Source organism: Ammodytes marinus, assembly GCF_949987685.1.
Source record: "Ammodytes marinus genome assembly, chromosome: 2".
Lineage (NCBI taxonomy): Eukaryota > Metazoa > Chordata > Actinopteri > Uranoscopiformes > Ammodytidae > Ammodytes > Ammodytes marinus.
Genome location: NC_137231.1, coordinates 10,190,639 through 10,334,817, shown reverse-complemented (window position 1 = coordinate 10,334,817; position 144,179 = coordinate 10,190,639). Strand labels below are relative to the sequence as shown.

The 144,179-nt window shown below is 42.6% G+C and overlaps 7 protein-coding genes across 12 annotated transcripts in view; 3 read left to right on the top strand and 4 right to left on the bottom strand.

The window, feature by feature from the left end:
* Positions 1-312, top strand: part of klhl22 (kelch-like family member 22) — a 6,893-nt gene extending 6,581 nt beyond the window's left edge. For both annotated transcript variants that reach the window (XM_080041712.1, XM_080041711.1), the window contains exon 7: positions 1-312. This exon is cut by the window's left edge and continues 1,102 nt beyond it. The gene's annotated coding sequence lies outside the window, so the exon portion shown is untranslated.
* A 5,691-nt stretch (positions 313-6,003) lies between these two features.
* On the bottom strand, positions 6,004-9,414 carry tbx16 (T-box transcription factor 16; the record flags this gene model as incomplete). Its single annotated transcript, XM_080041297.1, has 8 exons — positions 9,254-9,414; positions 9,037-9,139; positions 8,238-8,402; positions 7,592-7,738; positions 7,421-7,491; positions 7,221-7,309; positions 6,881-7,097; positions 6,004-6,481 (listed from the first exon to the last, which is right to left on the bottom strand). The coding sequence occupies exons 1-8, from the start codon at positions 9,406-9,408 to the stop codon at positions 6,004-6,006; spliced, it is 1,425 nt and encodes a 474-aa protein (XP_079897423.1). The 5' UTR covers positions 9,409-9,414.
* Positions 9,415-16,085: 6,671 nt separating this feature from the next.
* Positions 16,086-57,554, bottom strand: cabin1 (calcineurin binding protein 1). Of its 4 annotated transcripts, XM_080040387.1 has the most exons (40): positions 57,432-57,554; positions 56,845-56,903; positions 56,593-56,685; positions 56,355-56,468; positions 55,556-55,690; positions 55,273-55,453; positions 55,022-55,151; positions 54,715-54,864; positions 51,387-51,694; positions 50,797-50,974; positions 50,572-50,705; positions 50,260-50,477; positions 49,718-49,790; positions 49,277-49,464; positions 49,039-49,176; positions 48,574-48,762; positions 48,237-48,479; positions 47,975-48,128; positions 47,771-47,886; positions 47,499-47,660; positions 46,217-46,423; positions 45,952-46,097; positions 44,588-44,849; positions 43,890-44,060; positions 42,911-43,000; positions 42,620-42,780; positions 42,297-42,514; positions 40,210-40,275; positions 39,314-39,496; positions 38,430-38,830; positions 36,951-37,064; positions 29,223-29,386; positions 28,973-29,069; positions 28,153-28,851; positions 25,426-25,500; positions 23,722-23,793; positions 21,421-21,664; positions 18,010-18,168; positions 17,346-17,554; positions 16,086-17,230 (listed from the first exon to the last, which is right to left on the bottom strand). In XM_080040387.1, exons 2-40 carry the CDS (start codon positions 56,845-56,847, stop codon positions 17,060-17,062), a joined length of 6,816 nt encoding a protein of 2,271 aa, XP_079896513.1. In that variant the 5' UTR covers positions 56,848-56,903; positions 57,432-57,554; the 3' UTR covers positions 16,086-17,059. The 4 variants fall into 4 exon arrangements, with proteins under 4 accessions (XP_079896513.1, XP_079896515.1, XP_079896514.1 ...); XM_080040389.1 differs by lacking the exon at positions 23,722-23,793; XM_080040388.1 differs by lacking the exon at positions 40,210-40,275.
* A 1,351-nt stretch (positions 57,555-58,905) lies between these two features.
* neflb (neurofilament light chain b) lies at positions 58,906-64,781 on the top strand (the record flags this gene model as incomplete). Its single annotated transcript, XM_080050514.1, is given in 7 exon segments — positions 58,906-58,968; positions 58,970-60,049; positions 60,219-60,343; positions 60,459-60,881; positions 61,451-61,541; positions 63,999-64,103; positions 64,725-64,781. Coding segments are annotated over 7 exon segments (1,944 nt in total).
* Positions 64,782-68,340: 3,559 nt separating this feature from the next.
* Positions 68,341-101,587, top strand: dock5 (dedicator of cytokinesis 5). 2 transcript variants are annotated; one of them, XM_080043169.1, is made up of 51 exons: positions 68,341-68,503; positions 75,719-75,802; positions 76,048-76,088; positions 76,186-76,241; positions 76,523-76,619; positions 76,751-76,899; positions 77,006-77,141; positions 77,260-77,411; positions 77,843-77,924; positions 78,841-78,970; positions 79,684-79,756; positions 82,043-82,185; positions 82,354-82,479; positions 82,635-82,759; positions 83,365-83,463; positions 83,685-83,757; positions 83,851-83,954; positions 84,593-84,773; positions 85,139-85,236; positions 85,707-85,796; positions 86,278-86,378; positions 86,516-86,650; positions 86,833-86,944; positions 87,341-87,411; positions 87,652-87,758; positions 87,993-88,129; positions 88,712-88,807; positions 89,039-89,137; positions 89,774-89,944; positions 90,091-90,191; positions 90,280-90,338; positions 90,601-90,755; positions 90,901-90,986; positions 91,369-91,525; positions 91,726-91,766; positions 91,855-91,945; positions 92,085-92,204; positions 93,366-93,455; positions 93,989-94,093; positions 94,348-94,489; positions 94,950-95,031; positions 95,144-95,228; positions 95,431-95,517; positions 95,633-95,809; positions 96,821-96,904; positions 96,998-97,135; positions 97,405-97,580; positions 97,829-97,952; positions 98,144-98,303; positions 98,529-98,647; positions 98,791-101,587. In XM_080043169.1, the coding sequence occupies exons 1-51, from the start codon at positions 68,461-68,463 to the stop codon at positions 98,890-98,892; spliced, it is 5,592 nt and encodes a 1,863-aa protein (XP_079899295.1). In that variant the 5' UTR covers positions 68,341-68,460; the 3' UTR covers positions 98,893-101,587. The 2 variants fall into 2 exon arrangements, with proteins under 2 accessions (XP_079899295.1, XP_079899294.1); XM_080043168.1 differs by having other exon boundaries at positions 97,808-97,952.
* Positions 101,588-111,367: 9,780 nt separating this feature from the next.
* On the bottom strand, positions 111,368-115,844 carry vsig8b (V-set and immunoglobulin domain containing 8b). The gene is made up of 8 exons (XM_080039824.1): positions 115,720-115,844; positions 115,345-115,424; positions 113,688-113,857; positions 113,308-113,509; positions 112,919-113,071; positions 112,708-112,830; positions 112,380-112,518; positions 111,368-112,057 (listed from the first exon to the last, which is right to left on the bottom strand). The coding sequence occupies exons 2-8, from the start codon at positions 115,415-115,417 to the stop codon at positions 111,820-111,822; spliced, it is 1,098 nt and encodes a 365-aa protein (XP_079895950.1). The 5' UTR covers positions 115,418-115,424; positions 115,720-115,844; the 3' UTR covers positions 111,368-111,819.
* A 21,563-nt stretch (positions 115,845-137,407) lies between these two features.
* On the bottom strand, positions 137,408-139,024 carry LOC307267656 (leucine-rich repeat transmembrane neuronal protein 4-like; the record flags this gene model as incomplete). The annotated part of the gene is made up of 1 exon (XM_080050042.1): positions 137,408-139,024. One exon carries the CDS (start codon positions 139,022-139,024, stop codon positions 137,408-137,410), a length of 1,617 nt encoding a protein of 538 aa, XP_079906168.1.
* Between the last annotated feature and the right edge of the window lie 5,155 nt (positions 139,025-144,179).

Genomic DNA, 144,179 nt, shown 5'->3' with positions numbered 1-144,179 from the left:
AACAATGTCTGTGAATGATTTATGAACGTCGATGTTCTCATATTTTTCTCTCCTTTCATATCGTAGAAAGTTAATCCATGACTCAATCCTAAAAGCAAAATGAGAAGTATGGCACCGGTTTGCTTTTTACTGTTGGAATGTTGGACATTTAAGGACATTTAATTTCCTTTATTTCTCTGTCATTGATAATACTCCAGAACCATGTCAGAACTGTACTTTTCTTTAATATATATATAAGAGTTATGTCTTAAGTAAACACGCACTTGTACTAGAACGCACTGTAACAAGATATGCAAATTTAAAATCATATTCACAAGATACATTTTGAAACTCAATAAAAAGAGTAATATATTGCTTTTGTCCTCTGTGCACATTAGTCCAGCTTGGACCAGCTCCTTTGTATTTATTTTAGGTTTTAGAAGCCCAAGGGAAGGTATACTGTTATATTTAAACCTGCAGTGTGTAGAATTCTGGGTTTTATTTCCTAGCAGACTTTGTAGAAAATAATTATAATATCCATAAGTACGTTTAATTTAGTGCATAATAGCTTTCCCTTAGAAAGTGTCTCATATGTGTCCATATTTCTCCATACCTTGGACCAAGGCATTGGTGCCGCCATGTTGGAAGCGTCATGGTTGGAATGTCATCAGGTGCATTGTTTAGAATTTAGAATTGTTCTTGTCCTTGACGGCCACTGTAGCTTCTGTTATTATCCAAAAGGGGTGGGGTTACCCAGGGAGCGTTGCATTCTAGAATTTTCTAGAACTTTCTTGATGATGTCATATTACACACTGCACCTTTAAAGCCAGTTCAAGTAACAATAAAAGGATCCCTATTTCTCCTTAAGAAATAGTAACAAAGCTCTGTGGGTTTAGTTGGATGTTGTTATGCTTGAAAGCAGTTGTTGAATTCAAAGGAGTTTCGTTGAAAGAACTGCTCAATGCAAATACAATTTGCAGGAAACGCAAATTAAAGGTGGAATCAGCAAATCTAATTTTTTTGTCAAAATAACTTTGTGTCAGAATCTCTGAATATCTCCTCATGATCTGCTAGCTGTCTGTACTGTGTGTGCCCTTTTCAGTAACAAGCGTGTTCTCCAGAATCTCTCTATTCCACCTTTAACAGCTTTGTAATTCAGCACAAGTTTCATTAATGAAACAGGAAATCCCCACCGGTTAACGTCTTCCTTGTTTGAACTACTGCCGGTGGTGGGCTGCAGCTTAATTGGCCCAGTCTCTACTAGTTCCTCTCCATTTGGCCCTATACTCCATCAAGCTTTATGAAGGCAGACTGCTGCTTTCCTCTCCCAAAGCTGTTTCATCCACATCTGTTACCCCCTGCCAGCCCTAAGTGAGTGCCCCCCCCCTTCCTTTTTCTTCACACTATTGTGCCACCCCCCCACCAAGTAGTCTGGGGGGGGGGGGATCTGCTGACACCAGCACTGGACATCCAAGATCAACAAATCTGTCCCGTGTTTATGCGTCAGTCTTTTCATTCTGAAGCCATACAGTACCACCCGGGGTACACTTAAAGACATATGTCATGCACTTAACCCCGTCAGCCAGCAGCCCTTTTTACAGGCATCTGAGTGCAGGTCGATGTGCTGCTCTTTGCCGGACCATTATCAGAGCAATTAAAAGGCTCCAAATTACCCCATTGATGTAGAGCTATGCAGATTAAAACCCCTGCTGGAGATATATGGATGTGTTTGTTCAGGGACTTTCACTAAGTGCTGGCTTTCCTTCTTGTTGTGTGGTATGGGAGGAGGTCCTCATCCAGCTTCTTGGACAGTAAGTCAATGGAGAACAAAGAAAGTCACCTGTGGATGGAGATCTGGAATCAAAAAGGGGCTTCGGTTCACTGTGTGGCAACTGTATCCCCCCTGGATGTTTATGGAGCAGGCTGGGGACTGCGCCCAGTGGGATCCCTTGACATACAGCAGTGTGTTCTGTAAACTAGGACACCTTATAGATTTATATTTTACCAAACGCTAAATGACATGGCATGTACAGTGAGTGCAACATGCATGGTAGCAGTATGAATCTACTCTGTAGTTCACATAATACATGGTATTATACATTGTATTGTGATGCAGATGATCCAATAGCATCAACCTTATAGTATCAAGAGTAAGTATTTCAACAAACATATTTTTCTTTCTCCTGCCCACTGATGATCACAATTCTACCTTAAGACTTTTCTACAACTTCAACCACCAGCCCTTTTTAAAAACATTTCACTTTGTATTCAAAATGCAACTTCAGGAGATCAGATGAGGACACTCATAAAAGAGAAGAACACTAATATATACATTTAAATTTACACACTAATACATTTAAATGAATACAAAGGTGCTAAATAATTGCCTAAGCGTATTTGAAAAACTCATATTGAAAATCACATCGAAATATGTCTTTAAACACTTTTTACTGATAAAAAGGGGTTTACTGATACAAGTTTGAAAATTAAGAATAATGAATTCTAGAAATATATATATTTACTCCAATTTTACAAATAAGGAAAATAACATACATCAGACAAAAACTTTCCAGTCTTGATACAGAAACACCATCTCTGTCCTACCTATTGTAATTGAGCAGTGATCTGGCTTTATTTTGTTCCCTATTTTGCTGGAATATTTGAAGGGAAAGATTCAAACTTTGAACAGGGTAAGTTTACTGCCATCTCACTGGGGCATTATATCACCTAAAATGACATAAGGCTTTTATCTACTAATTATTCTTGTGGCGTATCTGGGTTTCTCTTGTCCACTAACAGATTTGGGTTTGTGTTGTGTACTAAATGCATGGGTATATGTATAAAGGATATTTACTATTACGTATGATGATCCCATACCACATGCTGTGCTAGGAGCTCTTTGATGTCTTCACCAATTTTTTTTCTTCCAATATGATTTTTATCTTTATACTTAATTAAAAATAAGAAAGGGAAAAAACATGGCTTCTGGGAGATATAAGCTCCTAATATCTCTGAATTTGAATTTCATCACTCTGACCTTCTCACCCAGCAGAAAAGTAGGCTAAATATCTCTCTATTCTTCTTCTCATTAAATTGAGTAAATGAACCGTGTGCAACATACACTTGGGGAAGTCTTAATGTGGACACACTGGCTCAAAAAGCCTCCAAGATAATGAATAGCAATGAATTAAAATCCACTTCAGGACAGAATTGTTCCTGTAGGAGGACCCCCCCCCCTCCACACACACACACACACACACACACACACACACACACACACACACACACACACACACACACACACATACACACACACACACACAAACACACACACAACTCCTCCCCACTCCTCCCCCCTGGACTTTACAACAGTCATTAGCAGCTCATATCCACCCAGGGTGGAGGCGTTGGGCCCAGCCTGTGTTTTTCAAGGGTGAAAAGGAGCCAACAGCCCCCCATTTTCATGCTTCTAAAGGCTCATTGAGATGGAGAACGGGAGTCGTGCACAGCTTTATGATGCCTGTGGGTAAACCTCAGCAGGTGAGCTGCTGTCACGGTAATACAATGTCTTTAATGCATGCTGGGCCTGTCAGGACTACAGAGTGGGCCCCATTAGATCAACAAAGAGGAAATACAAACAAACAGCAGCTAAAGGATGCACTCCTTATCACAGCCGCCCAGGTACCAGGCATGCACACGTTCACACAGAAACAAAGGCCCTTTATACACTCGTGTTTGATAAACTTGCTGTATGCAGAATAGGATGAAAACCAAATTACATACAGGCAATATGAATCTTGATGGCTAGAGCAAGCAGAATGTCCAGGGTCAGTAGAAGATAAAAAGGTCTGGGTAGAAGGGATAACTGTGTGCGGATATAGCATTTCATTTTTCTGTAGGCCAAATGAGCAATAGGGAAAAGTATTTTCCCAACTCATATTTACACCACCCATCTGTTTGAATCAATGTGTTATTACAATAATATAAGCCTTAAAGGTAGGGTAAGCAATTCTGGAGAATGTCAACTTAGTGAAAAGATTCACGGTCATGTTTACATGCTAAGGTGACCCCCCTTTGTTTACATTCCCATTGTTACATACCAGTTTACAGAGCCTAGGCTGTGTATTAACACAAGTTTTATTTTCAGCGCACTCACAGTACGGACAGGAAGCAGATTTTGAGGAGATATTCACTGATATGACAAAAAGTGATATTGTCAGAAACATTCTCCAGAATCGCTTACCTCTCCTTTAAGTTGTATGTCTTCTTAAAGGTGCAGTGTTTAATATGACATCATCAAGAAAGTTCTAGAAAGTTCTAAAAAGTTCTAGATTGCAAGGCTCCCTGGGTAACCCCACCCCTTTCAAATAATAACAGAAGCTACAGTGGCCTTCAAGGACAAGAGCAATTCTAAATTCTAAACAATGCACCTGATGACATTCCAACCATGACGCTTCCAACATGGCAGCGCCCATGCCTTGGTCCATGGTATGGAGAAATATGAGATTTCATACACTAAATTAAACTTACTTATGGATATTATAATTATTTTCTACCAAGTCTGCTATGAAAAAAATCCTAAAATTCTACACACTGCAGGTTTAAGGGATGTCATACCTTGATTTAAAGGTGCACTATTAGGCCTTTCACACCGCCGCAAAATCGGCGCTAGTTCTGGGCTAGTTCGGAGTTAGAGCCAGTGTTTTGGTTTCACACCGCCAGAAAGCCTGCTCCGGGCCGTAAAAACCGGTTCAACTCATACCCCAGGATTGAGCAGGGTTTGAAGTGAACTGCTTGCGCCAGCGGCCGGGGGAGGGATTATCCTGACCAACCAGACCAACTAAAACCTCATGCCCGCCATGTTTAAAAACACCGCTACTACGAGACGTAAACATAACATAATTACCGAACGTAGCGATCAAATTGACCGGCGAGAATACGCTGTATGGGTCCTGTTTGGTTAAGAAAGCAAAGCGAGAGCTAACACGTGTAAAAATAAGACGTATTCGCCGCTGTTGTTGTGCTTAAAGCTAGCGGTAGCTTTAGCGTTAGCCACAAGAGCAGCGGCGTCGGGCGACGTACACACACGTTTACAGTGACGTCATGACGTTGCTCTCTTGCCGGCTCCATGGCTGTCTCCGGTCGATGTGAAACCAACCGGTTCATAACTGGGATAAGGCTGTAACCAGTTTTGAACTGACCCCAACACCAGCCTGGAACTGACTCTTGGTTCATTTTGGTGTGAAAGGCCTATAAGTAACTTTGGGTGTGTCAGTCTCCTAAATGAAAAAACAAACTTTCCTCACAGGAAAATTGGATCCCTGAAACACTGGGAAGGTAGCTAAAAAAAGACTTACTTTGGTGACAGGTGCCTCAAAATTATTTTGCTTTGACTTACGATGATAGAATTATTCAAAAAGAATATCATGTTGAGAAAATACGTTTAGTAAGATTACTGCCGGCTCTGCAAATGTTCAAAAATCCCCATCCCATGAAACTGCATAGTGCACCTTTAAATAATAAATGGAAAAGATTATAGAAACAAGACTTGAAATCGTGTTACTTAATGCTTTTATTCTCAGATCACATCACAATTTGCAGACAGACATAAATTGCACACTTATGATTAATTATTTCCTTATTTTTTCTTTATAAAAATAATATTTACACTTGGGAGATGAGATGAAAATACAAAATAAATAGACAATTTTAACAATTAAACAATCAATCAGCATGGAGCAGCACACTCTCATTTTCCTTCAGCCACACTGGAGTCTGTATCCTGCCTGTAATGAACTGCAGACATTGTACAGACAGCTCTTCTCCTTCTTTGCATCTTTAGTTCATCCATTGTTTCCCGCAGGCTTCTGGCCTTAGCCTTGTCTGGACATGCACTGTCTCTCTCTCTCTCTCTCTCTCTCTCTCTCTCTCTCTCTCTCTCTCTCTCTTTAGCAGCTTTGGATCCACTGCAGCCTCTGTAAAGTCACTCTGTCAGTCAGTTGAAGTTCACACTAAAAGATCCCTTCACCAGCAGGAATACGAGAACAGCGGGTACTGGCTCCACTCGGGCACGTTGCCATGGTGATAGCCGTGGTGTACCGCCTGTGTGTGTGTGGGGTAGTCAGCGGTCAGGTGGTGGGGAGGAGGAGGGGGAGGAGGAGGAGGAGGAAGGGGGTACTGGGCAGGTCCGGGCCCACTCCACTGGCCCAGAGGCTGCTCCGCTCCGTAGGGACTGTAGATGTGGTGGCCGATCACTCCGGGCTTACCGGCCTGGGCCATGGTCATGTTGAGGGCCCCGGTGAAGTCCTGGGGGGCCGGGAGGTGCTGGGGGGGCCCAACTGGAGAAGGGCCTATCTCATGTGTACCACGGGGCTTTGAAGAGTCCTGATTGGGCACGGTGGCGACGTCGGGCACTCTGGACTCGAAGCTGCTGCGTGCCGATACACTGTTGCTGCTGCCCACGCTGGAGGAGGGAGAGGGGGACTTGCCGTACTCGTTGAACCTGATTAAAAAAAGGAAGATGGTCAGTGTTGTGTTTTTAAGTTAAGTTGCTTTTTTTTCTCAATGAACACAAGGCTACATTGAAATGTGTATTTTTGCATATCCCCTATCAAGACACCACACTCCAGAGGGGGGTCCTCGCGCAGGGTCAGCCATAGTGCAGTGCCCCTGGAGCAGTGCTGGGGTTAAGTGCCTTGCTCAAGGACACAATCTTAGAGATAGTGGGCATAGTATATATAATACCAGCCACCACTTGTTTTACTCCTGTCTGGTGCCGGGCATCAAACCAGCGACCTTATGGTTACTGGTCGGACCCTCTTTCCTTTACAGTCTCTAGGCCATCCTACCACCCAGGATGGCATTATGCTCTGATTTGTTGCATTTCTTTATCTGTATTCACCTGTATGGTTGGTAGGCAGCTGGAGCAGGAACCAGCTGCTCTGCGTTGTACATGTCCCTGGGATCAGCCCCAGCGGGGGAGTCTGTCCTCATGGCGTGCCCCCTCTCTGCAGCCCACGGGGAGTAACCCTCCGCCTTGACCGCATCACCCTCTTTTTTCATTTTTGGAACGTCTCCTTCCTCTCTGTCATAACCCTCATACGATGACCGGTTGAACTCTGAGAAAATACAAATGATCAGATCATTTATTTTCCAGGACATTAAAGAACAAACAGAAATGGGAGGAATATGCAATTCAATTCAGATCAATTCAGGAATAGAGACTGAAATACTGTATGTACCTGGTGGACTGTTTTCTTCAGATTCCATCTTCAAACTGTTGGAGACCTTGGCTCTTTTTTCAAGGCAGGCCAGGTTCTTGTTTGCACGCCTGCAGACAAACACCAATTTCATTAAACGAGTACCACACACATTTCAATATAAATAAATAAATGTTTCAAAATAAAGAAAGCAAATGAAGCATCTTTGTGTAGACACCCACCTCTTTTTTGCCGAGCCTTCCTCACGGAAACCTTTTGCGAAGGGGTTGTGATCGATCTTCAGCTTTGTAATCTGTAGTAGGGGGGGGACATTATATATTTTAAAATCTCAATAATGTGCGACACCCTGTACCATAGCAGTTTGCATTGGTTTGCAGTGAAATGTACTGTACCTTGATGTTCTGGTAGGCTGTGACAGATGTGAAGGAAGTCTCGGGGAAGGTGAAGGTTTGGAAAACGCTCCAACGGACGCTGAACATGTCGTCGGCCTGGACGATGTGGAAGCGCGGATGGTATCTGTGCATGGAGTGCAAAATGATCTGCAGATAGGAATATGAGGATTAATGCACAGCAGTTTTCTGTTTTTAAAGCTGTAGGCTACTATGTAAGATTTTCTATTCTTTTTCACTGTAATTTTGTCCACAATTACCATTCCACTTAAATTTGACTGGGACTAGACAAGACTTCTTGTCTAAATACTTTTTTGAGTCTCTATTGTCGGCCCTCTATATTTGCGCTAGAATAACGTGGGCACTAAGGAAGTGACATGAAATCGGAAATGTATTGCTAGCAACAAAAATAAAAACACACTTTGGAAAACGTTTTGGCTAGTTATTCAGACATGGCAGAGCAGTCAATAAAGAGACCACACATTCCTAGTTACGTTGTACAGCTTTAAGCACTTTAAACCTCTAGCTCTGTCAGTGTAAGCTGTTTTCTCCATTCAGAACTACAATTACTCGACGCCTCTAAAAAAAAGTAGTGCCCACATACAGTATATTGGAAATACAGGGTTCTGGTAATGCAATTATAACTCACATGTCCGTGCTGGTCCAGTGTATTGTTTGTGAGCTTGAGCTTGAGGAAGGAGACAGACTGCTTCATCCAGTGGCTTCCCGGGGCTGGGGAGTCCGGGTGGAGGTAAGTCCTGCATGGAGGTTGGGGCTCCGCTTTTCCTGCCACCTCCCATTTCTCTTTATTCCACTGTAGGAGGGAGAGAGAGATAGTGAGTCTGCCATATACGGTATATAGAGAAAATGTGATTTAGAGAGGGATCTCCCTTCCCTTTCTCACAGTGTGAGAGGAGAGTGACTGCTGGTCAGCACCACCCACAGAGATAGAGGGTAGTACAGTGGGGCTCCCAGCAGGGAATAGAAAAACAGGACGAGATAGCACCCTTTGATCTATCAGAGGGGGGTGATAAACAGGGGATGTCTTGTCTGGAGATACTACTAGTAACAACTGAGAGCTAGGGCCAAAGCCATGGCTAGCATAAGTCAAGGCTAGAAGTAAAAACAATGACAAAAACAAAGGCTTAATGAATTAATCTCAGTAAATGCTTTCGAGTCCAAAATGAAAGAAATGGAGGCAGACTCTTTAAGATGTCAATGTTCTAAAGAATTCTACTTGGTTACAAAAATGTCTCTTTTAAATCGATATTGTGTAAAGTGCTTTGCTTTGCTGTATTTTAGTTCTATTAACTCTGTCTGCTTGTGTATGTAACTATGTGTTTTTGTTATGCTGCTGCCAGGTCACCCTTGAAAAAAGATTTTTAATATTCAATGGGGCTCTCCTGGTTAAATAAATGATATAATAATAATAATAGGTGCCATCTTACCTTGTACCTAAAGCCATCAACGGGGACCATGTCTACCAGTAAGATGTACTTTGCGCATGGGATAAGGCCGGCAAGATTGACTTTACAGTGTGGGAACATCCTCCTGGAAAGACACAGACAGGAAACATGTGCGTTTACAAAAAAAGAAAACCCCCACAGCAACAGAGAAGAATATCATCAAAGGTTTTTCATAAGAAGTTTAATTCCGTGGTCTTACCTGCCAGGTTTAGTGATAATCATCTCTGTGCCTATTTCATGGAAGGACTTCCAGAGTTGGGGGTCTTCCAGAGTCAGCCTGATGCTGCTCTGGAGGTAAGGATCAGGGCCAGCAGCCATGGAGGAGGGAGGAGGGCCGCTGAAGGTAGGCTTCATGTCTACAAGTGAGAAAGATTCATTCACAGCCATGCTTCACTGGAGAAGTCGTGATGGAGGTTAAGGTACGCTCGGTTAAACACAAAGCCTGTTGGGTCAGTGTGGCGTAAAAAAACCCCAATGAAAGTCAGTCATCACTCACCTCTGACGGACTGCATCGCTTCAGGTTCAGTAGTAGTGGCACAGGGAAAGGTCATGCACTGAGGGCTGATAAGCAATCCAAGCATGGGTGATATCCAAATGTCTTTCTTCTGCTCCGCTCCAAACTCCTTGGTCATGTGTGGAAAAAAGAAAAAGGAAATAAAGAAATCCAACAGCTCAGGGCAGTCAAATGGTTGGTCTAAGTGTTGTTGCAGCAGATATCCAGAGCTTTTAGGTCTTGCAGGAAGGGGTGACCATGACTTTTAAGGGGAGCCGTGGAGTGGGTGGGGTCAAGAGAGCTGTTCCCAGGCTTTGAAGTGGCACAATGATGAGTCAGTGCCCCGCTGTGATTGGAGGGTGCTGGAAATCAAAGGGACTTAACAGAGCCTTGATACCGTCCCCACAGGAAGGGGGACGGAGGAAATGCATCTTTATTAACTGCTAAGAGACTTTAAAACAAATATGGACGGACTTCAACCACTGCTTGCAGAGCAGCGCTCGCAGCAGCGGAACCAGATTCTGTGTCAATGTTTTTCACACGGACATAACCACACACACACACACACACACAAAAATGGCATTTAGTGTCTTTGTGCTATGTGGTTAACACCCAGTACAAGTCATTTAACACAACTGATAGGGATCCAATGGAGGTGGCATTTAAATGAGATGTGTTTCTTGTGTGTACACTGGAAGAGTCTTTATTTGCTTGAATATGGCAGAACTTTCAAGGGTTTCCTACCTTTTTCACACTAATAATTATTCCACGTGTCTTTCTATTGATCTTAAAGGTGGAATCAGGGATTCTGGAGAATGGTTGTTGTCAAAAATCAATGTCTCTCAAAATCAGTGAATATCTCCTCACGGTCCACTGCCTGTACTGTACTGTGTGTGCTGAAGGAAAATCAAAAGTGATTTTGATTCCACCTTTAAGATCAATAGAAAGACACGCGCAATAATTATGTCACACAATGTATAATCACTATGTCACACTTTCCTACACTCCTCACTTTCTCCATCAGATAAATAACGCAGTGGGTGGGAAACTCTGTGTAAACCCATAATGGTCTAACGACAACGGCACTCTCTCCCATGCAGGTAACTTTCACCTGGGGGCATCCACTGAGGACTGCGTGTGTGTGTGTGTGTGTGTGTGTGTGAGAGGGGAGGTGTTGTGTATTGGGGTGTCTAGACAGACCCAGTGCTCTGATAGATAATCTCATTAGGCTACTTTCCCTTGAAGGGGCTAGTTTCTGCATGTAGAGAAATCCCTGTGTATAGGCAGACAATTAACAGCCAGTTAGCACCACAAGCTCAAGTCTGCCCTTGAATGGGACAGGAGGGGTCGGAGAATAAAGACCCTGCCACAACAACCCGGGCCACCATACACATCCAGGGGGAAAAATCCAGGGGTGTCATATTCGTAGGCCCTGTCTCTTCCTGGATCGTACCACTTTACCAAAACAAATGCTAAACACTGCAGACGTTAGCATAGAGGAACACAAAAAATTCAACAACAGTCCCCTCTCTTGTTGATCAAAATTTGAATTGAGGCGACTTTCACATCTCATTCAATCCTCTTTTCTAGCATAGACACACCACTTCCACTTACATTTTCTCATTGTATTCTCATGTCTGCATGCTGCATACAATGCCTCCTGTCAGCTCGGGCCCTCTGACACCTGTGCACAAAGGCATTTTGTTGTCGTTGTTTAGTGCAACTGTATGGATGACAGGTTAGACACCAAAACCAAATGTAATGGAAAATATATGCAACATATGATGTGGAATTTCACAAGCACTGGTGCAGCAAGGGAATGGCCCCACAGTTTTACCAGGTAGCACCCTGCAGGATCAGCAGTTAAGCGAGCATAAAGAGATGTTCAGTGCTACAGAAGTCTTCCCTGTGAAAATATTGACTTGCCTCTTTAAGGCTCCTGTGTGGGGGTCGATGTGGAGTAAAAAGGACAATAACACTCTGCTTGTAATGATGCACTTAAGGATGCAGAGTTCTCTGAACGATCATTTACTAGTGTCACTCTCCCAGCACTCCCCCTCCCCTCCCTGTGGAACCTGGTGGCACAACATTGGCCTTGAGGGAAGTGCGATGTGTTTTTATACACCTTATGCCAAACCAATTGTCACTGAGGAGTTATTAATCACAGGTTTAGTGTTGCTCAATTGGCACTTGTTCAGCTCCCCTGTGGTACTACAAGGGGATCCCCTTAAAGGTGGAGTCAGCCATTCTGGAGAACCATCGTAGTCAAATAAATCACTTTTTAGTCAAAATCTGTGAATATCTCCTCACAATCTGCAACCTGTCCAAACTGTGTGAGCGCTGATGTGAGAAATAAAAAGATTTTCATTTTAAATTCTCTGCAGGTTGCTTGCAGCTCTGGGCAGCAGAGTGTGACAGTGTCCGGGGCTGAGGTGTACATTTCAGCAGCAGCAGTGTCAATCCCATTACGCACTGGGACCGGAGGTGACAGCTGTGACTGGTTAAAAAGCCTCAGTCATTGCACGGCCTGGGGACTAAAGTCAGCCATGGCAGGCAGCTCTTATGTAACAGCCAGCCCGGGGGCCATTTGGACAGGGGGACACATCAGCTTGCTAACGGCACCTAAATACAGTAAATACAGCAAGAAAATGAGAGTGAATTCTTTGGAATGTTCTACATTTGTGCATAATTCATGGGCTATGATAATTAACTTGGTCATAGTAGACAAATAACCTCATAACACCTATTATTATTATTATTATTATTATTATTATTATTATTATTATTATTATTATTATTATTATTATTATTATTATTATTATTATTATTAAATTATATCAATATCAAAAATCCAAATAGGAAATAGAATGTTAACTCCTTCACAAATGTCCTCCAAAAAGCTACCACAAGTCAGATATTCAAATCATTTGAATCGTTTGAATTTGAAATGGTAGTTAGAGGTTAGTCAGGCCTTTCACTTGACCAACCACCAAAATGTTGGTTATTGAAACTCCACTCTTCATAAGCTGAAAGAAATCCTTAGGTTGAACAAGAGTTGAACAATTTATTTCTCACCCATAGAAATATAGTATGAAAATAGTACACACACTCAAATGTATAAAAAATAATCTCCGACATCTGATGCTTAGTCGAATTTGGAGATGTGAGATTTGGAGACTTTCATCTAACTGTTTCAGGCAGATGTAGCTTTGACATTATTGTCACTTTGAAGAATAACAGACCAACATGACCAATTTATGAAAACATGAAAGAAATCCCCAGGGGTTCACTTATCCTTTCTTGGCACTATATACTGTAGGAATGTAGCTACTTAATATTTTCAATAGAATCAATAATGAGGATTGACTGGGCTGAATCTGGTCATAGTTCATTTAAGTTACACAGCAGATACCCTTCTATGACTCATATCCCACTGCTGCTCTCTTCTCTACATCTATACTCCCCGATCACCTTTGGTCGGCGATGTCCCACCTCCCAGGTGTCAGTCTTTGGCCATTTGCTTTAACTGCACAGAGTCCCTTGTGCTCCACAGTTAACAGCTGCCAATATACAGCCAGGGCCCGGGGATCAGACGGCTCTCTAGCAGCCCAATAAAGAGCCCTCGCAGTGCACTGACGAGAAATCTCACACCTTTCGCTCACATTAGCCATGCAGCATGCCCTTTTGATGCTTAATTGGCCACTTTGAGGGGTTTGCAGAGATAGCAGCCCCGTGGCTGCAAACAACGTGATGATGTCACATGAGGCCCAACAATCTCACAGGGCTGGAGAAAAATGCCTTCACCGGATTTTCTATTATAATTTCTGCTGCTTTGAGATGCTGTGCTGAAATTTACTCCAAGATCATGGTGACATGCACAGAGCACTTTTCTTACATCCATGTACTTTTTTCCTTTGTGCAGACATGTTTTGTTCTCCACAAGATTATATTAACGTAAAGGCCATCCAATATCATATAAAAAAATAAACATGCCTATTTACTCTATTCTATCTGCTATTGTGTTTTATTTATGTCTCAGGTGGCTCTCTGTACTTGAGTTTTTTTCTTGTTCTATATTGTATTGTTGAGAGGAAGAATTTCATTGCAAATGACCTTCTTTAATGTTGTGCATATGACAAATAAACCTCTTGAATCTATTCCTGTCCTTACTGGGCAGTGACAATGATCTCACATGCACCAAACTAGGGGCCGGGTGAGCTCACATTTGGCCCAGCACATAAGAAAACAAAGCTCACATCTAGCTTGCCTGGCAAAGGGGGCAAATGACAACTTCACAGCACTTCATAAGAAACTCCTGGAAGTTGCTAATGAAGACTAATGACTTCCCTCGTGTCGCAGACTTCACACCCGAGTGTACAAGCCCTTTGACCACAAAGTCAATGTGGTCAGCGGGGTGGTCCGCCGGCCACAGGAGTTAAAGAGAGCACACAGCTCCACACAGTCAGCGCAAAGAAGATACTTTTTCATGGTATTTTGTACAGTTTAGATTTCAAAATGATTCATATGCAAGATCCAATATATGCCTTTACCATTTGCTTTCTGTTTTTTTTGCAGTATTTTTGGGAATCGAGGGCTAAATAAAGACAGGGCTGATTGTGATGTAAATTTGCAATTGTGGGCTTTTTAATCAAATGTAATTGACTGTCTGGATTCTCCGGAAGGAAAATATTCTTACAGTCTGTTTCAGTTGTTGTTGTAATTGTATAAATATAATAGGAGTCTATTCATGAGATAAATATTTTTTTTAAAGCAGCCAACCGAAAATAAGGAATGTTGGAATTTTAAATGACTTTGAAAACTCTCCTAGGCCACACAAACAGTGCCAAGAAGGTTGACCGCCTTATAATCAGCCATCAGTGTCACCATATGAATGTAGTGTGCTGACAAGAATTCCTGCCGTGCATCACCTTACTCCTCGCAGAATACTGCATGAACATCTCCTGACTGGTGTCTGTCCTTGTAGCACATGGATGTCCCAGCTAGTCCAAAGATTCACCTAATCATCACCTGTAAATGCATTCAAAACAATAAAGAAAATGAATGAAAAACATAAAGGAAGATGTAATTGAATTGTATTAGAATGCATGTCATTTCTTGATACAGGAGTGAAAGGATGAGTGAAAATTGTCCATTTATTTTTTCCTGGTTCATATTTAAGTGGAGTCATGGATTCTAGAGAACGCTTGTTGTCAAAATGACTTTGTCAAAATCAGTGAATATCTCTTCATGATCCGCTACTGTCCATACTGTTTGTGCGCTCGAAAGAAATACAGTGTTATTACACAGCCTAGGTTCTGTAAATGGGCTTGTTGCTAGCTACGGCGTGCCCACTTTGTTTAAATACCAGTTTACAAAGCCTAGGCTGTGTATTAACACATTTCTTTTTAGGCGCACACACAGTATGGACGGGTAGCCGATAATGAGCAGATATTTAATGATTTCGACAAAAAAGTGATTTTGAATTCTAGCATTTATTAATTTAATCATAATTATTTATTTTCTTATAAGAAGTCTGATAAACTAAGTCACACGGGTAGTTACGCTTAGTTTTAACCACATATGAAGTACATCGTTAGGTGACCCTTTATATTCCTAATATATTCATAAGTCACATGTCAGCAATATTTAGTGTCTGTTTATGTATTATATCCACTTTCATCAGATATCAAAGTGTGTCGGTGTGCTATAAATGTTTGACAATTGTATGACTTTTTGGTCCGACATGAATTGTGAAGACTGTAAACCTGAATTTTAAATAAGGCGCTCTATGCTCCAAAAATGCAATTTAGTCTTATAAACACTCACAGTATATGAAAAAATAACTTGATTGAATTTTGTGGTTTCTTAAGTTTTATAATAAACCATAGTTAGAGCAGTGACAGAGCCAGGACCAAGAGGTCTGAGTGAAGCTAAACCAATGTCCTCTCTGACACCAGGGCCCTGGTGGATGATATTTAAAGTAAGCACACAAAACAAAGATGAGTTTCTCAAATATATTTTTGGTTTGACATCTATAATGCATTCAGTCCAGACAGAGAACAGTTCCCCCTCCAGCAGCTAAAGCCTTCAACACAGTCACCCCTTTAGCCGTGGTACATTCCAAGAAGCTCAGCAGAGAACAATACAAAAGTATCTTACAACAACAAAAAAATAACAAAACGAAGAAAAAATATAATACAAAACATTTTTCTTTTCAAACCAAGGGTGATAGTTTACAGTTATTTATTTCTTCCATTTAAAAATGACCTCTAGGCGGCTTTCAAAAAACACAATCGCTAAATATCTTTCTTTTCATAGAAAACAATCTGTAAAAAACATTCTGGTGTCTTCCTCTGAGAGTTAAGCTATAGAAGTGTTGACCAAAATGGTTTGAATGGAAAGGCATCAGTATTGGAAAGTCTTTCTCAGCATGCACTACACACCTCCACTGGAGCGTCAGGTACTGATGGGTCGTTTCCTGCGTTGATTGAAATCGAAGCGACCCCCTCCCTCCCCCCTCCCCCCTAATGATTGCATTTTCACACATGCGCACAATTTCTCCAACTTAATATTCAACCAATTAACGCCAAACGAATTGGAAAGATACTTGGATTTCAGACGTGTACAAAAGCTAATTTCATAATAACTGAAACCCCCCCCCCCCCCCTCTCCACATCATTCAATTCAGTGCTGGTGACAGGACGTCTTCCTGGTTAAGAACTGTTCCTCTTCGCTACAAATGCACACCGAAGAAAACAATTATGTATATAGGACTTAATGTTACAAGAAATACAGTGAGTACAAAAAGATAATAGCACAATGTTAAGTGCCAACTGAAGAAAACATCCCAAATTGTAAGTGTAAACATTTTTTCAATCTGCTACAGGTTGTGAAGCTGTGTGTGGCCTCGAATGCAGCCGACTGACCTTATATATCGCCTCCGTGATCACTGAAATATATAATGTACCGATGCAAAGCGTTCTTGCGGAATTCAATTTGCATGCCGGAATAAGTGTTCAAAGTGGAGGACAGCTGTGCATGCTGCTGAGCGAGGGTCCACACTGAGGCACCTCAGATAGGCCCATAGCTGCAGCTTGGAGAAAAAGTTAGCAAACAACATTTAGAAGAAAAAAAAATAAATGCATAAACACGGGATTAAGTTGGCTTTAAAGGCTAAAAGTCTTCTCTGCCACATCCAGTGTGGAGTGAGGTGCAGGATAAGCCGATGTGTGATATGTATTAATGGCACATTACGGACATGCTGTTAGATTGAAGCATCATGGTCATATGGCGATGGGAATACTGCATTAGTTTTGGGTGTGGGAGTGTTGTGTTGAGTAATGCACATAAAAGGAGCAATAACATCAACATAGACAGCTGCAGTGACATGTACCATTCCTTTTTTTTCTTCTTTTAAGACAGGGGCACAGGGTTTGTCAGAGTGGAGCCAAGTTGTGTCAAAAAGAAAAGCTTGGCCTAGTTCAGTGTTCAGCGCACAAGGCCTTCAGAGGCTCAGATGTCCATGTAATCATCCTCCTCCTCCTCTTCCTCCTCCTCTTCCTCGTCCTCTGACTCACTCTCCAGAGAGGACTCCTGGCTGGATGTCTCCTGTACCTCCAGTGCGGGCTGGCTCAGTGTGTCCTTCTTGACTGTGGCTGCGGACTGGGATGACAGGATGACGTTCTGTACAAAGGGGGGTGGGGGGTAGACAGCAGGGGTCACTGTTGAGCAATAGACCGCACTACAGTTTTACACTCAAGACTCATAGAAGCACATATTTGGAGGCAAGCAAACGTACCTTCAGTCGTTGTTTGGTTTCCTCTGAGATGCTGCCTTTGGGTGAGAGCAGTGTGGGTGTTGGAGGCGTTACCGTGATTTCCGGCGGGAACTTGGTGACGGTGGAAGGGATGAAAAGCTTTGGCATGTTGGCTGGGACTCGCGAGCGGATCCTGTTGGGGTCTGGAAGCTTGGACGGGTCGTTGCTGACGTACTGCTGCTGCTGCTGGTCTAAAAGAGAAAAACAAGGGGGACATTTTAGGATGTTAATATGTTTTCAACACATAAGAAGTTATGTACAGAGGCTTCTGTAAGCCAAGGTTAAAAGGTGGAGTCAGTGATTCTGGAGAATTGGTCTTTTTTGGGGCGCTGACAATAATCGAGTTAATGTACAGCCTAGGCTCTGTAAACGGTTATGTCGCTAGCTATGGTGGGCCCCTTTGTTTACATGCCAGTTTACAGAGACAAAGTGCCGTATTAACACCAGATTTTTTCAGCGCACACACAGTACAGACAGGTAGCATATCGTGAGGAGATATTCACTGATTTTGACAAAAAGTCATTTTGACAAGGAGCGTTCTCCAGAATGACTGACTGCACCTTTAATATTTGAATGTTAGTCATTCGATCCATGCATCCTGTTTTTTTTCTGTCACACCTCAGATTCAAAAGGTTGTGGTTCTGACCTGGGTTAGGTTGTGCGGTGCTACATGTGGCAGGTTCTTCCTGGAACCAGCCGCCTGCTATCTCCTGCCCTGGGGATACAGTGGCCAGTTTCATCTGTTGACAAAGGTGTGACTCCTGCTGTCGGTATGAAAGTCCCTCTAAGGGCTCCTCCCGCTCCTCTGTGGGGCAAAAACAAGCACCAACAACAATACATGTTAGAACTATACTAGCACTGGACCCTGCACCTATTTGGCAGCTTTACAACATTTGTATTTCTTATCATTGATTAAGTCATCAGATCCTTTGGCAGCAAAGATAAAGGCAGCCGGCAACTTTATGTTATTTCCCTTTCAAGGGGAATAAATCAACATTTATAATTGAGTTCAATGTTCTTTTGTTGTTATGAGACACAGAAAAACAGAATAATAAAAGAAACCTAAGCATTAATATTTCTGTGAATTTTGTTTGCAAGTTTATGGACGATTTCCCTGTTTTATGGAGACTTTAAAGTTCCCTTCAATAAACAGCTTTCTGAAATGAGCACTTATCAACTAACTCTGAATGCCCCCCCCACCCCCCCCCCCTTCAGCTCAGACAGACACAAACCAAAACAGAAAATTATCCAATACTCTTTCAAGCTTCTTCTCCACTATTGTTGCCTAGGAAACCATTACATAATACACATGGCTGCAGTGTCGCTTAATGCTAACCTGTGTGTGTGTGTGTGTGTGTGTGTGTGTGTGTCTGTATGCAAATAACATGTGAATGCAGATACTTTTGCATGTTTCTGTCACACTATCAGAAGCCATCTATGACCCCGTTTCCACTTGGCATTAACATCTGACTTTTGTAATCGGATCACATGAATGAAGCTCTAACTACAGGTGAAAACACTCTCAAGACGCATTGAGATCGGATCACAAAAACCACATTCGGAGGTGGTTTACGTCCGTTGTGACCGTTGTGTCCGCATTCATTTGGTAGTGGGAACACCAATGTGGTTTTTATCCACATTAGGGACCTCCTACTCAACTGCCGCCCCCTGCCTGAGCGGAAATACGTTGAAAATGCAGCTTTTATAGAAGCCTCATGAACGTTAGTTGCATCCGCCAGTATTGCAAATGACAAGCTTTCTGTCCTCTTTTTTCATTTCACTGCGTAAATCTGAAAACACGGAAATCGCTGCTATTGACTGGAGAGCTGCAAGGCAACAACTTCCTGTTCTTATCTGCTTAAGAATAAAAGTCAACTCGCGTTTGGCTAGTAACAGGCGTTTAATGTGAAGGCGCACAGGAAATATTCTGTTTGCATATGCAGTATCTTAACTGCATACAGAAAGCCGTGTAGGCTACTGGTGGTGGTGACAAGAGTGTAGCAGACGTTAGAAAAGCCGCCCGGCAAACATACATCTTTCACCAGCCAAAGAGGCGTAATACCTTACTCGACTAAGAGTTTTTACTTTGATATACTTATACTATCTATGATATTTCCCGCATTTGGCGAGTGTTAATGTAGAGCCCTCTAAGCATGTAAATTGTGCATCGCTCCTCCTTGTCTAAATGAGACAGTAGCCTATCTCGTCAACCTAGACTTGTAATTATCTTCACACGTAATACATTTTAATAGCAAATGCGATTAAAACTGTGGCACTGTACAGCCCTGTATGTTTACTTGTTTGAACCCCACCGGTTAAAAACAGCAATGCAAACGGAAATGATGAACGTGTTGATTTAAATACAGCGCGGGTAAATGGAATCGGATCACAAGTAGACAGAGAAGTCACATTTGAAAATACAAGTGGGAACACACGGACTGAGAGCTGTCCACTTGTAACCAGATTAAAAAAGTCAGATGTTAATCCCAGGTGGAAACAGGGTCTAACTCTTATACCTTGAGGGAATGTTAAAATATTTGCAACTGGTTGAGATGAAAAATAAATGTCCAGTAGTAACACTTATACAGATGTTGTCTTTCTGGTGCCATAAGGCAGACATGTTTCTAGCATGTCACATGACCTTCAGTGAGTGCACCTGAATGTACTACTGTTGAAATGTAGTAGGTGATAAGATGGACTCCGTAAAGGTTGCCTCAAAGCAGCGTTGTTGGTTTCCAATTAATGACACAAACAAGATGAATACTTCTGTATTGCACAGAGCTCTGCTTGACAGTTCATTTGTTAAAAAGGTACGTACTTTGAGCATGGGGGAATTTTTCACTCACAAAACTATCTAAAAATAGAATTTGCGAGTAGAATGAATCTTAATAAACAATGTATTTTTTTGCGAATAGATTTCAAATGAATATAGTTACATGACTCATTACACTGACTGATTTGGTCAAGACCCACAACTCATTAATGATGTAAATGTAAAGGAAATGTTAGCTCTACATGAAAAATCAAGACATAAGTTGCTGGGGGAGAGTGCTGCCACAAACAACAACCAACATATGAATTTGTATTGCAAATGTTTACTGCCCTTAAATGGCTCTGCTGGCCTCAAACATCAATCGATGTATTTTTACTTCTTGAATTATTCTCACATCTAACCAGAACAAAAGGGTTTACAACTCAAAGATTGAGTTTAGAATATGAGAGGGACTGTGAGGCTGAAGACACTGGGAGTGGGAATTGCATCTTTAGATAATAAACATGTAGTACACAGCAGAGCAGAATACTCATGAGGATCAGCTGTGATTATGCCAAACCCCTCCGGTAGGGAGAACACCAGTCACAATCTGCAGGACACAGATTTCTAAAACTGTTGTTGGGGGACGGACAAAACCCAAAAGGCAAAACATCAACAAGCCAGAGTCTGCTGTTATGTAACAGAGATGTGGAAGTCCACAGGCGCCCCCTTCTGGTCCCTTTACTGCCAAGCTTCGCGTCATTCGTGGTACTTGACTACAACACCATTGTTTCAAACAAAAACAAAAACAACATATGATCTCTAAAATCTCAGAAAGAACATTTTGAAGATGTGTGTCCATTACATTATGGCAAAAGCACTTAGAGCCCCTTTTAACCCGAATCCATAAAATCCTTCTTTGGGGAGATAGTTGCATGATAGCGAGCATCTTAAATGCGTTAGGCACTTTTATCAATCCAAGTTAAAGATATTGTCATTTGAGTTTGATACACTTTACAGAAATTCAGTTTAGATGAGGCAGGCTATGTCCTATGTTCTTATTGCCCAATAAGTATTTTGAACCAATCACGGCAGTTCCCTGCCAGAAGGTTCTTTAAAAACAATGACTGTTGCCATGGATACCGCTTGATACTTGACACCCACACTGTCCTGTCAAACTGTCTAGACCGATTTTGTAAAAAACAAAATGGTATAATATTTATGAACATTTATTTTCAATCAGAATTTTCCCAGAGGCTTTAAAACATAGAGTGGTGAGATGCGTTGGAGTGGAGGCCACTGTACCTGTATGTGGTAGGAAGGCCATGGCTGCAGCTGGGTGGGTAACCGCTCTCCTGTGCTGCTCGTTGAAGCCCGGGGCTTGAGGTCTGGACAGCTTGCTCAGGGGCTCGTACAGCACCTTGGCTTGGCCCTCCGGGGTGGACAGCGGGTGGCAGACCGTGTGGCTGAGCAGGACAGGGGTCGGCATGGACGCGGGGAAGAAGAGGTCCTTGGTGTACTTGGGTGTAGTCGGGGTATCGCCGGCAGTCTGTTGGAGAAAGGAGAAGAAGAAGAAAAAGAAAAAGAGCAGCGTCAGTGAGTAGGTGTGACCGACCTTTGAGATCCATCTGGAGTGCTAACCTTTCCTCTGCTCAGGTACGATTCTGACGACTGTAAATCCTCTCCCATCGAGTCTGAATCCAGACACAGAATCTCAGTGTCGGAGAAAGCAGAGTGAGTGAGCCGCAGTACTTTTCTGACTACGCACATGGAGAAATATTAGTCTTGGCTAGTAAGTAATGAAATCCATTACGGAGTAGCGAAGTTGTCCCCCGGGGGCTCAGAGGCGTACTACTCGTGTGCTGGACAGTGTTGGGTGCTGGCAACAGGAGCACAGCTGTACACCACACTGCATCCCTGAGCCACGCTTTTCCTTTTTGAGGACCACTTATAAACAAGAGCTGCACAAACAACCGGTGACAAGCCGCCCTGCTCACACAGCCGCTGTCATGGCAACGCAGAGGAAGGAGCACAGTTAAAAGAAATGAACCTTCTCTAGTTTTCAATTTCAAAATGGATGAAAAAGTTGGATGAGAGGCCAGCCTTTTATACGCCTGTTAAGTCCAGCCCTTCATTCCTAATGTATCAACTGTAGCACAATTGAACAAGATGAGGAAATAATTAAGTTGATATCCAGTGGAATACACAATATAGTACTAAATTATTTATGAAAGCATATTAAAAAAGTAAATATGACTTCAGATTTGTCATAGAGAGTGCTCCTTTGTAAATTTGGTTATTAAAAAGGTATTACAGTTTTCCAAAGCCTAGAGGCAACATTCAGGGCCACGTTACACTTCCGTTTATGACGAGCAGGCTCTGGCAGATACAGTATGTTAGCACAGGGTCATTTGGCAATAACTACGCTCTGGGACCATTTTTCTCGGGCTCTCTGCTGGGAGTAGAAATCAAATCGTGCTCTGAATCGGAGCAGTGTGTATGAGGATGCTCCCCACGGGATTCACACAAGCAGAGCACACGCAAAACAAACAGTAGAGTAGCCATCCAGAAGCTTAGGCAGCATCAGACCCTTCAAGCTCAGCAGCACAGCAGCTTCAAGCATGCACCGGCTCTGGTGATTCATAGCTCATGAATTAAACATTAGCCAAACAAAGACACCATAAGTCAGCTGGACCGTGTGCAGTGGAATAACACGACCTGAGAAAATTGCAGCACATAGAATAGCACGCAGCCAGTGTGTAGGCTCCTCGAGTGTCTGCTGTGTGGTAAGAGTGGGCTGCTGGCAACCCCAACCCAAGTCCCACTATCTGGATTGAAAGATGGTTCTTTTTGCAATTACTGAGATTGGGCTTTAAATCAGATTAGTGCCAGCTGTAGACGATGTGGTCGACAGGTTTGGTCATCTTTCCAACACAATTGAAAAGAGCGGCCAACCGAACATTTTAATCAAATTGCCTGCCCAAATGGGACTGACACCAGAGCTCCTTTGAAGCACATGGCCGTATTTTTTGATGACTTTAAACCCCTCAACATTCTTTCCAAGTCTCCTTATATACAGACGGTGAGACTGGAGTGTCTTAGTAAAGTGCCTATATCCAAGTCTCTCAAAACACGACTGCATCTCCCCAAGCAGAGAAGAGAAAAAAAACTAAAAGATTATTAAAATATATCACAATAACAAGGACCATAGGTCATGGGGCCCGAAGACGCTCTCCTCCCGATATGTCATGAATCAGATAACAGCTCATTTCCCCACTCAGCACTGTATAAGGGCAGATCGTGTTCTGCACTTGTGGGGGCTTGAAGGAAATGTGTGAATCTGGAAGAGGCAGGCAAGAATGTGCTCCAGAAAAGGTGCGTACTCACATTTACCACTACATACAAATGCAACCAAGTGCAAATCACGACACAAGCTGGTGGTAGCACAATGATTACACATAAACAGCAGGTAGATTACACTGCAGAAGGAGCCAGTGTGCAGCAGCATCCAGGCTTATTAGCATCACAGGAGAGAGCCAACACAAGCCCCCACATCCAGGCTAATTATCGGAACATGTAACAGGTCAACAATGGTGCCGTGTTTACCTGGTGATCAAAACAGCAGTCATGGTTATGTGTCGCCAGGCCACTGCAATGTGTCTGGTTAAGACTCCATATCTGAGATTTTGGATCAAAAATGACACCAAAAAATTGTCACAATGAAATGAAATCAAGTGATTTTAGTTTTGGATGTCGATGAGTTTGAAGTTGATATGTTGCAATCTTAACTGATATTATTTTATTTTTGTGCATCAAACTATAATGGACAAAGCAGGTTTTATTAGACACTTCTGTCACTCTAGCGATCATATGGAACATCCTCTGTACGTTGTGTGTTTTTGCAGTCGTTTGTCTAATGTTCAATACAAACAAAGACAACAACAAAAAAAAGGTTCATGCAGAAAAATAAGATAATAGAATCAGTGCACTTGTCGAAAAGCGAGATGTGTTTTGCTCAGAGTTCCTCGTGGTGAGGTTGGGGGAACATCACCGTGACAACAGGACCCTGGCTGACTGTGTAGGCTGGAGGAGGGATGTGAGGAAGAGGGAGTCACCCACACAGGATGAGGCACAGCCACTTATGACTGCATGAGGAATGTGAGCGCTGGGGGACGATGCTGAGTTAATAGTTGGTTGAGCGGAACCCATTAGATCTACTGCAATTGAGACAAAGTCATTTAATGCCTTTAGCTACTTGTGTCATTTCGCCCTTGTGAATCATAAGCGCACGGCCTTGGCAAATGAGCAACGTGCATTCCACTGCTCAGTTGAAACTGATGACAAGTTTGGCAACAACTGAGAGGAAAATGGAGCTTTCACACCACGCTTTAGGACATATTTAGTCTTGGCAGGCTGGAGCAGAAGAGACTTAAATAAGTCAGGGAATTACCCAGTTACTTATCAGTGGAGCACAGGTTACATATTATGTTCATTTTCAGGTTCGACATTGTCACTTGGGGTTTTCTTCTATAAACTGTTTCCATAGTGTCTAAACAACCCTTTATATTTCTCACAGTGCCATTGCTGAATCTCCTCTTTTCGGCCTCTGTATGAAACGCTCCGTCTCAGAGCCTGCCTATTTAAGCCCCAACTAGGGTTTTTGAACACAGGTTTGCAGAAAGGTGGAGGAGAAAAAATAGAGAGTGTTATTTTAGCTCATTCTTTGGGAGTCTATAGTCACACCAGGGACCCATATTCCATACCCATATGTTGGAAAAAAATTATAATTAAAAAGCGCACTTTACATAATAGGCCACCTTTGAATCTGCTGTGTTAAACCTTTACTTGCTGGAGCCAAAAACATTCCGATAATTTCATGAATTAATATTTTTCTTTTAACATTAGTTTAAAGGCTTTGTAAAAAAAAGGGTTCCCCTAAACACTTAAACATGGCTGCTGTTTGATTTTGAGTATAGCCTTAAATCATTGGAGCTTACAAGAAAGCTTACTATACAAGCCTGATCCCATTACACAAGTGTGAAAAAAAGGAGTATTCTGCCATCAACCTGGATAACATAAGGGATTAAACAGAACTCTGCTCTGTCGCTGCAGTACGAGCTGTGAATCACCGGGGGAGAGAAATTGCAGAGGTGGCAGAAAGATGGCAGATGAGCAGGGAGAGGGTTTTTGTTTGTTTGTTATTTTGTTGGGTGGCTTTTACTGGAGTTAGTTTTGGAGGCAGAGAGGAAACACAAGGAGAGAGAGAGATAAGAGGCAAGACATGCCACAGAAGGTCACACAGTGTTTTACCTGTCTTTGGGCAGAAGTGGCCAACTGTATCTGGCAGAACTTGACCGCTTGGTCCAGCGCTACATCCTCGTCAACCTGATACGGGAGAAGAAGAAGGGGCAAGAAAAGGTCATTGTGGGAAGAGCATTATATCATCATAGTTATATTACTACTAAAGTGTCAAAACATTTCACATATCTCTTTCTATTTAAGAAAATCTCCCTTATGCAACACTGGAGCAGTGTGTACGATGCTAATACGGGCCAATTCATCATATATTTCTGAGGTGACCTGTCCGTTGGTGTTGCGTGCATAACATGTTAATGACTGACTTTTTTTTGTCTCACAACTAATGCCAAACCAAACAACAGAATCTCCTGAATCTGTATCAGAGCCAGCGGGATTTCTTCTGATCTCCTGCCTCTGATCATAGCAGCAGTGAAGAAAGGCTCAGACATTAAGGCCCAGTGTAGCCGGATGGATAAATGTGTGGGAGTAGCTTAGCTCCAGCCCAACACCGCACACTTAGCAGTAATCTTGTTCACACAGCTGTTCTGTGGCCTCCAGCAGCCTGTTGTATGCAGCGGTTCAGGCAGCCCCAAAGGGAGGGATTTTCACAGCAGCCTCATTCTACTTTTTCAAATGATGCCAATTGTTAAATGGGCTGAGTCAAGCATCAGTGCATCACAAAAGGACAGCCTCCCCCCACCCCCCGCTTTTCCTGTCAAAGCACATACAGCTGCCAGTAATGATTTAACGATATCCCATAATTATTATAGATATTATAACAATGAACCGATTTCAACAAGACATCATCTCGATCATATCTACAAAACCATTGACTTGATGTAACAGGACATGCACTGTATTCTGATGCTCTCTGTGTACAACACAGCATTAGGAGACACTTCTCAAATGTACCTACTTCAAGGTGGAGTCAGCAATTCTGGAGAATGTTTGTAGACAAAATAGCTTATTGTCAAATTTTTTTTTTTGTCAAAATCAGAGAATATATCCTCAAGATCTGCTACCTTTAAGTACTGTGTGTGAACGCTGAAAAGAAATCCAGTGTTTATAAACAGCCTATGCTCTGTAGACTGGCATGTTGCTAGCTACAGTTGCCCCCTTGTGTATACATACCAGTTTACCGACCCTAGGGGCTGTGTATTATTAAAAATTGATTTTTTTTTCAGCTCACACAGTACGTACAGGAGATATTCACTGATTTTGACAAAAAAAAAAAATTCGACAAAAAGCATTCTCCAGAATCACTGACTCCCCCCCTTACGGGTGACCTGAAAGAAAGAACTATGCAGAGGTAAGGCAACCACACACATTACCAAGAGGGAAAACGATGCAAGGAACATGTCGTGTCTGTTGCTACATACAGCTGTGCAATGCAGCTGACTATAAAACCACAAAGCGTCTGCAGTTTGTGCAAGTAGCTGCACAATCAGAAGAAGCTTTTGGCGCATTGTCCTGGCATAATAATTGCATAACTCTTTCTGTGACAGGAAACGTGTCGTGGCTGGTTCAGGCTTTTCTCTCTCTTATGGGCGTGTCTCTTTGCAGTCTTAAAATCCATGCACCTTGAAAAGCAAAGAACTAAAAGCTACTGAAAATGGCCCATCTCCTCCCATTACTACCCTTCAGCTGTCACTCGCCCACTGACCCCTGACTCCAGCTACAGCACACAGCCAATGACATGGCAACTTGTGTAGGGCCAGCATTGATCTTCAGCTCAATATGGCTATACAAGCTGATGTGGACTGCTGCTACATCATTAATGCCACAGAAAGCACTGAAGTTGTTGGACTAACCTTTAACAACTGAGGAACATTTGCTCTAGAACAAATTGACTTCAGGATTATTTGACAATTCCAATGCAGGAGAAGGTTAACGTCATGATTCACAGATCCCACATAAAAGGCATTGTTTTATACAGACAAGAGCCCTTTTCCCTGCTTCTACTTGGAACTATGGGTAGTCATACATTACTCAAAATGTAAATAATTATTAATAAGTAATCTGTAGTGTAAAAATCAATTTACAGACTTTTTCCTCTGCGATGGCACTTCACATTTCTATGTTTTTGGCAGCAGTAATACAGCCATTAGAAAAGTCTTCCACCATTCAACAGTGTTTGGATGTAAGCAGGGTCTGGCTAACATTGATCCCAAAAAAATGATTCAGCACTTGCATTCAAAACCTCAGGGCCAATCCCTACAATCTAAAAATGGTGGTATAGTAGTAACGAGATGCATCTATTTGACAGAAAAAAAATTCAACAATGACTGATCAACAACAGTCTTCTTGTAACATAATGTAAAAAAAAAAAAGAAAAAAAAGAAATCCCAATTCATCTTCTAAATACCCCGCAGAGGTACTTTAAGATTCAACAACCAGTTTCAGTAGTAACATCAGAAAGACCAAAGTCACAGAGGTTGAATTTGGGTTAGTGAGAGTAAAAACACAACCACACTTTATGAGCTGAATTGTCGCAGTGTTCGAAAACTGAAAGAGGGAAAGTCCCTATTCTACAGAGGGGGTTGTGCTACTAATTCAGTGATGAGAGGGGTTTCCGGAGCCACGTTTATTTTAAGAGGGCTTGTAGAAAGTATGCATGAGTTTGCAAAAAAAATTATGAATATATATTATTTTTTTAGCAGTGCATAATCAGCAACAATGATGTTATCCGTGTTTGCACCGCAGAGGTAGCTGGTGTGGTGCATTCCTGAAGAGCTTTACCTGCTTCATGAGCATATAAGTCTCTGACATGATCTTCTCAATGCGTCCTAGGTCGTAGGTCATGACCTTCTGGCCTTGCTGCCACACCCTGTAGGCATCCAGCAGTAACGTTTTCCCAGACTCCACATCCTCGATAAGTTTCCTTTTCCTGCTTGGCCTGCGCAGTAGTGACGACCCCTGATCTGCCCCACTGCCTGCCACGGTGACCTTGGGTGCCATGGCTTGTAGCTGCTGCTGCCTGTTACTGATACTGAGCTCCTCTAGAGACAGATCAGGTGTCCGGCCGCTGTCAGTCACTTTCTGCTGGGGTTCCACAACACTAAGGGAGGTCTCAGCTTCCGTTAGGTTGCCCTGATAATCTGTGGCGGTGGTGGAGGGCCTTCTCCAGTTGCTAGTGTCCAGGTCCATGGGCTCCTCTGGCCCTGCTTTGGGACCCTCACTCCCAGCAGTCTCCACCTGGCCAGGGTAGATCTCCTGTACATTACTCCCTTTATCTATGGATGGCGGTGGTGGGTTGACTTGTGCCTGTGAGGCTTCCCGGGGCCCTGCATCAGTGGAACAGGCTCCCTCTGTGAGCACAGGCTTGTTGTTAGGCAGTGCATGTTTGCCGTCCTCTGAACTGGGCCGGTTGGATGCGGCGTCCGTCGTGGTCATCTCCCCCATGGAGGGTGCAGGCGCTTTGGGAAGCTGCTCCGACACCTGAAAGAGAACAGAACCCTGTCAAAAGACCAAAGTGGGTTGCAGCATGCCAGATGTCTAAAAACACTGAGCGGGCTCTCTAAGCTCTTGAGTGTTTGCGTAGGGATTTGTGCTTCCTCACCCCTGAGAGACTGTTCAGATTGTCCTCCAGGACTTTCACAGTTAGGAAAAATGCTCTCTTGGCCAAAACCTGGCGATCAACATCCCGTAAATACTTCCTGGATGAAGCAGAAAGAAGTGAGAAAAGAGAGGTGTCATGGAACAAATGGAGTACACAGTACAGAGACATTCATTCATTCAACCTTTATGTATACTTTAGAGATCAATGACGTGGAGTAAACAACAGTGTCATGCAATAAGTAGGTCCTTACTTTCCCTGGTCAGGGGTTCTCTGCAACATGAAAGAGACCTTCAGCAGAGTATCGTGATCCTTAAGCTGAGACAGCACCTCCAGCAAGAGGACAATGGATCGGTTCATATGAGATGCAAAACTTCCCGGGCGATCAATCTCATCTACTGGGATACGCCAGATGCCCTGGAGGGGGAAAAGAACGAGGTAAGTTCACTGTGAAAAAACAATGAACAATGAAAATACTATGTTTTCAATAAACCACCAGAGGAACATGGCACAGAAAGACCTGTTGCTATGGCCTTGACTTTCACTTAAGCAGGAAATGGATTTCAAAACATGGCTCACTCACAAAACATTACAAAATATTGGGCAAGGATGCCAAACGGTGTAATGGAGGAGCTGCCGTCATGTAAGTGGGGTCACATTTGACCAGGCAACATTTGTATTGATTTGTAAAATTCTGAAAGCTTATGTTTTTTACGAGCGCTCTCGGCTGCTACTCCAGATTTTCTAAAGGCACACTGAAACAATTAACGGCGAGACATGGAAAAAGTGAAAAGCACAGCAAGAGGAGGAAAAGCAAGAGGATTTAATGGTGGTTAGAAACATGGCATTCAAAGAACAGAAGGCCTAATGAGGGGATGGAAAGGCTGGAGGAGAGATCTTGGCCATGTAGGTGGAGAGGGATTTCTCTCTGGACACACATGATAGGCAGCCTCATTAGTGCTCAGCTCTATCTAGGCAATGCAACAGACCAGCGGACTGACTGCCAACAAACACAGTCCTCCTTTACAGAAAGCCTGATTTTTGACGGAAGAGTCCACCATTTCGGTGAGCACATGTCCTCTCAGCAGGTGAAGCTAGGCAAAGTTCTGCACTCCCAAGCTTCTGATGGGAGTGCAGATGGTAGGCCTAGGCTGTGTAGTGTGTGTGTACAGTCATGAAGCACATGGCACAGAGTGTGGCTTCTGGCCCTCAGACAATGTGTGTGAGACGGAACAAAGAAAGATGACCATATCAGGATGGAGGGAAAACAAATGAGACGGCTCTATCGGCTTGCTGAAGGCAGCAGGGGAGCGTGGCTCCTCCTCACACAAAGCTCCAGATTGTCTGATGACATTTTCAAAGCCACTGGAGAGAGGAACAAAGCAGGTAAAGAGAGGCAAATGAAAACCTATCAAAACAAATCACATTCCTGAGGACCAAATAATAGCTCACTGCTCACCGAGAAACAGTCCAATATGGCCATTTAAAATATAATACAGAAACTCATCCCATCCCACTCTGCGTTTAATTCCAAGCCTTTCTTTAAAACAATCGTAAAAGCAGGGACATTTTTTGCATTAATAGTTTTGCAGGGGTTTCTACATTTTTGTTTAGAGGCATCTGTTAAAATAAATGTAATGAAAATCCAGTTTACACTGTTTATTAATTATTTCAATAAGAATGATCGTTATTCAAATCTGGTTGAAAAACCAAAGACTTCAAACATATGGCTCCAGTGCCTGTGTTAAAGTGAGAAGATGTATTATTATTATTATTATTATTATTATTATTATTATTATTATTATTATTATTATTATTATTATTATTATTATTATTATTATTATTACATGACATCATAGGGCTTGCAAAGGTTTTAACCTTTCAATACACAGATAACCAAACGCCTCCAACAGGAGTTAGACAAGTATGATGAGGGGGTGGGCTCCTCTCCTTCAGAAAAACATCTCTAATGGAGGAGAGTTGTCCTTCATCAGAGAGCCATCCAACCCCAGCAAATCTGTTTAGGGAGAGCAGAGCCATGGCTTTACACAGATTATGCTGTAGCACAACAGCTAAAGCAGATTTGTAAGACTTTAACTCCAGTGATTTTTTTTAAGCACCTCTTTTTTTTTTGAGAGGGAAAATATGACCCCTGCTTGATATCTGGAGCGACAGCTTTAGCACAGATGTGGCCAATACATCACGCAAAAGAAAAATCTGATTAAGATTAACAATAAACAAGGGATGAACAAGGGATTAATATATGACGGCAGAATGCTTTGGTACACATGGAATCGGATCACAATCTGAACATCTCTTCAGACCGTTCAAGTGAATAAGTAAGTCACTGATAAAAAAAAAGGCAAAAAAAGAGGATGAAGAGCAAGGACTAAGAGAACGGATTGTCCCTCCACTTCCTTGTGTAATAATACATGAGCCAAAACAAAGGCTGGCTGTCTGCAGAGAAACCTTTGGAGGGAAACCCTCAACCTGCTGTCTTATCTACTTCTGTGACTCATGTCTTAATAACATGCCATCAGTGATAGGGAGAGGCACCGGCCCAGAATATGACTAATGCTTCTAATAACTTAAAAACAGCAGGGAGGTTGCACAAACCGAGTGTCCATGTAACTTGTGATAGACAGAAGTCACTTGTGCAGCTTTCTGGTAACAATTCCAGTTTTACAAGCCCAACTACAACTTAACATTGTACATTTTTTAAGACCCCTAGGGGGACAAAATGAGTCTTCCTTTGCAGTCCTGTATCATCCTACGGTTTCAAAACAGCACACTTAAGTGTGACACAAACTCTGACAAACAAAAGACTCAGGAACTCTGCTCTCACACATTTAACAAACGCAACTTGTGCTCGAGGATGTAAAAAGTCAGCGGGAACAAGAGAAAGCAAGCGACTCACCATCACCAAAGAAAGCTACTCCACGGCGCCTTTGTTAGTATTCTTTTGGACAGTTTCCTGCTAGCGGTAAAGCAGCAGCAGCCCTGGCAGAGCCTCCACCCTGAAAGAGGCTGACGCTCACAGAGCAAGGGGTGGGCTGCATTTGGGTGCTAGGGCAGCCAGAGCCGCAGGAGAGGAGAGGAGGGAAGCACGGCCAAACGCGGCACAAGAACAGGAACACAAGAGGAGGAGGACGGCAGCTACCCTGGCGCGAGGAGAAACAGCACTGATGTCAGGGCCTATGAGCTCAGTATGCCACTGACAGACAAGCTGACTCGCTCCTCCGCCGCGTTCAAAACCTGCCATCTCAAAACAAAAACACCCACGCACTCTTTCTCCTCCGCTCTCCCCTGACCCCAGCCTGCTGGAGTTCTCCCCCCCCCTCCCTCCCTCCCTCCTTCCTTTCCTCTCCCTCGCACTATACACAGCACACAGCCAATCCTCGTAGGCAGTTGCCAGCCAATCGGAGGCAAACGGAGAAACTCCCGCCCATCGGTGCACACCCACACAATACGCACACAAACAGAGGAGTGAGAGAGAGAGAGAGAGTGTGAGTAATGAGGAAACAGAGAGAGAGAGAGAGGAGAGGAGTAGAGCCAGGGGGAGGGGTAGAGCGTGATCACCCTGAAGACGGAGCAACAGGAAAAGAACATGAGAACATAAACTGGATGAAAAATGAACTCAGTGCCACAACATCAGTGTAGCGGTAGGCATCAAAAGGAAAGCACACCTATAGTGGAGAAGAACCGCAAAACTTGAGTGGAAACAAAGGGCAGGTCTGTTCAAGTCAGGCCCCAGGTCACCGCAGAAAACACAGATATGACTGTACTGCCCTCAATCACACACACACACACACACACACACACACACACACACACACACACACACACACACACACACACACACACACACACACACACACACACACACACACACACACACACACACACACACACACACACACACACACACACACACACACACACACACACACACACACACACACACACACACACACACACAAACATGCACACAGTATTTCCTCTGTCACCAGCAGTAGCCCCTGGGCTTCTTCCTTTCCTCTCTTTCACACCTTGTTTTTTCCTGCTTCCTTTTATGTGATTGAGGTTAAAAAAAGGAAGAAAGAAAAAACAGCTGAAAAATGTAAAGCTTAACTAAAGACAGGCACTGGAAAACATACTGCCACTCCAGTCGTGCTTAACCCTCCAATGTGCAAATCAAAATATCAACTTCAACAAAATGTATTCATTGAGCCAATACTCCTCCCCAAAGAAGAAGAAGAAGAAAAAACATTCTCCTGCGTGGAGCTCCACCTACACCACATTGCACAGCTGAACACACACACACACACACACACACACACACACACACACACACACACACACACACACACACACACACACACACACACACACACACACACACACACACACACACACACACACACACACACACACACACACACACACACACACACACACACACACACACACACACACACACACACACACACACACACACACACACACACACACACACACACACACGCGTTGAGTCATACATCAAAGCGAGGAAAATAACACAAGTTCAACCAGAAGGCTATCCTAACCTAATACAAGAAGACACTGAGGCCTACCTATAAGCAAAGTTACATTTGAGCGGTCCAATCAAACATGAATGCTCGTTCGGAACTGACAGTATCGGTCGGGAATGTGTTCTCTGAGAAGTTACAGGGCCACAGTGGATTTGCGTTTTTCTGAAATGTGGCAACAAGGACATCCATTTTCCCTGGAGCCTCGTAGAGAGTGAACGTACGAGTGGGTGGAAGAATATGTAAGCAAGAGAGTGTGTGTGCCTGTGTGTGTGTGTGTGTGTGTGGGGGGGGGGGGGGTAACGGGAATGCGTGCCTGAGTGAACACATAGGGACTCCTCACTCTACACAGTCATCTCAAGCAACGAGAGGGCTTGTTATTACAGCAGCATTACAACCAACATCATTATATTCAGCCTCTGTCTTCTGTTTCAGGGGCTTAGAATCATTGAATTACACCATTCCATCACAATAATATGCCTTCAATCAGAGCAATGAATTATTGAAAGCTTTAGCAGCTGAAATGAATTGGTAGGGAGAGACTAGTGGGAGTAAGCCTCTTTAACATTCACACACTTGATCATAACTATACATGCCAAATGTGAGTCCAGAAGTCAGCAGTCAAAAGAGGGAACACTTCTGCCATCACAACACCAACCAATATAACAATACAAATGTCAGTGTCTCAATAATGCCACAATGCCTGTGTCTGTCCATGTCTTTGAAATATTATTAACCAATAACAACCAAATAATAACCTTTACATTTTGTATTGAGTAAGCACAACACAACAGCTATTGGTTCATTATTGGTGGCCTGGCCCTCCTAGAAAGCACTCATACTGACAACCACACCAATAAATTATGCAACAAAAACTCATCTGGATCATTTCTAGATAGCAGTATATAGGTTACTTCATGCAGGCCCCAGTTAATGTAACACAGCTAAAGCGTGATGAAGTAGGGCATCATGACCTAGATTAGGGAACTCATCTTTCAACAACAGTCTCATTGAGAAATATAAACATCTGAGAGTCGGGTCTCCTTGACATCAAGGTTCCTTGTGTTGTGCTGCTATATTTGGTGTGAATGACACACTGTCAATTTGTGTCAGATCTCATGCTCCTCCTTCTGTAACTGGCCAGATGACTGCAATTCATACACTATATTTACTAGTGAGTGAAGAGTTGGGCTAGCCTGGCTCCGCCCTCCTACCTACTTCCGCCCAAATTTCATTTTCCCTTCAGTAGTCAGTCTGGGGCTGGGGTGTATTAGTGGGATCCTGCTCGAACAGATTTCTGAGTGTCCAATCAGCGAACAGAGCGAGTGGCTGAGAACTATGACGTCGAAGTCGCGCTCCAGTTTCAGTTGAATGCTGCGTTCCTTTATACTCGGAACTCGGAAATGTTCGACTTGGTAGTTCCGACCTGTCTGTGTTCCAGTGCATCTGCTTGGGAAAGTATGGACGCCTACAACCTTTCTCATCCAAATAACTAAACGTTAGGCTCTAGCAAGTTACCGTTGCCAGGTACCGGTAGATCCATAGACTACAATATGTAGTGAAGTCGGAAATGTCCGAATTCCCAGTACAGAAGCACCGTCAGAAACCGGCTCATGACATACGTCACGACCAAACGTTATGCGATTGGTTGGCTGATCCAGAGTGGCACTGGGCAGATCCAATAGTTTTAAAGTTTCACAGACACCCGCCTCCAAGTGAGTGAACGTTTGCCAAATAGAGCAGTTCCAGACCTTCTGTACAGGCTAGAGTTGGGCTGAAACACAGCCATAAACTGAGGTTGACTTCTCTGAAGTACTGTACACAGTACATGTCAGAAATATATAAATGTGTATACTATCTATGCAGAAAAGCTGCCTTAAAAGGAGGAGTCAGCGATTCTGGCGGAAACTTGTTACAAAAATCTCTTTTTGTCAATATCAGTGATTATGTCTTCCTGATCCGCTAACTGTCTGTACTGTGTATGCTAAAAAGAAAATCTGGTGTTAATACAACGCCTAGGCTGTATAGTAAAGCTGGATTTTGTAGTAACGCTGGATTTTTTTAAGAGCACACATATTTACTGATTTTGTCAAAAAGTGATTTTGACAGAATCGCTGAAATCCATTTCTACTAGATAAAAAGGAAGAGTGCTGAACATTATCTTCCTATCAATCAATTACAGGACAATACAGGCTGTATAATGTTTTTCAGCTACACATGGTTTATTGGTTGAGAGAGATGGCTTGGTTTGAGGTGGAACAGCAAAGCTCCCAACAGTTGGTGTGCCAGGGTGGCAGGTTTCCCTCCAGAAGGGGCTCTGTGTGAGAACCCAGTGGGAGCCAGAGAGATGCAGAGACCTCAGACCTGGCCCACATCGCCTATACAGTCTGTTAACACAAGCTTCAGGAGTCAGCATTTGACTCTACAGTTTAAACAATCAACTATGTCCCAAAATAATGTGCCCCGCCAATATCCGCCAATATATGCTCTGACAACTGACTGATGTATGATGACTGACATGCTATTACATTGGGCTCGTGTTATCTAACTAAAGTGAGAGAATTAAGATTTTGACAAATAGCACAACAGACAAATTATAAGGTCAGACAGTTTTTTTGCACATGGTCAATAATATGGCTTCAAGTGACAAGAGGGGAATGAACTGACATGCAGAACAGATGACATGATCAAACGGAAATCTCCTCCACTGGAACCCATCGGAGGCCTTGTCATTTTGAGAGGCAGATAATTCAACAATTTCCCACCGTGTGAGTCCATTAATAGCGGCGCCTATATGTAGTCATTCATATTTAAGGCTGATTTTGTACAACCAATTAGGTGAATAATATGTGTGGAAAGGGTACACCTAACCGTAGTACGCCAATCATTCACTCACAGCAAACACACATACAGCTCATTAGTCACAACCGTGAGGACACACTTCAGTGCTTCACAGGCTCTTCCTCTGGGAGTCTCCATTAGCTGCCACTGTGCAGTTATGCATTCATGTAAAGCTTAACTTCAGCAGGTAGGAGACAAGACAAGAATGAGCATTTCATGGCCAGGCACATTATTGTATGAACAAATAAATAAATTCCAAACACTCCACTACATGTGAAACTATTCAACATTAGTGCACTGGTAAGCAGCTGAAGGGAGATAAGAACAAAACTGGTAGAACAAAGAAGAAAATGACTTTAAATGAACCCAGAAAGCTTAGCTCAGCCCAGGTGATCATTTTTCCTTTGGAGTAATTTGCTAACAGATGTACTGTTAGCAAAAATACTATAATGAAATGCCAACAAATCCGGGGATGACAGGTGTCTCCAACATGTATGAAGCATTGTGTGGTGGTGACATAACGACATGGAGAGGAGGAAAACATGCAGCAGGCATGATGAACTTCGACTTACATTGAACAGGTTTGTCTTGTTTCTTTCGCAGAAAAGTCCTTGTGCTGGCATGTGCTTCAGCTGTTGCCATGGGACACTGCTTCCTAGCAACACATCTCGGGCCCACTGTAGGTTCTGTGGTGGGAGATAGATACATAAATAAATCATTGAACACATACATGTGTATGTACACTTTGTAGTACACACAACACCTCAGAATTCCTAATGTGAAAGCCAGGAGGATACCGCGTCTTCATCAGAGTAGATTGACAGAGGTGATAAACATGTATCTGAGCATGCTGTATTTAATATCTGCCATAAAAAAGGTTTGCAATCAGGAAAATGCAGACCTCTGGCCACAGTGTGATGACTCACAAATCAGAGTCTACACCACAGCCCTGTTTGAAAAGATAGCAGGCTAACGTCACTTCATGTTATCTTTCACAAACAAAGTAGCCAATAGCATGAAAATACAGGCCCCCCTCTCCCTCCATCTTTGGAGTGAGGATAAAGCTGGTCAGTCAATGTGAGCAGAGCAATATTCCTGAGAACTAAAGGGGCACAGAGGCTTTAAACACTGGACGTGTTGGGTTGTGAGTGAGGGCAGCTAAGCAACCAGTGTCTACAGCATCAATTGACTGTGTCATCAAGTCAATGCCAGGATGCATTTGCTTTCATCCAGGCTGCTGAGGGAAGCCTCATCACCTGTGTTGGCCTCAATCAAAAGTTAGCATCATTTAAAAAGGTGAAGTCAGCAATTGAGGAGAATGATTGTTATCAAAATCAGTTAATATGTCCTCACTATCTGCTCCCTGTCTGTACTGTGTGTGTTTTTAAATAAAATCCAGTGTTAAGAATAACTTAAAAGAATATTAATTAAAGATTGATAAAGAAGACTTCTGGCAAATTTAAAAAGACGCTACTGATGCCAGCGATTGCTCCCATGATGCTGTATATACCCTCTCAAATGAGCATATTACAAAATATAAAATGTTAAAGAGCTGGAATCTTTGCAAGCCTTTATTGAGGGGGGACAAAGGCTGTGTTAAAACCGTTCAACAAGCAGAGTGCTGACAGAAGGATGCCACCACAGTAAAGCTAAACGCAAACCTCCCTGTGCCAAGCTGGCTGAGAGAGCACTGTGCTACCACCCACGCACACCTCTGCCCACAGAGCATTGTAGCTAACACACAGGCTGTTACAGCAACCAGTGTATCACCGCCGAGCTCACAGACCCACAAGAAAACACAAGAAAACTATACAAAATAGTCATCGCAGCTCTGATATAATTGTCCACAAAATAAGAAATACAAAAAGGTCACTGTGGCTTTTGATGGGAGTTGTAGATAAATCCTTAGCCAGCTCTCCTTCTGTGAATGTCACCACGTCAGGGGGAATACTGATTATAGGTGTGTGGCTCAAGTTTAATGGATGACTTGGCCTTTGAAAATGCAATGGAGAATGGACTAGTGCCATCAGTTAAAAGGGGGTGGGACTGACCTGGTGTGTCTTGCTGTTGGAGTAGAAAGAGGCCAGGCGGTAGAGACTCTTGTAGTGCTGAGGGAAGCGGCCGAGGCAGAGGAAGAGAGCGTGCATGCACATCTCCAGCAGCATCCGTCTCTGGTCGGCCCGTTCCGCAGGCAGCGCGTCGGGCACCTCGATGACCTCGGCGGGGGGCTCGGGCCTCCTCTTGCCCTCACTGGCCGGGGTTTGAGGAGCGGACTGCGGCTGAGAGGGGGCTGGCTTTGGAGGGGTGACCGGGACAGGGAGAGGTGGGGCACAGGGGTCCACCACGGAGACCTTTGGGGCCGAAGCCTCGGGCAGCGTCACCACCACCGATTCTACTACTTCCTGGATGACTTTTTCTTCTGTCTGGATGCCGGAAAGTTCTCCATGCGATGCTAAGAGTGGGATTCAGATCAAAGACTTCAGGGGTTTAATTCAGTGTTTTGCATCAGTTTTTAAAGTTTTCTTATGTGGAGCATGTTAACAAGGCTCCATATCTGACTGTAGCTGTTGGTGCATTGAAATACTTGTGTGTATTGTCATTTGCTTTGATTCCGTTCATTAAAAAGGTCAGCAATTCTGCAGAAAACCTGTCAAAATACTTATTGTCAAAATGAGTGGTTATCATTTCATAATCTGCTACCTGCTTGTACTGTGTGTGCGCTGAATAAAAAAAATCCAGTGTTAATACACAGCCTAGCCTCTTTAAATTAGCATGTTGCTAGTAGCAACAGTGGGTCCCCTTTGTTTACATACCCTTTGCTTACACACCATTTTACAGAGACTAGGCTCCACAATGACGGCAGATTTGTTTTGCAGCAGTCTAGCTATAATGGTACAGGTAAACGCAGCCTGGAAAGATCAGACGTCCACTGTACCTGTCTCCTCAGAAGCAGGCGGCCCGTCCTTCACGGGCGTTGTGTTTTCTGATGATGATGAACTGGCCTTCCCGGACACAGGTTTGTGGGTGCTGTCCTGTGAGCTGGCCAGGTCTGTGAAGGCATCCTGGGTGTTGGAGTTGGAGTCAGAGAGCATCACCACCTCGCTGTCCTGACTTCGCTCTGCCAAAACAAAAAACATTGTAGGTCATGCTGCCAGGTGCACGGGCCGAGAACAAAATAAATGGATGAATAAACGCATAACAAATAATTCAGTTTAAAAAGTGGGGTTTATGATCTTCTTTTCAAAAAAATGATTCAATTGGTCAACAAATCGAGATTACTGTGTTGTATGAATTTCAACCAATTGTACACAATAATTAATCGCACACTTTAACAGTATGCTGTGTCGGCCTTTTTCAAGCTGCTGGTTGGTGACTTTTCAAATGCCAAACATTCCCTGTTGTAATGTGATGGGGGGCAGGAAATACATACTTTTAAAAGAAAATAGTTCATGGGCCACCAATCCTTAATAGTGCATCCCTAATGGCACATTGTTATACAAGGAGAGATGGTTTGTTATTGTAATTGGTCCAAAACCAAAATGCCAGCATTCCTCTTAATTGCCATGTTGTGCAGCCTCAGCAAAAAAAGGTTCCTGGCAGGGAACTGTGAATAACAGAATCAGAAGGGCAACAAGCTTGTGCTATTTCAGTGAATACACACAAGGGACTCTTCAAAAGAGTCATGAGTTAACAGCAAAGTTACTTTGTAACTGTATTAAGGTTTGTGTAAACTGTCAACTGTGAAATTCAGTGCTTCCTACAAGAATGCACTTCATTTAGGACTAAAAACAAAGCCTCTTAAGATAGTTTGGTGGGTTTGAAGAGTAGTACCATTCAGGGAAGCCAGCCACATTGCAGACCTGGGCAGGCAGTAAGCATGGTCAAACTCTGGTGAGGCTGTTGAAGATATGGGGGAGCTGGTTTTAACATATTATCAAGAAAAGGTGCATCTTCATCTATATTTAAAAAAAAATCATTTAGCGAGTACAGATATTTAATGCCACTCCCATCGAAAATGCAGAACCTGATTCAGACACAAATATCGTCGAGACCACACAAAATGTGCAATGCAAGTGTTTTGATATCATTTTGATGGTCTTCCAAAATTTAGAATTTGTGAATTTCAATATTTCCCTCCAGTACTTTAAAACAAAATGGAAAGAGCAGTGATGTGATCAATGGATAAAACCTACAATGGCCTTTAGCAGGGCAGTTAAGACACTTATCCCATCTTCTATTTGTCAACAGAGCAGTAACATGAGGAATACGAAGCATTTCCCTAGATAATGATTTGATAAAGGCATGTCGGAATCAGGCCCTACAGTCTTGTCACCTTGAAGTGCTTTAAACAGGACTCAAGACAGAAGACTGAGACACCCACAAGCCAGAATGTGCATGGTGCGTTATTTCCTGACTTCAGTGCCAATATTAGGCCAGCCACATTCTAACCTGACTTAACATTTTCACACTAATTGGCCATAAGTGGAAATTATAACCAATTAGTGGGAACTGGCAAACACATGATTTTGAAATAACTCCGGGGAATTTGACTCGCTGTTAAATTAAACCCACACCAAGGCCCAATAAAAAGTGACCACGTGATACAGCAGACAGTTTAGTGATTTGTGATAAAGGACCGACTTTGTCCAGTCGTGAAGACATTCACCCCATCAAATCTACATGCATATCAATGGCAAAGCAGGTGGTAAAAGCAAGCAGGCAAAGAGGTAGCAGGCAGGTAGGTAGGTAGGTAGGAAGGAATCTGGAAAGGGTGACAAAACTGGCAACATGGGCAATATGGCTGCGATATTTGCACAGTCAAGCTAAACATGACACATGGGCTGGGTGAACGGATGTCACGGATTCTGTCAAATTAAAAGGAAGGCCAGGACTGTTTTTCTCCCAACAGCGTTTCAGCTTCTGTTTTACAATACCTAGTAGACAGTTACTGTTAATCAAAATGTGGACTTCATTTCCTGGAATTGAAATCCAGGCCTCTTTAACATTGCCATATACATAATGTGCAGGAATGTGGCTGTTTTCTGCTCATTATGACATCTCGGTGACACAATTCAGAAATTCTGAAAAAATTCTCTGAAATTCAAACAAGGACAGTTAGGATTGCAACACAAGAGTTTGAAAAAAAAAAAGTTGGTTAATGTGCATGAATCCAAAACGTCAATTGTATAATGTTCATTGCACACACAAACCACACACACACACAAACACACACACACACACACACACACACACACACACACACACACACAACCACACACACACACACACACACACACTTAATGAACCTTAATGAAAGCCATAATGTACATATGACACATTATTGCACTAAATCTCAAATTATCAGATTTAGTAAACACACTAAACACACAGTGAAGCAACAGTCAGAATCACTGACAAAAAAGTGAAGCTTTTGTGGTGTTGTAGCAATAAACATAAACTGATTAAGTCTAAAAGAAAAACCACATAAACCTGCAAAACTGCAAAGATGTCTACATTATGCTGCAGGCTTAGGGATATTACAACAATGCAACAATTGTAAAATATGAGGAGAGGCGAGATGATTAGTAAGGAAAGAAAAAAAAAGACCAGCTATAAAGCTATGAATGGAAATGGAAGGTATTTCAGAACACACACACATAAACACACAATCTCCAAAACAATTTCTTTCAACACTGCTGCTCTGTCGAGCAAAGCAAATTAGTCAAATAATCAGTAGCCATATTGCCCATTTCACCACATCCCAATCACCCAGTGCATAGGGACCATTGTAACTGTAAACCAAAGCCATTAAGCATGGTAATAAGCACTCTGAGCACTCCCCAGTGGGCTTCCTGTCCCAGGGCAGAAAGGGGCAAAGAGCCCAACCCCAGAGACAGTGTCTAGGACTGGGACTGTACCATCAGCCTGCCGCTCCTCATGCCGCTGTTGCTGCCACTGCTGCCGTCGTTGTGTTTTGCGTTTGGCGTAATCGTGGTCAAAGGGCGTGGCCACGTAGAGAGGGGATGTCAGACCTGGGGTGGCCGCTGATGGGAGGGAGGAGCTGTGGCGGGTGGGGTTCCCAATGCAAACTGAAGAGCAATTAAAGTCTTCATCCGTCATGGAGGAGGGCTTTTCCCTGCAAATAAATCCGAAAGGTCAGTGAGAATGAATGCTCAAAGCCAAAAGAATTTAATGCTTTTCCATAATTCCTGCTAGGTTATTATGATTTCTGAAGCCTTACTTTTCATTGGACCTAGGCATGCTTGGCATACTCTTCTCTTCCCCCCTGGCAAACGGCCCGGTAGCAGCCTCAACCAGCAAACTGAACAAGATCTCGTGTTCCAGATCAGGCTTATCAGCCTCTAGTAGTTTTAGGATGGTGGCACCGAGACGGAAATGCAACTAGAACAAAAGAAGTTGGTATGAGACATTTAACGTTACACAAGTGTGTTGAACATTTCTTTAAATGCGAAAGCTTTCAAAATGTGACAAAGCACAAAACTATTTGAGTTCCCATCCACAGGTTGTTTACCTCAAGGGCCTCCATGGCCAGGTCAGGAGGGTTGTGGTAATGGATTTTCCGGGGGTACCTGGCCGCTTCTTCATGAAGATAGTTTGCTGCCTATAAATATAAAAAGAAGGGAGTGAGCAAACCAACATAATCATCTCATCTAGCAGGTAAAATGGAGGGAAGAAATGCAATAAGGAGAAGAAGACAGCAATGTGTGCCGTCATCATGGTTTACTGCGTTCACATTGCCCCCACCCAATCCTCTGTTGACCTTAATGACACTGTGTTTCAGACAGTTCATCTGCCTCCACTGATCTAATCACAACAGAGCTATGACTAACTCCATACATTGTTCTCTCCAGGAAAAAAAACATCTTGCGAGGGCGGAAGGGCAGCAACGGTTGTTCCTGTAGGCGGTTTATGAAACAACTCCAGGGAGAGCAAGAGAAAGGTCCGCAACCAAAGAATTATTCCAATTACGTTCAACTAAGGTTTTTATCTCTCATGATGATCTTTACCATGAAAACAACTATATTTAAAATCATTCTTACTCCACTGACTTTATACTTTTGTGTCTGAAATGCTATTATATTTGTTTATTTATTTATTTATTTATTTATTAGGGAAGAAAAATTCAATTTAGAAAAAGAAAATACTTTGTTAAAAAAAATTATTAAATGTGAAAGTAACAAACACTGTATGCAGGCCACGTTGCAGTGGATTTCGAAAAGGGTATTAAATCCCCCTTTAAGCTTGAACCCTCTATTTGCACTGTGAGAGGGATGGTGCTCTTCAACAAAAACAAACCAAAATCAATCAACCGGATGGCGAACAGAATAAATAGAAGTCGAAATAATTCCTGTTTTTCGCCCATTATCTGATGCCAGAGTTAATTAAAGACCTCAACAATAACAAAGTTCATTAGAAACATTAAACGATGAGAAATATTTCTCGGCTGATTAGCAGGTAGAAACTTGAACTTGTGACCCGAAGTTGTTTACCTTTTTGTAAAACTGCAGATATTCCAGTGGAGTCTGTTTGCGTTTCTCTGCTATCTTGCCCAGCATGTAGTGAATGAGCCACTCTTCTTCATCACTGTCACACTCACAACGGGACGCGCCCTGGAAACACTGGAACGCCGTCTCCAACATGGAGTCCCTCCTCTCCACCATCTGAAACAACAAACACAGGCTCATAGTGGAGCATTCATCATGAGGAATTCAACTCAAGGCAACACATCCATTTACTGCAAAGTATTCACATGTGAAATAAGCAGCAGGGACCGAGAGAGAGAGAGATATTTTTAGCTCGCACACGGAAAATCTGACATAAAAGTAGAAATAACATAAACCAGGGTACACCCAGGAATCTCCAAGTTAAATATAAGACTTTTAAATACCCTTTTAATGCCACTTCAAATGTAATGCCAACGTCACAGCCATACTGGCAAAAGTAGGAAGGATGATGGAAAATCCATACACAGTACTTTTTATAAGAAAACAATAGCTTTGTAAAGTGTGTGTATACCCTAAATAGCTAAATCAAAAAAGTGCTTATTTGATATTTGATCACCTTTTTTTGAGAATATTAAATACAATGCTTGTTTTGTGCTCTTAAGACCCTGCGAGTACCCTGATAATCGGACAGGGAATACAGACGAGCATCAGGATAACTCTTATTGTATCAACATGTGCCTCACCTGTTTAACCACCTCTGGGGGGAGCTCGTTGCGCCATTGTTTAAGCTGCCGCGAAGCGAAGGAATGCAGTGCATATGATATGGTCCCGTACTCGATCCACAAAGACAGGTTGGAGCGGTCTATCTCCAGGGCCCTCTTAAAGCAGTTCAGCACAGCCTGGGAGTGTTTCCAGATAGGAACGTCACTTTTCAGCTCATTGGAGTTGAGCTTCTCCTGGATACGGCTGGCCCTGGCTAAAGCCATACCTGCCCAGGAGTCAAACCTGAAGAAAGACAAGTAAATTCACTTACTTTGATGTATTGTTGTAGAGTACAAGAAAACAAAACCTACACATCCATTAGCTAATATTCAAAGATAGCTAAAGACACATTTTAAAGCCACTACGAGTAACATGGCACGTTGGCGTCCCCTTTGGACAAAAGCGGTAGTATTTTTACGACGCCCGCTGTCGCAAAGCTGTTTTCTAGCTCGTGCCAGGCGTGCGAGTGTGAACTGAGAAGGGCGCAATATAGTGCATGTCCGTGTGTTGAAAGTGTGAGGACTCTTTTCGGCTCCGTGAGAGTGGTTTTGACACTGCATCAACTAGTGCCAGTCAGTGCTACACACACCTGATTGCAATGAGTTGATGCAGCAGCGTCACCTAACTACTCTCTCTCACGGAGCTGAAAGATTACGTGTCCTCACAGAAAGCTAATGAACGAGAGACGGCAGTTAGTATGGATCACGATGAGGTAATGTGTTTGTGTTGTTGATGTAAATAATGACTATTTCAGATAATGGTTATCTGATGATGGTGAAGCAAAGCAAACTTTGTGTTAGTACCAACCGCTCATTCATTTAGGAGTAAACACTGCAGTCTAGTTTCTCTCTCGTGAAATTGTATACACGTTGCTTGGCAACGCCCTGGTCCCGCCCGTAGCCTATATCACTCTCCCTTTTAGCTTTTCTTCATTGCATTCTCTTTTTTTCTTTGATGGTTCAGCCCCGTTATCAGTCATTATGACGACAAATAACTGTCTCAAACAAGGCTCCCGCTCCCCTTCCCTCACCTGGAGGGATAGGCTTCTCAAATCGCGTTGCAGCGCCACACTGAAATCTGCGACCAATACGGATATGTGACCATAGAGCCTGCACGAGCGAACCGAAAATCGGACTGGGTGTGCGACCAGACCAAAAGCAGTAATAAAAACTATATAAAAACGTCTTTCTTTGCACTGATGGTCTCGTTTGCTGTTAAAGGTAATTTATGACTATCAGAGGAAACATGAGGCTGTTTAAAAGATATTTAAATGTTACTCGTAGCCGCTTTAACTAGAAATGGAATTGTGCAATAGAATCGACACTAGTGTAGAGAAATGAAATACCTGTCGGGATACACGCATATGTCATGCATGTAAAACTTGATGGCTTTGGACTGCTCCTTGTTCTTGAAATGGTAATCGGCCAGTAGATAGTAGATCTCATCAACGATTGGAGGTGCAGGAGCACTGCCCTCTGGAAGGCATGGGGTCTGAAAGAGACCAAATTTCTTTTATACCCATGATTCTCAGTGACAGAGAGGCAGACTAAGTGTTGTGCATGTCTGACTCACTGCTGTTGTTCACATTCAGTGATTGGCCCCCGACTGACCTTTTCTGTCATGCCCTCGATGTAGGCTGCCACTTCATCCATGGTGAGGACGGGGGTGTCACTTGTGGGGGCAATGCCAGCAAACCTCCGCAGCAGATTGGCCAATTCTGCAGACACCGTGCTTGTCTTGTAGCTGTCAAACTCGGGCAGTGACTTTGGTTTGAAATACTGGAACATGAAGAGGGTATCACACCACAGCAGCTCAACCTGAGAAACACAGATTCATTCCAGAGGAAACATTAGTGTCATAGTCCACTGTATTAGAGCGGAACAGCGTCAGAGCAAATGAGTGGAATGGAAGTCTCCTGGGGACACGTCTCTTGCACTGTATTCGTGGATAATTACAGTCAGAGTGCCAGTCATCTAAATGCCACGCCACAGAGCTGTGGGAATGATACCCACCTGCTGGCTGGACACATGCATTACAAAAATACAAGAGACAAGGGTCTGTTTCCACCAAGCTTCATGGTGCCATGAGTCACTCTAGTGGTCATATTCTCACAATAATATTACGGTTTTGATGTTATCTCTGGGTTTCATTTTTACTGATTTAGACCAAAAGTAGCTATTCACGAAAAAACCTTGCTGTCAATACAAAGAAAAAGCAAGATAAGCTTCACATCTTTGTATATTAGGAGATTTGCCAGGGGTAATGTACTACCGGTAGATGGAAAGAGAAGAGAGCATAAAATGCTAAAAAACAATGGGTGAAGTGCAGCGGATAATACATGAGCGTAGTTTGCTGTAGTGTTCAGATTTCTCACTCAGTAAATTAATGCTATTATGCAATTAATGCTATTTCACATCCTCTATTTATTTAAATGACACCGGACATGTACCTTGTAACAAGCCGACAAAAAGACATTAATGGCTTAAGCAGACCTCCGCTGTGTTGCGAGGGTCAATGAGGGCACGTGTTTGCGTCATCTGCAGTCTGTTCCTGTTCAAACACTTATATAGGTTTGCCAATACAGGTGAGAAATCATAACGATTAGACAAAGCCTTGAGGCATTTTCAACGCCCCTTCACTATTTCACCGCCTCTTCAACATGATTTAGCTATTATCTAAAATACCAGCTCATCCACATTGGAGTTTTTTGTTGTTCTACATATCAAATGACATGATACATTGGTTTTATAAGGTCGAGCAAGCTTAGTTGAGAGGGACTTTGGTACTAGTTATTTGATTGATAACTTATAGTTCATGCAACAAATGATAGTGTACTAAATCAAGCATGGTGGCATGATGAGAGAGACTTTTAGAAGCATCTGAGTGTGTGACCTGTGGAGATGAGTGGTCCTCAAGGTAGCGGGCCTTGCTCTTCTTACTGGGGTGGCCATACAGGCAGAAAAAGCACTGTTCCAGGGCCATCTCCAACTCCTCTTTGTAGGGGTGGGATGCACTTTTTGAAACGGCTGCAAACTCTTTTTCCAAAACTTGAACCTACATCAAACAAAACAATGAAGCTGTTACAAACTGTTCATAGATCAAAGCTGTACATTTACACTCAGAATACAGTATTTGCAGAGAGAGAAGTCTACAAATGAACTTACATAGAACTTAAGAATTGCACCGTCTCGGTAGCAGCACAAGGAGCGACGGCCTAGATACTCATGGGCTGTGTTGAGAAGCATCAGGGAAGAGGGCAGCATGGGAGTGTCTGAGTCATCTAAAGGGAGACATGACCCGGTCAGTCAGTTTTACAACAACGACATAATAATAATAATAAAGGGAAAACTGAAGGCAAGTCAACAAACCTTCATCATCCCCTACAGACATGTGCTGTCGAAGCATACAGTCGAAAGCAGCCTCCTCGTGTTTGATAACGCGATACAGGATAATCCAAGGCAGAACCGAGAAGAAATAAGGCTCCTTGGGATCGTCGGAATTGCTCATGCTTAGATCAATCAGCTGAAAACAACAACAACAACAACAACAACAACACAGTTAAAGGAACATTCCACAACATGTCTTAGTATGGTATAATTTTAAATGTGTCATCTTAAGCTCCCTTCTTACCTGAATTAGGTTGTTTGCCAGTCGAGCCATACTAGAGAAGTGGGGGACATTGCTTAGAATGGCCAAGTCTTTGGTGAAGCAGGCCTCGATGCCGTCCAGCAACTTTCCAATAGTTCTGACCCACTCCTCTTTACTGGGGGGACAGCCGTCTGGAGCAGAGTTGAGCTGCTGCAGGGCTTCATTCAGGGCCAGCTCGCTGCACTCCAAACACTGCTGGTAATCCTCCAGCTTCAACAGTGAGTTCTAGGCCGGAGTTAAAATACAGAGAATAGGGTTGTCAACTTTCACACACATAAAAAAATGTGTATTCTTTCTATATTGTTGTAGCACATCTAACCTGCATTAGCATCAGCTGAGCAGGCCGCTCTGGCGCTGAGCTCACAAACTCCAGAGATTTACTCCTGCCACCATAATTAAGAGTGGGCTGTAGCAGACGCACAACAGACTCAAAGTCTGCCGACTCAAAGAGACGCTGGATCTCCTCCAAAGACTGACAGCGCTCCAGGGATTTCAGCCTTTTGTCAATCTGTCCATGGAGAAAGATAGAACCAAAAATGACATAAGAAATGCAGTCAAAACAGCTAGAAGCTTGGGACTTGCAAATAGTTGCTTTTTTGGATAAGTAAGTAAGTCAAGAAAATAACTGTTGTTTTTCATGCTATTCTTCTACATAGTCTATCAGACATTTTCTACTAGTATCTCAGAGAATGGACTGGCAACATTTTATTTTCCGAACTGTTCCGGTATTTTGGAAATAGTGTTATATTGAAAATAAATACGTTTCATCAGCCAGCACACTGACCTCCTCCACAGATATTGCTGCATCAACTCTCAAGTTAGGCAGGTTGATGGTGTAATGTTTTCCTTCGGCTGTCTTTGGTTTGCTCTGCAATAAGCCTACACAGACATCATAGCTCTCCTGGGCCAACTCCATGTCTCCCTGATAAAAAGCAAACAAGAGAGACAGACGTATAGGTCACATCTGGCTGAGCCGAGCGGACAGGACTCATGACAATCAAAAGCAAAAATATAGACTTTACCTGGACGGCCAAGAATCGTGCTTTGAGCCAGTAGACACGCACCATGACATCCAGCCAGTCATCCTCAAACACGTCTCTTTGGGACGAACCCAAGGCAAGGAGTAATACATCTCCCTCGAAATGCTGCCCAGGAAATTCTGACTCAGCTGCATCTTTGCTGGGACCAATGCTGCTTCTCCTCGGAGACACTAGACAATAAAAGAACATGTTAAAAAGTGCCGTACCACCCTATAAGGAATTCCATCTCATTAGTATATTAAAAAAAGCAGCAATAACATTTTTCACCTATAGGTTAGGTCAAAATGATGTCAGAACGATTGAAATGGCATAGGACATATGTACTAGCAAACATAGTAGCACCCCTCTGGGCTACATAATGTAGCTTCAAAGTATTACAGCACAGTAATGTTATGCATTAATCAATCTTTTTTTTGTCCTTACCAGTCTTCCCTTTGTTGTGTAACCTTTGCTCCAACTGCAACTCCATACACGCTAGGCTCATTGCCATCATTTCCTGTACATATAGCAGAAATAGATGCTTATTAGAGGTCATTGTAGGTGCTAAATATGACAATCAATTTTAAAGTTTTGTGACTGGTTCCAGGTTACAAATATCTAAACTTCTATTAGACCCTAGAGTCTGCAGACCTTTCCATAATTGGACCCAGAGTGAGTCGTAAAGTAGAAAAGTGTCTGGGAAAACTTCCAATGTTTTAATTTAAACACAAACAAAACATTTTATCTTTAAGATACAAGTACAAAAAATATTAGCCATTTCATATCACACCAAAGTGAACCTATTGGATTAATAGTAATAAGGAATACTTTAGGAATCTTCAGAAATAACACATTGCAATGAGTGACATATTCGGTCCAGGGAGTCTTTGGCTTAGAGTAAGTCCATCTCAAAACATCAACAACACCTGCAATTCAATTCAAGTTCAAGTTAATAAGCCATGTTAACCAGTTTACTTGTCATTTACCCGTATGTGTTGGTTGCTGCAGTCGCGCAGCAGAGGGTTAGGCAGACCACCGCTGTGCTTCCTCCAGTTCTGATAGACGTCCAGTACCACAGCGGCCATCCCCCGAGGCCACTCCTCCAGGAACTTCTGACCCACTGCTTTCAGATAGCGCATCATCAGCTCCAGTATACCACTGTTCTTCATGTTATTCAGCAGGAAGTTGTGGACATCCTGTTGTTCTACACAAGGGAATGCAGCTCGTTAGTATGACAGAAAAGCTAACATGACGCAACATTGTACAGCAAAATATAGTATAAATGCTTCACCACGTACCAGATTCCATGTATACAACCGAGTCAACAGGCAAGCAACCCCCATGCATAGGCTGTATGTCCTTCTTCCCATCGCACTGCGCCTCAAGATTACTCAGGCTTTCGTCGTCATTGTCAGGATCAAAATTCTTTAGCCTAAAACAAAGCGGCAAAATAGTTTTTTTGATCACAAAACTGTAAGGACCAATGTATTTATGTAATGCGTATTGGATCTAGTCTAAGTTACCTGGATGGGAGGTATTTATAAAGCAGTTCCTGAAAATCAATCTTCTCTTCCTTCTTGCACTTTGTGTTTCGAACACGTGCCGAGCGTCGCTTGGCTGTCTCCCCGCTATCTTCCACCGTGCGTTTCCTTTTGGGAGCTTTCTTCACTTTGTCCGTCATCGAAACATCCATTGCTGTAGCTGTCAACAAAAACACAGGATCAAGATAATGAGTGATATTTGTGGACAGTGCAGTTTCTGGGCTTGTTTTCCTTTTAAATATATGCTATATTTTGCATCTTTTGAAATACATTTACTCAACTTTCAAAGATTACCATTTTTTTAAATTCAATTATTTTCATTATTTTTTCTTTGTGTCAATCCAGTAATCCTGTAAAATTGTACTATATGCTAAATGATTATGACTGTATTTATGTTGTTAAAATAGAAATAAATATATTATTGGAGAAAAGAAAACACAAACATTCAATCTCATAGATTGTTAGTTATACAGTTGCATGTCAATTGCTAAAAGATAAAATAGTTATTTAGTATGCCTTCTTATATTATCACATGTAGGTAGGCAAAGGAGAAATGTCTCTGAAAAACTAACCGACAGGGTGAACAGATGTGGTGATCTCCACGGTGGACTGGCTGGTGGCAATCTGAGGTTGAGTGTTGAGTTGAGGCAGCATGGCTGGCTCCAGGAGGGCCAGTGGGGGCAGGGAGGAGCTAGGGCTGCTGCTGAGCACTGTGGTCTGGACCATACTGACAGGGCTGCTGGGCTGGGGGGGGTTCTGGAGGAAGTTTGGCTCACGGTACTCTGACAAGTCAATTCTGCGACCGAGACTCGGGCGTGGGGGCTCACACGTGGTCTGATGTCTGTACATTGCGGCAAGGCTTTCGCCCACATGCCTCCATCTGAAAACCAAAAAAACGTACTGGTCACCCTCCTATATTTACGGCAAAGGTTAACTAAACAGGGTTCGACATAACGTATAGCCCGATGGCCCGGGGCCAGTAAAATCATATGCAGGGCAAGTTGATTGGCCAGTCACTGTCCCGCCCGGGCCAGTGACTGGCCAATCACGGTTCAGTATCTTTTTGTAGACTACATCATGGTTCATTGAAATGCGGTTGAGAGTCGGAATGAAAGCAGTGTTTATCTAAGACTCAATATAATAAACCTAATATAAAATATATTTTTTAATGAAAGGCCAGTGGACAACCGATGCGTGGGCGTTTTGACAGGCGGAGCAACAAGCGGGTGCACTCTCGCTCCGTTGGCAGAGCTGCCTACCGTCCGCCTGCGAGTCGACAAATTAATCAACTTGCTTTGCCCCCTTTCTTTCTTCCCACAGCAGAGGTTGAGGTGCAGAACATGATAACTGCGCTTTTCCTTTATCTGCCGCCGTAATGTTACAGTATTTGCATCCAAGCCCCAATGGTAATACAAATGAGAGGCGTTATTTAAATGCTGTGAATGCGTCTCCGGTGATTGTGTCGGTTGTAGACAGAAACGAACGGAGGGACTCCGCTCACTGTACAGTTCCTATAGTCGCGCAGTTTGGCACTGTGTTTTCAGGCTCGAGACATTCAATCAGATCGCGGAAGTCTTTCCCATTGAAATCGCTAACGGGGAGAATATCCCCGGTTATTATTTTAGCCACAAACCCCAGTTCATCTGCGCGGCGGCTCACTCGCTGGCGAGATCACAAGGTGAACCGCTGCTGTGATCGCACGAAGGGATTGTGTGTTTCTAAGGTGATTTAACGTCATAGTCTTAGACGAGCGTTTAACTTATGCTGCACATTTTGCACTGCATTGTTTTTTATCAATAGTTTGAAAAAATGGTCCCACACCGGACTCTTATGTGAAGCTGACACTTCATGGAGAAGTGACACTCCTGCAGCGCGCTCACGACCAGACGTGAACTCACATAGCCTACACGGTGAAATCTCCCATTAAAAAAACGGCATAACCCACTGATTTTCGGATTTCTATTCTATTTTTAAAGTCAACTTGAGCGCAAGTGGAAAACCGGTCATTCGGTCGACACATTCACATCCCTAATGCATATAGAGAAAGTAATAAAAACAGCCTACCACACCACAAAGAATGATCAGACCTTCATCTCTTATTTTTTTTTATGTTTGAACATGACTTCTGCAGGTGAACTATTCATTAAACTGCCCAAATTCAAGAATAAAAACAACCATCAAACTACTGGACTTTAAAATACTGGCCGACTCTTTCAACATACTTTCAGTTGTAGGCTTCTAATTCAATATGTTTGCCTGGTTTTATATTATGTGTATGAGCAATATCAACATTTCATATAATTAACTAAAAGAAAAATAACCAAATCTAAGGGGAATATCTATACTGTTACAGTATAGATATTCCCTTTAGATCTGGTTATCTTTCTTTATTTTTCTAATACAGGTATTATAATTATTGACACTAAATTATGAAGAAAAAAAAGTGTGTGCAGGGCCAGTGAAAATATACAAGGGGCCAGTAAAACTCGGATCCACTGGCCCGGCGGGCCAGTAGGAAAAAAAAGTTATGTTGAACCCTGCCTAAACATAAATTAAATGTATCCACACAAAAAAAATGTTTATGTTTGTGCAGCTTAACCAACAAGTATATCCCATTCCTATGGTATGGTAATGGTAAATGGACTTGTATAGCGCTATATCTCCGTTTATCACAGACTCAAAGCGCTTTACATCGTTTTTGTACTAGGGCTGTCAAATTAACCCGTTAATTTCGATTAATTAATCACAGAAAAATTAACGCGATTAAAAAAATTAACGCAGATTAATCGCACTTCTATAATGCCCTTTGACCCAGTGCAAAAGTGGTGCGTAGCTGCACCGAGCTGCACCTGAAGCAGACACAGCCCGCGCGGGTGAAAGGGAGAAAAGTAAAGAGAGAAGCAGGGGTCCGAGGGCTCTATAGACGGTTTAATAAGCATGAAGGTAGGAAGACATCTTACTTTATTCTCCGCAGCCAGTGTCTGTGCATTATTGATTTAGTGGGTGCAACAATGTAGGCTAGGTTCAAAACAGTATCTCTCAATCTTTCTCCCCGTGTCTCAATTTTGTTTGCTAGCTGTCTCGTCGTCCGCGTAAACGTGTGTGTGTGTCTGTGTCTGTGTCTGTGTGTGTGTGTGTGTGTGTGTGTGTGTGCGTGTGTGTCTCTCAATATTTTTGCCTATGAGTACGACGATGGTGAATGAATCGGCATAAGCATCTGTGGCAGTGCAGCGCTGTCTGTTGTGGAGACAGAAGTTACGAGAGACGGAGAGAGAGAGAGAGAGAGAGAGAGAGAGAGAGAGAGAGAGCGAGAGAGAGAGAGAGAGAAACAAACTGTAGTAGGCTATACAGCTGTTTATAAACAGGTATAAAAGTGTCATAAAAGTATGCGATTAATTTAGATTAATTAATCACAGAGCCTGTAATTAATTAGATACATTTTTTTAATCGCTTGACAGCCCTATTTTGTACACATTCACCCATTCACACACACATTCATACACCGATAGCAGCAGCTACCACGCAGGGTAGGCTTAGCACTAGGGTGCTAAGCTAACTAAGCTAACTATCGGGAGCAATTCGGGGTTCAGTGTCTTGCCCAGGGACACTTCAACATGTGGCGGGGAGACGGGGGATCGAACCTCCGACCCTGCACACCAGAGGCGAACTCCCTAGCCACTTCGCCACTGCCGCCCCATTCCAACATGTTCTAGCTTAGCAGGAACGTTTTGTTACTTTGAGTAAAAAAAAACTTTCCCCCCCAAAAAAAAGAAAGAAAAGAAAATGTTCACAGATTATATAAACTTACTTTTTCAAGTGACAAGCCAATTGAAGCTAAACAACCCCAGACAGGAAAACCAAACAACTGACAGACACAGAGCAGCACAGCACAGCACTCACGAGAGGCAGATGATGGGCTGGATCAGGACAAGGTCAGGTTTGGGTTCACAGTGAGAGAGGGCCTGTCTGCGCTTCCGGATCTCCTGGGCCTCTTCCACGATGGATTCGCGTTCCTCCTTCTCCACTTCCACATAATGAATAGACATATCACTGCAAATGACCCACACCACAACACAGAGGTTTGTCAGTGATGGAAAAGTCTAGAACTGGACCTAAAAGAGACTTTGAGTTTTTAGAAAAGCGCTTTATTAATACAATATATTAGTATTATAAAAACAGAGAAGAATAGAATGTGAGTTGGCTTCACCATTTCTTAAACATCTGCGTCGTGTCCCCCTTCAGACAGGGCTGCTCCTCAAAGATTTTCTCCTTCAGCACCAGGCCTTTAGTGTAACAATGATCCCTCTCTAGGGCTTTGGCAATGTAGTACAAACAGCCTGGAAAGAAATGTATGCACATGACACTTAGCCTTTTCTTATTATACTTTAGCCACCTGTACTGGTAATAAGTGTGGATACAGAGCAAATAGCTTATGGTGACGATGTATAAGAAACTTACAGGTGTAGTCACTGAGTGTGTAGAGAATAGTTATGAGGTTGTCCAGGCAGGGCCAGTGGTCCTGGTTACAGTTCAAGCCCTCCTCAAAGGCATGTCGAGCCAGAGGAATGCGCACAAGTCGCACAGCCACCTGACCAATTTTGTACCACATGTTCACGTCCGTGGAATCCAAAATAACTGCCTAAGAAAGGCACAGAAAGTATGTAAGTATGGTATGAACACTCACCACTGTGTATTGCACCGTGATGATGCATTAAGTAACACAAATAGACCTTCATTTTACCTCCAAATAAAACTCCATGGCGGTCTCCAGGTCCTCTCGTAATGCAGACATAGTAGCCAAGTTTTTGAAGGTAGAATATTTCAACATCAGCCCGGGATGCTTGAGCCCAATTTTCTGATCGTCCGAGGGCATGGCCTACAATTTTAGAGGATACAGCAAATTTGGCCAAGAACACAATGTAATAAATGAAGATTCCTCTTAAGGTCGTCAGGCCATAAGAACGGTAAAACACACAGCTCCGGTATGCGGGCAGGGTTTGTGCAACCACAAAACAATATTGGAAGTGCATATTGTACATTTTATACAATCAGTGAAAGTGAATTTTGTCTCATTAATCTGAATTTTTGGACAAGAATGTTTGCGCATCATGACAGCGGTAATAGATAAATACTTTGCACAAGTAGACCTTCACAAACTTTGCACAGAAGGCAGTAAACTAGATGTTACCCGAACAAAACTACAAAACCGACAATTATTGAACACCTCTCTAACATTCTAACCAAGAAGGACTGCTGTAATGTGTGTACAACATTGATTGAAATCATGAATACCCTATCCGTATTTGAATGTTTGTAGATAACAAAAGTGAACCGAGTTATTATGAAGGTAAACTAGGTTATTTCATATCATAAATCCCAGCCACGTCTATATATGATCCAAAATAAGGTCCCCACCAAAAACAAGAGCTAGTCCTCACTTATGCAGGAGCCTTACACTGGTCTCAGCAACATCCTCGAAACACAATAATACACAGTGTTTTATCAAGCTTAACATGACAGTATGCTGTGTGATATTTTACCTCTTTGACCAGGGGAGTTTTGAGGAGTTCATGATAGGCCTTGGCTGACTCCTCAAACTTGTCATGCTTTTGCAGATCTAAAGCTTTGTGATATAAAGCAAATGCCTCGGCTTCCTGTTGACAGAGAAGAGAAGACTTATCAGTCAACGTATTTCTTTTTAGAGAAAATACAGGAAAATATCTGCCTCAGAGCATACGTAGGTCTGATATTGCTGATTCATTGGCATATAGTCTGTACCTGAGCCTCTTTCGTCCGACTCTTGCTGCTTCTCAAGGGGTCTTGAGACTCGTCTGCAGCTGCCGAAGCAGCATTTAGTGCCGCTATGCGAATCTGTAAAAGGCAAACACAGGGGAAGAGGTAACACCCTTTAGCAAGCAGTGTACACACTGGGGAGGGAGGGGGCTGGAAAAAGCAGAGCAGTCTGCACAATGTCTCCTTGCCAGTGACACATAACCTACAGAGGATGCACTCAATAATCAAAAGCCTTACCATTTCAATATGTGAAGAGTAGACCTTCCACCCTCACCGTTTGCAGCTCTTGATGTAATCTATATATATGTATGGGACAGAGGGACAGATAAACACAGGGAAGACAACAAAGGCAGCAAGCGATTGTCACATTACGTAAAACACAGAGAAAAACATGATGTATGTCCCATCACCAGACACATGCTTTTATATTAAACAACCCCAGTAGACTGCTCAGTCTTCAAACGCCTCTATTATTCATTCAGTGTGTGTAATGTAGAGTATACGTGAGAGCTTATTGAGCTAACTCGACAGTCCGAAAAGCAAGGCAAGGCACCTTGGGAGTAGTCACACGTTGGTTATCAATGTTCATATTCGAGAGGGGCTTGGGACCCGGCTAGTTAACCGTATAAATATGTCACTGAGCAGGTGTTTAGCTTCACTGGTGAAAAACACAACCAGAACTCCGGGCAGCAGCTGCTGAATGAATTTTCCCGACGGGCTAGCAAATTCAACTAGCTAGTTGATACTAGCAGACACGTTATGTTATATCAGCTAACGTTAGCTTGTGTTTCACCGGGTGACATTTGCAAAGCTGGGCTACTTACCCTTCATTCCCGGTTTAACTGTGATTGTAACGTTGCTATAAAGCGAGGCAGTGGACTTTATGAAACACCGCAGCAACACGAGCAGACATGGAGAACAAAGCAAGTTTGAAACTTCATTTATTCATCATCATCCTTTGTTGTTGTCAACGTCAGGGCAGTTTGCGTCACGCAGAGACGTTTGCTACCCGCCAACTAGCAAAGTCGTCACTCATTGGTCAATAGGGTGTGGTGGGTGTATTCGGTGTAATCATGCGACCAATCATATATTGTGATGTTGGGAGAAACCACACACGGCACTGATATCATATGCCATTATACGTTTGGCCAATTAATTGCAAAAGAAAAAAAAACAAAGAAACAAATGTAAGTATTTGAAATAGTTTTACTTTATTTGTTTTGTTTTAATGCATTATAAATCCTAAAAAAAACAAGATTTCAAAACTTTGTCAATAGTTTTTAAACCTAGCTTAAAGTACCATAGACTATGCAGGCCTTCAAGTAAAAAACAAGATGTATTTGTAGATAGATATACTTATACTTATATTATGGAACTCCCCCCTTGCCACATAATATTAGTTTATAATATTTTTTTTCAATGTGATCAAATCAGATGTACCTGTTCCCTGTTTTTTTCTGCAGTCCTAACCAACCCCAGTTTCTTCATAAATGTAGAACGTTTTCCTCTGATAAACTATTTTCCTTGTATATTAAATCATGCAAGTAGGCCTACACATCCCATAGCATAAATTATTTCTATGACAGGGCACATCCTACTTATAGTCTCTGAAACATTGGGTTTTATTAAAATATGCAGTTTATTTAGGCTAAATCGGGGAATCACAAGGTAGGGTACCAGTGTTCTTACGTTGGTTTAGTCAGTGTTACTTGCATGGTAAACAGACAACCACTAGAGGGCAAACTCTTATTTAATAAATGTGTAAAGCGTTTGCCCTGAGACTGGGGTGGTGTTTTTATAATCACAGCATCTTCCTATCTGTTTTACCTGCAGATGATTTGCTTTGCATTGGCTTACTGTCAAAATTAATTGGGATATTAAAATCATAATAATAACATAATTCATATTCTTTCTAACACAGCAGACTAATACATTATGCAAAACAGTGTCATCATTTGAACATGGGTGTTTTCCTCCCCTGGTCCATCAGGCATTTTGTGCAGTTACATGACAGATACAGTATGTCTCTTTCTGGAATCATTGTGGCAAACTTCTGCAGTTTTTAGGCGTAACACTACACTGTTTTTGTCCTCAGTGACCCTGTCTGTTGCAGTCCCTTGTTGTGCTGCTGCTTATCCCCGCCTCCTCTGCCTCCCACTTTCATCCTCACCCCACCCCATCCCTCCCCTTGGCTAAAGACTGACTGGCTGGCACCATGATCAATTCCTTTTTGTCAGCATGCCGGGCAAAAAAAGTGCTTACGTCACAGTCATTACCGGCTCTATAAAAGCCAGAGTAATGCAGATACATAGTGCAGTCAACCCAGCTACATTACTAGACATAGAGCAGCCCGTCTCTCCCCCGAGTCATGACTTCCGCCGGCTTTGACCCTTACTTCCCTTCTACCTACAAGAGGAAAGTGGCTGTGCGCAATGCAGGCTACGGAGGAGGAATAGGGGCTAGGTCTGCCTACTACAGCCACTCCGCCCCGATGCCTTCTTATACATCTTCTTCACGCAGAAGTTATCCAACGCAGAGCCGAGCCATCTCCAGCTACTCTTCCTCCTCTGTGTATTCTGCTCCGGAGTCTGCGGCCGCCACCGAGCTGCGCCTGGACCAAGCGGCCCAGGTCAGCTCCGAGTTCAAGGTGTTGAGGACCCAGGAGAAGGCTGAGCTGCAGGATCTGAACGACCGCTTTGCCAGCTTCACCGAGAGGGTCCACGAGCTGGAGACGCAGAACAAGCTGCTGGAGACCGAGCTGCTGCTCCTGAGGCAGAGGCAGGCCGAGCCCTCCAACCTGCGGGCCCTGTACGAGCACGAGAAACGCCAGCTGTGTGCCGCCGTGGAAGAGGCCGGCCAGGAGAAGCAGGCGGCCCAGGACCACAGGAACGAGATGGAGGACGTGCTAAAGGAAATGCAGAAGCGCTACGAGGAGGAAGTGCTGGGCAGAGAGGAAGCGGACGGCAGGCTGGGGGAGGCCAGGAACGGAGCGGACGAGGCCGCCATGGGCCGCGCCGAGCTGGAGAAGAGAGTGGGCACCCTGCTGGACGAGCTGGCCTTCCTGAAGCGCCTCTGTGAGAGTGAGATCGCAGAGCTGCAGGCCCAGATACACTTCAGCACACAGGTGTCGGTGGAGATGGAGGTGGCCAAGCCCGACCTGTCCGCCGCCCTCCGCGACATCCGAGTCCAGTACGAGAAGCTGGCTCAACACAACCTGCAGTCGGCCGAGGAGTGGTTCTGCAGCAAGGTGAACGTCATGACGTCGGGCAGCGCTCGCAACACTGAGGGCGCGCGCAACGCCAAAGACGAGGCCGCTGAATACCGCCGGCTCCTCAAAGCCAGGACCATGGAGATCGACAGCTGCCGTGACATGAACCAAGCCCTGGAAAACCAACTACAGGACGTGGAGGATAAACAGAGTGGGGAGATCTCTGCACTGCAGGTAAGAAACAGAATGACACAGTGAAATAAAGCAGCAGGGCTGTAAATCTACCTTTGTCCTTTCTATGGTTCAACTCATTTAAAATGATTTAAGTGACCGATTTGAGCTGCCATTTTCATCCAGCCCACAGTGTTCCCCCTAACATATCATGTTTATCTTTTCTATGCAGGACTCAATAAGTCATCTGGAGGATGAGTTGAGGGCAAACAAGAATGACATGGCTCGCTACTTGAAAGATTACCAGGACCTATTGAATGTGAAGATGGCCTTGGATATTGAAATTGCAGCCTACAGGTGAGTATCTCATACACAGACTAGTTTCCAGTGTGTTGCCTGTTATGTGATTCAAATGAATGCCATCTACACCAATAGTTCATCATCTGATTCTCTTTTTGTCTTTTCCTCTTAGGAAGCTTCTTGAAGGAGAAGAGGACCGTTTGAATGTGACAGGGCCGGGCTCCTTTAACGTTTACTCCCAGGCCACGTACGCCTCTCCCTTCTATGGAAGAACACAGTTCTCCATGCAGCCTCAGCTGAGCTGTCCAGCTCCATACATGCTGAGCTCACGCCTGTACACTTCATCAGTCTCCACCGAGGAGACAATATCCGCAAGCCAAGCACAGCAGGCGGAGGCCAGGCCCCCTCAGGAGGAGGAGGAAGAGGAGCAGGTGGAAGAGGAAGAGAAGGAGGAAGAGGAGGAGGAGGGAGGAGAGAAGGAGGGAGAGGAAGAGGAGGAGAAGGAGGAGGGAGGAGAGAAGGAGGGAGAGGAGGAAGGAGAGGAGGAGGGAGAGGACAAGCAAGATGGAGAGGAAGAAGCAGATGAAGAAGGTCAGTGTTAGTCTTGCACATTATACCTGTACTGAAAAAGTACCATTGTACTAACTAAAGTATTGAAAAAGGTACTATAGCCTACTGAATTTGGAGAAGAAAAACGGTACCTACCCATTTTCTTATGCTAATAACAAGAGAGAAATGAATGCATACATGCATGATGTCTATAATGTGTAATGAATACATGGAGTAATAACAACATTGTTCCATCATTTTGATGTGGGTCTGATCTCATTATCAGTAGAATGTATTATATTTATCTATCAGTGTACTGTATAAAGACAACATTGGAATTTCTTTGTTAAATATAAACCTATAATAGGACATAATCTAAACCTATTATAGGCTATATCTAATCCGTCTCATCAGATTATTTTCTAGGTTATGGTATCTCAATCTAATCAGGGTTTCTGCTACTGTGACGGATCATTTTTCTAGTGAATGATATGAGCTGCAATCTTCTTCCATCCCACAATGTGCCCCTATCATTTGTTTTGTTGAACTGATATGCGCATGTGTGAAGCACTAAATTAATTCTTACTTTTATCCCTCCTCACATGGTTTTGGAAACGAAGAGGGTGAGGCAGAGGATGGAGTGAAAGAAGACGAAGAGGAAGGAGGAGCGGAGGAAGAGGAGGCTGAGCAGAAAGAGGAAGAGGAAGTGAAGGGGGAGGAAGAAACTGAAAAACAAGAGGAGGAGGAGGCCAAAGAAAAAGATGGAAAAACAACTGATAAAAAAGTTTAATTTTGAATCATTAAAAAAAATACCCTGCTAGCATTGTAGCTGAAGGATGCCTCCTCTGGTGCTCTTTAAGTAGAGATATCTCTCTCATTAGAAGACAACTTGTTTGGGAACAAATTCTCTGTGTGGGTGACTCGCAGCATGTGCGCACACTCTACCAGCAAAGAAATTAAGATAATAAAAAAAGCAAAATAAAAATGATTGATGAAGAGAGAAGTGATGCGGAAAATTATGCTTTGCAGAGCCCTGACTTGCGGAGACACCTGTGTGCTTTACTTTCACCGATACATGCCTGTAAAACTGTCTGTATGTGCAATAGCCAGTTTGAAAATGCCTTACTTCCAAGTCCTCAGTGACTGCTTTAAGTCCATGATGTGCTGCATTGAAACCCAATAAAGCCTTGTCAACCCAGAGCTGTCCTTAAGCTTTTCATTTGTTCTCATAAACAGGCACAGTTGCAATAAACTGTCAAAGTCAATCAGATTCATTTACATTTCTATACATTTAGAAATAGTCCATGTCCAAGCTCTGTAACTCCCTTTCAAAAGCACTGATAGTTGTACTTGCTTTTTTGGCCCGGAGCTTCTTTTTTCATTTAGGTTTTAAAACAGAATGTTCCATTCTCAACAGAATGTTAATGGAGGTTAATGAAAAAAGACAAAGATGGCAGCCAAAGAGCCCTTGGTTCTATCCACAAAATGATAAATCAGTCCACAATTGACTGCAAGCCAGTGCTGAAGCATTCCAGCAAAGTCAATATGAGACTGACTTGGTGTTCTTAAACACAAAAACAGAGTATATCAGACTGTATTAAGCGCTCTGTAAGCAGCTTTTGAAAAGCGCTACACAAATAAAGTTTAGTATTAATATGATAATTAAGCCTCACATTTTCAACATGTTCTGCTAAAAAAAAAGCTTAATTAGGTTTCTCTTGAATTTGCAAACCCAAGGTCTATATGAAATAGCCACAGTAACTTAATGGTCTTTTATCTCAAGTCAGCAGGCTGTCTCTGTCCTCATGTGCCCGTACAGTGGCTGTGTGTGATCAGTGAGCTGACACCGTTGTTTCTCCTGCCGCCTCGCCGGCATACACATCACTGTCCATAAATCAAAGCACACTGAAACCTTTATGACTCAGCTAGTGTGCTGCACCAAAGACGCTTGCCAAGTGTCAACTCACGCAGGACAGCAAGATGGAAAGAGAGAGAGGGAGGAAGAGAGAGAGGGAGAGTGATTTCATTATTTTACTGTGGGGAGAGAAATTGAGGAGGAATCATCAGGGGTAATGGGGGAGGTTGGAGGAGAGGCAGAGAAACACCTCACTGCACTAAACCTTGACAGAGGACAGCCATTTTTTTTAAAAATCCCAGCAAAGAAGTTAAGGGACCAGGGGCTTCCCTTAGGCACCTGGCTAAGATGCAATCCCTATCACACGAATGAAGCCCAGACAGACTCTTTCCATCTTCTCCTTTCACACACATTTAGACACACACAAGAGTGGATGTGGGGGGTGGGAGCTTTGATGTATCTGGAGCACACGTTGCCTTTGAAACATTGCATCATCTTATAATCATCATCGTGAGACATGCACGTCTCTTCTTGCACGCGTGGTTCATCTTTGTAGCCGATCTTGCGTGTGTCAAAGCAATGCCCCAGACTGTGTGAGATCTCCTTCTCCGCTCCTCTCTCCATCCTCCAACTGTCCTTAGTTTACCCCGCCCCAGGCTAAACTACATTACCCTCCTCCCTCTGCTACAAAAAGAGCCAGTCCAAAGTAGCACTCAATTTAATCATTAGGAATTCTACTTTGCCGTTTGCCGTTCTATTTGGCCACACTTAGCCTTTCACCACTCAAGGAGACAGCAATGCTGATAATGTTTTCTTATTGATTAAAAGTACATTAATGATGTTCAACCAGCTGGATATGAATACAAAGACAGAATGCTGAAGTAGCGATAGAAACAGTGAACCACCAGCAGTATATATAAATAACTCCCTCAGGTGCTCATATGTATCACTTGTGTCGCATACAGCAAGAGGAGGGTTGCAAGACTGTGTGTGTGTGTGTGCGCGCGCGCGCGTATGTGTGTGTGTGCGTGCGTGCGTGCGTGTGTGTGTGTGTGTGTGTGTGTGTGTGTGTGTGTGTGTGCATGCGTGCGTGTCAGCCATGGGTGTCAGCGCCTCTCAGAGCATGGTGGGACACAGATCCACTGTTAATGTGGCAGTTCAAAGCATAGCTGTATTATTTTGTATTACATTTCATCTTTCCATATCGAGTTTCATCCTCCGTTTCATCTGTCACATTTTGGTTGAGAAGTGAGTTGTGTATAAATCGTGTAATCTCCCTCTCCCTCTTGTGGGCATACACTGTGTCAGAAGGAAGGAGGTCCACTCACTCAGGCCTCCCAGACCAATGATACTTTGACAAAAAAACAAGGAACTGAAGGTGCCGCAAGAGACATAGACAGCAGCTCTATGAAGGTAAAACAAAAAAGTATCCATAGCATAGCCTACAGTACCCCAAAATACATGATTGTCTTCAACGTGATAGTTTCTGTGCTTCATACTACATGGCGTCACAAAATAAAATCAGTATACCACTACAGATTTAACAGCCACCTTCAACATCAAATAGACTCACCAATTGAAATTCATCTTTATCCAAGCCGCCTTAACACCACATTCTCTAAAGGCTGGCGTGGTCCCAGAGTCATGAAACATTGTCTGCACAAGAAAAAGAATATCAGCTTTGCATCACAACAAATGCATATTACATTGCAGGAGGATACAGAAGAAATGGATACACTGTTTTGGAATCTAATCTGCAAACCTGAGTATACCAGCAGCAGCACTGGCCCACATGATATCGTTTGAGTTCACGACCAAAATTGTTGCTGAGGTAAAATGCTTCATTGTACCCAGAAGTATAGAAAGTCTGCAATAGAAACACATTCAAATACATTCAATCTTTTAATGAATATTAGTTGGATAAAACTTATTTGAAAATATTATTTTGTTGGTGGTTCTTGTGCGCACTCATCTGAGACAGCTTTGAGCCCTGGACCAGGCTGTTACAGTGGTGATGTCTCTGTTGTCTCACAGCTTTGTCTCCACAAAGAAAAGGAAGTCTCAGATAAGAGCTGTGGCTCCCTCTGCTGATCTCACAGAATTACCTAATTAAAAGGGCTCTGTCGAATGAGCCTTCTCGTCGGCCTGGAAGACAGCAGACTATTGCATTTAGAGAAATGGCACTCTCTTGCTCTCCCTAAAAATAGGTAGGCTACTCTCGTGGTGTACACACATCCACAGTTTTCAGATGTCCTTATGTACCCAGTACAGGGATACAAAGGATGCTTCACTGAGTCAGATGGAGACAAATGGGGGAGCCTCTGGGCACATCCTTCCTCATGCATCACAACCTGGAAATGAGATGTTGGACTTGTGGATATAAATGTACTCACTCTAACTCACCTGCAGAAGACGGATTCCGCGGTCATACGCATTAAAGCTACATATTTCCTGCTGTCACGTTCGTATTTCTTCAGGCTGGGCTGCAAGTCAAGCCTTTCCTCTGCCAAATAACTGTAACACAATTACACTGTCTGTAACCAAGGTGACTTACGTGCAGGGACTGACTTCATGAAGCAAGCGCTAAAGAAATGCTTATTTATACCCTTCTGCAAAAGTAGAAAAAGTTTGGTTATACTTGCATGGGAAATCAACTTCTGCCCGAGGATGTTGAGCCTAATCGTGCATTAACCAATGTGAACAGTATTGCAGGACCAGACTCTTACCTGGATGCTGAGGGCCGATTCACCTCTGGCGTCATGCGGTCTTGGCAGCAAACCCACAAGTCCATTAAGCCTTTTGTCTGCTTTTGTCTCAGGACTTGAATCCCTCAGTGGGGGCTACGACCAGTGTTTAGAGGGCCTTACACTCTCTGAAGTCTCTGAAGCATTGTAGTTCATAGATATAATGCTTCACTGAGCTTAATGATGTCAGCAACTGAATAACAGTGAAGTCAAGTCAGGTCAAGCTGTGTGTAAATAGTACAGTTCATCCATATGGATGCAAATCTTTGGGCATCCCATTAAGATAAATCACATATACACCCCCACACTGCACTGCACTGCACTGCACTGCATACACACACACACACACACACACACACACACACACACACACACACACACACACACACACACACACACACACACACACACACACATGAGCGCACACAGACAATAATCAAATGCTCTAGAGTGTAGGAAGGTGGTGGATGGTAGACCAGGAGGCATACAGTGTGTAATAGTCTTTCAACATGTCATGCTAAATGCACATTCATAGCGTGTCTATTTGGCAACACACTGAGAAGCCCTTAGGCAAAGTAAACAGACAGGATACCCTTGTTACAGGATAAAAAGGGTAGCTCCATCTCTTTTATCCAAAATAACTACAGCCCACTCTCACCAGAAGACGTCTGCACTTTCATGCAGCGTTGGAGCAATCAGTCCTTACACTCAGTTTCCTTTTATTTCACACATCTGCACATAGAATAACTCTTTTTGTACCACTATTAATATTAATTGCTCCACCTAGTCAGAAGGTTTTAATATAAAAATATCTTAGAACTAACACAATCTGATGTAAAGTAGTGATGAGGCGAGTGGGGATGTTTTGACGTAGGCTCAGCCTGTCTACTCCTTTTGCGTATGGAGCATTCAACTCCAGATGAACCCTGGAGTTTCGACTCTGCTTGTCAAGCTGTCCCAAGCACTAATCGACTAATGTAAGCCACGCACGCACACAAACCCAAACTAGCACGCCACCTTCCGAATTTAAAGTCCCTCTTTCAGAGAGTATGTTAGAAAAGGGTTAAGTATTACACAAAAGCGGATGTTACAAAATACAATGCCACAGCAAAATGTAACACTTTCTAGAGTTTATTTTCATGTCATGACATTCCATTGTATGCTGCAATAGCACAAAGCAGTCAGGTGATGGCAATATTGTATTCCTTTTTGCAGATTTAATTGTTTTTAACTTTTTGATAGCCCAAAAGCAACTCATCAACTTTCCATGATGCGAAGTGTGAGAGATTTTGCCATATGAATGAAAGAGTCACAAACGGAAAGGGCATTAGGAGAAATGCACAGCCCCCTGACAATAATCTGGCACCTACAGCTCAGCCAGAAATAGGTCACGATAATCATGTGTCACCACCTTGAAAATTCTACATGGCTGCAAAATACATCTCTTGTTACCTGATTTTCAGAATGATCTTGGTCAATGTGTTTAAATTAGCCTATTTCCCTGTGTAGGATTTGCTACACGTACACCAGAGATAAAAATTTAATTATGGGCCTGAAAAACAAGAGCACTTCCCATAGATGTGCTTCTGATTCCTCTTTAGTATTGTGTGTTGAAACACACACAGAAAAATGCACAAATGTTACTAGGCATCCTTTATAAAAGCTGTGTGTTCTTGATTATGGCCTTGGCCAGTGCACACCACTACTTTGGATTTGCCATTGGTTCAATATTTTTGCAAAAATAAAAATATTCAATATAAGCCTTGTGTTGCAATGTTTAGTGTTCAAATCCACCACAGGATCTCTGTATGAAAGCAGCCACATCATAATACAGACGAGGGGGAAAAGTGGATGGCACCCTGTCAAAGGGAACAACAAAAGCACTGGATGGCTGAACGTTATTGACAGCACCATTTGGCTGGCCAGTGACAGCAGGAAAAACACACACACACACACACACACACACACACACACACACACACACACACACACACACACACACACACACACACACACACACACACACACACACACACACGCACACACACACACACACACACGCACACACACACACACACACACACACACACACACACACACACACACACACACACACACACACACACTATGATGGGCAAACAAAAGGCTAAGTGGGCTACCAGGTCTCAACCAGCAGCTGTAAATTACTCTGCTGGGCACTCATTTGTGATATGCTGGCTGTGTTGAATTGACGTTTCAATTCATGTTGATGGCCTATGTACAAGTTCAACACAACTGTTTTACACACTGATCTAGTCTGTACGGTTCATTCAAATAGGCCTACAGCCTCGTGTGAGTGTTTAAATATGATAAGGTCCTCCAAACTCAAACTTCCCCTGGAGGGATTATTAAAGGGATTCTTCTTCTTCATTCATTCATTCATTCACTCAGAACACAGTTTGCCTCCTTTAAATCAGTCGGCGTGAGCAGCATGCTGGAGTTTGCAATTCAGTCTCATTTTAAATTAAAAACTATAACCTAGCCATAATTTATTAATGGCGCAATAAGTGATTTATAAGTCACTATATTGTCAGAGGGGGTGCCAGCAGTCCTAAAAGTGAAGTGAAGACACCATCTACAAGTCCTTGAAACTGAGCGTGGGACAGTTCAGTCTCATTACAATGTCCCTGAATTCAATTTGAGCTCATTTAAGAATTTATGGGGAATTGTTACAGTTATCGATTGATTGATGTCTGGAGCAAAATAGCTTCTCGGGCAAGGTACCTAGAGACAATTCCCCCTTGATGCAATGAGCTTGTGTGTGCGTGTGTGTGTGTGTGTGTGTGTGTGTGTGTGTGTGTGTGCCCGTGCCCTACTCCTCCTCCTACCCACTCTCCCCCTCCCCGTTCACAAGTCATGATGGCGGAACTGTAGACTAGTCCGGGACGAGCAGGAGTGCACCCACCGCCCGCCCTCGTTTAGAAACTGTACATAGTTATTTATTTATTCGGCAGGCTCTGCTTCTGCCCAGCCCCCCTCCCCACGCAATGACCCGTTGGATACCCACTAAAAAAGAGAAGTACGGAGTCGGTAAGTTCTCAAACGTAGCTATACGTGTGGTGTTTTGCTAGTAAGTAGCCTAGTGGAAAAGCTCGCGGAGTGAACTCCCACAACTCTCCCAACTAACTTCAGAGGGAAGGGGCACTCTGAAGTTGGGAAACACGAGTTTTAGTAGCGACTCTGTTGTTGTTGTTGTTGTTGTTGTTGTTGGTGGTGGTTAGGGTCGGGAAGCATATAAACACTGTAAACCAGTTTTTTAAAGTTTTGTTTATTTTTTTCACAAACGTTTTTATTTTATTTTTGTGAATTTCAGTGATGTTTTCCTTCCTTGTTGTCCCATAGGCTCCAGACTACAGACATTTGGTTGAAGTCAGAAATGACTTGTAGGCTAGGTAGGCTACTGTCTATAATAGGTGTTGAGGAAAAAAAAGGTAACGAGCCAAGATTTCAATGAGCATACCAGCCATTCTTGTACACAGTTGACTTGTTGAAGTCGCAGTGAACTTAAATGTCTCCTCATTTCGCTGGAGGGTCCCCCGAAGCCCCCCTCCAGCACTCCTGTAGGGTCCCACATGGGAGCCACTGTGCCAATGTGACTCCACTGTATGTCAGATAACAGGAGAAGCAGTTGCATTGACATTTAGGTCTGACAGTGTTGCTTGGAATGGCTACACTTGCACAGACACTTAACCGAGTCTGTCGTTTGAAGCCATCAGGCAATCTTTTTAATCACCCTTAAAACGTTATATTTAGCCTCCCTGCTTCTTTTATTAGAAGTACAATGGCTTGAAATTAGGTGTGGCCCTGTCTTACTTTGGCTGTGTTAACTGTGTGTGTGTGTGGGTGTGTGTTTTGGCCTGGTCTGCTATCAGGTAGACCTACTCCTCCACGCCCTCAAGGCAAATCAGCACAACTTAACAAATCCCTATCTGTTTTGTCTGTTATGACTCTATTGCCATGCACAGGTTGGCTGGTCATTGCTTATGCACTGACTCACCACAATAAATCTGTGCTTAAAGCTACAGACACTTTTACGGACACAGTGTTTCCTGGTTTTCAGCAGATGGGTCACACCTCAGGAAAAAACCCCGTGTGTCTGTAACAGTGAATAGGCCAAGTCAAGTGTCTAGTCTTTCTGGAGTGTGTGTGAAACCCAGCCCTGCACCACTGAAAACCCCTTGTCAACTGTATGCTCTAACCTGGATCCTCCCACCCACTTCTTCTTGGGTTTTAAAGAAAGTTGTGCTTGCTCTGTGACTGTTGTGACTGTAAACATTTTTTTTAACCCACAAATTCAGGTGGTGGTTGTTGTATATGACCTTGGTCTTAGCGACCGATGTTGAGGAATTTTTATGCGTTAATCCCTTAAGATCCCGGCATGGCGACCCAAACTGTTGCTGTGCGTGATTGTGTCGATTGTGCTGCTCTCCTGCCACTCGCCATAGAAACGGGGCAGGAGTCACCAACACTGAACTTAAGCCTTAAAATGCCATTGGGACTGCGCACTACAAGGTCTTACATTTTATAATCCGATTAGTCAACACAAGCTGTGCTCCAAAAAATACAGGCAACTACATTTTGGGATGAAAGAAGAAATCGCACGGTTTTGTGATATTATCAGTAATATCATGCAAGCTAATGGGGAAACGTGGATAATATGGGGCTTAAGATAGCACAATCTTTAATGGTGAATTTGTGACACTACTGCATCAATGGGATAGCTTTTTACAATTTTCTACATCCTGAGGAGAACAAGCACTGCACCAGGGACTCAAATAAAGCATTGAAATCAGCAGGTGGAGAACATGTTCCCTCCCTGATTAGCTTGATTTATTTCTGTTTGACACACAGTTTGCATCTGTAATGACGTCCCACTTTTGCCATTTTTGTTGTCAACTTTTATGAGCAGTGTTACATATTTGTGGTCAACTGATGAGGAAAAACCAGGGAGTAAAAGGGAAACTCGCACTTTAAAAAGTCTTGTCAGTCGAAGCCTGTTAACACATCTCTGGGAGTACTTCTATATCATATGTGAAACCTTGATTACAAAGCCTTTTGTTTGGAAGTGAAATAAATCAGTGGAGTTGGAAAGGAATGAGTTCAACAATCGACAGACCTCTGTGGCCCTCTTGTCATCAGCTACAGTGGCTGGCTGCCACACTAGAACAATGCACCCAAATATTGGCAATGGTTAAGTAGCATTATGGATTATATGGGCCTATAGGCATCAGGTGTCACCAAGAAAGAAGAATCTGTGGGATACAAAAAGAAGACATCTCTGGCTCTGTTGCGTCGATCAGAAACATTGTGGGTCTGACAATACAGCAGTGCAATGCTAAATCGGTGTTTTGCTCTTTAAAGACACCCCCAAAAATCTTCAAAAATACTGTGTGTTTTGAAAAATACTTTTTTGTCTGATAGGGTTTGCTCATACAAAAGTTCAATACTCTAATTCCTAAAGGATATCTGTTCTCCCTAATTTTTAAGACCCTAACTTTGAATATGCAAATATCTCTTACTTTAAAATTTGAACAGCTGGACGCAAGCTGTCTCCGACTTTACTGACAAACACTCTCGGTGGGACAGCAGACATCAGGTGTCCACATCAATCATGCGCATAATGTGCCACCGTTGGCTTCCAAACAAGTTATGATGTCACAAATCATGCTCATACTGAAGCTCACCTTTGAAAACTCAGACATACTGTGTGCATAGAGAAACTTTCCCCCTTCATCAGTTGAATGTGAAAGAAGCCTTCTGGTGTCAGTTCATGGTAATATCCTCCCTGTGGGAGATTTTACAGAAGCTACAGTGGCCTTCAAGGACACAAAGGCATGTACTAAAGATACAGATACTACAGATAGCTCCTATGTCGATATAAAAGCTAATTCTGAGGTAATAAAAAAATAACGTGTGATTGTATACTAACTAAAAACATGCTTATGTTTATGAAAAGTGCCAATACATTCTACACACTGTACATTTTTGAACAACACTAAGCAAAACATATTTGAGTGGAGGAGGACTTCATTATTAATTTTTTATAATTAATTTGCTACTATTGAGCCATCACAGCTAACCCCAGGAGTGTACAAGTTATTTTCGTATATACAGTACGTGTGGTATAATATTGAATTAACATAATGATGAGACTGCCTCTACAATTGCTCACAAGCAACACTGCCACCTGTAATTACTTTGAGCTTTCTTCAGGGATCTGCCTTCCAAGCCACTGAAGTCATAAAGAACTGAGTAATGCGTGCACTCACTCTGGCCGTGTGAAGAGGGTTTCAAGTGCTCAGCCACAACGTCCGCCTTGTAGTATTATGCAATAAATAACTAAAGGTTCCTTGTATATAGGGAGCATCAGCTTTGAGTTGTTTGCTCTGCCGGTGGTACATGCTGAGTGGGCAGCAAAACAAATCCTGGGTCTGTTGTTGAGATTTGGAGCCACTGTAGATCACAATCGATACATCCCCCCTGTTTGTTCATCTTGCAATGTCAAACCTGATTGCTTCTGGCACCACAAGTAGTTGACCTTGTTCTCAGTTTGGATGGTCAGTCATGACTTTAAAACTCTTCAAAAACATCATTTCAGAGTGATTCTTTAGGAACCGGGAGAGGGAGAGAGGCATTGGTGCTTTTTTTCTCTCCTTCAGATATAAGGTCAATGTAATTTCCTTACTGATACATTTTACAGAATTAGAAGATGATGAGCCCCTGCTGGTCTAATTTGATTCTCTTTTTTGCCCAGTGTTGGTTTTGAACTTGACAATTAACTTTCTGATTTATGGATAACCTATAAGGACGTATTAGTGGAGCAGTATGAGTGCTATACAGATCGTTCCTGGCTGTCTAGACAGTAGACTGGCTTTTCTAAGAAGGCCTTTATGTTTTTTAAACCGTCGTCCAGCCTAAGGAGATTTGGCTCTAAACCCAACAGTAATAGACTTGCTTTTACCTAATGACTTTCTGGAGAGATACTACTACTGTCCCCCTCTCTACTTTGTTAGCACTTTCAAGTTTTGTAAGAGATAAATGATGCGTCTGACTGAACCGTAGCTTGCTTAAGATCTTTATGAATTCATAACATAAATCAAGTTTTAAGCTAGCCTGGAAATCCAGACCCATATCTAGAACGATATAGGGTCTGGCCATGATCAAGACCTTCCCAACTCAAGGGGCGGCACCTACGTGCATTTAAAATACCACTGCACGCATTTGGATAGCACTACTAAAACCAATCGGAGCAATGAACAAGGTGACGTATTAAGCCCCTTTCGTTTAGCGAACAGCGGGGTTAACTGGTAAATTAAACATTTGCTGTGGTCGGTCGGTCGGCAAAACAGAGCATTTGAGTGCCGTCTTCCAAATCGTAAAGTGTTGACGCCAAAGCCGTCTCAAACTCAAACAACATATCCGCAGTCATCTTTGTTGTTTACTATCACGGCTTTGACGGCGCATGTCATCCGGTTAAGTTCGCCCCAGAACACCATACATAGGGCTCTGGCCCGCCCATATCAGAGAACCAATTAAAACGTTGCTCAGCATTTTCTGACATATTTAATGAGCTTCAATGGATCATGCCCAGACCAACACGCTCAGCAGATTTAATTTGCCAGTGGCAGGTCTGGATTTCCATGCTAGTTTTAAGCCAGTGTTTGAATAAAATACTGCCCTTGTTAATTATGGGCCTGTGGGGTCTCATATGTTTTGAACTGTGTAGCATAGCATTTGAAGTGTTTTGCATGTTTTACGAGCTAGAGTGTACAAGTCAAAATGAAGGTTATTATTTTTTGGGTAAAATCAGAGTTTGTCCGTGAAGCATGGCTTAATGTTGGCCTCATTACAAGTTTTAATATTTCATTTCTTTCATGCATTTTCCTGCTCAAAATCAGAGTGAAATCAGTGGGTTCCTGCCACTGGCATATTGCCACGCTGTAGCCAGTCGCAGGCACTGTGTCAAGTTGGTGAATGGACCAATTGTCGCTCTCGGCACGACCAGAGGCAGATGTCATTTTCTTCAGCGCACATTTCATTCGTTGTTGTTCGGGCTGCACGAATAATTTCCTGGTGAAATAAACAAACCCCTTTGAGTAGAGCCAGAGAACTCGCCGTATATGTCAGTAGCTTCTGTTTTAAATAAAACAATACAGAATGTTAGCTCTGAAGGCCTGGACTTTCTGCTCATTATATCGTGTGTGGTATCTATGTCTTGGGAGAAGTAGTGCAAGATTTATTTTATGACTTAAGCAGGGGCGGGGGGAAGGAATAAAGAAAGTAAAGTGTCATGAGTCTCTGAACCCATCTAGGTTTTATGCTGTGTTCCATTGTGGGAAAAGTGGGAAATTACAAGAAAGCATGAACGTTGAACATCAGCAATCACCTCGGGTTAGCCATTGTTAGCAATACCAGTTGATAACAAACCTATATGATGTATTCCGTTCATACAAATATCGTAGCATAGCATATCTACAGATAGAAAATGATTTAATGTGATGCAAATAATACAGAAGAGTGAAACACATTTTATATTATCAAAGTGTTCTCTGCTGATCATGCGCTGGGCAGCAATGTAAAATGTTGGGCAAGGTTTCTCAAAGTTTCCAAGTAGGAATTCCGACCTCATGGGGCGTTCCAGTTGAAATTTCCGACTGTGAACTCGTTAACTCAAACTTCCCTGTTCAACTGGGACGCAGAGACAGGATGAGGTATCTTACAGCAAGGTGTCATTCACATGAACCTGTGCAGGTGATATCCCAACAACATAGGGTCTGACTTAATACTTTTAAGTCGTGGGGTGGTAAACAAACACAGTCTTGGATACTAAAAAGCTGATTCCCTGTTTTGGTCAGGACAAACTTGTTTTATGAAAAGCTAGAAATCAAATCTATCAGTGAGGGGGGAAGTCCTGGAGAGAGAGTAGAAATGGCGTCTCACATTCAGTCAAGTTTTGGTATTCCAAACTGAGGCGTGATAAACTGAGCCAGTTGAAGCGTGCTGCGAAAGCTAGCCTCCAGCAACGAGCATTATCACCATGCAAGTCAGGGCAAGGCTCTGCTCATAGTTCCTCTATACAACCATAAGAATGAGCTGTGCACTATTGCAGCTCCCTCAAGTCATGACAAAGACCTTCGCTACACTATTGTTTGCCAAGGTTTCTCTTTTGCAATGCCTGTCCTGTTTCGTGTGTGTGCGTGTGTGTGCGTGTGCGTGTGTGTGTGTGTGTGTGTGTGTGTGTGTGTGTGTGTGTGTGTGTGTGTGTGTGTGTGTGTGTGTGTGTGTGTGTGTGTGTGTGTGTGTGTGTGTGTGTGTGTGTGTGTGTGTGTGTGTGTGTGTGTGTGTGTGTGTGTGTGTGTGTGTGTGTGTGTGTGTGTGTGTGTGTGTGTGTGTGTGTGTGTGTGTGCGCGTGTGTGTGTGCGCGTGTGTGTGCATGTGTGTCGCCTCCAGGAAAGCGGTTAGGTTAATAAAGTGAGTGTACAGAAGGGCAGGGCTCTCAGGTGAGCCAGCTGGCAGGAAACGGAACCTGCAGAGTTTAACTACTGACCAAAGGCCACGGTGCTAGGATTGTATCAAGAAAAATATGAGAGGATGTGATGCAATTGCCTTCTTTTTTTTGTGCCTTCCTCCTCACTTTTGACACCGCTGTTATAGCCTATACCTGCTGCATCACAGGCCCATTTTACTGGAACGTTACACACAGCCTCAGGGCAACCGTTTCAATTAAGAATCATCAAAATGCTTTTAAAGGTTTGAGTCACACACACACAGTTCTCCTGCACACACACACACACACACACACACACACACACACACACACACACACACACACACACACACACACACACACACACACACACACACACACACACACACACACACACACACACACACACACACACACACACACACACACACACACACACACACAGCCTGCTTTTGGAAAGAGGAATAAATCAAAGATCAAGATCCTCAATTCGAGTCCAAGTTCTGCAACGGGGGGGTTGGAGAGCTTTCCTTTCCCTGGGAGAAACGGCAAGGCTTTGATCCAGAACTTTTTTAAAAAACAGACCTTCTCTTCTGTGCGATGAGTGATTGCAAAAGGGATTTGGGGGTATTTCTTTATTCCACTGGACCTTGAGAAGCAAAACTATTTCTTTTTTGTTGAATGTTGTGTGTGTGTGTGTGTGTGTGTCTGTGCTTTTTTCCTTGCATAATAACACGGTACTACTTTTTCTCCTTCAGCAATCTACAATTATGATCCCTGTGGCGAGCAGGAGCTGTGTCTACAGGTGGGGGACACCGTGCACATACTTGAGAAATTGGAAGGTGAGTGAGACTCGGCGCCCGACAGGCCTCGACACATCCCTCTTCTTTTCCTCCTCTAAAGCAAGCTGGCGCAGGAACTTTGAGTGAAGTGTTGTACTAAACCGCCGCTCACTAATGCTGTCCAAAATAATGTAAATGAGTGTACTCCATTGTCCTCCTGATAGCGTGTACTGTCAACTCTTGTCTCCCGTCCACTGCTTTTCCCTCAATATAACATGTTTCTCTATTATTGAATCTTTCCTCAGGCTGGTATAGGGGCTACACGCTGCGCAAGAAATCACAGAAGGTTAGCGCTCTCTTATCCTTTAATTATTCCTCTGATATACACATAGATATACAGTATGTGTATACATATGCTAACATAACATCATTGCCTCCCCCAGGGCATTTTCCCAACTTCCTACATCCACTTAAAGGAGGCTACGGTCGAGGGATTAGGGTAAGACCACACATCAGTAAACACATCTGGGTGATGATATAATCCACTGTGCTTTTTGGTTTGCCGCCTGCCCGCGCCTTGTCATTTGCCAATAACATAGTAGTAGTGCAACTGTAATTAGCATAAGTGTGGATTCAGTAATGCTTTTCTTGGCTGTGTAAGGCAGAGACCATCCGACTATTTTTCATGTATAGAAAGGCACTTGGGTGGGCCTGTCCAAATGATGTGACATGATCGGGCGAGTGACTTGACTTATTATTCTTTTTCCTTGTGGCCGGTAGCCAGAAGGAAATAATTATTCCAGCAGATTTACCCCTGGTGCAGGAGCTCGGGGCGACTCTGAGGGAATGGACACAGATATGGCACAAGCTCTATGTGGTATGTATAGACTCACTCACTTTCTAGTACACACACACAGTCCTCCACACCACTTAGAATCATGATTGTTTGTTTTCCATACCTCTGATGGATGTATTGTGGTTAAGTGTATATGCATGTTAATCCGACAGGCGAACAAGACGTCGCAGTTCAGGAGTGTTCAGCAGATGGCCTACAGCCTCATCGAATATCGATCTCAGATAGTGTCGGGAACGCTGCCCAAAGATGACCTTGTGGAGCTCAGGAAGAAAGTCACGGCGAGGATTGATTATGGAAACCGGTATGAATCTTGCCTTGCCTTATTGCCTTTGGGACAGAATTACCATTGCAAAAGAGTCCTGGCTCTTAAGATTGTCTTTTCATAAACTCAAACCTGTGTCGCTAAGGATTCTGGGATTGGACCTGGTGGTGCGAGACGAAGCGGGAAACACGTTGGACCCTGACCACACCAGTACGGTCAGTCTGTTCCGGGCTCACGAGACGGCTTCACGCAGCGTGGATGACAGGATACAAGAAGAGAAGGCATGACCTTGATTTGTTCATACTCTTGAGTTTAATTTTTTTCCCATGGTAGCTGTGTATGTATAAATCACATCCGTGACCATTGTACTGCCCTGTGGCCTTGTTTTTTTTTCTGCAGACGCGAAACCTGGAATCGAGGCGTCAGACCCTGTTCAGCACAGTGCACACCTACAGTCTACTCATGAACCTGAAGAACTTTGTATGCAACATCGGAGAGGACGCCGAGCTGCTCATGTCTCTCTATGACCCCGACCAGTCTGAATTCATCAGGTTTGCTCTTCATTTCTTCCCTGAAATTAATTCCACAATTAAGTGTCACGCTTAGAGGTCATTCGCCAATTTGGGTTCATTAGACTCTAATGAACGATTTCTGTTACAATCAGCGAGTCGTTTATGTAATTGTAATTGTAGGTTTTGTTGCATTGGTCTCTATGTCCAAAACTCCTTGCAAATTTTAAATTTTTTGAACCCAGCAAGTCACGATGTATGTAAGAGACAGGTCTATAGGGGATAAATATTTCTATTCTAAATATGCGAACGTCTTCGAATTCTTCTTGGCTCTCTGTCATTTTTTATCTGATGATACTGATAAAATAATGCAGAGTTTTTTTTTTACATTAGTAACCTTTTCATTTTTCTGTTTCTGCCGATGCCTCAGAAGACGCAATATCTAACCGTGCATCTCATTTAAATCCATGCAGCGAGAACTTCCTGGTGCGGTGGGACAGTATGGGGATGCCCAAAGAAATTGAAAAACTCAACAACCTGCCAGCGCTATTCACGGTAACTGACTCCCCAACACCCTGACTGCTTTTCCCTTCTGCTTCGGATTTAACAATTTAAACGCTGCCTGAAAACATGTGACAAAGGAGACAATTGACTCGCTCCTAATTGACTGAAAATCTCACTGAATGCCGCACATTCACGCTACACCTTTGAAAATTTGAATACATTTTCGTCCATGACATCGCTGCCATTTATGTTAATGAATCAGCCAGCAGTTCCCCAGCAAAGGAACAAAGTCATGCTTATGTGCCACCAGGAATTAGCGGTTGAGGATGTGATGAGACCAAATTGGTCAAGGCAAAGAACTGAAATTGTATTATCTTATTTTCTACCTCAAAGCACACAAAGACTCCTCTGATTTACAAAAAACACCCTGCAAAATAAACATGAAAGGTGTAGACATCAATTCTGGAGACCGCTTGTTGTCAAAATCAATTTCTTGTTAAAATCAGTGAATATGTCTGTGTGTGTGTGCCCTCTGAAGAAAAAACAGTGATAATACAAATATTGTATTCTAGGCTCTGTAAACTGGTGTGTAAACAAATGGGGTACATCAAAGCTAGCAAACCTGCCCATTTACAGGCTCTGGATTAACACCGGATTCCTTTTCCCAGCGCATAAATAGTACAGACAGGTAGCGGATCGCAAGGAGATATTTTGATTTTGACAACAAGCATTCTCCACAATTGCTGAGTCCGACTTTAAAATGCAGCAAAGGTGACATGTTTGAAGTTTCAGTGCATACTTTCCTCCTGTCATTGCCATCTATTCTGCAGCTTCAACAGCACGATTGCAAATAACAACTGGGCTAGTGATTTTGAGTACAGTTCACCGCCCTTTGTATTGACTACACTATAGCTCGTATATATGCCATAGTAAATCATATGTGTGGTTGTTCCCTTTTGCGAACCAGGACCTGAGCAGCAGTGACTTGATGAGGCAGCGGCTCTTCCTGGTGTGTCAGATCATCAGAGTGGGCAGCATGGAGCTCAAAGAGGGCAAGAAGCACACGGGCGGACTGAGGAGGCCATTTGGTGTGGCCGGTGAGCTGCTTTTTCAGATGTCCTCATGTTTGTTCAAGCAACACAAAAGGCAATTGATATCGTAAAAATGCCACTCCTTGCGCCCGAGTGCCAGAGTTGAATAAACAGTTCTGTCGATGTGTTAAAAAAAAAATGAAAGATTCCCTGTGCTGCTGCTGCTGCTGCTGAATGAAAAAATGGGAACACCTTCTCCCTCTGACCTAGAAGAAAACACTTGGCTAACAGTGTTGGTGAAAATCAGTGAAGCTTTTTTGAGTTTTTTTTGGGGCCAGATGATTAGTGGATTTCATGAGGAATGGTTACCTCTGATGTTCCAGCAAATGGACTGAAACCAGAGTCAGAACGAAACCTTTTAAACTCAGAAGAAGTCACATTATTTTTAGCCAGGGAAAAAGGAAAAGGAAAAGAGCTGGGTGAGACGAACAATTCAGAAGCGTTTGCGAGAGCTCCTCCAATCTGTTTTACTACACTCGCTGCCAGGCAACAGGTGAAAGAGATCCAAATGCCTGGCTCAGCTTCTGTCTTTAAAGTAAAACACCCAGTTTGCAGTTAAAGTGAATACATTAACCCTTTGAGAATAACAGAGACTAGTTAATACCTGTTTTTCTGTAGTTCCTGCAATAATTAAAAGACGCATTTAGATCTGGTTAATAAGCGTCTCCTTGACAACAGCCTGTTGCCTTCCTGTGACCCCTCCCCTTTTGTCATTGCAGTGATGGACGTTACAGATGTCGCCCATGGCAAAACGGACGATGAAGACAAACAGCATTTCATCCCTTTTCAGCAGTGAGTCCTTGGATGTTGTCATTCCTCTTCCGCTGTTAACAGTCCCAACCTTGTTTTCTAACATGACACAATTGAGTTTAAATAATGGGAAAATGATTGGAATGGTCCTCGGGGTGTATGCACAGTATTTTTCGCTGTGTTCCATCATATCTTTGTCATATCATTTGCCTTTGGGAGTGTTAGCTCTGCTGAAAGACATTTTCATAGCACACGTGCGATGGTGAGATGAGGATAATGATCACAGGGATCCTAGATGGTGAAACCCCCCAAGAAATACTCTTGACTGAGTTTTGACATCCGAACCAAAAGTTTTCTAAGGTTTAACCGCTATTCCGCTCTTCTAACTGTCTCACTGTTGGCTGTGTATTCTCAAGGTAATAGAGACTAACATTACATTTGTAGGATAGAATATTTATCAGCACTAAAATGTTTGAATGATTTTTTTAAAATAGTACATTTCAATTTTTGTACAGAAGTATTTAGAGTTTAGAGTATCTGGAGAGCTATAAGCATGAATCCAGACTCAAGCATTGTATCTCTCGGCACTCTGTGATATTTCCTAAAAGTAAAAGTGACTCAGAGTTTCCTGGACATGTAATTGTTCTGCTCTTCAGTAAACGTTACTCCTCCTAGTGTGTTTCCCTTTGTGTTGCACTGAACACACTATGTAAAGCTTTCCATGAATGAATGAATAAATGAATGATTTTATTTGACCATTTTGATTTTAAAAACATGAACAGCACTCTGTCACACATTAAAATACATAAAATAGCCAGGGATAGACCTAAAAAAGCCCGAAGGCTTATTTCCATTGTGGTCCCTGTACACAAAACATACACAAAATATACACATACATAAAAATCACACACACAACAAGCCTAATTATGCCTAAGCCATTTTTTTAGGGCCTTTTTAAAATTGCCCAAACTCCCGACCACCTTGAGTGTCCATCCTTGACAAATGAATTGTTTTTCATTCATACTGAGTGACTTATTTTGCCACCGGTAATCATGAACTGGGTAATTACAGATGAGATGAGTCACAAAAAGGTCATGATAAAGGAATTTTCAGTAAAAAATGGAAAAGTGATGAATTTCTATGATGTATGAATAATATTCCAACAGGGGAACACTGGACAGCTATTCTTCAGTTGCTTATGCACCAGATCTGAAGCACCGTCCAATTTTCACGTCAATAATTGCTTAACCAGGACTGTCAATTGTCGAAGTCCCCTGACATTTGTTTTTTTGTATTTTATTTTTCATATGGATCCACAAACAGTTAAGTCAAATACTGAAGTCCAATATGCACTTACAGCCAACTGAATGGTATTCATCAAAACTCTCATCAAATGCCAGTTTCAACAAATTGTCTAGCGTGTAAACCTCTTTTCATAGGAAACCTGCTTACAGTATCTGTAATGGAAAATACAAAAAAAAAATAAACAACAAGGAACGATTGTGGAAATACCCCCAGCTTGGCCACAGCATTACATACACCACATATTTTACTCTTGCAATACATAAAACCCTTTTGTCATTGTGAAACCTTCTCTTGCTGCAACACCCATACAAGCAACAACATGTGGTCTAGTAGTCCATACTAACACAGTCCTAACTGTGGTACAAAATACTCTGTTTCACCCATGCAGTTGCATAAGTCCCTCCACATGGAAACAAAATGTAAAAATGTGATGAGTTGCACAAGAAGTTTTCTACTGTAATAAAATAATGCATTAAAAAAAACATTCCCATGGGGTTAAGCTGTACATTCTGCACCAATTATTTAATGTAAGCATGCTATCAAGCAGAACTAATATGGTGACCATGATTAACATTTGTGGCATCAGCTTGTTAGTATGCTGGCGTTAGCATTTACAGAAGTAAGTACAGCCTTACAGAGTCATTAACATGACTGTAGACTCTTTTAGTTACCACACTATACCAATCATATTGCACAGGGTTTTCAAAATCACGATCGTCCTTTGACAATTGTATTAGTGCCACTTGTTGATCAATTGAGCTGGTGCTGGTGAATTATAAGTTTAAAAATACATACATTTTACTTCATGAAGCTCAGCATAGCAATAGCTGTGTTTGTTTTGCTCTCTAGTACCTAGTTAGTTCAGTGTGGTGTGCAGAGAGATAATGGTGCATCATTTAAAGAGATCCAGAAAGCCTCACACAACCTTTTGAAGCCCCCCCCTGTCCATTTGTTTGTCATCTATCAGGGGTACTGGCAGCTGCTTTTTCTTATACACGCTCTCTCCGACTCCCCCTCTCCCAGGATAGCTATGGAAACGTACATCCGTCAGAGGCAGCTCATCATGTCTCCGCTCATCCCCTCCCGGGTCATAGGAGAGAATGAGCCGCTCACTGCTGTCTTCAACAAAGTCATCGCTACGCGGGAGGTCAATCACAAAGGCCAAGGTAAAAAGCATGCTCACAGACAACATGCTTCCCCCCTGTGTGTTTCAAAGGTTCCTGCCAAATTGACCCGGGTGTTTTGAGCGAGGTAAACGATGTGTGAGGGGTCCGCGGGCCGTGTGCTTTTGAGTGTCTGCCTCATTGAATTTCTTTACATGTTTTTCCTGGCAGGGCTGTTTGTGACCCTGAAACTCCTCCCGGGGGACCTGGCTCAAGTCAGGAAGGACTACCCTCACTTTGTGGACCGCAGCACGGCTATCGTCAGGAAGATGGGCTTTCCAGAAATCATTCTCCCAGGTGGATTGAAGAGTCTTTTGTTATTGGGCAGTGCCGTGCCAGTGCGCTACATATAACACCATGTTCATTTTAATTAGCTACCACAGCCGTGTGTTTTTTCTTTTTTTTAAAGTTCTTGGCACATCCACTTGATCATCTGTTAACTTTTATTCCAGGAATCGTGAGGAACGATATTTACGTCACCTTGATGCATGGAGAGTTTGACCGTGGCAAAAAGAAGACCCCCAAAAATGTGGAGGTCATACTGAGCGTGCATGACGATGAAGGCAATCCCATTGAGGTAAAATAAAGCATCCACTGGTTTATTTATAATTTTTTCCTATAGATAGAATGCTTGTTTGGATGACCTTTTGACGCTTCATGTGAAATAACCTACTCATATTAATTTTTAGATTTTCAAGATGAAATAGGATATATGTTACTCAAGTTACAATAAATACAATTGTAGTTTTGTTATAATAAGTTATAGTGAATATTTTGTTCAAAAGAAAGTTTTGCATAGTACATTTCTTGGCCTCCAGAAACTTTTGGCTAGGCCCTAGAAAGCTTTCCCACTTTCTCTCCCTTAGGGGCGGCCCCGATTATATCATGGATGACACAAATCAAGTCCACTCATTCACGCCCCTCTAAGGAGGAATTTGATAAGTCTGGTGACTCCCTGATTTTTCAACTACAACTTTTGGTTAAGCCCAAAGCCCCAAAGAGCTGCTAGGCTTTTAGACTATTAATCTTGACCTCAGGGTTATGTGACTGACTACGCAGGCATTGTCTTGTGTTGCTTTAACGGCTCTACTTTTCTTTCCAAGTTGATTGCAAACCCAATCAAATTGCACAGCTATTTTGCTCCTATCATGCTAACTTACCAACTTCCTTCAATTTCTTTAGAAAGGAGTGTTTCCTGGTGCCGGTTACGACGGCATCACAGAGTACAAGTCTGTCATTTACTACCAGGTGAAGCAGCCAAGTTGGAATGAAACAGTCAAGGTAAGCTTGTGTCAAGGGGCAACATATTAGCAGCTCTGTGCTTTGAATAGAATATCTCATGTTTTCTTATTTTTGTTTTGAAAAAGGATTCACTGTGCAATGAAATAATATTCCGGGGAAGCTTCCAGTACAGAATGTATAATTCATACAAGTCTCCTAGATAGCATTTATTCTATGTATTATCCCTTTTATTTCACACCCTCTAATTCCCCCCTCTCAAGGTGACGATTCCCATTGAAGACGTGTGCCGCTGTCACCTGAGGATGATGTTCCGCCACAGGTCCTCTCAGGAGTGTGAGTGCCTTTATATTTGTATGACAAACACCCACATGTAACCCTGTCCCCCATGTTAAATACAGCTATGCTCCCTCCTGTGTCTCCCTTCAGCCAGGGACAAATCAGAGAAGCCCTTTGGTATGGCTTTCGTCCGGCTCATGAAAGGAGATGGGACCACGCTGAAAGATGGCAGGCATGAACTTATTGTCTATAAGGTACTGTTGTCGCACGCTTGCAGTTTTGTATTTTTTGATCTTGTATGAAATTGGATTCACTGCAATTATCCTTAAAGCTATAGTGTGTAACTTCTGTTGCACCCATGAGGAATTCTGAGTAATTATTACAACAACACTGTTGTGGCATCTTCATCTACACGAGGTGATCGTGCATGGCTTTGATTCCTTCCGCTGTACATCCAGGTTTTTTCTTAGCAGCAGAATCAACAACTGAAACATTTATTGGGCGCTTCTTTGGATTTTTCATCTGAGCTCCTGCTCCAGTGTCGGGGGACTACACCAGTCTGTAAACGCTGCCATACTGAGAAATACAGAGAGAGTTTTTTGGAACTGATAGGCTCGATCAACTTTGTTTCAACTTGTTTTAGCGACGGTTTAAATGTAACCGGCATTCGTTTACATGAACAGGTTACGCACTATAGCTTTTGAAAATAAGCAGGAGATTGCTGTGTTGATGTAATTACACAAAAATCTTTTGTCTTTTAATAGCTGACGGTGGTTAGATGTATTATTCATGAACTCCCTGCTACTCGAATCAATAAATATGAAATTAGATCTCCAACCATCGATCGATATGCTTCACGGTCCATTCACCACTTTTTATGAATTCCCCTCAGGTTGACGTGAAAAAGGCAGAGGACGCCAAGGTTTATCTCACCTTGCCGGCGACTTGGGTGGAGGTGCAGGAGAAGGAGAAGCAGACGGGGAAGCCGTTCCACCACTCGGGAGCCATACCTGTGACAAAAGACAACTTCCAGATCGCCACGCTCACCTGCTCCACTAAGCTCACTCAGAACGGTACCGTAGGGCCCCATTTATCTGTTCTCCCCCCCACACAATCTTTACAATCTACGCCTCGGGGCATAATTAAAAGACGCCCTGTCGCAATTCATCTTTTATAAGAAATTAAACTGATTCTAAAGTTGATAGAGGGTGCAGTGCCACCATCATTCCCGCCCCCCTCCCTCCACATTGCCTTGAAATTAATTAAGCCAATCCGCGTTGCTAATATTTCGCTGATGGCTTAATGTTGATTGATGTCCTTCTAGTTAGGCTTATATCGAAATTTCAGGCTTTCAACATAATTATCCAACATATTTTGTAACCGAGGATGTGTTGCCCCTACTAAATGTGTTCTAATGTGTGTGTGTGTGTTTTTCCAGTGGATTTACTTGGCCTCTTGAACTGGAGGTCTAACCCTGAATCTCTGGACCAGATCCTGCAGAGGCTGATGGAGGTGGAGGGAGGGGAGATTGTCAAGGTGAGTTCTCTTTGCGTTTCAAATGCCGTATCAACTATGAGGACTTAGGTTGTGGCTAAAATGAATACAACAGTGCTCACCCAAATAACTTACAACTGGTTTATTGTTCTCATCACGCCGCCATAGTTCACGTATATATTTGACTGTGAGTATATTGCTGCCCTTTTATCACTGTCATTTTGCACATTTTATTATTTTAAGAAATGTCTTCTTTATTATTTCTTCCAATTTTATTAATTTCCTTCCCATTTTTTTCTCTCTGTGAACAGGTGTTTAGACCCAGCATGTATTCTACAACACTTAAACAATGCATCGTGTTTGTCGAATGTAATTGTGATATCCATGTCAAATTAATTCCAACTAAATGATGCAATATATATATATAGTATACTGTTATATTTAATAGACGTTGTATAATGTCCTTTTTTAAATGGCATAATCTATAACAGGTCTCTCTTTTCTTTTCACAGTTTCTCCAGGACACTCTCGATGCCCTGTTCAACATCATGATGGAGACGTCAGAGAAGGACACCTATGACACCCTGGTGTTCAATGCCTTGGTTAGTTTTTCCATGTTGTTGTATTTATCCATCTCAACCCTCTCTATGAAAGCTGCCTCTGAGTGCAGCTGTACAAATCAACTAGAAACACTTTTGCCTTTTGTACGTGGTCGGACAAGTATGAAATGAATTATTTTCTGGTGTGACCTGACCCCTCACATGAAGCAGCAGATATGTGATGTTCTGTTGTAGGAGCAACAACTTAACGCAGCCTGGATTTGGTGTGAAGAGGGTGAACAGATGAAAGACTGATTACAAAATGTTAGGAAAAGGTGACGCTGGAGTAAACGCATATGCTGTTTCATGTGAATGTCTGAAAAAATACACATGTTAACTAGTATCAAAAACAAGGTTTGTTTTCATTAAAATGCTAAGGGTTCTACCTTTAGGCGGTTGCTAATCACTGATCAACAAGTGTCTGTGTTGTTTCAACTTGGCAAAGGCTCTGATCTTTTTTCGTCCCTCTTTTGTTTGTAACCAGGTATTTATAATCAGTCTTATCGGCGACATCAAATTCCAGCACTTCAACCCAGTCCTGGAAACCTACATCACCAAGCACTTCAGTGCCACTTTGGCTTACATGTGAGTCTCCAATGCATTTCACCCTCCTGTTGACCGCTAAAGCCCCATTCACTGCTTATTTTCACTCGACCTCTCGAACCTACACCCCCAAACTACCAGCAGACAATATTGATGTCTGTCTCAATGGCTTTTCTCAGGAAGCTAACCCGGGTGCTTAACTTCTATGTGGGCCACGCTGAGGAGCCCGTTCTGACCGAGAAGCTCTACTCGGCACTCAAAGCCCTCAAGTACCTGTTCAGGTTTATCGTGCAGTCCCGGGTCCTCTTTCTCAGGTGGGTTCTCGGAGGCGCTGCTGCCAAACAAGGCAACAACAAGCTTTATTTCAAACTTTTAGCAGGACATAAATAGTATGTATCAAAAGGAAAATATAAAAAATGTAAAACATAGTGAGCACATTTCACTCAGATTCTTAGGACGACTCCTTGTGATGCAATGCCTGGCTTTTGATTCTCAGATTCTACGGGAACAGCGAGGACGGCGATGCTTTCTTCAACTCCATCCGCACTCTCTTCCTCTCTTTCAACACTCTCATGGACCGACCGCTGGATGAGGGAGTGAAGATAAAGGTGAGTGGGAGGAAAAAGAATGGCGGATGTTGTATTTTTGTATCATCAAACAGAAACTTGTGTGGAACAATATCCCCAATGCAGAATATTTCTAGCTTGAAAATAAATCAAAACTAAAATATTTTATAAAGATTTTGCTTTGATTTTCTCTCTTAAAATGTAAAATACCTGCTGTGCTCCCGCTGTGAAAATGTGTCACATTGTTGTGGACAAGTTATTGAAAAGTTTTAAACTGCGAGATAAATGTGGGCTCCCCGCTGACATTCTCTGTCAGGGGATAAAAAAGCTCTGGTAAATATAAACTAAAATATTTTGCTTTACAAGAGAATAAAAAAACACCCCCCAATTCTTCAGCCTGATGAGACCTGATTCTTCTTTGCTTTATTTATTTTTCAGGGAGCAATATTGAAATACCTCCCCGCCATCATTAATGACATCCAGACTGTGTTTGATCCCGTGGAGCTCAGGTAACACTCCGGAGGGTTTGCACAGAAGGAAACGATAATTGCCTGTCTCTGCACAAATTATCACATTTACTTCTTGGGTAAAGAAGTCGTTATTTCTCCATTCCTTCTGCTGTAAAAAGTCAACCCGTGGTGTGTGCTGTTCATTAACCTTATGTGACCATAATTACTGCATGTGAGATGTTAAAAGATGTCACAGCCACTCCCCTGGCTCTGTTCTTGCGTTCTCTCTTTTTTTTTCAGCGTTCTCCTCGCCAAGTTCATTGAGAGCATTCCCGACTCGCAGCTCGTGCGTCAGAAGCTGGGCTGCATGTGTAAAATAGTGGAGAGTGACCTTTTCAAGCAGCCAGGTAAAGAGTCCTGCAGGCTCCAAAACCACATAATGACTTTTCACACAAGATGAAAAGGAGAAAAAAAAGAAAAGGAAAAAACAAACACACACACACACACACACACACACACACACACACACACACACACACACACACACACACAAGTTTGTCAGGCCAGCTCCATTAAAAGGAAATGTTGCTGTGTGTGATCCAATGAGCACATTGCCCCCTCTCTCGGCTCTCTTGACACAGATTGTCGAGATGTGCTTTTGCCGCTCGTTACTGACCAGCTGAGTGGGCAGCTGGACGACCACTCTTGTAAGCCTGACCACGAGGCCTGCGCTCAACTGCTCAGCACTGTGTTGGACAACCTGGACCGCAAGGACGTGGTAAGGAGCCACACAATGCCCCTTTAGTTTGGACACACAAGAGAGTCTATGTTTTTAGTATACTTACAACGTGCAGGACAAAACGTCTAGTCAGAAATGAGATTTTTAAGCATCTGAAGAGATAGGGTAAAGAGATAGCACATGCGTGGGGACCTTGCAGTAAAAGATGTGTTCTCGTTAGTGCTTTTCTGGGCATTTCCAACTGGATGGAAGCCGCGGGGCCGACCCAGAGCATGCTACAGGAACTACACACCCCCATCTGGCCTAGCATCTAGTTGAAGCACATAGCTAAGTAGTGGAGGAACATGTGGACTATCCAGCTTTAGCTAAATGGATGGAGTGGAGAGTGTGAATAGCTAATCCCCTACAGTTTAGAGGCTGGCACTTGCAAAATGTAAAGAGTTATTCCAAACCTGGGAAAATAAAACCAAAACGATTTCCCTAAGAGCGAGAATATATATATTTTTTCTTTTGTCGTGTTTTTAGTGTGTGAAATGACCCTCTGTGTTGCTGAATTGTACCTAAAGCTGTCGTGTGTGTGTGTCTGTGTGTGTGTGTGTGTGCGCGTGTGTGTGTGTGCAGGGTCCCACCAGAGGGCACGTGCAGCTGATAATGGAGCGGCTTCTTCGCAGGGTTAATCGCACTGTCATCAGCATGGAGCGATCCTCCCCTCTCATTGTAAGACTCGCTGGCGATCTAACAGCTGAAATATCCTCAGCAGCGGTTTGAAAAATCAATAATACTGACATCAATAATACCATATTATGTAGTATACCAATCTTATAAGATAAAAAAAACAACACAACAATAACACGGACCAATTTACATGCTGTGAATGCAGGATTTTCGAAGGGGGGGGGGGAGGAGTGTAAAATCATGTGAGTAATGGTATGACTCTTTCTGCTGCAGGGCCACTATCTCGCCTGCATGACGGCCATCCTGAAGCAAATGGATGACATGCATTATGCCCACTACATCAGCACCTTCAAGACCAGACAGGATATCATTGTAAGTGTCCTGGTTGCCCTCCCTTGTTGGCTACATCTTGTCCTGAAACATCTCCATCAATAACAGACAATATAAATCACCCGGGCCACTTACTGCTCCTTAAGAGAATATTGATTATAGACATCTCATGGCAATGGATTGGACTGACGTGATGAGGATGTCAGTCGGGCCTCCATTAAGCCTCGGGGGCATTATGTGTGCTTGACGTGAAGCTGAGTGTCGTCGCTCCGTGCAGCACTGCCTTACATATGCTTATGCTTTGTTTCCACTGAGCAGCACAGTTCGGTTCGGCAGGGCACGGTTACCCTAGCTTGCGTTCCCACCGCCGACAGTCCCCTTACTTGGTAGGCGGTGTTTATGCCAGACAGCAATAGCCTCGTCAGAATATGTTGTGCAGTTCTGGCCAGGGCAACTACGTTACTATTGTAACATATAACATAAACAAAGACTTGCACACCAAAATGTTTCTCTAAAAACTTTTTACAGTGGAAACGCAAATAAATGCGTGCCGAGCCCCAGGGAACTGCACAGCTCAGTGAAAACAAGGCTTTAGTTTGATTCATGTGTGGGTCTGTTGTATTGTATTTCACTGTGCATACGCTAGCAGTAAAGATTTTCTTCTTCCGCTGCCCGCAGGACTTCCTCATGGAGACATTCATCATGTTTAAAGACCTCATGGGAAACATCTTCCCGGTGGACTGGATGATCATGAACCTGGTGCAGATGCAGGTCTTCCTCAGGGCCATCAACCAATACTCAGACGTCCTCAACATGTATTTCCTCGACCAGGCCTATTTTCAACTGCAGGTATGCGTGCCGTCTTGATTTGTGCCTCCCTCGCTCGGTATAGAGGTCACATTTTTAATCAAACACAAAATCAAAAGCCGGTGTTATGAGAACGTAATTATGGCATTAATATTTGAATACCCTGCTCCCTACCCCTCCCCTCACAGCTGTGGAACAACTACTTTCATCTGACTGTGGCGTTCCTCACCCACACGGCACTGCAGCTGGAATCCTTCTCTCAGGAGAAACGCAATAAGATACTGAACAAGTGAGATCATTTACAATCCATCAAAAAGATTCATTAAACTCAGGGAACTTAATTGAACTGTTATTTGATTTCCAAAAATTTGCCACAGATACGGAGACATGAGGAAGACGATTGGGTTTAAGATCAGAGATATGTGGTACAATCTCGGTGAGTGTGTCGCACCATCTGATTATATTCTGCCATTATCGTAAGAGTTTCTGGAATTGTTTATTCGGGCGCCTGCCGGTGATGCAAGGGGAATAACAAGACAATATTTTTTTTTATTGTCCAGTTTTCACAGTGTGTGCTGTTGTTTTGTTTACCATTGTTATTAGATTTTTGTCTTCTGGTTTGCTGTGAAATGAAGGAGCACCTTATTGCCTCACTAGGATATTTTTTTCTGTGCGATAATGTCTGGTCGTCCCTTCAGGCCAGCACAAGATGAAGTTCATCCCAGCCATGGTGGGGCCCATGCTGCAGGTCACGCTGGTGCCAGAGCCCGAGCTGAGGAAAGCTACCATCCCTATCTTCTTTGATATGATGCAGTGTGAGCACAACTTCAGCAATGCCCGCACGTTTCAAACGGTAAAAAAAAATAAAAGCTGCCTCAGAAGTTTGCTGTTATGTGCTGTTTTGTTTAAACTTCCAATGAAGCCGCTCTTGATTAAATGTGACATTTGTGGTTGCTTTGAGTGTGTGTGTTTCTAATTCCCCCCTCTTATCTTTGCAGTTTGAGAGCGAACTGATTACAAAATTGGATCAAGAGGTAGAGGGAGGCCGAGGGGACGAGCAGTACAAAGTCCTGCTGGAGAAAACGTAAGGCAGAGGAGCAGATCAAACACAAAAATAGTTCCTTTCATTTTGCAAGCGCATTAAGTGGAGGAACACACATACCAAACATCTTTCAAGTCTGTGTGATAAGGTATTCACATAGGATTGCTTCTTAGAATACAAAAGCCGGCTTTATTGTTTTTTTGGTAAAAGTCCTCAAGGAGCCAGAAGTTAATCTGTTACAATTGTAAGCCACCTCCTAATAAAAAGAAACACCTCGGGGACAGAATGTATGATCCCAAACAATTACAAAGCCATATTTTAATCTGCTTGTTAGGGTCAAGGGCATGCTTTGGTGAGCTGATAAAGCAGAAATAGGTCTTTTTTACAGCTAGTTTGTGACGGATATTCATTTTTATGTGGACAGGTTATTGGAGCACTGCAGACGCCACAAATACCTGTCCCAGTCAGGAGAGGAGCTGGCCTTTCTGCTGAGCAGCTTGCTGGAGAATCTCCTGGCCTACCGCACCATCACACATGATGAAAGTCCTGAGGATCGCATGAGCTGCACTGTCAATGTGCTGGTATGTCCTTTGCCTATATACTGTATATACTGTGTGTGTGTGTGTGTGTGTGTGTGTATATATATATATATATATATATATATATGTGTGTGTGTGTGTGCATTATGCAGAACAATAAATCCTGTGCCGTCCTGCATAAGCCTTGAGAGTACATTTTTCCATGATAATGCAATCAAGATTTCTCTCTTTCTCTCTTGCAGAATTTCTACAAGGAAAAAAAGAGGGAGGACATTTATATCCGGTGAGTCATATGAAGAAACTGGTCATCTGTTTTTCTTTTGGAGCAAAAAGGGGCTGCACTGTCTAAACTGATGTTCTCTTTTATCCAGGTACTTGTACAAGCTGCGGGACTTGCACTTGGACTGTGAGAACTACACAGAGGCGGCCTACACTCTGCTACTACACGCTGAATTACTGGAGGTCTCTGACCCCATCAAAGGCTTTTTCTTTTGCCACGGCTTAAACAAGATCAGCATGTTTTATGTTTGAGCTGTGTAACCTTTGATAATACCTCTGAGTGTTCTCCTGAATGCTGATTTATGGTCATTCGCTTCCACAGTGGTCTGACAAAACCTGCGCAGCTCATCTGATACCCAGAGGTGGACAGCATGTGTGGACCCAACAGGAGCTGAAAGAGAAGCTCTTCCAGGAGATCATATGCTACTTGGACAAGGGCAAGGTGAGGCCTAACCATGAGGTCGCTGGTTTGATCCCTGGCACTAGACAGGAGGGCGGTAAAAAGTAGTGGTGGAAAGTATTGCATGTTCGGTGCCGACCTAGCCTGGAAACCCAGACCCTGATATCTTGAACGATAGAGGGTCTGGCCACGATCAATAGTAATTTCCAACTCAAGGGGCGGCTTCTACTCGTGCATTTCAAATGCCACTGCACGCAGTTGGATAGCACTACAACCAATCAGAGCGATGCACAAGGTGACGTATTAAGCCCCATTCATTTAGCGAACAGCTGTTAAACTGTTAAATTAAACTTTTGCCGTGGTCGGTTGGCAAAACAGAACATTCCACTTACTTGCTAATGAAAGATTTGAGTGCCGTCTTCCAAATCGTAAAGGGTCGAGGCCAAGGCAGTCTCAAATTCAAAAAACATATCCGCAGCCATCTTAGATGTCTTTGATGTCGTCATCCAGTTACGTCCGCCCCAGAGCACCATACAAAGGGCTCTGGCCCGCCCATATTAGATAGAACCAATTGAAACGTGAGTCAGGATTTCTGGACTTTCTGAAAAAGCTTCAATAGAGAGTGTCCAGACCAACAGGCGCAGCAAATTTAATTTGCCAGCGCCTAGTGGCAGGTCTGGGAATGCCAGGCTAGTGCCGACCATCTCTTCCATTGTTTTATTGAGCAAGGCACTTTACCCCAGCACTGCTCCAGGGGGCGCTGTACTATGGCTGTCCCTGTGCGAGGACCCACCCTCTGGAGTGTGGTGTCTTGAGAGGGGATATGTGAAAAGACAAATTTCAATTTGGACTTGTGTTAATTGACAAATAAGGCAACTTAGCTGTTTCTAAAGTTCTAATTGTTTTTTCTTTGTTTTCTCTCTCTCTCTTATATAGGATGCATATATTACCCCCAGAGAAATGCCAGAGTTTGCATTGTGAAACTTGTTGAGGAAGTTACTTAAGCCCACACGCTAGCCGCAGGTTTCCTTGTTGTATGTTTTCAGCTCCCTCACCGGCTGCTACATATCAACTGTTTGCCCTCCAAGCTGTGAGGTTGGAGAGTAGCCAGATGGCAAAAGTCTAGCTTGTGCTCTTGTGTCTTTACTCTTATGTACTTGTTTTATGTCCGGTGTTAACCGAGCGATGCACATGTCTCCTCAGATGTGGGAGAAGGCAATAGAGCTGGGCAAGCAGCTGGCCAAGATGCATGAGAGCCACATGTTTGACTTCATGGAGCTGAGCCAGCTGCTGGTAAGAGGACGCATGCACTGCAATTCATCTGAACAAGCAACATTCTATCACTCCTAAAAACCTCTCAAAGGCAGCTTTATAGACATGATATGAAAATGACCTGAATGAAGGTGATTGAATTGTTACTGCCACATTAAGGCTATTCAAATTAGTCTGATCAATAATAGTGGACAAGAATTGTGTTCTAACTTAAACTGCTCAGTGTAATTGGTTGAAAAAACCATTTGAGGAGATTAGGAAAAGATAAGTGTGTGTATTTACCTGTTTATTGTTACTCATTTGCACCCAGATAGATAGTTGATGCTGTTGAGTTTGAATGTATAAGGAATGTATTGATAAAGTCTCACAGTCTCAGTAGTTTATTATGATTGTGCTCACTTACATAAATGAAAATGAGAGTAATCACACATTCTTCTTTTGGAAGATGAATACATTTACCTTGAATTAATACATTTTTATATTGTAACCATAGACGATCTTATTATTCTGTGTATGTACTTAAACCCGACCTTCTTCTTTGTCCTCTGTCACAGAAAAAACAAGCCAAGTTCTATGAACACATAATGCATGCAATGCGGCCACAGCCAGAGTACTTTGCTGTTGGATATTATGGCCTTGGATTCCCTTCTTTCCTCCGGGTAAGGAAATGATTACCTATTTTAATAAATAGAGTCTTAGAGAAGCCGCCATGCTCAGTTCTGCAGGGCAATGTGCAATAATAAAGGTTATTGGCTTATTTGATGATGGGAGAATGTCGGGATGAAATCCGCGCTGTCTTGGCATTACACAAGCACACCCTTTCATATATAATGGAAAATAGACTCTGGCATTATTTAGCCTTTTTTATTGAGATTCATTTGTCGTGTTGCATACCGAATTTTCTCTGCTGCAGAACAAGATGTTCATCTTCCGAGGCAAGGAGTACGAGTGGCTTGAAGACTTCACCTTAAAGCAGCTCTCCAGGTTCCCCAACGCAGTGCGCATGACCAGCACAGCGCCCCCTGGAGACAACATCAGCAACTCTCCCGGACAGCGTATCCTTCTATATAATAAGACACTTTTCGCCATGTCAGTGGCATTGGCCTCTACGGAAGGCAATGAACAGGAGAGAAATAAAGAGAGATATCTCAACAAATGCTTTTCAAATTGTTTTGACATTTTATAAAGACATGCAAAGGGAGTCTGCCCCTTTCAGGATGAATTGTTAAAGCTTTGGTAATTCCTTCACTTGTAGTCAAGTCAGGGACCAATTGTGCTTTGTCTGCTAAAGCTAAACATTTTGAACATTATATTTGCTTTACATCAGCATATTAACATTTTTATTGAGAGAATGTTAGCATGTTGACATCAGCATTTAACTCAAAGCGCCACTACAGTACAGCCCGACAGGACCGCTATCATGACTGCACGCCAAGATTAAAGATAAATCTGATTCAATAAAGTGTTGCTTTACTCCTGTCTACTCCTGATCCTATCCTTAACTGAACTTCACAGACATCCAGAGTTTTACGGTCAAGCCTGTTCTCACTGTGCCACAACAGTTTAAAGACAAGGGGGTTCCAGAGCAGATATTAAAGTGCGTTTCTGTCACTTAAAGGCTGATTTATTTTTTCTTGTGAATACCTTGGGATTTATAGTTCTGTGGTGAAACCGCTAATTCACTGGTGTCCTTGCCTGTCTTCCTGCAGCTATTACAGAACCAATGAAGTGGACAAGTTCCAGTATTCCAGGCCCTTTAGGAAAGGTGCAAAGGACCCAGACAATGAATTTGCAGTGAGCACTCTTTAAATTTACTTTCAAACATTAAACTCATATGTGTTAACAGTCAAACCATAAATTCCACGAAAATGTATAGAAGGGAAAATGTATAAACAACCCTGTCTTTGCACATGCCTCCACGTGAAGAATAATAAACACTTTTTTTAAATGTATGTCACCCTTTTAATATTTTATCAATATGTATCTTGCCCTACAGACAATGTGGATTGAGAGAACAACCTTCATCGCTGCCTATCGCTTCCCGGGGATTCTCAAATGGTTCGAAGTGAAATCTGTCTCAGTGGTAAGAAGCAACCTTGGTCTTTTGTTTTTTTCACTCTCCCCATCGTTTTTTTCAACAAACAATAAAATCTCATTCAAATTCACATTACTCTTCATGATGTTGTGCTGATGCGCAGGAGGAGATCAGTCCTCTGGCGAATGCCGTAGAGACCATGGAGATGGCCAATGAAAAGCTGAGTAACCTTGTGCAGCAGCAGGCCTGCGATCGCTCACTGTCCATCAACCCGCTGTCTATGATGCTCAGCGGCATTGTTGACCCTGCTGTCATGGGCGGCTTCACCAACTATGAGAAGGTTTGCTCTTTTTTTAATTTTTTTTTTATATTCAACAAAAGTAGAGAATAAATAAACAGCATTATTCAATAAGTTTCCTACTTTCATAGAACATCATCAAATAAATAACAAGACCTGGTAGTTCACGGCAATGATTACATGCAGATGCTTAGAAAAAGAACGTTTACCCTGTTCACTTTCTCATTTTACCTAACATGCTAACCTCTGCTGAGAACAAAACGTAATGCATAGGCTACTGTACTACACTTTGAATATTTGCTAAATTCTAGGATTCAGGATCAGGATGTTAACAAACAGGCCCACAATGATAAGGGCAATATGCATACAGATTTTCTAGCAGGTATCATGTTTACCATGTAAACCACACTAGTTAGCGTGCTAACATTTTCAAATTAACACCAAAAGCAAGGTCCAGCTAATTCTGCTTGCTTCTGGAGACCCTTGAGGTGAAGTCAGTAGAGCTCATCCTCTGTGGACCATGAATGTCTGTTCATAACTTCATGACAATCTACCCATTGGTTGCTGGGATGTTTGGGTCTGGGCTAAAGTGTTCGGCAGACTGAGCAACAGACCATCTGTTGCCATCTGCAGAGCCGTGCCTCTGGTGTGTCTTGTAATACATTACACTTGGATGGCACCAGCCTTCAAATCCACTGTGCAAGAGTGCAGAGGCTCCCAAAAATGTGTCACTGTCCCCCCTACTCCCAGGCTGCACTGTATGTGTAAGATTTCAGCTGTTTGCTAAATTAGGTTCAGGTTGTGTGCACAGTTGGCTCTAATGTAATTGATTTTTAAAAAGAATATTCCGCTGACATTGCCAAACTACACTAATAACGGATAAATAATACAAGCGCTGGCCTCAAGCCTGTTTTAAGCTACAAAAAGTGTATTCATGAGGGGACCGCTTTGGCCTCTTTGTCATGCTGTCGAAACCTATTCATTGTTGCCCGCAGCTATATTTTTAAGCGAGTGTGTTTTAAAAAAGCCGTCCCAATTTGCATCCTTCTTTAGGCATTCTTTACAGACACTTACATGCAAGAGCACCCAGAGGACCACGGCCGCATTGAGGTCCTCAAACACCTCATCGCCCTGCAGGTAAAGCCTTCCACCGTCATTGTCATTGAGACCGGCCTCAAAGCAAATAACATGTTCCGTTAATACTGTAGTGACCCGTTTACCCCCTTCCAGATCCCTCTTTTGGCAGATGGGATTCGCATCCACGGGGAGAAGACGACAGAGCAGCTGAAGCCCTTACACAATCGTATGGTGACTTGCTTCCAAGACCTTCGGGAGAAAGTGGAGAAGCACTATGGCGTCATAACCCTGGTGCGTTGCCAACACCGCAAACTCAATTTAATGTTAGGAGGGTGCCAACTTAAGCTATTGGCCCCCTTCTTGCCTTCCCCTATCAAACGCTTCTCATTCAAAGCGTAGTGTACATTATATTAGCGCAGGACCATAAATCTTCCTTTAGCCAGTCCCCGTCCGCACACCCCAAGTTTTTTTTTGCCTGTCATTGTGAACCTTAGCCTGCCAAGATCCCACCCCCCTCCCCTCCCTCCCTGATGATGCTTAATCCCATTTGTGTGTCCCAGCCGTGCTCTCTCACCGAGGGGAGGAAGAAGGGTCGCGTGGGCTCTGTGGTGATGCCCTACATCCTGTCCTCCACCCTGCGCCGCATGTCCACTGTCTCCACCCTGTCCAACGCGTCCTCGGGCCTGTCCAGCAGCTCAGCCTCCTCAGACGGGCCCTCCTGCATCTCCTCCCAAGAGTCAGTCCCTGCGTCCTCTCTCCCTCTGCTTCCCTTCTGTCCAACGTTCCCCTGTCTCGTTCTTTCTCATGACATTTTGTTGTTGTGTTGTCATCACTAGAGAGGAGGCTTCCTTTCAAACAACGATTTTTATCTTTGCTCAAATCAAATTGGCTTTATGATCTTTTTTGCACCTCTCTCTCTCTCTCTCTCTCTCTCTCTCTCTGCCTCTTAATATTCATATGCAGTTCCTTGTTGTCCCGTCCCAGCGATCGCAGGACCTCTGTGTTGTCCCGCTCGGAGGAGGACAACAGGATTTGTAGAAAGAACCGTAAGGAGTGGAGCGTGAGCAAATCCCAAGTCCTACTGGAGAGGCAGTCCGATGCAGACGAGGCAAGGCTCCCCCTCCCCCCTTTATTCATTGCTATTTTCATTTCTGTTCACACTTTTACTCGGTTGGATAACTGTTTACAAGAGCATATCATCCTTATATTAAGTTTGTGTTATTCTGCTGTGAATTGGGAGTAGGTCCAATTAAGCTGGACTCTTTTACATGGAAACCTGTGTCTTTGTTTTTATTGCAGACTCCATCTGAGAAGCAGCCAAGACCCAAGAGTCTGCAATTAGGGGACCGGCGGCTCACCCTGTCACTGTTCCAGGGCGTTTCATCCCAACTCAGCCTCTCTAGCCCTCTCAGCCCGCTACCTGCCTCTCCACACACGCCGCACGCACTTCGCAGCTCCAGTACGTAGCCACAAAAAAAAAAAAAACGCCACTGTACTGCTTGTCATCATTTTATTTTCTCTTAAAAATCTGCCTCACACACCGACCAGGTGGAATATCATGCCTTCCAGCCTTGTGTCAGCACATTCTAGTTTACAGCTCCTAATCAGGTCACATACACACACATCGGTATATTCACTGATGTGGTCTGAAAAGCTTTTTCTTTCCTCTCTCCCGTGGTGGTAGGTTACTCGTCACTTCTCAATGACAACGACGCCAATAGCATTGACACCCCAGGGACCCCCCCACCCATGCCTCCGAAGAAACACCCGCACGAGATTGACAACGCTGGCTTCTCTTCAGAGGTACATCATGCTCTGAGAAAAAATAGCACCACACACCCACTCACAAATGCATATTTAATGACATGTAAACGTTTAAGATATTCTGTTTTTATTCCCATTTCAATTTCTAACGTGAACCCATCTTCCCTCTCGTTTCCCCACAGTTCACTCCTCCGCTGCCGATGAAAATTGAGAGCAAGCCTCCGCCGCCACCTCCGAAGACGCGCAAGTCGATGTTCCCCTCATACGAGCACCCCCCTAACTAAAGGCAATACACCTACGCATGGGTCTCAAAGTTTCAACTGTTCTCTGGTTTGGCTTGTGATTAAAGCGCAGTTTTTCCATTTGTGGCAACCGGGGGAAATGTCACAGAACGGTACAGATGCAGGACCATCTACGTGGGATGTGTGCAAAGATTTTCAGCTGGGAAAAATCTTTCTGATCCAAGTCATTAATAATAATTCCGAGCAGTCCTTTGTTCTAAAGTTTTTGAGCTGTTGTTTTGTATGGTAGCCGCATGGAAGTGTATGTGTGGGGTTAGTGTCTTGAGAGGGTAATACTGTGCAAAAATGGATTTATAGATGTATTGTATTATAACAGCAATTAGATGGTTTTTCTTCTTTCTTTATTCTTTATACAAGTCAGTTTGTTCTACAGACATTACCACTGGCAGGGAAAAGGAATGAGCAATGCTGCAATTTAATATATTTGCCTTAATGTGTTGGAGTGACACTGGATGACTCATTTTCCCCCAGCTGTTTAAACTGGAAAAAGCTTCATTAGACACATGTCAAACTCGATCAAAAGCAGGGAACACAATGTACAGAATGTAACTGTTGGTCTGAAATGTTTTTTTTTTTTTAATATCATAATGATGTTGTTCAGTAGGGGAGAACGGGGTAATTTGTCACACGGGTTGGTTGTCACAATCGTTATATCTCGGAACCAGAAGGCGCTGTCTGTGAAATTTTGGTATGTAACTATCCAGAATTGGGATCAGAGGTCACCTACATAGTCTTCCTTGGAGTTAGACTGCTGAATTTGAGGTGAGAGGACTGTTTGTGTTTTTCATGTCAAATTGAAAATATTTAGCTCCTCAGTATTTTTCTTCTAGGCTTTTACAGAATGGGTTTATAACAAAACACTTGTTACCCATAAAAAGTGTGAAGGGTAAACTATAGTTTAGATTGTGGTTAGCAAGCTAATTAGTTGTCAGATGGTTGTTGGCCTTGATGCTAGCAAAAAATTCAAGTTGGGGTTGGTCGTCACATTTTTGGGGGGGTTGGTTGTCACAAGTTATCCAAAGGCTACAGCCAGAAAAGGAACCCAATAACGAAATAAATTGTCAAGCTGTATCCTCACTGACACCCCACAGAAGGAAAGAATAGAGCAGGAAAAGGCAGCTAGCATGCAAAGGAAAAAAGGGCAACAAAATCAAAACAACCCAGTGCATCCCAAACTAGACAAGCTGCCAAGGCTACATTAAGTTATATAGGCCTATTTGTCAACTTGACAATGCAATTGCATTTTCAAATTTAGTTCTACTTTCTTTCCTTCTTTTCAAGATTATTTCCATTAAGATAACATTGTGACAAACAACCCCATAGTGTATGACAACCGACCCCTTGATGGGGTTGATTGTCACAATGTTTAAGGGTGTCTTTGATGATTAATTTCTTCTTTATTACAATAAGATAGAAAAAGTGAGGGGTACACATTTCAAGCCAACACTTTAAGCTTCAATGTAATGTAGGAATGACTATCGAAAGATGTGTAGGTGGTGAGCAATTCTCAGTAGAGTAAAAAGTGTGCCTACTTACCCCGTTCTCCCCTAATGTTATGATCAAAACCCATTTTTATTTTGAACCACAATGTTTTAGAGACACTGGATGATGGCATTAATGAATGTGTAGCAGATTATGCATGTGTTTGAATGAACTGAAAACTGTAACTGATGCTTCCAAAACTGCATCACGTTGATGTTGGTGTTCAGTCGAGGTACGGTTTTTCCTTAAAGGAATTGTTTGACATTTTGGGAAATACACTTTTCCAGCGAGTTAGATGAGAAGATTGATCCCACTCTCACCTTTTAAAAAGTAAATATCTACCCTTACCCAGCAGCTGTTTAGCTAAACTTGGCACATAGAAAACCTTCAGTTTAAAACATTTAAATGTTTTACTTACAATTTGCTAGGCAAGTGAAAAAGACATATAAATAGTTGAGCACATAACCATTAAACCAATGTTATACTTATTTTTTCTTTAAACAAACAAATATAATGTTTACTAGTGGAGGTTCTGGATATGCACATTATATTACCTTCACACAGAGCCCAGCTAGCTGTTCCCTACTGTTTCTAGTCTCTATGCTAAGCTAAACTAACCGACCACTGCCTCCGAGGAAGTAAACAAGCTCATTTCCCAAAATTTGGAACCCTTTCCTTTAAAGAACCATAAGCGTTGAACGGTACAAGCATAAATGCCTTTTTGAAGTTCACTTTAGTTTTATATTTCAGGTGTTGGTCTATTTTCTTTTCTTATCAGTTCATTATTGAAATTTAAATTATTGCTAGCCTATTCATTGAAAATCAAAATTTTATTTGCACAGCATCGTGTGTACTGAGATGGTTTATTTTTATTCAGCGTAAATTGAATGTCGTTTCGATTTATTGCTGCGCTGTGCGCTGTTTTTTTTATTTTTAAAGAAGCAATCCAATTAATGTGCCTTCAGAGTTCCGAATCTATGCATGTGAGCTGTCTTGAAAATGATCAAAATTAATCAATAGGTGTCAGTATTCTCGTCTAATCTTTAGATTCTACAAGGGATTCATGTTTTGTTTTGTACAGCACACATTTCCTAACAAGCATCAAAATCATTTTATACAAGTCTCAAAAGATCAATATTATTATTTTTTCTATGAACAGGCTGTTTTTGACTGAACCAAAATAAAGACTGCAAACTCTTAATTTTTTGGGTGACTTTCGTTATTATTTAAGAAAGGCATCTTTCATCTGGTACACACCATGATCCTGTCAACATAGTGAATATAGATTGCCCTCTGTGCCCTCAGTGGGGAAACTAGATGCTCTTGCTGACGCTGCTGATAGCGAGGAAAAAAATGATCCGTCCAAGTTCAAGACATCTATCAAACTGCCACGGATCTGGTTGATATATGCATTTCAATCACAATCAAGAGTATAGGTGAAGCAAGATGCCGCCTCTGTTGCTCACGCCGATGCACGAGCTAAAATGGCATCATCCGGGGAGGCCGTGTGGAGGGAGGAGTTTATGAGATGTTTATATAGGAGTAGAGTGATGGGTGCTGCTCTTGGCTAATCCGTGTTGCTAATGGCCTGTTCCTTCCTGTCAGATAGTGAGGCGCAGGATATCACTCTCCTCGCAAGTCTCAGGAGCAATAACTATTTGAAGCGTTCACCCATGCAAGGAGGAGAGCAGCGCTGCCACTGTGCCGGGGTTTTAGCTGGATGCTCAGGAACATCTCCATGGAAACAATCTCCATATAGGACTACCATAGACATGTTTACAACTTCATGACACATATACAATCTGAGGACATCAATCATGACGGTGTTCATGACAGCAGACGTATTTTCAGCCTCTTGTAGACTGACAATTTGCCAATGACACATCTGTGTCTTACTTTGTGTTGTTCTAGAGTCTGAGGACACACACACACACACACACACACACACACACACACACACACACACACACACACATTTTCCATTACCTTGAGACAACACTCAATACGAAGCAGATTGAAAAAAATAATCCCTGCAGGAAGCTACACAGATGTTTCCTCAAATATAATTTTTATAGTGGTGGAACATGTAGGCCTACTCAAGTTTTGGCCTTAAATGTAATATTGAAGTACTTGTTTTTTATTTGTATTGTTACTGCTGTATACTCCTGCTCCTCTGCAGTTCAGTGGGATACATTGAAGGCTACTCTGTACTCCACTATATGTATCAGATCTAGATATGAATTTTCAGATTATAATACACATTTGGGGGGAAAAAACATGTGACTCCCGAAGTTTTTGGCCTTTGACCCCTTATAGTACTGTAAAGTAGTGCCCAGTTGGGTCTGTGACAGATAGATAGATAGATAGATAGATAGATAGATAGATAGATAGATAGATAGATAGATAGATAGATAGATAGATAGATAGATAGATAGATAGATAGATAGATAGATACAGTGGCTTGCAAAAGTATTCATACCCATTGAAATGTTCTACATTTTGTCACGTTACAACTACATACGTACATTTATTTTATTGGGATTTTATGTGATACACCGACACAAAGTGGTGCATCATTGTGAAGTGGAATGAAAATGAAATGTGGGTTTACATTTTTTTTATAAATAAAAAACTGAAAAGTGTGGCGTGCAAAAGTATTCTGCCCCCTGAGTCATTAGCCCCTTTTACACAGAGATTGCGGCATATTGACGGAACAACATCACTCCAATATGCCGGCTTTGCTTGCTTCTGTGTTATTTACACAGAACCAAGCAACGCCGGCCTGCTGGCGCATCAGTAGTCCCTTTTACACAGCGCTCCGGAATGAAAGAGGTGCTTGTAAACAGCGTCAGGTGTGACGTAAACATTTAGCGCCGCGCCGGTCAGCTGCTTTACAACAACAACAATGGCCGGTGAATTGAGAGCAGAAGTGCTGGAGCTTGCAGTAAGAGGGCCGTATTTTACTGTCCCCACGATGTGCCAGTTGATCTCGCTACGCGCTGAGTCCAACATCACTGGGACAGTTAACCAAACTGACTAAATCAATCCGACCGCTTCACCTCTGTGTGTGTGTGTGTGTGTGTGTGTGTGTGTGTGACAGGTTGGTTGTGAGCGAGTCTCTTTGTGAGGGCAGCGATCTGCCAATCAGACATACACATACACACAGTGTGTGAAGTCACGTTACTGTAGACAGAAATAAAGTGTGGATATACGCTCAGACTTAGGATAATAATAGCGGCGGCGGAATGTGTTAGCAAAACAGTAGCTCTGTGGCTAACAGCTGAGCCGGAGCCTTCAGTCAGCTGAAGCAGACAGTCTAGCGGGGCGAGCAGACTATTCCCCCGTTACTAGGTCGACCTTCAAGCTGAACAAGAGCCCTCCGCTGCGCGTCGGGCTCCTGCTTCAGCTTGTTGGTCTTTATTTCTAGCAAGTGACCCGTTCGCTATACTTTATCCCTTACTTAGCCTAGCCTAGCTTTCCATTGTACAACTTCTCCTGGGCAGAAATAGACTCATACACTCTGCAAAATGAAGCGCGGGGGTTTGGATTGAGCAACGGACCTTATGATCAGCTAGATTATACACCGTTCCTTTTATTTTGTGATTTTTACGGGACATCAGGCCGCCGTGGTTAATGTTAAACACACGTCCTTCAACTGCTAACATGGTCGCATGTTTAGAACGTAGACTATGGAACATCAAACGCCCCCCTGTTCCGCAACAACAAGCTGGAGCATTTAAACAGAGAGGCGGAACTGATCGTGTCGGGAATCTTACTACCCCCCGAGGTAGTAAAATTCCCGGAACGATCACTCGCACCTTTCTTCCCTCGTTCCGCAACTGTCGCATTTACACAGCAGGGCGGAGGGCCGAAAGGCCGGCATATTCCCGGCTTTCACTGGCTGTGTAAAAGGGGCTATTGCTTTATAGAACCACCTATAGCTGTCATTACAGCTGCAAATCTATTGGAGTATTTCTCTACCAGCTTTGCACATCTACAGACTGATATTTATTGCCCATTCTTCTTTGCAAAATAGCTTGAACTACAGATTCAGCATCAGATTGGATGGAGAGCGTCTGTCAACAGCAATTTTCAAGTCTTTCTCAATATTCTCAACTGTTTTTAGGTCTGGACTTTGACTGGGCCATTCTAACCCATGTCTATGCTTTGATTTAAACCATTCCATTGTAAATCTGGCTGTATGTTTAGGGTAGCTGTCCTAAGGTGAACCTACACCCAGTCTCAAGTCTTTTGCAGACTCTAACCGGTTGTATGCCCTGTATTTGGCTCCATCCATCTTCAACTCTAACAAGCTTCCCTGTACCTGCTGAAGAAAAGCATCCCCACAGCATGATGCTTCCACCACCATGTTTCAGGGTGGGGATGGTGTGTATAGGGTGGTTTGTAGTGTTAGTTTTTTTCTATGGGGATGCTTTTCTTCAGCAGGTGCAGGGAAGCTGGTTAGAGTTGATGGGAAGATAGATGGAGCCAAATACAGGGAAGAAAACCGGTAACACTTTACAATAAGGTACACAAAAAAAGAGTAGTTACCCTTTTAAAAAGGGTAGTTTACCTTTTAAAAAGGTTAGTTTACCTTTTAAAAAGGTAAATTTACCTTTTTAAAAGGTAAATTTACCTTTTAAAAAGGGTAGTTTACCTTTCAAAAAAGGTAAGTTTCCCTTTTAAAAAGGTAAGCTTATTGTACTTTTGCAAGCCACTGTAGATAGAAGAACACGTCAACATGTTGACAGAAGGGGCAGGGAATAGAACCAGCTACCCTGCAATTAGTGGACGACCTGCTCTACCGGCTGAGGCACTGCCATGGCTGCACAGTGTGTTAATACGACACAAAGTAACAAAAAGTATGTAAAGTGACTGAACTGTCATAATACACTGTCTACCATTTGTCTGACCCTCGCAGAAATTACTGTCCAATCTGTATTGCTTTATGTGACCACTCCTCTGCAGCACGGCTACCATTATGTGACTCATAGGGCATCACAGATAGGCCCATTACATAAGAACAAGAGGGTCAATATGGGGACAAAGAGAAAATAGTAACACAAACAAGGACTGAACAAAAAAAAACTATGGGCTAAGGGCTTATGTGACCCCTATATTTTGGCTCTGCATTAGTTCCAGAAGACCCAGCAGTGAGCTTTTAACCTGGGGATAACAGGGCCTTGATTATGTTCACACCAGGGTAGGTTTAGCCAGAGGAATTTCAGGTGTAATAAAGCTGTGTGTGTGTGTGTGTGTGTGTGTGTGTGTGTGTGTGTGTGTGTGTGTGTGTGTGTGTGTGTGTGTGTGTGTGTGTGCGTGCGTGTGCGCGTGTGTGTGCATTTGAGCGTTTGTGTGTGTGTCGAAGCGGAAGAGGAAGAGGAAGTATGAATGGGCATGTGCTTGAACACCATTTTATTAACTACTTGTACACATTTTCTAAAAGTACAATAAAACACCAAGAGTTGAATGAAAAATAACAAGATTGATTGTGTGTGCTCAGAGGCCCTGTGTTATGGAACCCCATGACAATCAGGTTGAATAAACCACATTTTTTTCACAGAGAAACTTTTAAATTCGACCGGAACACAACAACGTTACATGTCTCCACCTCAACAAGCTACAACGCAAAATGATGCTTATAAATGAATGCCCAACTATCTAAAAATGTCATATGCATATTACAATGTACCGGTAATAAAGCTATAATTACATGTCAGTCACAGTTACCATTACTTTTAATAGCTTAAATACATTTAACTGATAATATCTCTGTACTTTGTTATTACAGGACTTTTACCTATAATGATTTTGCATGAATGAATAAAGTAAAGATTTTAAATACTTCTCCCAGGCTGTCATTTCCTAAATGAAGAAGGATAAAGTCATTCATATTCCATGGTGAGGAATTGCCCCCATATTGGCAAGTATTACAATCATATTGAGCCTTTTTTGCCCCTTTCACACCTAAGGCGACTCCCTCCAACAGGAAGCCGAGGCCTAGTTGGCCCGACTTAACTCGCCTGCATCAGAGGAAGATATGCCCTTTCCCTCTTTGTCCGTTTAGCTGCTGGAGGGAGCCTCTGTGTGTGTGTGTGTGTGTGTGTGTGCGTGTGTGTGTGCGTGTGTGCGTGTGGGATAAGCTGTACTATTGTATCTCTGCTTTGAACCTCACTAGGTGGTGCCAGAGGGTGTAAACTAATGGAGCATTGCAAAGAGGTCTGTTATACTTCTTAAAAACTGTATTTACTCAGGGTATAGGATCGCTGGGCATGAGTGCACACGCCCATACACCCACACAACCGCACGCACGCACGCACACACACACACACACACACACACACACACCTGGGAGCTGTGGAGTACAGGCTACACACTTCTGTTGAGGACCAATGAGCAGATTCATAAGAGGAAGTGCAATTATAAGAGCTTTCCACCGTCTAGTTTATTTTCTTCTCCCTAAAGTGGAGCAGGAGTTTGGGCTGGCAATCTTCCAGTTAATGTGCAACTGAAACTATCTGGAACCTGACTAAGGAAAAAAATCCAAGAACCCCTGTGATAATGAGAAAAAAAAGGAAGTCAGGTTGTGGGTACTTTCTTGCCTTATTAATAATGCTCTATACTCTCGTCACAGTCCCATGTATTTTTTAAAGATTTTTCAGATGGGCACGGAGTTACGTCATGTCCAACCATAATGCTTGAGGATCTGTTTTATAGTCCTCACTATTATTTGTTCCACTGAAATATTAATATTGGTAGGTAGGCTACAGTCTGTTGAGCTGGAGATTCGGATGGAAAGCTGCAGTTACCTGGCTGCTGGGATCACCTCTCCCTCCCTCACCACCTCCCTCTAACTGGCTAACAGCTAAAATACCTTATTGATGCAAGAATTTTCAATTGACGGTGATACAGCAGGACAGTAAGGTCATTACTGAAATGACTTAGCACAAAAAGGAAAAGGGAATACATTTTCTTCCGAGTTTCTAATAGGTTCCGACAATTACTTATTGAATTCAGCACAAAAAGACCTCTAGAGAGTGAAGCAAAAATTGGCTTTTTCTCAGTTAACTTTTTACAGTGACTGTGCTGATGCTGGGTTCGGCTTTCCGTTCAGGCACCTTCATACAAGACAAACACGGGTATACGTCCAGGCAGACGTTGTATTGCTGTATCAGGGCTTTCCAGATGGGCTTTTTGCCGTAGATCAACACCACGGCGGTGAGGGTGGTGTAGACGCACGTGAAGAAGAACGTGAGCGAGATGATGTTCTCGTGGTTGACCGATATCTCGTAGTTGACGTACAGGTCGATCACCAGGAAGAGGATGAAGACTACTACCAGGGACAAGGCCATCTGGATCACCCTCATCTGAGAGCCCAGTTTGGGCCGGTGGGCTCCGTTGGTGCTGGCCTTCATGTGACGCAGATGGATGGCCAGGTGGAGGGATATGGAGAAGCAACACTTCACCATGAGCAAGCCCGGCAGCACGTCGGCCAGGAGCAGATACATGATTTCGTAAATCTGGCCCGGTTTGGTGTCGGGCATCAGAACCCCACAGTCCTTGTTCCCCGTGAGGTTGTTGTCGGCATGAAACACCACCAGCATTGGCATACAGGTTCCCAGGCCCAACAGAGGGATGAGGAAAACCGCTAAGGTGACGTGTTTGAGGATGGTGGCCTGGATGTGCGTGTAGCATTGGTTGGGGGTGGTCACAAGCTTGGTGCTGTAGTAAAAGGTGAGAAAGCTGGCGTCCCACATGATGGTGAATTTGAGGCTGAAGATCAGCAGTAAAATGACGGTGTAAAATGTCGGGATGATGTGGCACTCGGGGTCCATGTCGTCCATGGTCATCCAGAAGTAGCAGATCAGCTGGTGTGCCAAGGCAGCCACCGACAGAGCGACGATGATGGTTTCACTGGCACTCCATTTCTTTTTCTGCCTGTAGTTCCACAAACTCATCAGCAAGATGTAGACGTTGAAAAAGACAGTGGTGACGGCCACCAGACCCGTCATTACCCAGAGGGCCACTTTACTTGCCCCGAGCATAATGATAATCTTTACCCCAGACGCATCTGCAGTGTAAGCCTTTATGAGAGTAACTTTTTTTTTTAAATAATTTGTATACCTCTCTCTAGCACTCAGCAGTCTGCATGTGGGATTCTAAAAGTGTTGTGTTGTTTGCTGCGTTCAAAGAGGAGTATAGCGCACCACACTCCAACCTAGACGATTCTTTTTCTTGCTTCGATGTATTTTTCGAGGTCTCAACCACAGAATGGAATCAGTCACAGTTTGTCAGTGGGCCCCTGGAGGGAAAAGATTCACACATTAAGCTTTTGTAACACTTATAACGGATTGAAATAAGCACAGTCAAAACCTTGTTATTGTCGTTACGAATATGTGAAATCTATAATTTAGGCGGGGATATGCAACATGGAAACTGAAAAGTGTACCTGAGAAGGTCAGAGAAAACACATTATACATTATTTACCTTAAGCGAAGCTCCCATGGGCTGGATGAGGCTTTGTATCACTCTGGAACCAAGGTTTCCGCTTGCATCCTTTGCCTGCTTGTCACCACACAGTCTCAATCAATACCTTTGGCTGCAGTTGAAAAATCCTTTGTTTTGTATATCAAAGCATTAATCTTTGCCTGAAGTTGTCTGCAGTGTACACACACATACACACACACACACACCAAGGTGAAGTCCTTGGATTTAAGTTACCTTGAGCTGAGATCTATATGTAAGCATTGGCTCCGATTTGCATGAGTTATGACCACAGGTAGTGGTGACGGTGTATTTGCATTGATTGACACGGGCTTTGCAGGACATGTGCTCATTGTGGATTCCAGGTCACTTTACTGTAAGTCGATCAGTGCAGCATGGCAGCTCAGCCACACTCAACCGGACTCTGCATGCAAATGATTATTCCTGCAGCGCGGCCACATTTTTACAAACACCAAACCACACACGCACACAGGCAAACACACACACACACACACACACACTCACACACACACAGGCAAACACACACACACACACACACACACACACACACACACACACACACACACACACACACACACACACACACACACACACACACACACACACACACACACACACACACACACATATATTTACCTGATAAGGAAAGCAAATAACCTTTGAATCACCTTCAGAAGTCCTGCTAATACAACACCTTATCACTGTAGTTTAAGCTGTGGAGGACAGGCACTTTGTAGACTGACTTCTAACGAGATGTTGACTTGAAATATAGTTAAGTTGATATTTTATTCAGATTTTGGGCTTGCTAGTTTTAATTACACAACTAACCAATCATATAGCAAACAGACCCTTAATTAATTAAGCAATTAATATGGACTGCCATGGTCCTCACTCGTGTTTTACCTTCATTAGTAATGCCATTGCTGAGTTGAATGTATTATTGTTATTCTATTCATTCTCATTTCATTTTATACCAGACAATCCGGAGACAAATTCCATGAGCAGATTCTTCCTTTTGGACAATAGCATAAAAAAGCTGTTTCTCATGCAGGAGTTCTCTCAATCTAAATGTGAATGCACACTGCAGTAGAAGCCTTTGCGCTAAAATAAAATAAAATGATTAACCCTATTAGATGTTCTGCCCTCTAAGAAATGCATTAGTAAAAGTGGAGATTATATGGTTTTCCGTGTGATGTTGCCAGAAAATTATTGGTAATTATTTATTGCATCTGTTTCCCCAGTTCATGAATGGATGAAAGGACAGACTTGTAGTGATGCTTTCGATGGATACACATACTTTTACAAAATTTAATTGAGTAAACCTGAAAGATACAGACATGTGCACACAGCAGCTGTCAACTTTTAATAATGTCTTCATTTGAAGAAAGCAAGTGACAAACACTGCAGAGGTTCTTAGTAAACATGGTGTTTTTAAGTGTGTTCAGTGGTTTAGTAGTGTATGGGGGTTGGGGTGCAAACTAAAGAGCTGCTGGTTACATTTTCAATAAAAGCTAATCCAAAAGTCAAAGTCTAATTTCAATGTTTTTTTTATTTCTGATCATTTGAAACAGTCACACTGCTTCTAAACAAATGCCCAGCCGTTACAGATAAATGCAGGCCAGACCCTGCCCTAAAGGGGGACTTTGGTAGAATGTATCACCATGGGCCCACATTCGCTCCAACTTCCTGCAGCTCATATTAATTCAGAATGCACCTTTTGAAGATGGGAGCAGGGCACTGTACAGAAGAGAGGTGGGGCCGTGGGCGTAGTGCTGACTCTGGATTCTTAGAGTGGCAGCTGCAGGTTAGAGCCACTAGCTGTAAAGACTAATAACCAGTTCGCTGGCTGCTTTTTGCAAAATTGAAGAAACGCACCACGACACAAACACAAAGCAATATTTTTTTCCAGCGGTTCGTTCTGCAAATGAATTTTTTTTCCTCGAGGCAAATGCACAAAGGCCAACAAAGGCAAAAATTGACTACACTGTCTCTCCCAAACGTCTGACTAATGAGCAGTTTGAAAGTTGAAAGTACAGCCCTAGAAATAGTCCGTCTCCAATCAACGGGCTATGAACACAGATTGTTTGTACGACCATGTTAAAGCACAATTTTAACACATAATATAGTTTACATTTTTCAATACAATATTGAATAATGAACCCCTCATTACAATAAGCTGTATTTGAACCTCTGACCGATTTGAATTGTTTTTGTGTAATCATTCCAATTTTAACATTTCAAAACCAAATGTCTGATTTCATCATGATGCCCTTAATACAGCTCATTCAATCAAGTTGTACATCTTTTTCAGAGATATAACAGTTGTTACATTCTGGGAATGGGAGATGCTTTTGAAATAATATTGTTTTGTATTTCGTCATCCCAGAAACCATCAAACAATAAAAGATGGAGCCATGACACAAACATCCGAATGCTCGGTGAGCCCTGAATGGAGACGGCACTCCCCTCATTGACTTGTCACTTTAAAAACATGTTTTATTGTACACACTTGGAAAATGTAATAAACAGGCTGAGCTGTGTGCAAAAAAAAAAAAGCATCATAGAAAAAAAGCACCAGTAAAAATAACTCTTTTGATATATACATTTTACATACATTTTACACAAAGTCATTGTCATAATGACCTGGATCATGACAGCCGACTCATGTTGTTTACAATAACAGTGATGTGCTACAGTGCTTTGTGAAAGTCAGCCAACTATACATTTATGTTTGTTCAAGGGCTGACGGTAGATTTTATGAGTCCATAGTAGTCGTATACCAGCACTCCCATTATTAAATGTAGCGTATTGCACCATTTGTCATATACATAGCCCACTTTACATAGAGAATTATTTACAAAAAGTCTTTTAATCCTTCTTCAGAGGGAGTGATTCAATACTAAAAATACTTTTGGTTTGTTGTTACACAGCGTATCCGTATCTATGGTCGTAATTGAGGGCAGGAGGGTTTCTCACTGCAGGAGTGGGCTGAGGTGTGCCGTTTGTGTGAATGCTTATGGGGCCTGAAGCCTTGACACTGGACATGTTGCTCCTCACTGAGCTGTACAACACCCCGGGATGGGTGCGGTACCCCATCACTGAGTGCAGACTGGAGGCCCTGCTGGTGGGTCTGCTTGGAGGGGGGGGCGCAGAGTCCTCTCTGGGGGAACAAGTCACAATCACGTAAACATTGGATTTAAAGGCAGAGTCTGTGATTCTAGACACTTGTTGACAAAATAAATGTGTCAAAATCATTGAATAAAAATCCGGTGTTACACAACCTAGTTTGTATGTTAACAGAGGATATGTAAACAAAGGGGTGCCATCGTATAGCAACATGCCTGTTCACAGAGCCTAGGCTGTGAATGAACACTAGATTTTTTTTTTAGAACAGACAGGGTGGATCGTGAGGAGGTACTCACTGATTTGACAAGCATTCTCTTCTCAATTCTTTGAAACAATGTCCTGCTCTTTCATTGTACCTTATTTCGTTTGCGACCTCCTCCTTGTAGCGGCGCTTGTTGCAGCAGCAGCAGCAGAGCCAGATGAGAAACAGGAGCAGGAGCAACAGCAAGAGAGCACCTATCACCGCCCCGACTATCACACCCACCTTGTTGGTAGCTGAAAGACAGGACATAGTGCTTTGTCAGTGCGGCTCTACTTTTCTTTGCCGTCATTAATTCCGGTCTTACCAAGAGGCTTATATGGGATTTTAAAAACTTGCATTTCAGAGCAGAGCAAATATAAAAAAGGGTTCCTTAGTGTGAAGTACTTAGGAGTAGAACTTAGCTGGTGGTATGGTAGACTTACGGTTGTACGCGTGCAGTGCGTATGTACACCGTGCTGAGCCCACAGCGTTTTTGGCCTCACAAGTGTAGCTTCCGACGTTGCTGTCTGTGTGGTTCCTAATCAACAGTTCCCCAGTCTCTAGGTCTTAATGAAAGAAGACAACATTCTGTACATGACTTTCACACAAATAGAGAATCATTAAAGTGTTATAGAAAAGCCTTTTTGTCCTCACCTTGGGTTGAAGTGGGTGGCAATTGCCCTCCGTTGTCTCTCGTCCACGTGTAAGAGAGAGGTTTGGACCCCTGAGAGGATTTGCAGAAGAGGGAGACTTTGCCACCTTTCTCCTCGCCGCCTTCAACCCAACACTTTGGCGTTGACGGGGGGACTATTGGAAGGAAATGAAATAAACATATGGAAAGTTATTAGAGCAATGCTTCAGTGCTTTCCTCCATGATACAGAAAAAAGGTGTGATCACTGACTGACACATTAAAAAGAGCCTCTGCATTCCATATGAGTTAGAGCAGCATATTTTTTAAAAGAGAGAGAGAGAGACAGAGAGAGAGAGAGACGGCTAAGAGTGAAATAACAGGTTGAACTGGTCAAAAGGAATTCCTCCTCACCCATCACCACCACAGTGACTTTTCTAACGTCGACACCCGGCGCCTTCTTGACTTTGCACTGGTAGGTGCCTGTGTCTGAGGCCCTCAAATCAGAGAGGGAGATGGAAGCGTCTCCCGATGAGGGCTTCCCCGTGAATTTGAACCTCCGGGAGATGCTCGGCCTGCCGTATTCGTGCGTCTGGCCGCTTGTGAAGGACAATATCTGTAGATTTGAAAAGATTGGCTTGAGTGAGAGCACTTCTATCAAGGCCGGTTTTTCCACTAAACAGAGCCTTGAGGTAAAAGATAACGCCCACTTGTTGCAACATGTGTTAACTAATAAATCAAAGTCACACAGGTTTCTGTACGACATCCGCGCCTGTCCTCAAACAAACACCTACCAGGCTGTCTTTCTGTGTCATGTCTGGGCTGACGTTGGACCACTCGATGTCCAGGTCTCCCGTGTCTTGGAAGGCCGCGGTGAAGGTGCATCCCAGTTTGACCGTCTCTCCAAGGGCCTTTTGAATGGTCTGTGGCCCCGTGGATGTCACCTGCATCGCCTCTGTCACATCTGATGGATTCAGAGAAATGTTTGATGTCCAATGTGTTTTGATTTAACTAACATCCCCCATCCCACTCCTCTCCACCAACAAAGACAAATAGAAACAAATATATAGAAAATCACTAATTTCTCCCTCAAACATTCTGAAGTCCTGTGGTTGTAAACAGTCTCTGAGTGGAGTCACTGCTGATCTGAGACTAAATGGACTCTTAATTCAAACTGAGGAGGATTCGGCGCTGGAATCAAACTAGAAGTGCTATTTCTTTTATGAAAATGACTTACGTATAAATGTAAAACTCTCAAGGCTCATTGGTTGACAGAAATGTATTGGTAAACGCTGATGGAAACTGACCAGATGAACCTAGGCGAAAAAATGCATTTGACAAGTGGCAGTTGAGTGCCGACTCCAAGTTGACACACACCCTGCTGACTCACTGTTTATGGCCACAGAATCTAATTAATGCTGATGGCTCGACGTTTATAGGACTCATGAACGACATGAGAAAAAAACTCAATGCTGATTATTATATCGTGTTTTAACGCATCCAAATTGCTCATCACGGTAATGGAGCAATCTAATTTTCAACATTGCCACATTTAGTTGTTCAACCTTCTCTACATATCTTAATGGACCATGTTGACAAATTGAATCAGCGTCTCTCTTTGTCACCCCTCCTTGAATCCATTCTGGAAGCGCTTTGATGCCACTGCAACTGAACAATGTCTGTCAAAGGTATTCATGAAAGTATGTTAAGCACAGATTTGACTAAGGGGAGTCAGATGGAAACTGAAATTAGTCAGTAAAAGTGTTTACACTGCGAAAGCCCCCCCTTGGGCCAAATACTGTGATGTGAGGGAGACGTGTTTACAATGTGCATAAGGCAGCTATGCTAACTTGAAGCAGTCAAACTTGAAACAAAGAGCTGCCAACATTCAAATCCCCTGTTACTCCTTATTGGCCCACAGACAATAGGTTCGGATCACTCTCCTCACACTTTGTGTCTGGGAGAAGTCGCACTGAAACTTGGAGAATCAATCCAGGCTCTTAACACCAAGCAGTACACTATTGACCCAATGAGGCGGTGCAGAGGAAGATTCAAGGGCTTTTGTGACCAGATAAGAGTTTTGCATATCTCCTATGTATATGCACATTGTTTTCCTTCTCCCTGCTGCTGCCTGTATTGATTAAACTTTACCTCTGCTTTTATGTTGTCAGTGTGTTAAAATAGACAGCTTGGACGGTGGCCCAACAACTACTTTCTCCCCTGGGGACAATCAAGTCTCACACGCAGCAGCTTGACCCCTTAACAACGGAGGCATATGTACGAGAAAGAGCTATGAATGTTAACACAGGGAATCTGTCAGACAACCCACATTTCAAACACATGGTTCATTTACTGTCCGCAATGCTCCGGCCAGCCGTACTTATCTGAAACCTTATACACACACACTCCTGAGATAAAGAAGAAGAAAAGAAAGAAAAAAAACAGACTCACCTGTCTTTAGTTGAATTGTTAACAAGCACAGCACAGCCACCTTTAGCCTCACACTTGTGAATACTGGCTCCATTATAACCCTGAGAGAGAGAATGTAACATGAAGGGAAGAAATGATTCTGGGTATGTCATTTCACAGAGTGTTTTACTACATCAGAATGCTTTTATTTTTGTCTCTAATTTGATTTAATGGAAATAAAAATACTTCCACTGCATCATCCGACCTCTCTAAAACAGTTGTTTATTTGAGATTTAACACACACCCTGAAGAAGACGAATTAGTGCTTTCATTTAGTAAGTAGGTAAGGCCTGGAATAAATATGAATATGAAAGTAAAAGAAAAAAGCAGAAGCAAGTCAAATAAACTGGGACATACCTTGATAAAGTGACAGAATAATCCCAAGTTAAAGTAGGTCCTTAAAAGCCTGGCAGTGTTTCAAACACTGGTGAAGGTTTGCTTATTTTGCTCTCAGGGTGAAACTCAACAGCAGTATCTGAGGCCACACCCTCTCTGTCCATAGTGCAACTGCTGGCCCCACCTAGATTGTAGGAGGTATCAATCTTTAATTGTTGTGAGGTCATCATTGTGGGTTGGAAATGTGTTGATTTGCTCAACACATTTAGAATGGGAATTTAAAGTTGTTTTTTTTAAGCAGTGCTGTCGGTATTTGTTTTTCTAAACAGTAACCACAGAGATGAATGATAATCTACAGTCCGTTCGTGACTAGCCCGACAGCTATGTTGCTCTGCCACTTTCTTTGCTGGCTTACATATTTATCCGTCATGCCATATCAGTTCATAGCATAACGTCCTGTGAGAAACTGTGCCTCAATATAATAGAGTCTCTGTAAGCTGCTTTGGATAGAAATACATTTCTCAAAATATTTTTGTTGTATGTGGTTCTTGTTGGGGTAGTTGAACAACAATGGGACTTGCTACTATTCCCACCGCCCTTCCCCGACACACCTTCCTGACACACCTTTGGAAACTGCACTGGTTGTTTACTGACAGACAGCACGCATTGGATGGGATGATTTGTACCTAAGATAGGGACAGAGCATGACAGAAGTGCAACTGTACTGCACACTGCTGTGGTGTTTAGACTGCAAATAGACGCCTGCATTAGATGGTTGAGCCTACCAGCCTGCTCTGTCACAACTTCTCATCTTGCTATGAATGATCTGCCAAAATGGAGTGTTTTGATTTGCAGTTACAGAGCTCCAGATCTCTCTCTCTGGGGTGGTATAATTTCCACTATTGATTGTGTGAGTGTCTGCACTACACTATGTGATGTAAATGAAGCATGACGTTAGCCATTACAGGTGGAGTCAATCATTTTTAAGAAAGCTTGTTGTCAAAATCAGTGAATATCTCCTCACCATCTGTGTGTGCTGAAAATAAAATCTAGTGTTAATACACAGCCTAGGCTCTGTAAACTGGTATGTAAACAAAGGGTAAGTAAACAAAGGGGGCCCACCGTAGCTATCAACATGCCTGTTTACAGGTGTTACCACTGAATTTCTTTTCAGTGCACACACAGGACGGACAGGTAACGGATCATGAGATATTCACTGATTTTGGCAAAAAAGTGAATTTGAGAACAAGCATTCCTTCTCTAGAATCACTGACTCCACATTTAAAGCTGGGGTATGTGATTTCTGATTGGTCTAAGTAAACATGAGCTGTACACTTTGACCAATCAGAGCGAGGCTCCGATTCTCTGTTCTTATTGGCTGTTGGGAATGTCCATTCACTTTGGCACGACTTTGTTGGTGTAGAGCGTGTTAGGGAGGGACCATAGGGCAGGGACCAAAGAGAACAAGTGGAGCGGTTGAGGTATTTGGATTCAAATCTCCATCCCGACTACCATTTTCTCCCCAAATCCTCCACCCCAGCTTTAGGTGCTACATTAATGCGAAACTGCCAACTATTTTGAGTGAGAAGATGATCAAATGAGTGACGCTCACGAGGAAACATGATCGGAAAGCGATTTTAAAATCAGCAGATGGACCCTTAACTCTTAACACCTGAGCTTCATGCTTGAGTGGCACAAAATCTAGAAATCTGTCTACGAATGTGTGCTGGAGGGATCCTGCCAACGTCAGGGTGTGTGTGAGGCTTTGCGGTATGGCTGCCTTTGCCAGCAGGTGGTTAATTGCCCTACTCCCTCCCCTTAGTGTAAGAGGAGGATCTGGCACCGGAGTGCTGCACTGAACAGACTGTGTGACAGGACAGGGCGGGACCAAGCACACAGCACTGGGACACAGTACAAGACCACCATTAAAGACTGTTTAAGAGGGAGCGTGTGAACAAGCATGATGAATACACCTGTGTCACACTGGCCATTCTTGTCGCCCAATTATTTCTTAATTATCCCACTCAACTCAGTAAATGAAAAGTAGCCAAACTATGGCTTTGTCTTCACAGCCAAGATTTGCTATAATCCCATCTATCTTCCTAGATTTGGCAAATATAGCCTAATCACACCACAGGGTAGCAAACAAAACCACCTTGACCGATGTCCAAATTACAAGTAAACAGCATAGCAGGGAAGGCAAACAAATGACAAAAGCAGGGAGGGGGGACGTTACGGAGAGGCTGGGCTTTGCCAGCAGCCATACTGAAATAGCATGGCAGCGTGAGTCACGGTGTGTCAATGTCAGGGAGCCAGTTGGGCTCACATACTATATTCCTCTTTTTAAGGTGGAACGCCACTGGGACGAGGATGGCGCTGCTGGCAGAGGGATGCAGTCACTCAGCCCCTCAAAGAGCTACGCGAGTGGAATAAAGCCAGCACACTCTGGGCCACACACTATATTCATGGCCCCCCTGAATCTGCGCAATTAAATGTCCACTCTGAAAGTGGAAATTGATTTTTTTGTCTACTTCACGACAATCAGTTGTTATTCACAGATGTGCTGGCCATCATAAACACATACTTACTCTGCAGCCAGGTTGGTGTTAGTTACACTTTGCAATAATGAGTACAGAGGTAGCATACCTATTGTTGCCCAACGTCATCCAATTCTAACTGTCTTGTTAAACTGTGAGACCAGTATGATCACTTCCTCGCTCCAAGCAGGGTGCATTTTCAGCTGCTCCTGCCCAGCATGTATCATGTATCATGCTGTAGAGTTAAAAAAAAAAGGCAAATGCAAAGATTCCTTCCAGCGCCTGTGATTCTTTATCACAGTAAGTAACCCGCTAAGGAAAGGGCACATCTACCATCAAAGCATGTTTATATTGATGCTGGACACAGTGGGACAAAATCCGATTTGTTTCCTACCATGCTTTCATTTTCTAGTAGGCTACTAATGATATTGGAACTAGTGCATGCAGAGACATAATTGTTTTGACTTTTATTTTTATACATCATTGTAGGAGGATATACAAGCACATAAAGTTATAACAGAAATAGAGAGTGGAAGTTAAACTTCTGCCAGTAAAAATACAACATTGCACAATGCCAAGGCTGAAATCTGTAAAAGGTGAGCAGGGTTATTTCATAGAATAGGCACCACGGATACAAATTGAGAGTGTTTTTTCTTCCACTCTAGCTCTTCTGCTGTAAATCTCGGTCTGCATGTGGACAATTATGGAGCGTTATGTCACCAGCCATCTAACGAAGAGCGTGTGCCAAAAACCTTTCCTGTCCATTCAGGCAAAACGCTACCTGAAGACTGAAATTAGGCAGGTGGTTATTAAATCCACGTGAAAACAAGAAAAGCCTTGACGGTCCTGCTTCATTTACAGTAGGCCACTCCTCAGGCCTGCTTATAACCTCTTAACATGAAAAGGCTGGGCTATGAGAAATTCTGCATTTAAAGTAGGAAAGTAGATATGATTTTATCGTGTATTTACTACTCCATCCCTCCCTCGGTTCATCAGCTGCCCACCCACATATACCCCGTAGACACACACACACACACACACACACACACACACACACACACACACACACACACACACACACACACACACACACACACACACACACACACACACAGCTCCGAGCAATATGAGCACGGTGGACCCCATAATCCAATAAGTTGTGCTTCTTGTGCTAAACCCAGTGAAGTCTGGCACACAGAGAAAGTCCATGGAGAGTACAGTCCCCTAAGCCTGGCTTGCAGGAGTAGGATAGAAACTGTGTTCTCTGAAAAAGAACTTCAGATCTCTCTCCCCCTCTCTGCTTCTCTGAGAGCTCATATTTCCCCACACACACACATTGTGGAAATGTGATATAATCGTGTAATTAAATGCTAACTTCTCTGCTTTTAAAATATAAATTAAGAGAAATGTTCTTGGAATAACAGCATGGTTCATTGACTGTGTTATGGGAAAAATACTGGTTGCTTTATGTCAGAAACACACACACACACACACACACACACACACACACACACACACACACACACACACACACACACACACACACACATTCATTTGGAAAGGAAATTATTTCCGCAGAACTGCAGTCCAGTTGATGGGTCCGCATACATGCTTGGCCATGCTTAAAAGCAACAGAATCATCTGTAGAGTAACAGCAATTTTCATCAAAACACAAACAATATAGTTTGCCAAGTTGAATTTACATTCTTTTGATGCCATTTGTCTTTGTAGCCTGTCACAGCTACAAATGACTGAACTTGACTTTGTTGTAGTCAGACAGATAGCAATGATGGACAGTATATAGAAAACTAAAATATATAATAAAAAAGACACTTGCAAACACAAGTGCACTTACGCAGCAATTATGCAAGCACTCATGCTATTACACAATTTAGGAGGACACTCCATCCACCCTATTTACAAACTGCTGCTTGTCCTTGCTCTGAGGCTTAAGCGTGGACCAAACCTTAAAGTAAGACATCAACATTTAGGGGCAGTAGCTTATTCACTTTCAAGCATAAAAACATCAACTAACTAGGTCACTTGGGAGAAGCATATCAACCTGTATGTGCTTCACATAATGCCCCTTTGTTGACCCTATGCAGTGCAGTTTTTGAAACAGTTTTGTCTCTTCACTTATGCATGCTCTTGATGGCTGTAGTAGTGCAGGTAAAACATCTCAACCTCAACCCCAGAGGTATCAGATTAAAGAGACAGCTTTGGTGCTAGCCTACAAGGGGAGCGTGTTTACAGTTCCCACAGCTCTATGTTCCCACAGCCCTGTGTTCCCACATTTCTACAGTAAGTAGTCCCACTACATAATAAGAGAATAGTATGTCTGTGTGTGTGTGTGTGTGTGTGTGTGTGTGTGTGTGTGTGTGTGTGTGTGTGTGTGTGTGTGTGTGTGTGTCACTCCTATTGTAACCTCTTTCTGTCCCCTTACCCTTAGGACCAGGACACACCGGCCCGATAATCGGGCGTCGGACATCGTCGGAGAGTCTGGAGGGGGTGGGGACACAAATCTGTTTGGTGTGTTCGGTGACGTCGGCCGTCGTAGATGTCGTCGGGCTTCTTTTCAGCCGATTCAACATGTTCAATCGGCGTCGGGCAGTCTTTCAGCCGGAGCAATCTGATTGGTGGAGGGCTCGCCCGTCTCTGCACTGCCACGGCAGCGGAGCAGATATTACTTTCACTTTTGTCAAACATGATTTAGGAAGCTATCGAGAAAATAGAAGAATGTTCGGATTGTTATGTAGGCTAAACTCAATAAGCACATATCATTAGATTGTCCGTGCATGACGTTTTCGCATGTTTTCAGAAATAGTGGAGGTAGTTTGGGCGAGGAGCGGAGAACGTACGGCAAGTAGGTAGTCGGCTCGGTGTGTTCTTCGCATTTTTTTGACCGCGTCGGGGAGAATGAAGCTGCCTGCATCGGCAGACTCCATTTTCTGGCGACGGTCGGTAGTCGGACCGGTGTGCCCTGGCCTTTAGCCAGCTTTGATGCCTGAACCTAACCGCCACTTTCAGGACCATCGGGCCCTTCAAGTTGCTTCAGCGGTTTTTGTATTGCAGAAGCTATTTCTATACTGAAAACTTTCAAAGCTCTGGTGCTGAATTCATCATCAGTATCATGATGCAAGTTATTAACTTATAAACATTGATATAATTCTTAAAGTGGACCTATTATACTTTTCAACTTTTATGACCTATAAACGTTGTTATAATGATTTATAGTCATGTTTAACCATACTAGCGTATCAAATAATTACGTACATGCATTTAGACGTATTCCCTGCTGACCGTCTGGGGTGGTTGTGCAGAGCGCTAAACACTTGGGCAGCCGGTCGAGAAATCACGTGTTGAAATCGGTTAAAATTTCCTGCCATCGTGTCGTCATGATTCCGGATTTTTCCATATATGGTAATGCTGCAACGTGGTGGCGCGCTCCTGCCATGCCCCCACATGGAGAGAGACTGCTGTGCTCGCTCAGATGTTACACTGACTCAGATGAGAGGAAGAGTTTCCCGAAAATCTACATGGTTTTTTGTGATGTGATTCGTGTCAGGTTGCTCTATAGCAGTTTTTAACAAGAAATTAAGACCAGAAAAGTAGTATAATAGGAGATATTTAACAAATAACTGCATAAGGTAATTCAAATGGCTCCGGTGGCGCTGCACGGTAGCGACCCGGGCTTGTGCTACGTTGCTTTTGTTTATTGTTTTTTTTTACAAGTTGATTGTTGTTATTATATCGGCAGCCTACCTTGGAAAGTGCTTGAGACTGTGACTAAGTTGCCTGTGCAGCAAACAATTGTTATTTCTACTTCACCGGATAGCCTTGGACAATGGCGTCTAGCCTGCAACTGGTAATGCTGGCGTTAATCACCAGCAAACTTTTCATCTTCAGTCCTTGTGAAGCAACGTCGCAGTGGGATAATGGATTACGGCTATCGTACTCTAGAGATGCACTACTCTCCTTCCGATCGCGCCAGACTATTCCGCCAGATCATCTACCAGCTGAGATTCGAACAACAAACACCGGTGCTCGCCTGCTGCGGAAGAGAGGGAGGCGGGGAGGCCTACGGGAACGTCTCCGCCGAAGAACCAGCAGACCACCGCTGCCTTCAATCATCCTGAGCAACGCGCGATCACTGACTCCTAAAATGGATGAGCTTCGGGCGAACCAAAGGAGTTGCTTTGAATATCGGGAAGCGAACTTGATGGTATTCACGGAAACATGGTGCCATGAAGGAGTACCAGACGCTTTACTGGAACTAGATGGCTTCTCGTTATTGCGCAGTGACCGCACCGAGGCGTCTGGAAAAAGAAACGGAGGAGGCGTGTGCATACAAGTGAGTGATAAATGGTGTAAACAATACACAATCAGAGACACAACATGCACCCCAGATATAGAACTCCTTTGCATATCCATGAGACCGCATTACCTACCAAGGGAGTTTGGGAACATCATTATAGGTGCAGTTTATGTACCTCCCAGTGGTAACGCTGGCAAAGCAGCCGCGCGTATAGCAGAATGTGCGCACGAACAACTACTGCGCACACCGGGGGCACCTATATTCTTCCTTGGCGATTTCAACCATTGCAAGCCAGAGACTGCTCTATCAGGCTTCGAACAATATGTGACTTGTCACACGAGACAGAACAAAATATTAGACAAATGCTATGGAAATATAAAGGGAGCATACGTCGCAAAAGCAAAACCTCCACTGTCTAATTCGGACCATAATACAATACACTTGATTCCCTCATACAGAGCAATCTACAAATCATGCAAACCTGTGCACAAAACCATTAACGTCTGGACAGAAGATGCTATTGAGACACTGAAGGGTTGTTTCCTATGTACGGATTGGTCTATATTTCACACGCTTGAGCTTGATGAAGCTACGGATGCAATTACTGACTATATGGAATTCTGCGTGGATAGCATAGTACCCAAGAAAGATGTCATCATATATCCTAATAACAAGCCGTATATATCAAAAGAAATCAAGGAGTGCATAAACAAGAAAAGGCAAGCGTTCTATAATGAAGACAAAGCAAGACTAATAGAAATTCAAAAAGAACTGAAACAACTTTTGAAAAAAGCCAGAGAAGAACACAAACAAACGATGGAACAAAGTCTCCTAACTTCAAACACTAAAAAACTGTGGGATACAATGAAATCAGCTACTAACATGAATCCGACAAAAAAGCAAATTACCACCATGGACGAACGGAACAAATCTAATGAACTGAATGACTTTTATTTGCGATTTGACTCAGAGGATTTCTCTCATGAGTGCAACAACGTGATGCAGTCACTAGGCCTACAGACCGATAGCACCATTTGCCTGCAGGTGGACCCGTGTATTATTCAGCGTCTTTTTCAGACTGTGCGAACTGATAAATCCACTGGACCAGATGGAGTGTCACCCCTTCTGCTCAAAAACTGTGCCGAGGAACTGACACCAGCATGGTGCCCTATATTCCAAAAGTCATTGGTCACCCACACTGTCCCAGCCTTGTGGAAGAAGTCCATAATAACACAAGTGCCCAAAAAACCATGTGCTTCAGAGAACAATGACTTCCGTCCAGTAGCTTTGACTTCAATAATTATGAAATGTTTTGAGAAATATATAGCATCACTCCTTAAAAGAGAAGTACAGCCAATTTTAGATACATGTCAGTTTGCTTATAAACACGGACGCAGTACTGAGGATGCAATTTTAAGCATGTTGCATTTTATTTCTAAGCATCTAGAAGACACAAAAGCTTATGCCCGAATTTTATTTATTGATTTTAGCTCAGCGTTTAATACGGTGCAACCACACCTACTTTTAAAGAAGCTGAAGGACATGAATGTCAACACAACACTCATTAAATGGTTTTATTCTTTTTTAACTGATCGGACGCAGCAAGTGAAGGTTAACCAGACATTATCAGAGTGTAAACACTGTAATACAGGAGTTCCACAGGGGTGTGTGCTCTCGCCGATTCTCTTTACACTATACACAAATGACTGCAGGAAAGTACACCCTAATAATTTGATTTTTAAATTTGCAGATGACACCGTAATTGTGAGCCTTCTTAATAAGAATATGGACTCTCTTTCGTACCATAACGAGATTGACATTTTTATTAAGTGGTGTGACGAAAATTGTTTGTTTTTAAATCTGACAAAAACACAAGAAATGGTTTTCGACCCGAGGCAAGTGAAGACACATGAACCAGTCATCATTAAAACACAAAACATCAATCAAGTCACAACATACAAATACCTTGGCGTCCATATTGATAATATACTCTGCTGGAAGTCACACATTGATAAACTGTGCACTAAATTGCAACAAAGATTGTACTTTTTAAGACGCCTGAGACTGTATGGGGTTAGTAGTGAGATCATGTTAATCTTCTATAGAGCTATATTGGAGAGCCTAATCAGATATGGAATCACAGCCTGGTATGGCAACCTAACAGTGCAACTGAAAAACAGACTTAGGAGCATGCACAAAACAGCCATGAAGATCATAGGAATAAAACAATATGAGTCCATAGAGGAACTGTATAACCAGTCAGTTATTACTCAAGCAATAAAAATCTCCTCAGACTCCACTCATCCACTATCCTCTGAATATGAGCTTCTTCCATCAGGAAGAAGGTTTCGTATGTCAAGATGGAAAACGAACCGTTTTAAATTATCGTTTGTACCAGCGTCTATTAAGCTTCTGAACAATCATAAAAACTAGTGCAATAGCCCATAGGGCAATGGACACAAGCACTCAGCACTTTACTGTACAGCATTTTAAATGCATTAATGTCCATAGGCCTGGTTAACTAGTGCAATAGACCACGTGCAATAGAGCAGTGTGCAATAAACTCAGGCACTTTTTCTCGCACTTTCCTCGCACTTTAAATTGTCCGAATGTTTTTATGTCCTAGAATTACCGTGTGATGTTCTTGTTGTTTTAGTTTTGTCCATTGTGTAGGTTTTACTGTGTTTTTACTGTCATATTGTTGTTGTCTACTGGTTAAGCAAAATGTAGCACAATGCCCAAGACAAATTTCCTTAACAGGACAATAAAGTTTACCCTGACCCTGACCCTGAAATGGCGAAAGAAAATGCCTGCAAAGAGCAACATTAGCATTCATTGGGGTAATGTTTGTGTTCACCTGGCTGAATGTCAAGTCCAATATTTACTCTCCTTGAATCTCTGTTTTGGTCTCCACCAACTCCCAAAGGTACTATACCAGGCTCTGTAGCTGCACATGCTACACTATACATTCACTCATAGCTAGTGGCTTACTCTGTCTGTCTGCTATGTGGTGCTGGGCAAGTGGCTGAGAGACACTTTTTAGAGCTTTTTTGTCACTGAAAACCGCAGTCTGTTGTAGACAGAAACAAGTCAATAAAAAGTGAAGTGAGACTTTTTCTTGGAGCTGTATCAAACCAATGAGCTGAGAAATGCTGATACATTTCCTGAAGCTGAAGAGTCAGGTGATAATTCTCCATAGTTTTCTTTTAGGAGCAACCTTTCACATTACACACAGTCCCTTTATCCATTGCTAATATAAAAGTATTGATTAGAGGATATTATTATTAGCCCGGGCCAACAGTAATCCTGACTTTACCTTTAAATCAAGCTGTGAGACATAACCTATAGGCTGTTAAGAAGAATGACAGAATGACCTCAAGTAATACTCTGAAGGTCTATAAACTTCTCTCTGTCTCCCTCTCTCTCTCACACACACAGACACACACTCACACACACACACACACACACACACACACACACACACACACACACACACACACACACACACACACACACACACACACACACACACACACACACCATCCACACAGATGAATGGATGGCATGGATGGATTCTCCGCTCTGAATTGAGCTTCCCATAAGAACAAATAGTTTGGTGGGATAAAGAGAAAGAAATGGCACAGAAATACTCAATACTTTTCAAGCGTGATTGTGCCGAACTGTGGACTCTGACCAGAGAACCTCCTGCTTTACCCCACTTAAGAAACACACAGTTCAATACGGATTAGGTGGGCAGGGCCAGCCAATCTGGACAGCTTTCTCCATTGTACAGATGAATGGTTTTGAAGTTCTGAAGATAGACACAAGCAAGATAACGGCATTTAGTGTTCAGCAAACTCTTAGCACCCTCAGCACATTCAATCAATTACTAAGTCAGCCTACTACCACCTTAAAAAACACATCAAGAATTAAAGGGTGTATGTCTCAGCAAGATTTAGAACACTTATCCATGCATTTATCTTTAGTAGACATGACTACTGTGACACTGTCTTTGCAGGCCTTCCAAAAAATCAATCAGACAGCTTTAGCTAATTCAGAACAATGCTGCTCTCGAGTCCTATAGGACCAAAAAAGTGGACCACATCACCCCAGTTCTGAGGTCTTTACACTGGCTTCCCGTCAATCAAATAATTTATTTCAAAATATTGATGTTGTTTTATAAAGCACTAAATGGTTTGGGGCCAAAATACATTTCTGATCTTCTGATACGTTATGAACCGTCGAGATATCTCAGGTCGTCTTGTACTACTTACAGTGCACCGCATATCTGGAACAAACTCTCAGAAAACTTGAGGTCTTCAGCAACTCTCAGCTCTTTTAAATAAAATCTGAAGACTTTTCTGTTTCCCTTTCAAAGGTTCAGTAAGCGAAATGGTCAGTTTAGCTCACTTCCTGTCAGTGACTGCAGTTAGCAGTCCCCTCGCTCGTCCCTACGTCACCACATTAATGCACTGCGGTCTTCAAGCAGCGAGTTATCTAGCATCATCTCAGATCCATAAGTGTAATAAAACATGATAAAAACCATTAAAACAGACATTGGGAAGGATTTTTACCTGCTCCGCCATTGTAGGCGCGTACACATTCACCCATCTGTCGCTCTGCACGTGCACCGTCTGTGAGACGGGTTCCGGTTTGTAGCGTTCTCTCTTCTGATTGGTTATCAGTAGTGGGATTCCCGAAAAAATTTATTTGCCGATTACATGCAGAGCGAGTGACTGAGAGATTGGCTTTATGAAACGCCAAACGCGCACACTATATAAGTGATCACTGTATGAACAAAGAGCAATTTAACACTTATATTAACATACATCTCTTACTTCACCTTTAACCTCTAATTGTTATGTAATTTAAATGTTTTATTTCTATTCATATTTTTCATTAGTTTTTCCAATGTCTATTCTATACATGATGTATTTTTATCTTGATGTATTTCATGCCCCTGCAAAGCACTTTTAATGGCCTTGTTTCTGAATTGTGTTATATAAATAAACTTGCCTTGCCTTGTCTCAGTCATTTCCCATGATTAAATAGTCACACACAAACTTCTGATGAGGGGACAGCAAAAAAACAAAATAAATGGTCTTGTTCACAGTGAATGACATGAATTTACACCTATTTGTTGAAAAAAAGTGTATATATTATACATGTACATACAAGTAGATCATTACTGCTCCTTTACTCCATTACATCATAGCTAATATTTTCACTGGTTGGACAAAATAGAAAAAAGTTTTGTTTTTGTTGGATTCGGTCGTGAGTCCAGATTGGAAGAGACTTCCATGCTTTGAGAAGAACATTTGATCTCATTTGTTATGCCGTAGCCGTGTTCAATCTCCAGAGAGTGAATGTGTGAAAAGCTATATGGTGTGCTCCAGCAGTTGCTCATCAAGATGTTTAATGGGTGGTTTAATTAATGACTCGCTGTGCAAATTAGCTGAGGGGATTTGTTAAGGTTGTATCCTGTGGAGATGTACAGTTGTTTGAATCTGCTTTGTGTAACAGGCATGGGCTGTTTTATTAATGATGCATCTTTGCTTTCAGTTTTGATAATATAGATGTAATATTTCTATCATGCATTTAACATGTATGCTGATGAGAGGTAACTACACATCGCCCGTTTTATAATTCTTCTGCAGATAATTAACATGTGCCACTTAAATTATTCTACTCGCAAATGATGTTGCATAAATGTACTGTAGGGGCTAATTTTTTATTTATTAAGACATTGCTAACAGAAGATTTCTCAGGCATGCTTTATTTAGGTAAAATACATAGCTTTTCCTAACCAAATAGAGAACGTAATGCAGGGTCCCCTAGGGAAAACATACAGACTACATATCATGCTAGAAAACTAGAAGTTATACTTCTGAGTCAATCTGAGTCACATAAAAAAACATTTAAATGTTATCCAGGGTTTGGGATTATTTCACCATAAATGCATAAAGACCCTCAAATGAAAAGGGCTGGTGCCCATTTTATTTTTCTCGGCCCTGCCACTCGACAGCCCCTGCCCACATACACTGTCCTGCTGCTGGAAATCACTGACTAGAATACCAATTATGTGGGTTGACAATAGTCCTTAACAATTGCACATTATAATCGAGTTTAAAGAATGATTGATATAAACAACTGCAGTCACTGGCTGTTTATAAGAATTATGAAGCCTTTTTTAAATTAAAGTACACATTTCTGACCCTTTGTTAAGATTTACTTCTTCAGGAACAAATAGGCTTGGTGCCGAAGAACACATGACAAGGTAGGGAATTCAGAAATGTATAAGGAGACAGACCAATACATTGGTGTTTTGGTCTTCATGGGGTTGAAAGGGACAATAACACTTGACTGTTTATTAGAAACAAAATACAGTAACGTTATGCTGCTGTGAATATGCAGATCAGTGTAGCTGCTGCAAAAATTGAATTTTTTACATCAGAATGTTTTATTTATATGAATTTTTCAGCCCCAATGCATCTTCTTGATGTCTTATAAATACGATGGCATGTTGGAAAGTTACCGTAAGAAATACTACAACTAGAGGTTAGTGGCACAGACGTGTCGAGCACATATTTCAAATAAAAGACCCACAGCGGCTGACGTATTTCTTGCTGTTGTGGAATTCATGCATGCATTTTTCTATGCATAAAATAAAGTAAATAAATACAACACATTTGAAATGTTGAAATGTCTTTTCTAGTCTAACCAGGCACGCAATTTCAAATGACAACACCCTTTGCACATGACTACACCGATTACATAAAATTATAGAGATGACTGCATTAAGGACAGAGTGCGCGAAATATTAAAGTAATGTATTTTAATAAAAACAATATTTAAATATTGCATAAGATATTAAAATGGAAATCATGCTAATTGTGCCAAGATGAAAAATATTCAATAGATCCCCAACAGTGATGAATGGGATTTATTTCGAGAGCAATCAGGGCGCCGGAGCCAACAAAAAGAAATTCTCCTCAGCTAGCCGCTAATTAATGTCTTCAGTATTTCTAACCACAGTAATAACTACAGGAGCCCACCTCTGTCTCCGCGAAGTTCAATACCAAATGTAATTTATAGTCAAATCTTTCTTCATAAATGTCATGGGTTATAGATTAGGCTGGGGAAAAATACAGAGCAATCATTACTGCAACTGATTAACATGTTAATGAATTGGGATGTGGAACCATAGCATTGAATTGTAGAGAAGTAACTGTATATATACTATAGATTTAGATTTATGAGCAGAGTTTCTCACTCTGGCTTGTCGTTTTGAAACCGCAGAGGACGATAAGCACTGTTATCGTGGGCCACTCCCAATAAATGACACATCCTCATATGTTGCTTTTAGAGAGATCAATATCCCAACCATGTTCTACTCTTTGACGAAGAAATCCTAAAACAACAAATGAATAAAGATTGAGAGTCTTTCGGCAGTCACACATAGGACATCAATCATTTCAATACAAGACTGCAACTGTTTGTCAACTGAAATTATATGTCAACAAGTGAGACTTTCACTGTCCCATTGGCAAAACATGAGCGATACATTGGGATGCAGTGGCCAAGAGGTTTGATTCTCAAGCCAAAAACATGCCAAATCCAAAGAGTTTTAGCACCGCGGCGACACCCCTTTCCAGTGTGATATACATTCACTTCTGCTGATGGATCTCTTTTGCTCCAATTAACAAACAAGCTCGCCTTGAAAATGTGGCTTTATTATTTATGTCACAGTGTCAGCCGTGCCAGGGCCGACCATGGCCGATGTTGTCCGGGCTCTCTGGTTGCCAAAGGAGGCCAATAGATGCCACCGATTAACGCCACTTCTACAAACGAGTGAAGAGGAATCTGCTGCACGGATATCCTGCGATGGGAAATCCCAGCTGACACCAAGTTCAAGCTGTTAAATGCAGTCAAACCTCAGTGATCCAAGAGATATCCAACCAGCCAATGCATTCCCCTGCAGCGTTTTCCTTTTTTTTTCTTCCTCCCTGTCCTTTAACAACAGTCGCCATGGAGCCCCTGTGGTAATAAAGACAGGCTTGGTACTTTTTTATCTTTATTAGGATGTTTCAGAGCACCATGGTGCTGTATACCTCTGCTGCACTAATGCCGCTATCATTCATGCGGTAGCAGAGGAGCCCACAGCATTGAGCCTGAGGGACCTCTGTCAAAAAATAGTCCCCACGCAGAAAAAACTTAATAAGAGCAATATTTTACCGCCGTTTATAATGGCAGTGTTAGTGCTCCTGGATGTTGGAACGGAAACATTTAGAGGCATGAATACTGCCGCTTTTACTACAGTTTGAGAGTATGTCGTTCCAGAGTCGAGTGTAAAACCTAATCTGCTCTCAATTATTTGGCATTTTATTTCAGCTCCTCTTGATTTAATATGACAGCAGTGACAATGGATATAGAATTTTGGACAGGATGTGCACCTGTTTTATTTAATATTGTTATTTTTGGTTCTGGTTTTGCCAGGAGCTTGTCTGTCAGTCCCATAGGCAGCTGTCAGATCGCAAGACTACCTTTGAGAGGACAATTTTAAGCTATGTGTGTGTGTGTGTGTGTGTGTGTGTGTGTGTGTGTGTGTGTGTGTGTGTGTGTGTGTGTGTGTGTGTGTGTGTGTGTGTGTGTGTGTGTGTGTGTGTGTGTGTGTGTGTGTGTGTGCGTGTGTGTGTGTCGAAGTGTGGACATTTATGAAAAGTGAGGACATTTTGGCTGGTCCTCACTTCTTCGTCCTGAGGGTTACAGTAGACTATGTTTTAAAGTTCAGGTTAAAATTAGGTTCAGGTTAGGTGAGCCAAGTGTGAGGGTTCGAGGTGTGTGTGTGTGTGTGTGTGTGTGTGTGTGTGTGTGTGTGTGTGTGTGTGTGTGATGTTTCAGTACTCAGGGACCTACAAAATGACTAGGTGGGCTGCCGATAAATCTTATTCATCTAATTGTTGTTTGCTTTAGTTTGATTTCCCCAGTGCAGGAAGCAGAGGTGTTAGGAATCAGGGGAAATAAATCAAAGAAACAGTGAAAAAATGAGGTAACACCCCCAAAAAAAACAACAACAACAAACAAACAAACAAAACAAAACAATATATTACTGTTACATCATACAGGGGGCATACAATAGCATGTGTGAGATACAAGATAACTTAATCTACGATCAGGATCTTTGGCTAGAAGTGTACATCAATTGTATGTAAGGCACTAAATGTAGGAGACATTTTGTCAAAGGGAAGTCAAATGCAGCTATAAAAAAACAAGCTGTTACCTGTGTTTATTCTTCAAATGATTTCATGATGTGATTAAGTGAACCGAAGCTGCTCAGGGATCATTTGTTATAGATGAGTAAGTAACTCATGAAGTGCACTGTATTATACTACACGTTTCGGAACAACCATTCTACTTTTGACACTCATACTGTCATCTCTAAAAGGATCTTGTTGTTTTATTGTGAAAAACCTTGTGAACACCAGAATCATCACAAGAACACAAATCACCACTGTATGAAAGCTACACATAGTGATTAGTGGCCACACACAACAACGCGCAACTATTGTACCTTTTTGTGACTGATGGCAGTTTCAACCACCTTCTGCATTAAGATGGACCGCAGTGCAATCAGAATTATTGCTTTCTCATTAAGTATCCACTGTGATGGTCATGTTTCAAGTGAGTAATGAATTGGAAGGGTGAACGTGAATGTGAATAAATGAATATGTTAGGGTGCAGTCATCCTTTCTTTCAGGCATTTCACAATTCTTTGTGGAGGCTGGAGACACTCTAACTAATGTCCTGCTATTTGAACAAATATGCAGTCCAGAATAACTGTTTGCTTTTACCGCACACTGAAAGCTCTTTATGACCACTCGCCACCGCCTTTGACACGAACAGAGCAGCTGGAGCCATTTTTTTTTCTACTATGAGGGCCTACAGGGACATGTAACAAAAGCTGCAGGGACTTATTATTCAAATTGAATTTTACAGGTGACATGCAGTGCATAATAGGGGGAGTACCAAAAGAAGTCCTGCTTTGGTGCACAGGCTGACGCGACATCTGTTCTCCCCCCCCCCCCTTCAAACTGTGTCAACTGTCTTTAGAAACTTTCATTCTACATTGACTTTTTTGAGCTGAAGTTAATCATCAGAATTCAACAGCCTGGAACTCGTTATTATTTTGACTAACTGGCTTCAGGGTGCTACATGCGGGATCATCAAATACATATGAGAGTGAATGAGATGCTACGAAATGGTTCACATTATTAAAGCTATAGTGCGTATTCCTCATGGGGGAGTGGGGGGGGGGGGGGCAACAGAAGTTACACACTATATAGCTTTAAAAAATAAACAATATAATGTATTCGAATGTGTTCATTATAAAGATACATTTCAGAATATGAGGCGTCTTTGGTGATTAGACCCTATCCGGAATTGATGTTAAAAGCTGAAAGTTATAGCCATGGGTTGTGCAGAATAGGCCCGCTGACAGAGTGTATGGACACCAGTAGTGGCGAAGAGATGGAGAGCAGTGGTGAAGATCTTGGATGAGTGCAGTGGAGTGCTACTTTTGATGAGTATTGTAAAAGGACCCCTGGGCGCCCAATGTGATGAGCACAGGAGCTAAATGGGTCGGAGGAGGGTTGCATTCAAAGATAATGACAAGTGACAGCGCAAAGAGAGGACAGTTTTAAGATTTGACAGCAACGAGATGATTGGCTCACATGTGTCATGGTCGAGAGATAGCGAGAGAGAGAGAGAGAGAGAGAGAGAGAGAGAGAGAGAGAGAGAGATGGGGCAAGAAAGAGAGAGAGAAACTGTAATAAGAAGTGGGAATGCAACTAGTCAGTCTTCCTGATTGAACTTTGGTTGAGCTCCATTTGTTATGAAAGGAAAGAATGAAGGAAAGAAAGGAAAAAAGAAAGAAAGAATGACTCTTCTGTCTGTGAGCTCATTTTGTCCAATTGAAGACCTTTCTGGTTCGATCATCCTTGAAGAAATCCCTTCCAGTGGATGGTAGGCTAAGTACAAACCCAATGGGGAGTGCAAAAATGAAATAAGCTCATGGAAAGGAGCGAGAAGCAATTGTCGAACTCGGCAGACATTAGCACAATTGATTTGCCGATGGTTATTTCCCAAAATAAAATGTTTCCGCTTAAAGGAATCATGCAACATTTTACGGAGAATGATAGCAATTCCCTTTCTTGCAGAGAGCTAAATTAAAAAAAAACAATATCTCTCTCATGTCTGTCTGCTAAATGTGGAGCTACAGCCAGCAGCAGGTTAGTTTAGCTTAGCATATACCATATATTTGTAACAGGGAAGCTAGCCTGGCTCTGTCAAACAACAAACCCTTCCAGCGACTCTTAAACTCACTACATATGTTATATCTTGTTTGTTCTGTAGTGTGCTGTAGGTTTGTCGCCACTGTGAGGGGGAGAGGAATCCAGATAAGCTTTCCGGACGTTATTGCTCCTGGCTAGGGAGTGTGACAATGTTCTCAGGGCTTTTTAGATTTTTTTTTGTTTTAACCTACATAATTCTGAATATGTTTAGAAAGACTTTTGACACTATAGGCCTACAATATGTTGATGGAAAAAACAAGGCTTACCTTTGAAAATTCAAAAATATGGTGTAAAATTGTTGTTGCTAACTTCCTAGGCTATAGGAACATTGAAGCCTGGGAACTTTGAACCCTTTGTCATGTTCCCATTTGGTCCCATATACATCTGGGAAAAGTTGAACCCTAAGAACATTGAGGCCTGAACATGGGGATGACCCTCCTGGCAACCATACAGTCTAGTACGTACATAAATCCTCAGAAAAACCAAAAAATCTTTAGGCACAAAGCAGGATCAAAGTTGGCAAATTGAATCATATTTGGACAGTTAGGTTAGCAGGTTTCTTTATGTTTTCAGTCTGAGTTATGCTTAGTTGACCTAACCAGCTGACTGTAGCCTTCATATTTACTGGATAAACATGAGGTTATGCTGCTTAACACATCTAATACAAGCCAATAAAGAACATATTAAGGAATATTTAGCTAAATGTAAAACTATTACTTTAAATTATATACCTCATAAACAGAATTGGATTTGAGATGTGGAAATGCCGAGCAGCATGACTGATTCAGTTTATTGTGCACACCTTTTAACTTGCTGCATAACCTTTGGCAAAGATGAACTCAGTGTTGCAAATGTTCCCATATAAAAGATTTCCTGTGAGAAATGAAAATGAAAATGTCATGCCTGTCAGCAAGGGGCTGAGCAACTTCACATTGAGTGTTCACAGGATGGCAAGAGAACTTATATTCTGCTTATAAAATGAAATGTGTATACTGTGTTTGGCCTTGCTCATCTGCTTGCTGTACCTTATGGTATAAGGTTTCCTGATTAACTCAAAGAGACATTTCTCATTCCTCGGAGCATATAGGCTGGTCTTCTTTTGATTTTCCGATTTTGCAAGTGGAGTGAGGCTCTATTTGTGCATTGTTGTAGCCTACAAAGTCAATACTGTGCTCTCCCACATTTTTCCTCCAAGCAAATATCCTCAGTAATGATTTGCACGATGCAGACCACAGCTCTAATCAGCATTCTTCTCTTAGCCACACAACACCAAAAGATTTCAAAACACAGGGAAATTGCTTTTCATCAGTCACGATATGACAAATCAAACACTAATTACAATATCTGCCAAAATTACAACAACAAATCATTTGTCCTGTTCATATTAAAACATGTTTTGTATGGCCTCGCAGATTTTTCCCATTAGCCCTCGAAAGAAATTCATCATATATGCAATTGCTGGAAACTAAATATATGGATATGAATTCTGTCCATAGTGGGGCCTCCATGACTGCCCAGAGGCTCAAAAAAGGCACAAGGCATGTTTAGAACGTGAATTATGGCAGATCATAAATCCTTGTGTGGACAACCTTTGACCAATCAGAAACTCTTTACGCACTCCACACGACATGTGTAAACATGCTACCAGCTGATAACAAGCGGAAGGAATCATTTGACTATTATTTATTTCACAACATGGTCTAAGAAAGTCATTGATGGCTGTGGAGGGAGGGCTGTAGAACTTAGTAGATTAATGTATTTAATTGGGTCTCACACAGGGAAAGAAAATCACTTTTCAGAATATTCCCGCTTGCGAGCACCAACACTTACTAATCCTTTCTGACTTCACACATGCACATATGTCCCCTGGCGCAGGTTAATTTTCTCTCCTCACAGTGGCGGGCCAGAGAAAAAAAGAGAAAGGAGGCAGGGAGAGAAGGAGGTGGCAGAGGACGAGAAAAAGACAGACCAAGGTGGGAGATATCTTCTTAATAGCATAACTGCCTTGACCCGTAAAGCACCCACTGTCCCTCAGCAGCCCGTCTCTATTCTCCCTCTCGTTTCACAGCACAAGAGAAATATTTCCAAACTGACAGAGAATACACGGTTATATAAAAGGAAGGCTATAATCTGTTTTTGGTTTCAGGGATTGGAACATCTTTTTGCCTCATGGACACTCAAAGAATGGCTGTTCGCAAACCTGTTTACGAGAAACCAAGGGTGTAAAAAAGCTCATGGGCTCAGCTATGTCTGACATGGGCCCCCCTACCCCTAGTTCGAAGTGTGTTACCCAGATACAATCAATACTATCATGCCAGGAGATAATAGGAGAGAGCCAGAAAAACACACGGTGTGATGGAAAATATGTCAGCTTGCCCTGCATGCAGCAAATCCAATGAAACGTGTAACGTCAAGAGCACAATGCATGGATTTAGAGAGGGGATTTTTCTTCTCTCCCCCTCTCTACAGTATGTGATGTGCCAGTCATCGATATTCACACACACCATTTTTCACCGATCATCAGTGTTTCTTTTTAATTATACAGTCATTATCACACATAATGCCTACAGTAGTACCGATACTGTCATGTCTTTACACAAACAAATGCTAAATTATAATGATAGGAATTACAAAATTCTTTATGAAAATCAGCATCATTACACCTGACATTATGTTCACAGCTTGGAAAATGATCAGTGCTGAGGCTTTTTAAATATAGTTGGTCTGTTTCATGTGTACCCCAAATGAACCAATATGCATCCTTAACGACAATTAGGACTGATCATATGATTATAATTTATTCAATCATTTTAAGAGATAGTTGCATCCTCAGGAAAATGAAATCATGCATGAGACCTGTGGACAAGATGCTCTATGATTGTTGCCTCGTTTTTTTGTGGTACACTAGGTACAGTACTTGTAATTGCTGCACTAGTATGCAAAATGCCAAACACTTAAACTGGACATATAATGTCAGTGAGAATAAGGTGCAGCACTGTTACTCTTCCAAACAGAAGTCAGTAAACCAGGGGATTATTAGCTCATCCCCATAACACATTCGCACACACATACAAGACACTCCAAGATGCACCAGTACATCCTAAATGCTTTAAAAGCTACATAATTAAAACTAGCAAGTAAAAAGTGGCTTTGTTGGTTGTTACAGTATGTTCTATGGCGATACAGCTTGACTAATACTAAGGTCAGTCTCTCCATAGAGCTGATTCTACTGTAGCAGAGGTCCAGTTGTTGCGTTGGATCGGACAAAGCTAACCTGGCTGACCCAGCCACTGTTCTTGTGTCAGTCAATGTGATAATGAGCTCCAAATATACCTCTATCCGCTCCACTCTTCTTTTCTGTGCACCTAATTATGTTGTACTATGCCCCCAAGTTTTTCTTTCAGAGCTGCAGAATCTATCATCTCACATTAGAGATGAAACCGCCTAATCTTGCGGAAAAACCATTTACCTCTTCAGTTTTAGTCTATTAAGGTGGAGTGGGCCACTCAGACTTCACATTCTATCGATCCTGATATGGTGCACGTGCAAGGCTTTGCCTCGTTCACCAAAGAGTCCATTGTCTCTGAGTTTGAGTGGTAGCTCAGGTAGTACTCTTGCAACTGAGAGTTAAGGTCCTGCTCCTGCTTGTGGGCCTTTTTCCTCCTCTTATGGTTGACTGAGTGCTGCTGCAGCTGCCTCATTGTATTGGGGTAGCGCCTCCACGACACATAAATAACCAAAAGGATCAATGACACAGACAGAAACAGGGCTACACTGCCCGCAATGATTTTATGGAAAGCCATATGTTCAAACTGAGGCTCCTGGATAGCTGATGTAGGGGGTTCATGGGAGATGGATGATATAGAGCTCACGGTTTTGGACTCTGTTGTCTTTCTGTCTGTCCCACCAGAACTGACAGGTGAAGTGGTTAATAATTTCTGTACAGGTTCCTCAGTCCGAGCCAGGTGTGTAAAACCAGAGGAAGAGAGGTGAGCTGTGATGTTCATAACGTAGGTTGAAGTCAAAATGATGAGAGCAGTGGTGGAAAAGACATTTGGTATGTCCACACAGGTGGACTGATTCTTCACTACATCCACAGCCCGTTCGCCCTGCACAGACTTGGGACTGCTGCAGATCATACTGATGTCTTTGGAGTCCTTGACGTTTCTGAGCCATCCCATGAGAGGGCAGATGCTGGGGCTGCAGTCCCAGGTGTTTCCTGCCAGGCTGAGGGTAACGAGTGAGGTCCACGCTGCCACAGCTTCCATAGGCACACTACTGAGCTTGTTGGATTCGAGGTTGAGTAATTGTAAGTTCGGCATACACTGGAAAACCGCCGGGTCCAAGATTTGGATTTCATTCCCCGACAGGTCCAGTTTCTGTAGTTTGTGCCAGGTCCAAGGCACGCCTTGATTGATGGATCGTATGCGGTTCCATTGCAAATAAAGAGCCTGGAGGCTGGTAAGGCGCGGGAAAATGAAGAAGTTAATCCTGGAGAATTGATTGTGCTCCAAATGAAGCTCCTGCAACTTGAAAAGACCTAAGAATGTTGTGCGGGTGAGGCTCCGCAAGCGATTGTAACCCAGGTCCAGAAACTCCAGACTACGGCATTCCAGGAAGGTGCGAATGAGGATCTGTTTCAGTCCGTTGGATCGAAGGTGGAGATTCTGTAGCTTGCGCAGACCATAAAAATGTCCCGGCTGCAGAGACTGCAGCTGGTTGTAGGATAAGTCCAGATTTCGCAGGTTCGGTATGGCGCCAAATGTGTTATTGTGCAGAAGGGCTATTTTGTTGGAGCTGAGGATCAGTTCCTTGAGCCTGCGCACACCGTGGAAGGCTAAAGCATCTAGAGCACTGATGGCGTTGTGGTCCAAGTACAGCCAGATGAGCTGATTGAGATGAGCAAACTGGTAGGGCAGCAGAACCAGCAGGTTGTTATACCGCAGAGACAGACCCTGGCACCCTGTGGTGATGTTTGGTGGGATGTCTTGGAAGATGCCAGATTCACAGTAAACTATCTTTCCTTCACAGCGGCAACTCACGGGGCACATCCTCTCCCCCTTGCTGAGCAGCAGCAAGGCAGCAGCCTGCAGGAGAAGACATGATAACCGCCGATCCAACATCACAGAACCTGCTGGGGGTAGAGGGGGTACAAGCAATCAAAAGGATGACTTGGTTTTGGAAATTGTACGCTCAAATAGGTTTAAATAAGTAAAGGTAAGGAATTCTTCAAACGGGAGATGTGCAGAGAGGAACAGCTTGAGGTCTGATGTCTGACACACCAGACCTGTTTGATTAAGAATTGATAAGACAGTCTGGCGTTAGCTACTTTAAAGCTATGAAGGTATGAAAAAATATTCAGTTAAAGAAAAACAAGTAGGAAAAAATAAGAATGAATGCTCAAATAAATATTAGACCCACTTATTCTTAAAGATCTCCTATTATACTACTTTTCTGGTCTTAATTTCTTGTTAAAAACTGTTATAGAGCATAACAAATATTTTAAGGGACAAAAATTGTCTGTAAGACCTCATCTCTCATCACTCATCATGGCTGTCACCTTGGCTACGAAGAGCCTCAGGAGGGAGAAAATGTGTCACTAAATTGTGGAAAACATAATGACTTACCCATCGTTAGTGAGGGAATGGGTAATCCTCTGAGAAGAAAAAACGGATGAAGAGCGCATAAAACTGCTCTAAGATGAGAAAATCGCACTTCATGCAGCCCCAGTGTCGATCCACACAGTGAGCATCACGTATGTCTTCAATTAGAGGGGACAAATGAAATAAGCAGTAAGTTTTCCGCAGCGGTCCAAATCCCCCGATCTACTCCGTCAGACGCTCAGAGAAAAGGACGCAGCCATTCACACTTGGGTCTTAGTTGGAGCCGCCGCTGTAGTTCAGCCCGCTGTGTGCGCAATAACCCATTTGAGCGCCAATAGACTGATGTACAATCCTCCACACGCTCTCCCTCTATTTCTCTTGGGCCGTCCTATCTCTCTCTCTCTCTCTCTCTCTCTCTCTCTCTCTCTCTCTCTCTCTCTCTCTCTCTCTCTCTCTTCTCCTCTCTGATGCGTAGGCGACTTTTAGCAACACATCGAATACTATAGTAGCATTTAGTATCTATACTGACCATATTTATCCAGATGTTATTTGATAACTTAATTGAATGTAATGTAATTTTCTTTCATTTAATTGTGTAGGCCTATGTCTTATGTCGTGTTATAAGCTGAATAAATACATATACAATATGAATACTGACAGTTAAGCTTTATTTACCTGGCTTAATCCATGGGTTATAAAAAAATAAAGGTGATACATCTTGGAAAAAGACTGGGTATAGCCCATCATCACCTCAAATTTCAAATTATTTGCTTTAAATCTTGCTGGTGACTTGAGGGGTTAGACATATGAAGGCATAACAGTATAAAGGTGACATCATGCACAATGTAGGCTAATAAAACATACTGCTGACCATAATGCTGGTGATAACGTAGCAACTGAAATAATTCAAATAATCAAAATGTACCGTTTATTCATTAATACCCTCAATCATTTGTGAGAGAAGAAAAAAATGGCTAATCAAGAGTCTGGCTCCCCATAATTGCTTGTGTAAAACGATAATTATGCTAACAGTTTAAGTGTGATGTTGACACGCAGTATCCATCCACACTTGCTCAGGCTGCTGTGGGAGTCCATGTAGATTAACGGTTAACTCCTCTTGGTGTCTAGTGATGCTGGTGAAGAAGTGGCAACTGTATAGGGTTATTGGTATGCAAGTTAATTGGCCTTATTAATGTGGCCCATAGGCATACAGCAGAGGAATAGGGGGATAATGTGCTTAAAGTAGAGGCTGATGGGTAATTATGTGGATATTGCATACAAATGTGTCCTACTTTTACCAATCTATACTCTGAACAGAAACCCATCACTTCTGACAGAGCAGTGAACACCAGCTGTGATTTACACAGCCTTGGAAGAGTGTGAGCTGGTGTGTGTGGTAACAGCATCCCCTTGTGCACACATAAAGAAATGTCCAGTTCTTAAAAGAGTGAACTACTGATCTTCAGATACATGGAAGCAGCTAAAGATGAAGAGAACAAAATCAGCAACCAGATCACTTGTGGTTAAAAAGGAAAGAGGGAATAAATTCATGTCAATATTGGAGCTGGGAGGGTGGTAATAATCCCACTCAAACAAGGTTTGCCTCTGATGCCTGTGGATTGCATTAAGGAGCAGTTGTATTTATCAAATCCACTCCAAGGGCGCAACAGCAGGGGTGAAATCTGAGAGCTGGGAGAATGAGCCTTTCTGTTACTGATATAACCTCCCAGACTTATAGTAGCACATTTTGCACGCAAATGTCAAACTCAATCTGCTCCTCAAAGGGTGCGCTGCCTCACACGTGTTTTCAGCAGATCACATGTCACTCAAGAAATGTGCACCTTAAAGTGTGTAAAAAATGTGCTGCCTGACAATGAGGCGTTATAATGAGGCTGCTTTGCAACATTTTAGCCAGGGGAACACTGTGAAACCTACTGAGGTATGGATGTGCTGTACCGACTGCTGACTACACTACAGTGACTTGTCCTGTGTATGGAAATATAGAACTCGACTATGTGTGCACACCAGCCAGATCTTAGTAATGTGACTATATAATCATCCTCAGATAGGTGCAGATACTATCTTCTAACTGCCAATTACAGAGGACTTATAGATAAGTGAGAGTCAATTACACACGTTCACACTTTGATATGTTGAACAATGAACCTATTTTAAAGCCACTTAAAGAGACCAGAATGTGATTCCATCTGAAATGATGGAAAGCTACTGTGCTGTACAGTATTTGTGAAAATTTGAATTTAGAATGCGTATAGGCCTATATGTTAACTGCGCTGAATGTATGCAGTACACACTCTGTCACTGTGTGCGCGGATTCTTATCAGTGTAATATCCAGACTGATAGACAGACAGATAGAAATAAAAGATGTATTCCTCCACTCATCTTTCACTGACCTTTTACTTTTCTCACTGAGCCCTATTTTTCCAACAATTGTCCATTAGTCCAAAAGGTGCCGCCGTGTCACCCAACTGAAACCAATGTTGTCTGCAGATTATCAACCGTGCTCATCTGTTGAAAATGGCCTTTTCGGGGGCATCGGAAGATATCTAAGCTGCGAGGTAATCTTTTGTGAAAGGTCAGTGGCCTCTGTCTTGAGATGTGAGGACGATAGCTATGATGAACAGTTTCCCACAAAAACACATTTTCCACATCTTAATATATCAGTGCCACATGTTCTCTCGATGGTAAAAAAAAAATCTGAATGTCTTGCAATAAATGTTTTCTCAAAACCACTTGTACAGATCAGCGAATCAGGTGCAATTTTGCAGGGGAGTGGGGGGGGGGGGGGGGTTGTATCTTATGTTGTAGCTGTTTTATGAACTTTTAAGATGCTAAATATGTATTTTTATATTCCTACTATAAGACAAGGTGTGCTAAATTGAACTGAGTGCAGAGGAACCCATAGAAAGACTAAGAGTGTGTTTAGGGGCTTCAGAACATCCCTTTGCTCATGCAATGAGTCCAACTCAGGTGCTTCATTAAAGTTTGATGAGCACGTAGAGTACACACCAGGTAGTAGCAATCTAACAGCGCTTTGGAGCACAATCAACAATAAAACGAAAGAGTGAAACAGAAGAATCTACATGACTGTGTCTGAATGAGTGAGACAAAATACCAATTTAACGATAACCAATTTAATTACTGAACACTTTGTACGGCTACGGTTCTCTGTAATGAGCAAAGCAGCTGATTTTTGCAATAAAGAGTTGAACTTCAACTTCAAAGTGGAATGGCTTTGGAAGTAATTATCAATAAATAATCTGGCACTGAATCTAAATCCAACATGCCACTCTACGAAGCAGTGTCAGCGTTAGGTTAAATTAAGTTTCACTTGCTTACATGTCACAGAAAATACTTATAGCACCTGAGTACTAAAACTGTATGTGTGTATTATGGGGCAATGCTCCAGTCCTCTCCTTCGGTAGGGAGACAGTGACAAGTCCTGTTGAAACACAAATAGTATAGGGAGTGCCTGCTATTCGTCAATAATCTTTGCAATGGTCCTACATAAATGTTAATGTATCAATGTCACCTGTTGCAAGCCTCATGTGTCCAAAAAACATTATAAGTATACACACACAGTTGAAAGTTAAGTGTGTTCATTTGAACATTTATTTCATCAAAGTCCTTTTTCTTTGAGCTGTTGTGCCTCAGTGTCTGCATTTGGATTATCTCATGCGCACATCTGTGAGTGTCTGATGCAAGATTTAAATGCAGAAGCCCATGATCATCATCTCTATAATGCATTACCAACCGATCCTCACAGGTGCGAGAAGTGCGATTTCTTATGCAAGAGAGCGATTCCCGAAAAGGTAGACGTTTATTTTTTGTTGAATGTTGCAAGAGAGAAGACTCCAAAGAGCCCTTTTTAAACCCTTTTATACAATAGTGTTAAAAAGGCCTTTCGCCCACCTTTCCGATTCTGGAGAACGTTTGTTGTCAAAATCACTTTTTGTCTAAATCAGTGCATGCCACCGCAGCTAGCAACGTACCCATTTACAAAGCCTAGGCTGTGTATTAACACTGGATTTTTTTTGAGTGGACATAAAAACGGACAGGTCGCAGAACTTGAGGAGATATTCACTGATTTTGACAAAAAGTGATTTTGACAACAAGCATTCTCCAGAAACACCGACTACACCTTTAACGTAGTGAACGTTGCGGCACCTCGGCTGCTTGTGTTTCAGCTTGTGAATTGGTATGGGGAGATGAGTTGCTTATCACACACATACACACTGAGAACATAGTCCCTCAAAATAAAACAGAACATGAATCCAGGTCAGATAAACAATTTTTTTAGCTTTCAATCACCAGAAAACTTCTACAATCCCCTTGGCGATCTGAATTTCGTGCAGCCGAGTCCTAACTTTAAAGACTTAAATAAGAAAAAATACACGGACAGGATCGATGAATTGTGGTGGGATGAGAATCAATTCAAGGTCAATCACTAACGTAGATATAATCGGAGCAAAGTCAATATACAGCCCTTAGAATATCAAAGGACAAAGACAAGTGTATGCAGAATTTCTCTTTTCTTTTTTTCTTGTTCGAGTCGCAGGCGCAGCAGGGGATTAAGTGGCAGATGTTTTGGGATGGGAACTGTGTCTCAGGAATGTTTACCTGCTGTTTTGGATACCTTGCGTGTGATTCAATGGG

What these genes read in the sequence shown, in the direction of transcription:
- cabin1 (XM_080040387.1), bottom strand. An exon ending in GTGCAATTCTTAAGTTCTAT is followed by an intron (nt 47,661 to 47,770) that starts GTAAGTTCATTT and finishes TGTTTGATGTAG; the next exon opens with GTTCAAGTTTTGGAAAAAGA. An exon ending in GGCCTTCCTACCACATACAG is followed by an intron (nt 18,169 to 21,420) that starts GTACAGTGGCCT and finishes TTTGCCCCACAG; the next exon opens with AGGAGCGGGAGGAGCCCTTA.
- dock5 (XM_080043168.1), top strand. Translation starts at nt 68,461, where the DNA reads ATGACCCGTTGGATACCCACTAAAAAAGAGAAGTACGGAGTCG. An exon ending in TATGGCACAAGCTCTATGTG is followed by an intron (nt 76,620 to 76,750) that starts GTATGTATAGAC and finishes TTAATCCGACAG; the next exon opens with GCGAACAAGACGTCGCAGTT. An exon ending in TCCTGCATCTCCTCCCAAGA is followed by an intron (nt 97,581 to 97,807) that starts GTCAGTCCCTGC and finishes ATTCATATGCAG; the next exon opens with TTCCTTGTTGTCCCGTCCCA.
- vsig8b (XM_080039824.1), bottom strand. Translation starts at nt 115,417, where the DNA reads ATGGAGCCAGTATTCACAAGTGTGAGGCTAAAGGTGGCTGTGCTGTGC. An exon ending in AACAATTCAACTAAAGACAG is followed by an intron (nt 113,858 to 115,344) that starts GTGAGTCTGTTT and finishes TGAATCCATCAG; the next exon opens with ATGTGACAGAGGCGATGCAG. An exon ending in TGACACAGAAAGACAGCCTG is followed by an intron (nt 113,510 to 113,687) that starts GTAGGTGTTTGT and finishes TCAAATCTACAG; the next exon opens with ATATTGTCCTTCACAAGCGG.